We start from the raw sequence: 144,179 nt of genomic DNA on the forward strand, positions 1-144,179 counted from the left end.
TTTTATTCTAGCCAGGAGTCTAGCATGTATTTTAATTGTCAACATTCAGATGAGGCACCGATTATTATGGCTCATGATTAGAGATATACAACATTTTCCATTTCTTCATCAAATGTGCCATTATTACCAGTAATACAACAAAGTATTATAAACAGGTGGCACAGTGGACAGCATGCTGGGCTTGGAATCAAGAAGATTCAGCTTCCTGAGTTCAAATCCAACCTGACTCTGTATACCTGGGCAAGTCACTTCACCCTGTTCTCAGTTTCCTCATCTGTAAAATGAGCAGGAGAAATGGCAAACCATTCTAGGATCTCTGTCAAGAAAATCCCAAATGGCGTCCTAATGAATTGTACACACCTAAAATGACTGAATGACAATGACAACCACAACTACCATCTGTGATGGGGAAATACTTACTGGATCAGAATGCTATTTCTCCAGTAGATGAAAAGGACACAGAAAACAGGAACCTGTTTGGGGATGGAGAATGATGGAGAAAAGGAAATGGCATGTTATATTAGATAGTTCATTAATGAATTTCTCATTTTCTTAATTTCATTTCTGACTAGACTGGCAATAAATTTGAAGGAATAAGTGACTGAAAATGTCAATGTGAGATTTTGAGATGGTGGTATATATCTTTATACTGATATGGCAAGTAGCAATGCCTACTGGGTAGAGCGCTTGTTTTTAGGCTTAGTAAGAATTGAGTAAAAGGGTTCATGGGCTGCCTCTCAAAAATACTCTCTATGTAATAGACCTCTTCCATTCTCAATGTTTCAGACAATTCTTTAAGATTCAGTTATAGAGGTGTTGTCAATTTTGTCAACAGGAGGAGCTTCCCATAAAGATGAAATCACAGGTTTGGAACATTCCCATCCCCACCCTCACTTCCACTAAAGAAATGAGACTACACACACACACACACACACACACACACACACACACACACACAGCACCCCCTTTTCTCTGACTTAAGTCAAGTGACATTGAAAAGGAAAGAAATCGAAATCCAGGTTGGTTATAAAATGGACATGAATTGCTCCTGTATATTCTGTAAAGTGGATTTACTTGCCTATCCTAACTTTTGAACAGACTGCTCCAGGGGATCTGAGGGGGGATGGGCAAGGAAGAAGCAGTGTTCAGCTTGGGAGAGAAGCCCTCCAATTCTATAGAGGACAGGTAGAGCTGGCAGGGATGTCACCCAAAAAATCTAGTCTAATCCCTCCAGTTTTATGGAGGACGGAGATTTAGGGCTGGAAGGGATCTGCCCTATAGGATCTAGTCTGATCCTTCCAGTTTCATGAAGGACAGAGATTTAGGGCTGGAATGGATCTCCCCTATAGGATCTAATCTGATCCCTCCAGTTTCATGGAGGACAGAGATTTAGGGCTGGAAGGGATCTCCCCTTAGGATCTAGTCTGATCCATCCAATTTCATGGAGGACAGAGATTTAGGGCTGGAAGGGATCTCCCCTATAGGATCTAGTCTGATCCCTCCAGTTTCATGGAGGACAGAGATTTAGGGCTGGAAGGGATCTCCCCTTAGGATCTAGTCTGATCCATCCAATTTCATGGAGGACAGAGATTTAGGGCTGGAAGGGATCTCCCCTATAGGATCTAATCTGATCCCTCCTGTTTCATGGAGGACAGAGATTTAGGGCTGGAAGGGATCTCCCCTATAGGATCTAGTCTGATACTTCCAGTTTCATGAAGGACAGAGATTTAGGGCTGGAATGGATCTCCCCTATAGGATCTAATCTGATCCCTCCAGTTTCACGGAGGACAGAGATTTAGGGCTGGAAGGGATCTCCCCTTAGGATCTAGTCTGATCCATCCAATTTCACGGAGGACAGAGATTTAGGGCTGGGAGGGATCTCCCCTTAGGATCTAATCTGATCCCTCCAGTTTCATGGAGGACAGAGATTTAGGGCTGGAAGGGATCTCCCCCATTAAGGTCTAGCTTGATCCTCTCCTTTGGCAGATGGGTAAACTGAGGCCTAGGGGAAAATAACTTGCCCTCACTAACAAAGATTTAGGAAGTGACAGAGACCGAGACCGAATGGAACCCCAGGTCCTGGCTGCCGTCGCAGCCCGCGCGGATCCCCGGCATCCCTTCCGAGCCAAGCCCCATCTTTTCAGCTTCCAGCGTAGTCTCTTTCGGGAAAGCAGCTGCAGGAGGAGCCTACAAGCAAGCAGGTAGCCGAGGCTGGAGAAGGAGAGCAGCAGGGGATGCCCGGGGCCACCGCAAAGCCCTCCCGGAGGACTAATAGGAATGAATGAATGAATGAACGAATGAATGAATGAATGAATGCATGAACGAGCTGTCCTCTCCCGCCCCCGCCCCCGCCCCCCATAAGCTTGGTGGTGGCGCGGGGAGGGGGCATGGCGGGGGATGGGGGAAGAGAAATCGGAAGGATACGGAGGGGCAGGGGCAGGGTGATGTCTGGGGGGCAGTGGTGGCTGGGAGGGGGGCGGGGAGAGGCCACTGCCGTACCTGCAGGAGGCGGCAGGGCGCCTCCCGCCCCCCCTACCTGTTGGCTCTGGAGATCGCGGCCATCCAGCCGGCGTGCCTCAGATGTAGTCGTTGTCCACGTCTCTGCAGATGTACCAGAGGATCACGTAGAGGATGAGGAGGATGGCAAAGAGGAACAAAGCCACGAAGATGGCCTTGGTCACCGGGGACACCACAGACTGCATGGCCCGAGGAGACCGGCTCGCCGGGGAGTGGGCACGAGCCAAAGGGGGCTGCTGTGGGCGCTTCATCCGAGCCCAACACCCGACTGCTTCCACTTGGGGGAAACTTAAATAGTTGCTGGAGGAAGCCCGCCTCCCTCCTCGGGGCGTCTGCGCAGCAGTGCCCAGCTGCGGGGGAGGGGGGGGCCAAGGCATCCCCCTCCCCACGGAGCAACTCTTATCTGCCGCTGCGCCCCCCTCCCCATGCACTCAATGTTCCAGCCAAGCCGATCTCTCTGGGGCCCCTCCGGACCGAGCCTTCTGGCTTCCCGGCCGCCCCCGGCCTCCAGCTCTTTCCCAGGCTTGGAATGTCACTACCCACCCCCCCCTCACCTCCGCCCTTGGAATCTAGCCCTCCCTTCAAGGCCCAGTTCTGGGGCCATCTCCCACAAAAAGCCTCTCCTGATTTCCCCAGTCTACACGGTTACTGGGGGGGGGGGGGATCAGCTGGCTTTCTTTTTTCCCCTCTGTTCCTCCTATGGTGGACCCAGGGAGACCTACCTTGCAAGACTGTTCATCTTTAAAAAGCAGAGGGTCCCAGAACCACAGGGGCCTAGTTAAGGTTCATGCAAGTCCTAACACTGGGAGTCAAGGAAATCCAGGGAGCAAAACGACGTGGGCTCCACAGCCATGCCAATTCTGTCCATTAATTGCTGCGAAGCCTGGCATGTCTGTTCTGCAGTACACTTCAGAGACTGTCTCCACATTGGTAAAATGAGATAAACATGTTTGCATTACCCATGTCACAGGGTTGTTGTCGGTTTCCGTTAAGAACCAGGGTGGGAAAACGTTTGGTAATCCAAAAATATTTTACAAACTATTATACACATTTGTCTCACTATGAATCTTCCTGTCTGGATAAAAAATTGCCACTTGAACTTTGGGGTTGGGGGGGATAGACACTTTTTTTCAACAGATTTCAACAAGCATCATAGTCATTTTGAGGGTCAAAAGCTAATGAAGCTGATTTTTTATTTCACTTATTTATCTTTGAACCCACGAAAAGGGAATAGAAAGAATTTATAGGATTTTGAAATGGAGGAGACCTAAGAGATCAGTAAATCTAATGTTCTCATTTCACTGACGAAGACATAAAGACCGAGGAATAAACTCAGAGAAGTGACTTGTCCAAGGTCATAAGATAACAAGCAGAGCTAGTTTGGCTCGGCAAGCCCTGACTCTGGACCTCATGTTCCTCCCACCAGTGCCTTCTTTTGGAAGTTCTGCTTTCAGACAACTGTTCTGTCCCATCTTATACTCATCTTGAAAAAGGCACAAGCCAGCCATCCTTAATTACAGTAAGGGGGGAACTAAACCCAGAAGATGTTCCATTTAACATTTATGTAGCTACCAGTGTGTGTGTGGCACTATGCCAGCTCATGTTGAAGAGGGAAGACATTATAGAGACAAGTCCAGATTTTATTCTTAATTACTTCATGGTCAAATAGTTGAGAAAGCCCTTTGCAAACAACTGCTATAGGACAGAGAGATAAGTGTAAAGATCCAGAAAAAAGAAAGAGGAGAAATGGGCCAAAGGAGAGTTTACAATCATCTAGACTTACTGAAGGGGAGGACAGATACTTCAGTTGGGCCTCAAAGAGAAGGAAGACTTCATTGAGTGAAGATAGATGGTTGAGGGGTAAAGTGTCCTTTAAAGGTCTGAGGGGATTGACCCAGGAATGGGAGGACTCAATGGTAGAGTTACTTCTTTTTTTCTGTCAAAAAAAAAGTTAGGGACAGAGCATCTGCCCTGGAGTTAGGGGGACCTGAGTTCAATTATGGCCTCAGACACTTAATCACTACCTAGCTGTGTGACCTTGGGCAAGTCAATTAACCCCATTACCTTGCCAAAAAAATGTTATGTTCTTATGCGATGGTCAAACTATGATGGACTTGCTCTTCTCTGCAGTACAATAAGCAAAGACAATTCAAAAGGACTTGTGATAGAAAATGCCGTCTATATCCAGAGAAAAAAGTATGGAGTCTGGATGCAGACCAAAGCAGACTATGTTTAATTTTTAAAATTTGTTTTATGTAGTATGGGATTTTCCCCCCCTTTTGATTTATTTCTTCTTTTATAACATGGTTAATATGGATATGTTTGGTACACATATAACCTATATTAGATTGATTTCTGTCAGGGAGAGTGGGAAGAGAAGGAAAGAAGGGAGAAAAATGTGAAACTCAAAACCTTTCCAAAAAATTATTGTTGAAAACTATCTTTGCATGTAATTGGAAAAATAAACAATATTTAAAAAAAAATTCTGTTCTTGATTTTGTTTTCACTCCTGCTTGGTTTCTCAACTAAAGAAAGTAGGAAAATGAATAAATCATGTTCTCTAGCTCTCTACAACTACAGTAGCAGCTAATATATATTCTTATGGAAGAGAAAAATGGCATTTTACAAATAGAAATGTCAAAAACATAACTGTCAAATATGAAAATAGGGGCTATATAACTCAAATAACCTTTCCCCTTCTTTCCCTCTGACAGGTAAAAGTATCTTGCTGGTCAGAGACTGGAGGAGGGAAGAACAGGGTGTAGATCTTTCTTTTGGATGCTTCAGGGTTATTTCTAATTTAATTGACATATTTTAAAATTATGAAATTATAAATGAATATCTTTGAATATTCTGGACCACATGTAGTGCTTTTTTTGTCTTCAGCTGCTGTTAAATTTCTTAATTCATCATTTTGACATCTTATCTACTTTTGTTTATTTTGATTTCTTCTATATAACTCATCCTCTGAGAAAGCCATGTGGAAAGACTAGACAAAGTCAGGAAACCCAGCTGTACAACCGACTAGTACGTGACTTTCCACAAATCACTTAACTCATCCAGAACTCACATTTCCTCATCTGTAAAAGGCTCTGATTTTTGTGGAGAGTTTTACAGAAAGAGATGAACAGAGATGAGATCTAGAAAAGATGATAAGTGGAGGAAGGATCCATATGGAAGAGATCACAGGAAAAAAGTATACAATGATGAAACTGTCATGTCAACATCATAGTCATTTTGAGGGTCAAATGTGATTGTGTATGTAAAAATGTAAAATGGTCTTTGTTTATATATAAATTCATAGATATCAGTGGAAGGGGGAAAGAGGAGCAAGAGAGAGAATTTATTCAGTGCTTAAATAAGTTAAAATATTTATTATTTTGAATCATTAATTATTATTTATTAATTATTAATTTAATTGATTAAAATATCCTAGGTTAAAATACCTAGGATAAGAAAGGAAGCAGTTGAATGGTATCAAGTTTCTCTAGCAAGGAATTGATATCCAAGATAAATAAACAATAAAAAGTGTGTGTATACACACATATAAATACGTACATATATATATATATACATATATATATATACCCACAGACATCAAAAGGCATTCCCCAATATATAATTGATCAAAGAATATGCTCAACTAGTTCTCAAAAGAAAAGTATCAAGAACCACATGCTTCTAATTAATTTCTAAAAATTTTTAAAATATTACTTTTCCAATTCTATATAAAAACAATTTTAACACTCACTATGAAACATTCTGAGTTCCAAATTCCCTCCTTTCCTCTCTCTCCCTCCTCATTGAAAAGGCAAGCAATTTGATATAGGTTATACATGTGTAGTCATGCAAAACATATTTGAATATCAGTCATGTTGTAAAAGAAAACAGAAAAAAATCCAAGAAAAATAAAGAAAAATTTAAAAACAGGATGATTTGATCTACATTCAGACTCCATTAGCTTTTCTCTGAAGGTGTATAGCATTTTTCATTGTAAGGCCTTTAGAATTGTCTTAGATCAATGTATTGCTTAGAATAGCTAAGTCTTTCACAGTTGAACGTGGTTACAATGCTGCTGTTTACTGGATGCAATATTCACTTAGTTCTGCTCATTTCACTTTGCAGCAAATGACTCCACAGGTTTCTTGAAACCATCCCCTTTGTCATTTCTAGTAGCATAATCATATTCCATCAATTGATAAGTATCCCCTCCATTTCCAATTCTTTGATACCAGGAAAAAAGTTGTTATATTTTTGCACATATAGATGCTTTTCCTTTTTGTAAATCTCTTTGGGATATAGTCCTAATAGTAGCATTGCTAGGTCAAAGAGTATGCACAATTTTATAGCCCTTTGGGCATAATTCCAAACTGTTCCCAACAATACTTGGATCAGTTCACAACTCCACCATAATGCCCATTTTTCCACATCCCCATCAATATCTGCCATTTTCCTTTTATTTTAAATTAGCAGATCTGATAGGTGAGATGGTACCTTAGAGTTGTTTTAATTTGCATTTCTTTAGTCAAAAGTAATTTAGACTAGGCATAGATTATCAGTTCACACCCTATACCAAGATAAGGTTGAAATGGCTACAGGATTTAGACATAAAGGGTGATACCATCAGCCAACTAGGAGAACAAGGAATCATTTATCTGTCAGATCTATGGAGAGGGGAGGAGTCTATGACCAAACAAGACATAGAGAACATTGCAAAATGCAATTATGTTAAATTAAAAAGGGGTTGCATAAATAAAACCAATGCAACCAAGATTAGAAGGAAATAGAAAACTGGGAAACAATTTTCACAGTTAGTATTTCTGATAAAGGACTCATTTCTAAAATATATAGAAAACTGAGTCAAATTTATAAGAATACAAGTCATTCTTCAATTGATTGGTCAAAGGATATGAACAGGCAGTTTTCAGATGAAGAAATTAAAGATATCTATAGTCACATGAAAAATATTTTAAATTTTTATTGATTTGAACAGGGGCAGAGAATGGCCTGCAAAATCCTTTGGTCTGGCACTGCCTTGGCAACAGCAGGAGGAACTCTAAATTCATTAAATCTAGGAGCTTTTTAGGGGTGAATTCATAAAATGTTTTATCAAATATAGCAGACTAATTTATAAGTTGATGATTTTGTATGGTCTGTGAATGATGCTATAAATATCCAAATGGACTTTGGTAGCAAAAAAGTTTCCCCATCCCTAGATTAGAGAAATGCAAATTAAAACAACTCTGAGATTCTGCCACATACTCCATAAGTTTGGCTAAAATGACAAAACAGGAAAATTATCAATGTTGGAGAGGATGTGGGAAAACTGGAACCCTAAGGCACTGTTGGTGGGGTTGTGAACTGATCCAACCATTCTGAAGAGCAATCTGGAACTATGCCCAAAGGAAAATAAAACTGTGCATACCCTTTGAACCAGCAATACCACTGCTAGGTCTGTATCCCAAAAGGGGAAAAGACTTATATGTACAAAAATATTTTTAGCAACTATGTTTGTAGTAACAAAGAATTGGAAATTGAGGGGATGACTATCAATTGGAGAATGGCTGAACAAATTGTGGCAAATAAATGTGATGGAATAACTACTGTTCTGGTAGAAAGCATGAACAGACTTCAGAAAAGCCTGGAAAGACTTGTATGAACTGATGCTGGGTGAAGTGAGCAGAACCAGGAGAACATTAACTGTGAGATGATCAACTATGATGAACTTAGCTCCTTTCAGTATTTCAGTGATCAAGGACAATTCTAAAAGACTTGTGATGGAAACTGCCATCCACATCCAGAGAAAAAACTGATGCAGAACAAAATACATTATGTTCACTTTTAAAAATTTCTTATGTTTTTTCTTTCTTTCTCATGATTTCCCCCCTTTCATTCTGATTCTTCTTTCACAACATGACTAATATGGGAATACGTTAAATGCAATATGTTTATATGTTATACCTATTCATATATATATATATATATATATATATGTATGTATGTATGTATGTTATACCTGTACAACCTGTATCAAATTATTTGCTGCCATAGGGATTGGGGAGGGAAGGGAAAGGTGGTAGAAAAATGTGGAACTCAAAAGCTTACAAAAAGATAAATATTAAAAACTATCTTTGCATGTAAGTGGAAAAAATTTCTCCATCTGAAAACTACCTTTGACCATTTATCAAGTGGACTCAGCTCTATAGATTTGAGAAATGAGGACTTTATCAGCAACATATGCTGTAATTTTTTTCCAGTTTTCTTCTTTCCTTCTAATCTTGGTTGCATTGGTTTTGTTTTCACAAACTCTTTTTGATTTAATGTATTAAAAATTAACCATTTTATAATCCATAAGACTATCTTGTTTATTCATAAATTCTTCCCTTATAGGTAGATCTGGCAGGTAAATTATTCCAGGTTCCCCCAATTTGCTTATGGTTTCACCCTTTATAGCTTTTTATGCAAGGCAATGGGGTTAAATGGCTTGCCCAAGGCCACACAGTTAGATAATTATTAAGTATCTGAGGTCAGATTTGAACTCAGTTCCTCCTGACTCCAGGACCAGTGCTCTATCCAGTATGCCACCTAGCCACCCCTCATCCTTTATATCTTACATCACTCATTTTGACTTTATCTTGCTATATGGTGTGAAATGTTGGTCTAAACCTAGTTTCTGCCAAATTGTTTTCCACTTTTCCTAGCTGTCATTGTCAAATAGTGAGTTCCTATCCCCAAAACTTGGATCTTTGGTTTATCAAACACGAGACTTCTACCATCATTTACTATGGTGCACTGGGGACCCAATCTATTCCAATGATGCACCACACCACATCTTAGCCAGTACCAGATTGTTCTGATGACTACCACTTTGTTATGCAATTTGAGAGTTGATCCTGCTAGGCCACCTTCCCTTACATTTTATTTCATCAATTCCCTTGATATTCTTGACCTTTTGGTTTCCAGATGAATTTTATCATGATTTTTTTCTATCTCTATAAAATAATTTTGGTAGCTTCATTGGTATGGCACTGAATGAATAGATTAATTTAGAATTGTCATTTTAATTTTATTGCCTTGGCCTACTCATGAGCAACTAACCTTTCTCCAATTGTTGAGAGCTGACTTTATTTGTGCAAAGAGTGTTTAATAATTGTGTTAAATAGTTCCTGGGTTTGACTTGGCAGGCAGAATCCTTAAATATTCTATATTGTCTACAGTTATTTTAAATGGAATTTTTATCTCTTGCTTCTGGACTTTTTTGGTAATATATAAAAATGTGATCTATGTGAATTTGACTTATGTCCTGCAAGTTTGCTGAAGTTATTTCAACTATTTTTTTGCGTTAATTCTCTAGGGTTCTCTAAATATTACCTATGAGGATAATTTTGGTTCCTTATTGTCTATTCTAATTCTTTCAATTTCTTTTTCTTCTCTTGTTGATAGAACTAGCATTTCTACTATACTATTGAATAATAGTGAAGATAATGGGCATCCTTGCTTCAACTCTGATCTTAATGGGAAAGCTTCTAACTTATCCCCTCTACAGATAATGCTTGTTGATGATTTTAGATAGAGACTACTTATCATCTTAAGGAAAGCTCTACTTATGCCTTTCTAGTGTTTTAAATAGGAATTATTGTTGCATTAAGTCAAAAGCTTTTTTCTGCATCTGTTCAAATAAACATATGATTTCAGTAGGTTTTGTTATTAATATGTTCAATTATGCAATGGTTTTCCTATTATTGAACTAGTCTTGCATTCCTGATATAAATCTCACCTGGATATAGTGTATGATTTTTTTGTGCTATACTACTATAATCTCTTTGGTAACATTTTATTTATCAATTTTCATTAAGGAAATTGATCTATAGTGTTCTTTCTCTGTTTTGGTTCTTCCTGGTTTAGATATCAACACCATGTGTCATAAAAGAAATTTAGTAGAACTAATTTTTTGGCTATTTTTCCAAATATAATTTTATAGTATTAGAATTAATTGTTCTTTAAATGTTTGATATAGAATTCACTTGTGAATCCATCTGGTTCTGGAGATTTTTTTCTTAGTGCAATCACTGATGGCTTGTCCAATTTCTTTTTCTAATATAGGGTCATTTAAGTATTCTTTTTGTCTTCTGTTAATTTGGGTAATTTATATTTTTAAAAATAATAAACCTTTTCATTTATATTATTAGATTCTTGGCATATAATTGAGCAAAATAGCTAATATTAGTTGCTTTAATTTCATCATCATTGGAGGTGAATTGAACCTCCTCATTTTTGATACTGGTAACCTGGTTTTCTAATTTTTTTTTAAGTCAAATTAACCACTGGTTTATTTTATTATTCCCCCCCCCCACCCCATGAAAGCAATTTCTAGTTTTGTTTAGTTTACTGGTTTTTTTAACTTTCAATTATATTAACCTCTCTTGATTTTTAGGTTTTCCAGTTTGGTGTTCAATTGGGAATTTTTAATTTGATATGCTAGGATCTTTTAGTTGTCTGCCCCATTCATTGATCAACTTTTTCTCCATTTTATTAATGTAAGCATTTAGGGATATAAAATTTCCCTTAAGTACTGCTTTGGCTATACCCAACAAGTTTTAGTGAGTTGTGTCATCATTTCTATTTTGTTCTTTGACTTGCTCATTCTTTAAGATTAGGTTATTTAGTTTCCATTTAATTTTTCATCTAGGTTTTCAAGGCCCTTTATCATTGCATTAAAGGATGAATTTGAAAAGGATGTATTTGATTTTAAAGTTTTTATACTCTAATGTATGGTCAATTTTTGTGTATGTGCCATGTATTGCTGAGAAAAAGGTATATTCTTTTCTTTTTCATTCAGTTTTCTCTGAGGTCTAATTTTTTAAAGTTCTATTCATCTCTTTCTTGTTTATTTTTTTGTTTAGATTTAACTAATTTTGAGAGGGAAAAGTTGAGGTCCCCTACTACACTAGTTCTATTATTTCATCCTGTAACTCATTTGACTTTTTCTTTAGGAATTTGGATGTTATTCCATTTGTTACATATGTTTACTATTTATTTTACTTCATTTGTCTAAGATACTGTTTGGGAAAATGAAGTTTCCCTGTTTGTTTTAATTAGATTAATTTTTCTTTTTAGCTCCCCCTGATTTTTTTACTTCAGCTGAAGCATAATAGATTTTGTTCCAGCTCCTTACCTTTACTGTTTGTGTCTTTCTGCTTCAGGTATGTTTCTTGTAAACAATATCTAGAATTCTATTTTTTAATTCGCTCAGCTGACTGCTTCCATTTTATAAGTAAGTCCATCCCATTCAATTCAGTTATGATCACTGTATATTTCCCCCATCCTTCTCTCTCCTTTCACCCTGTCCCTCCTAAAAACGCTTTTTCTTTTGACCACTGGCTTGCTCCAATCCTTCTGTCAATCAGCACTTCCCTCCTACTTCACTGTAGGGTAAGATAGATTTCTAAACCAAAATGAGTGTTGGTTATTCTCTAGTTGAGTCAATTCTGAGATTAAAGTTCAAACATTGTCTGCCACCCCCCATCTTCCATTTCATTGTAAAAAGCTCTTTCACATCTTTTATATGAGATAATATACCCTATTCTACCTATCCCTTCCCTCTTCTCTTGGTGTATGCTTCTCATCCCTTAATTTTGTTTTTAATAGTATCCTATAATAGTCAACTAACACACATGCCCTCTATGTAAAGTCCTAACTAGCGTAATAATGGCAAAGTTCTGAGGAGTTAAAAGTATCATCTTCTCATATAGGCATGTTTAACCTTATTATTAAGGTTTAACCTTATTGATTTCTTTCCAATTTGTCTTTCACCTTTTTAATGCTTCTCTTGAATCTTGCATTTGAAAGTCAAATTTTCTATTCAGCTCTGCTCTTTTCTTTAGTAATACTTAGGGCAGCTAGGTGGCACAGTGGATAGAGCACAGGCCCTGTAGTAAGGAGGACTTGAGTTGAAATCCAGCCTTAGTAATTACTTAGTAACTACCTAGTTGTGTGACCTTGGGCAAGTCACTTAACCTCATTGCCTTGCAAAAACAAAAACAAAATACAAAAAGTGGAATACTTGAAATTTATTTCATTAAATACTCATTTACCGCTGAAAGATTACATACTCAGTTTTGTTGGGTAGGTGATTCTTGGTTGTAATCCTAGTTCCTTTGTCCTATGGAATATCATATTCCAAGCCCTCTAGCTTTAATGTAGAAGCAGCTAAATCTTTATGTTATCCTGACTTGTGGCTATATCTAAATTGTTTCTTCCTGGGGCCTTGCAACATTTCCTCCTTGATCAGAGAGCTCTGGAAGTTGGTATAATTTTTTGAGAATTTTCATTTTGGAATCTCTTTCAGGAGGTGATCAGGGGAGTCCTTCAATTTCTATTTTAACCCCTGCTTCTAGGATTTATCAAGTTTTACTTGATAATTTCTTGAAATATAATATCTAGGCTCTTTTTCTGATGATGGCCTTCAGGTAGTCCAATAATTCTAAATTTATCTCTTCAAGGACAGTTGCTTTTCCAGTGAGATATTTTGCATTTTCATCTACTTTTAAAAATTCTTTTTTATTTTGTTGTTTCTTGATGGCTTATGGAGTCACTAGCTTTGACTTGCCCAATTCTAAAATTTAAGGAACTATTTTCTTCAGTAAGCTTTTGTACCACTTTTTCCATTTTGCCAATTCTACTTTTTTAGGTTCTTCTATTCACTGCATTTTTGTATGTTTTTTCCATTACCCAACTGTTTTTTAAGGAATTTTGTGATTTGAGCTTCCCTGTTACCATAGTAACTCTCTACATTCTGGTTCTTTTTTTTGTTGTTTGTTTTTAACTTATTTCATGACTTTTAATTTCATGTTAAAGTTGGGCTCTGCTCTTGGGGTGGAGGGGGACATTCTTTCAAGCTTCAAGTTTCCTATGCTGCTGTTTTCAGAACTCATTCTAAATAGAGCTCTGGAGGTTTTAGATCTTCCATTGTGATATGATTTAAGGAGTGATGCGCTCTTCTGGCCAGTGTGCTGGTCTGTGAATGACCACAGTTCTATTTTATACCCTGGAACTGTCACTTAGGATCTCAGCTTTGTTTAAGTTACAGTGTATTGTTTTCCAGTGAAGAATCACTACTTGGCTCAGGAATGCAGGTAGAAAAAGAAAATAGACATTTATTAAGAAGTTACAACACAAAGAAAGTGATAGAGAAGGACAGATAAAGAAAACCCTGTGAATTGCTAATTAATCTAGGCAGGCCAGCTGCAAGATTAATCAGAAGTCTGAAAGCAAAAGAGACTCTGCCCCTGGGGTGGAGGGGGTTACTCTTTCAAGCTTCAAGTTAAATTCCCCCCCTCAGGGTCCATGGGAGGAGGTGGTGACTTGGGAGTTGCCCAAGTCCCTCATTGGACAGATTGCCTTTTGGGGAGGAGTTAAAGGGCTCTGATTCTGACCTGGATAATCCAGTTTACTTTACTAATGAGAAGGTGGCCAAGGTTAGATTGGAGGTCAAGATGTAATGTTTTAACAGAGTGATAGAGGAGGAGTGAAGATTTACAAAATTTTGCTTCCAATTAATTTCAATATTCCCATGGTTCTCTGCATCAATTAGTGCTCCAAGTCCTTGCCCTGGGTCTAGGACCCTGAACTGTATATAGGCAATGCAACAGAGTCCTGCTCCCAATACCAGTAAAATGTCCCCATAATCTCCTTCTGATCAGTTGTCTGACCTTTTTACCATCTGTGGGCTGAGAACTCTGGAAGCTGCCTGCTGATTCAGTAACTCCCAAAGGCCTGCAGCTGGCTTCCCAGGGAGTGACACTGAACTATTCTACTCTCACCCCAAATGAGACAGACCTTTCCTGCCAACCTTCTTTAAGTTGTGTTGGGCTGGAAAATTGCTTCACCTAATCCTTGTGTTGATTCTTTTGCTTCAGAATTCATTTTGAGGCATCATTTAAATGTTGTTTGGAGGGGAATTTAGAAGAGCTCATTCGAGTCACTGCCTTTGCTCTCAATGCTTCTAATTACCAATAAAAATGCAAATAAATCAAAATAGCTATGAGGTTTCATTTCACACCCTGAAAACTGGCAAGGATGAGAAAAGATGGCAATAATTTATGCTGGAGGGATGGTGAGAAGATAGGGACATTGCTGCACAATTGGAAGAGCTGTGAAAACAGTATAAAGATTTCAGAAAGCAATTTGGAATTATGCCAATAATGGGTTTAAACATCCATACCATTTTATGTAAAGATTTCATTAATGGGCATGTTATACTCCAAAATAGCCAATGATAAGAAAGTCCCATACACAACAAAATATCTATAGTAGTACTGCTTGTGAATAGCAAAGAATTAGAAATAGAAAATATGTCCATCAATCGAGGAATGACTAAACAAATTTTGGTACATGAAGGTAATGGAATATCACTGTGCAGTATATTATGAATGCAGAGCGAAGCAAGCAGAGTCAAAAAATATAAACACAATGACTACAATAGTATAAACAGAAAACAATCTAAATGAATTATGAATTATGAAGAACAAGCATATCTTGAAAGAAGAGATGAGAAAATACTCCCAACCCACCACTTTGCAGAGGTAGGGGGTCCACAAGTGTTAGTAGGGGGTCCACAAGTGTTACACACTGCACATTATTTTTAGACTCCTCCAATGTATTCATCAGTTATAGTGATTTTTTTCTCTTTTTGAAAAAAAAAGATGCAATGGTTCTTTGGGAGGGGGGAGGGCAGTATATTGAGGAAAGCTGGTGATATTTTTAAAAGACATCAATAAAAACTTAGGCTGAAGAGATCACTGGTAACTTTCAGGAAAAAAGTTTCAGTTGAAAGATGAGGTAGGAAGCTAGACTAAAGAGAGTTAAGAAGAGAGGGTGGGGAAGTAGAAGTATATATTAAAGACAACTTTCTTAAGGGGTTTGGCCATCAAAGTGAGGAGAGATACAAGATAACAGCAAATAGAAATGAAAGGATCAAATGAACTTTTTCTTTTGAGTGTCCATGGACCTGTCTTCTCCATGACATAGATCTTTTTGACAAAATGCATAAAAGGGAGCATCTGATGAAAATAAAGTGTGTGCAGGGGGATGATAAGAGGAAGGATAGATTTGAATCTTTCTGAGTTAACCAATTTTCTCCTGGTAGCTCTACTTCATTTGGATTGTGTTGTTTGGAAAAGCAACAAAGAATAGCAGATCTTTTAAGATCTCTCCCTATTATAAAAGTTTCCTGAATGATAAAGAATCTTTTTTTTTAGTTTTTTTGCAAGGCAAATGGGGTTAAGTGGCTAGCTAGGTAATTATTAAGTGTCTGAGACCAGATTTGAACCCAGGTACTGCTGACTGCAGGGTCGGTGCTTTATCCACTGCGCCACCTAGCCACCCCCATGATGAAGAATCTTAAGAACTGAAAATTACCTCAGATTTTTTTGTCCATTCCCTTCACTAAATGAATCCCCACTATGACATACCTCAGAAATGGGTGAACAACTGAATCTTACCCATATTAACATGCAAATATTAGAGGCAAATTTGGGCTTTATTTAAGGAAAAGCTTTGTAATAACTTGAGAAGTCAAAGAGTAAATGGGTTATTCACTTTGGTTTGTATTGCTCCAGTGGGGTGTATGGGGTATGCAGGTACAAGTAACACCCCGGAGTGAGGGCTTGTTGAATCCTTTTCAGGCCTGTTTGTCCACCCTTAGTGTCCACCTGTCAGTCAACTCTCCCCTGTGACTCCAAGAAACTATTGCAAGTGAAGCATCCACACTCCGGTGAAAGCATCTCAACAAATACTAAACCAGACTGAGGGCCTCAAACCTGTTTGGTGAGTTAGGGGGGTGTCCTAGTGGAAGGGGTGAATGAGAACAATTTGTTCCAATAGGCCTCAAAGTGATGGAAGCAGGTGCTGGGGAGCACTTTATTGTTGTTCTTTGTCCTTCATTCTTGAAGACTGTGACATCAGGGAGCTGATGCCATGACAAGCAAGTGAATTGCATTTGAATGAGGGGGATCTGTGCTGAGTCACCAGCCTCACTTTCTCCTTCAGAGCCAGCTAGATCCAGAGCTTAAGATATGAACTGGTCAGACATCAAAGATGCCAAGATCATACACTGCGTCCTGGGTCGTCATCAGTTATCTTGATTTTTGTCTTGCCACTGGACGTCAATAACTGAATGAGGCTGATGACTTTATGCAACTCTGCCTCACTTAAGTCCAATTTCCGTGCAAGTTATCACCTCTCACTCACTTTTTTACTACTTTATTTGACTATTTTGCTCACCCTGAAGTCCTGTGGCAATCATCGAGTACTGAAGCAGTAGGTGCACATATCTTGAGAACTATAATCACAATCCATCCTGTTCAGACAGTCCAGACCATAGGGTCACCATTGTACTGAACTGAAGTAGCAGTGCGATATTCTAAACTTCCTCCAAACACAAGGAATCCAGCATGATTCTGAGGAGGCTAGGGAGCTCTCAGCTAATGTGAGTTTAATATTCAAAGTAGTATACTCACATCAGAATAGTCTTAGAGTAGTGGCTAGACATCATTGACTTTTCCAAGACACCCCCCCCAACCCCCATGGTCATCATAGAAATCAAAGGGAGGAGTTAGAGAGTATGTTACTATAGATTAGCTGATATTTTGGGGTTTAGTCTGCTCATTAAGGGGCTGGGGTCCCAGACCCCTGGGTGTGATATTAGTGCCATTTGGGCTAGAGTGCTGGTCATGCAAGGTATTGGTCATGTCCTGATCAGTGTGCTTTCTTTTGGCTTATTTATAGCTTTCATTGCCAGGGCCACCACATTATTGATTCTTATGGCTTTTACATATAGAACCTTTTGTTAGGAAATCCACATTTTTCAAAGCTTAAGTGGTCTACCAATGAGGACACCACAGGTTCATTGAAAAGCAAAACACGCTTTTATTTTTCCCATTTCCATGTAAAGATAGTTTCTAGCAATCTTTTTTCTATAAGATTTTGAGTTGCTCATTTTCCCATCTTCCCTTCTTTCCCATTCTCATAGAGAGTAATTTTTAATGATGTACAATCATGTTGAATATATTTCCATACTGTCATATTATAACAGAATCAGAAAAGGAAAAATCCATAACACCAATTTTTAAAAAGTCAAAATTATGCATTTTAGTCCGCATTCAGACTCATTGTCCCTTCTCTGAATGCGGATGGCATTTTCCATCACAAGTCTATTAGAATTGTCTTTAATCTGTAATGCCGAGAAGAACCTTTCATAGTTGATCATCACACAATGTTGCTATTAATGTGTACTCCTAGTTCTGCTCACTTCTGCTCACTCAGCATCAGTTCATGCAAGGCTTTCCATGTTTTGCAGAAATCCAACTACAAAACAACAGTACTCCCTAACATTCATATACCATAACTTGTTCAGTCATTCCCTAATTGATGGGCATTCCCTCAATTTCCATTTCTTTTCCACAATAATGAGAATTGGTATTATTTTAATTTTCACAAAATGGACATCATCAAAGTCTCAATGACCAATACTCAGGGTGGTTGTTGAAAAAAGCTGTGGGAAATCTTTATAGTAGAATCTCTGTGTTTGCTCATGTTTCAAGGTAGCGTGCAATACCTCCAAGAACTTCCATTATACAATATGCTCTATTTGGTTGTATTTACACAACAGAGCATCTTGTACAAAAGGAGCAAATGGAGGAGATGGGGGGCCAGTGTAGAGTAGCACATATTAATTGTGCTAATTCTGAGTGAACCTGTTGTAGCAGATTGTGCTGCTTTATGTCTGAATGAGGATGCCTACAAATCCAATCATACCATTAGGGGATGCAGGGATTTGAAATCCCTCAGATAATTTCTCATCTAGCCTATAAGCTAATAAATACAGGAGTCCTCTCCACAATATAACATTTAAGAATAGAAAGTAATCTTATTGGTCAATAAGTACATATCTATAACTGAAGTCAAACAGCTCAGAAATGAGTAATCAATTCAATTAAATTGACTTATCAGGTATTTTGCCAGTAAAACATGCATTTACTCATATCAAATTTAAATCTGAGGGGTGGCTAGGTGGCGCAGTGGATAGAGCACCAGCCCTGGAGTCAGGAGGACCTGAGTTCAAATCCAGACTCAGACACTTAATAATTACCTAGCTGTGTGGCCTTAGGCAAGCCACCTAATCCCACTGCCTTATAAAAACCTAAAATCAAACAGAAAAAGAAATTTAAGCCTGCTATGTAATATAAACTTCACATTTTAAACTGTTCAGTATTGAGTAATGATTACAAAGAGCTGTGATGATGAACAAACAATAATATCATAGAACTGATTATGCAAACTTCACCCAAAATAGTCCCTGCTTTCCCATTAATGTTCTTGGTATGGTGTTCTATTCCCATCTTGTTTTTTTATAAAAGATGTTGCTTTGACAGAAAACAAATGGAGCATTTGGTACAAGCATGGCAGGTGGCAGATGGTTGGGTATTTGTTCATCTTTCTAGGTCAACCAGTTGTTGGCTAGAGCACTCCCCTGAGAGGGTCTGAATAAGATTGGTAGGAAAAATGAAACATAACATTAAAGGTCTTGTTGCTTATAAGATCCCTCAGAATTTTTCTCAAACTGTCACGCAACACAGGACTTCTCTATGATGTACTACTGATCTATGAAATCAGTAAATCCAACCCAATAGGTAAAAATGTAATCCAACTACAACAGTTCAGAAATCATGCTAAATTGATCTAAATCACTTCCAACACCAATTTAGGTATGACAAGTGAGAAGTACTTAAGTTTAAAGAAAAAAACTCTCAGAATATGTAGTTATTCCAAAGTACAATTGGCTGCCAACAAATTATATACATAGACATACATACACACATGCATATGTGTATGTATATATGTATATTAAATATCTAAATATCTATAGCAGGCTCAGCCAAAGTATTAAAGACCACTCAAGTAAGCAGGTTTTTGAGATAAAATTGGGTCTTCCTCTCAGCAAGGTCTCTGATTACTCTTGGTTATTCAGCTGTTAGCTTTTGTTCCCTCAACCTCATCTGTACAAGATGCTCTTTTTGATAGAATTCACAAATCAAGCATCTGATACAAATGGGGCAGGGGAGTACCTGCAGAAGGTTGAAGATCTATATACTGGTTTGACTCTTCCCTCTGAGATCATTAGTCTTAGACTATAAGCACCACAGATCATGTCCAAGTGTGGCAAACTTGAAAACAAAACACACTATTAAAAGAATTCTTGTGTATGAGATTGCTGAGAGTATCCTCCATACAACTTATTACACAGAAAAAGGGGGTCACTTTATGACTCAGAATATCAAGGGTGAATGGAAAGAAGGAAACACATCAGAGTTCAGAAATCAATAATAATAAAATAAATAATTCAGAAACAAATGGTTAATTTAATTCACCTCAACATTTATTCAAGAATGCCAAGCTTAAGCATTATTTAGGAGGTTAAAACACTTTCTGATATTTAAAGCTATTCTGAAGTACACAAGACTTGTTTTTAGACATCTCTTCACTGAATGTCTTGAAGTAAAGGCTCAAAGATCAATCCTTGGGGTGGTTGTAGAGCAGGCAATGGGACATCAGCTTCATAGCAGGGTCTGTCTTCTCTTTTGCTTCAAGGTAGAGCGTTCTGCCTCCAACAACTTCTTTTGTACGATATGCTCTATTTGATATATGTACAACAGGGCATTTAGTACAAAAGAAGCAAGTGAAGGAGTTGGTAGGATAGCGGAGGAATACATCATAGGTGCGCCAATCCTGAGCAACCTGGTTGTAGCACATTGTACTGGTGTACTCCTGGATGATGTTGACTATAAAAACCACCCCATACAACATCTCAACGATGGGAAATTTCTCATATATTATCTCATCTAATGTATTAGGCAGTATGAATTTTCTCCATGATATAAAATATAAAGACAGAGAGTGATTTAGAAGTCAACTAGTCCACTGTCATAACTGAAGAAATATCTCATAAACCAAACAGCTCAGAAATGAACAGCTAATTCAATAAAATTGACTTGAATGGGCATTTTACAAATATAACATTCATTCAATATTATCAAATTTAAATTTGTTTTACAATATCAATTTTCTTGTGTTTAGAGCTACCAATGTTGAGAAAAAAGCTAAACATATTCACAATGATCCCTCCACAAAGATGTCACAGAGGATATCACACAACTCTCATTTTACTAGAGTATCTGTCTCCTCTTGTTCTGAGTATGGCATTCTGCCCCCACCAACTTCTTTTGTACAAGATGCCTTTTCTCATAAACTACACAGAAGGAGAAACCAGTACAAATAAGACAGGTGGAAGGTGGTTGGGTATATAATTATAATACTCATCCTTAAAGGAGAACTAGGTATAGTCTATAGCACTTCCAAACACATCTGAAGCATATACAAAACAGATCCTCTCACTTCTAGTATTTCTACATTTTTCTCTTTCAAACCATCACATGGCACAGGAGACTGTTATCAGATACTTACCTATGAGACCAAATAAGACCATCCCCATATGTGAAAAATGAAACCCCAACTACAAAACAGTGCAGAAATGAATGCTTAATTAATCTAATTTACATTGACCTGCATTTAGAAGTATCAGCTTCAGGCATTATATATGGTAAAACAAAACACAATATTTAGAGCTATTCCAAAGTGAAACTGGCTGTCCACAAATGTAAGGAGGTACCTCAGGACTAGTTACAATTCAGCAAAGTTGGAAGACCACTCAACCAGGATGTTTTCAAGGAATATAAGTCCTCATGTTGGCAGAATCTCTCCTTACACTTGGTTATTTAACTGTTATCTTCTACTCCAACAATCCCATTTGTACCAGATGCTCTTTTTGACAAAACTCACAAATGGAGCACCTGGTACAAATGAGGCAGGTGGAGCATGTGGCAGGAAGACATAATTCATGATAGCTAGATTCCTTCTTCTGAGAGCCCTAGTCTCAGGTATTAGCACTATCAACCAAGTCTAAATGGAGTTCTCTGGAAAAGAAAATGTATCATTAAAGAATCTCTCAAGGACCTTTTGCTTATTAGATCCCTCAGAGGTTTTGTCACCCTATCTGTCACACAATACAAAAGACTAAGCTAGTCAGAGGTGATAGTCATCCAACAGGAATGTATATGAAAGAGGCCTATCAGTAACATTATTCAAAAATGGTTAATCAATAATTAAATTAAAGTGAATTAACACTTCAACATTCATTTAGAAGTATATACTTTAAGCATCATCAAAGAAAAAAAACTTAATTGTAGAACCATTGCAAAGCAAAACAGGCTGCTTAGGCACACAGATTTCTCTTCACTGGACATTTTGAAGACTTATAGCAAGGTTTCTTCTTTCTTGTAGTTCAAGATGGAATGTTATACCCCCAAAGACCTCCTCTGTCCAAGATGCTCTATATGGTCTTTACACAACAGAACATCTTGAACAAAGGAGGTCAGTGGAGGTGGAAGAAATACTGAGTGAACCAGCTGGAGCCAACTGTACTGGTTATTTAACAGGAATGTGAATTCATTCCAGTATGTGAAGAAAGACGTTCACCTGTAACACAGTTCAGATATATACAATTCATTTAATTCACTTCAACATTCATTTAGCAATTTTAGGCAATTCTTAAGAAAATCCACTGGTGTATGTCTGGATGATCTTGTCTGTAAAAACTAACCATGCTATCAGAGAATCTTGAGGAGTTTAGATCCCTCAGATTTCATGATCTAACATTTAGCATTTAAGACAGAAAAGTCAATTCAGCAACTAAGCAGTACAGAAATGAATGACCAATTCAATTAAATTGATTTGAACAAGCATTTATATGTAAAATATGCATCAAAATCTAAAATTTATCGAAGTTTTGATGCCTGATTTGTAATACAAAATTCCTTGTGTTTAGATCTGGCCAATACCAGTGACCAAACCAACTTGGGATAATCAGCTTTCAAGGGCATCAAAGGAATATATTACAAAACCCTCATTCCATCAGATTACCTGCCTACCTTATTCTTGAGTCTAATATTCTTTCCCCACCAGTCTCTTTTGCACAAGATACTCTTTCATCTAGAAAACACAAAAGGAACAGCTGATACAAATAAAGCAGATGGAGGAAGGTTGGGTTATTCTTACAGAAGAACCAGTTGTAGAACTTTAGAGAGGATCTAAATAAAGATAGTAAGGAAAAGGAAATATACCATTAAAGTACCACTTACTTATAAGATCTCTTCTAGTTTCCCAAGCTCAAACTGTCATATAGTACCGGAGGACTGATTGACAACATAATGAAGGATCAGTTAAGTCCAACTTAATATGTGAAAAATAAAACCGAACTATAATACAGTTTGGAAATGAATGCATGATCAAATCAATTCCCTTCCACTTTCATTTAAGAATGTGAACTTCAAACATTAAGATAAAAATCAAACCAAGAACTTGCCAATTTTTAGAGTTATTCTAAAGTGAACTGGATGCCAAGGGATCTAAGAGGCTCCTCAGGGTTTGTTACCAGCTTAAAGTATGGCCATTCTACTTGGCTGTTTTTGGTTGAATATGAGTTCTCATTCCAGGAGGATCTTAGCCTACTCTTAGTCATTTAACTATTAACTTTTGTTCTATCAACCTCATTTGCACATAATACTTTTTGACATAACTCACAAATAAAGCATTTGGTACAAATGGGGCAGGTAGAGATGTATGCTGGGAAAAGAGAGGGCTACCAGTTATGCTCATTCTGCTGAGAGCACTAGTTTCAGTTTGCAGTACCATAGAACATGTCTAAATGAAGTTCATTGGAAAACAAAATTGCCTATTAAAGGACCTCTAACTTATGAGATCCCTCAGAGTTTTCATTATTCAACTTAACACACTGTACAAGACACCACTTTATGACACAGAATCTCAGGGGTGACAAAAAATAATGAGTCCATTCCAGTATTTGAAGAATGAAACTCATTTATAGTTAATCAATTTAATTCTCTTCAACATTTATTTAGGGACATAAACTTTAAGAATTAAAAAAAAACTTTCTTATTTTTAAAGCTATTCAAAAGTCTAACAGGTTTGTTTAGACAAGCAGACTTCTCTTCCCTGTCTTGAGGACTCAATGATCACTCCTTGAGGTGATTGTGAAGCAAATTATGGGGAGCCTTCATAGCAAAGTCTCTGTGCTTTTGTGCTTCAGGATGGGAGTGTAGTACCCCAAATAACTCCTTTGTATAAGAAGCTCTATTCGATTTAATCTACATAAGAGAGTAGCTGGTGCAAAGGGGGGAAAGGAAGGAAATGATAGCAAGAGAGTAGAGGAGTATATGGTAGTTTTGTTATTCCTTCTGATTAAATCAGGTAGAGAAGAAACATTCCTATCTGCATGAAACTGGTTATAAAAATCATCTATACCATACAGGATTATCAGGGATCTGAGATAGTGCCTCATCTAACCTATTAGATACTACACTGAAAGTCCATTCTACAATTTTATATTTTAGAACAGAAAGTGATTGATTAGTCCATTAGTCAGTGGTTGATTAGTCCATAATTATACCTCAAGAATTATTCCAATAACCAAACAGTTCAGAAATGAAAAATTCAGTAAAACTGACCTGAACAGGCATTTAGAAATATCAATTTTATACCACATTTCTAATACAAACATCCTTATCTTAAGAAATATCCAAAATAGAGGGAGTGGTTAAATTCAGGATAATTCAACATCAAAGATCTCACAGGATAGATTACAGAACTCTTATCTTAACAGAGCTTTTGCCTCCTTATGTTCTTCTGATATGATATTCTGTCCCCACTAACCTCTTTTGTACAAGATACTCCTTTTGACAAAAATACACAAATGAAGCAGCTCACAAAGATAGGGCAGATGGAGGATTATTGGGTATATTCTTTCTTTATTCATCCTTCCAGAAGAACCAGTTGTCCTATGGTACTTCCAAGCACATCGGAATGAGGTTGGTAAAGAAAACAAAAATAATTAAATAAAATTAAATTTCTCCTTACACATAAGATCTCAGTTTCCCCTAACTAAACTATCACATGGCACAGGGGATCAGTGACATAGAATTTTAGAGGTGATAGTTAGCCCAGTGGGTCAGTAAATCCATCCCAATATGTGAAAAATGTATCCCAATGCAACATAATTAAGAAATGAATTTTTAGTCTAATTCACTTTGACCTGCATTTAGGAGTGTCAACTTCAGGCATTATTCAAGATAAAAAACCCCACAACTCACCAATATGTAGAGCTATTCCAAAGTGTAATTGGATGCCAACAGAGACAGATTAGATAGATATAGATAGATGATAGATAGATAGACGGATAGACAGATAGACAGACAGATGGATGGATGGATGGATAAGGCTCCTCAGGACCAGCAACAGTTCAGCCAAATTATGAAAGACCACTCAAGCATGCTGCTTTTTTGAGTACCTTCATCTTAGCAAGTTCTCTGTTTACTCTTGGTTACTTAGCTGGTAGCTTCTGTTCCATCAACCTCATCTGTACAAGATGCTCTTTTTGACAGAAACCACAAATCAAGCATCTGATACAAATGGGGCAGGGGAGTACAAGCAGGAAGTTGGAGGTCTATGTACTAGTTTGGCTCTTCCCTCTGAGACCACTAGTTTTACTATGAGCTCCACAGACTATACCTAAGTCTGGCAAACTGGAAAACAAAGCATACTTTTATTTTTTTTACTTTTATTTTTTCAAAACATACTTTTAAAAGAACTCTTGTGTATAAGATTCTTGAGAGTATCCTTCATCTAATCTATTACACAGAACAAGAGACTGTTTGCTCCATGACTCAGAATACCAAGGGTGAATGGAAAGAGGGAAACCCATCAGAATTCACAAATCAATAATAATAAAATAATAAATAATTCAGAAATAAATGGCTAACCAATTTAATTCACTTCACCATTCATTCAAAAGTACCAAGTTTAAGCATTATTTAAGAGGTTAAAACTTCCTCAGATTTACATCTATTCAGAAGTACACCAGGCTTGCTTAGGCATGCCAACATCTCTTTATTGAATGTCTTGAAGTAAAGACTCAATGATCAATCCTTGGGGTGGCTGTGGAGCAGGCTATGGGACATCTTCATAGCACTCTCTCTCTACCATTTTTTGTGCTTCAAGATAAGACCGTTATGCCTCCAACAACTTCCTTTATACAATATGCTCTATTTGTTGGTAATTTGTACAATAGAGCACCTAGTACAAAGGAGGCAAATGGAGATGTGCAGGATAGTGCAAGAGAATATATTTGGTGTGCTAATCCTTCTGAACTAACTAGTTGTAGCATACACTACTGGAGATAATGATGGTATATAATACTTGGGAGTATATAATACTTGGAGTATCTACTAAGATACATATAAGAACTATATGAACATAATTCATAAAATACTGTTTGCTGGAATAAATATGGACCTAAATTACTGGAGAGATATTACTCAATCATAGGTAGGCCAAAGCAATATAAAATGGCAATATTCGCTACCTTAATTTACTTATTCAGTGCAATACCAATCAGACAAGCAAAGGATTACTTTATAGAACTAAAAACTCAGAAGGAGGAAAACAGGAGAACATCTAATGGGAAATAAAAGAAAAAAAGACAGACAGAAAGGGGAGAGAGCAGTAATCATTTAAGCAATTTGACACTAGTTAAGAAAAAGACTGACCAGTAGGACAAATTAGGTACAATACAGAACAAAGTAAAACTAGTATCCCAGCATTCAATAAAAACAAAGGTACCAGCTACTAAGGGAAGGGCCATTTATTTGACAAAAATTGCTGGGAAAACTGAATAGTAATCTGACAGAAATTAGGTTTAGATCAACACCCCATAGTGCATACTAAGAAAAACTCCAAATAGATATATCTGAGTTATAAAAGGTTACCTCATAAACAGAACAGAAGATCTATGGACACAGAAAGTGTTTATGACCAAAGAAAGGATAAAAAGTATCAGAGAAGATAAAACGGGCAATTTTGATTATCTGAAATTTAAAAGTTGTTGCATATAAATTCTATGCAGATATAATTACAGAAAGGAAATAGTTAAGTGGGAAAAAATATTTGCACCATGTTTCTTTGGTAAATGTTTCTTTACTGTGGTGAATAATGAATCTATTCAAATTTTTAAGAATAAACGCCATTTTCACACTGACAAATGGTCACAGGACATTATGAACCGCTAATTCTCCAGGGAAGATTCTAAAGCTATTGACAGCCGTATGAAAAAGGTTTCAAATCACTATAATAATTAGAGAAATATACCCCTGGACTGGCAAAGATGACAAAAATTATGACAAATGAAGTTACAGAAAAAGCTGGTATTGTTGGATAGAGCTGTGAATTGGTCCAATCATTCCAGAAAGTAATTTACAATATTCCCCCAAAGTTACTAAACTGGACATACCTTTTGACGCAGCAATATCACAGCAGTAATGCCTTTAACCCGAAGAAATCAAAGAAAGATTAAAAAGTCCTCTACATACAAATATTTATAGCAACTCTTTTTGTAGTATCCAAGAACCAAAAACTAAGGAGTGGCCATCAACTGAGGAATGGTTGCACAAGGTATGACATATAAATGTAATGCAATAAGAATGAAGAGACAGTTTTAAAGAAATCTAGGAACAGATACAGTATAACATAAGAACCCAAACAATTTCTATTTTAACATCAATATTATAAAAATAATTCTGAGAAGACTTAAGAACTCTGATCAACATGATGATATGCTCAAGCATAATTCCGGAAGGTCTGATGATGAACACTAAATTACAAAACAAAAAAAAAAAATTCCTCAATCTTGGGTCCTTATTGAGCTATATGATAAAGTTCCAAGAACTTTATTTCTGAGTTTCTTCTTCTTTATAACATGACTATTAGATGAGACAATGCAAGAAATTCCTTTCAGTTCTCAAAATACAGGGTTTACTGAACAAGTGTTAGATTGTTTTTTAAGGTTTAGAAATCAGAAGAACTATAATTATACTCAGTTTATTCATCTATAAGAAGAGTTGGACTAGATGATCCTTCTGATTCCATAAGGGTTCTATATTATGATTCCTATAAGCTAGAATGACAGAACATACTATAGAAAAATGTTCTCAGAAATTGCTGGCAATGAAAAATTGAACTCAGAGAAGTTAACATGCATACAATATGATAAAAGTGCCAAGTCCTGCTGATTTCTGCCTTTGTAACATCTCTCATATTTGCTCTCTTCTTTCCCCTAACAAAAATATCCACTATTCTGGGGCAGGTCCTCAACATCTCATGCCTGCTTTGCTATACAATAACTTACTGGTGGGTCTCTCTGCTTTAAGTCTCTCTCTCTAATCCAGTCTATTCTCTACTCAGATGTCAAACTGACCTTACTAAAGAGTCGGTCTGACCTTGTCAGAACTCTAATATGCAATAAACTCAACTGGTTTCTTAATTACCTCCGGGATAAAAATATAAACAAATGAGCACCCCTTCCTGCCTTTCCAATCTTCTTATATCTTCCTTCCTTCCATGGGCTTTGCAATTAAGTGACTAGTATCCTTGACATTTTTCTCCAATAAGACTTCCCATATCTCAAATCATTGCATTGCCATTGGGTATTCCTCATGCCTGCAATTCTATCTCTTAACATGTCTGCTTCCTGGCTTCTTTTAAATTCCAGCAAAAAATCCAGCCTTCTAAATAAAGTCTTTCCCAAAATCTCTTATAGTGTCTTCCTTCTTTTGACTGTCTTCAATTTATCCTGCATATATTTCCCCTGCAAATAGATGCTTGCATATTGCTGACTGTGAACTCCTAGAGAGTAGGGACTTACTTTTGGTCTTTTGGTGCAACCCCAGAAATGAACTCTCAAAGAAATAACTATAGCATCAAACAGATTTACAAGTGAATTCTATCAAATATTAAAATAACAATTTATTCCAACATTATGTAAATTATATTCAAAAATTGGGGAAAAAAGTTCTCATACAATCTCTTCCTATAATACAAATATAATCTTGATACCTCGAGAAAGGAGAGACAAAGAAGAGAAAAAAACTAGAGGATCAATGGTGACACAAAATTTTAAATAAATTATCAAATAGGCCACAGTATATTAGAAATTTTAGTGCAAGGAAAAAATGTCCTGATAATCATGACCCATCAAAGAATAAAATGACTTACTTCAAGAGGCAGAATATTTCTCCTTACTTCATATCCTCAAAAGTACAGGTTATAATATGACGACCAGCAGGAATGTTATACGTTCTGTAAGCCTTGTTCCAGGAGTTTCATTGTCTCTTCTTGGTCTCTTGAGCTCTGGTGTTCATCGACTTCCTTCACACAGAAGTTCATTCTAATAAAAATCAACAAAAGGGAGCATCTAGTTGAATGGGGCAGGTAAAAAAGATGGATAGTTTGCTTTAAGTTATGTTTTCCCTTATAAGTCAAACAATTATTGCCTCCTGGACAAAGCTATGTACTAGGAGGTGGTAGGTTGGAAAATCAGCCACAGAACAAAAGAATCACAAAATTTAAAAAGGAGGTTAAGAATTTAACTCTTTCAATCTGCCACCCATTATAATTACTCCTCTATGACAGAATCTCAGAACTCAAAGCGATTGCAGAAATCAAGTAGCCTATTCCTCTATTTTAAAAAAATGAAATCTCTCTCTAGTAAACCTAAGAAGCAAATGATCAATCCAAGAGTTATTAGAGATAATTTGTTTGAATAACTTTTATCGGTCAAATAATAGAATGAAGTGCCAATACAATTCATTAATTCCTCTTCATCTTATGACCTTTAAGCAATGGCTGAATATGATTCCTCATAAGGTACACTGTTGGGAAAGGACTCCTTTCTAAATATTCATTGTACTAGATGGTCACTAAAGTTCTTTCAAATTCATAAATTTTTATGGTTCCATATATGCAAAAATGGCAAAAGAGAAAGCTGCATAGTCAGGCGCTACCCTAGACCTAGAAAGAGGAGCAGATTAAGCATAAGAAAATCTAAAGATATTATTCCAGTGGGTCATTTTTGTATTGCAGCTAAGCAGAGACAGAGGAAGAAATCTACAAACACTGGAGACACTGTCTATCAAAAGGGTATCTATCATATGGAACTTTAAAGTACAACAACTGAACTAGGGTCTTCTTAGGACAAAAAGCAGTTCTGGATCCATTAGGAATAGGCCTAATGAACAGGAGTCAACTGGCAGCTCCCTCACAGAGCTGGATTGCAAAGCTAGCATAGAACAAAGAAGGGACTAGTGCCTACATCTGGGTAAGTAGTTATCATAGGCCTGAGTATGGATAGGGCAAGGAGCAATAATAGAAGCAAGTAGCTGATTTGTGGCTCTGATCCTAGAAGGAATCTCAGATTAAGGGCCCAGGGTGGACTAGAGCTGAAGAAACCTGGGCAGCAACACCAATTAAGGGGGAAGTTACCAACTATGAAACAGAAAACCCTTCAAAATAGCTAACAGGGCTAGGGTCAGCAGCATCTACTACAGCACCGGCTATAGGCCTAGATCTATGTTACCAAGACTAAAAACTTCTTGCAAAGATCATACCAAAGATCATGCAAGATTATACCCTAAATTAAACCACTTTGGGTACACTGAAATGTTACAGGACACAGACTAAGTCCTCCATGAGATCTGAGAGATTATAATGTGCACTATTATTTCCCATAGGATATGAATAAAGCAATAGGATCTCATAGAATACAAATCAAACATGGCCTCCAAAAATGCAGTCTAACCCTAAATTCCAATACAGAAAATAAAGCTTGACAAACGAGCAAACAAAAACAAATCATCCTAAGAGTTATTAGGGTAACAAGGAAGCACAAGACAAATCCAGAAGAAAAGCTTACTCTAAAACACCTACAAGTAAAGCCAGAAATAAAAGCATTTTATTTAGACATACGTAAAACCACAATTTCTGAAAGAAATAAATCAAGTAAAAAAAACTTTTTAAATTAATTCATAAATGAAATGAAAGGTTTACCTGACACCACTGAAGAGAAACAATGGCTTGGAAAAAGAAATTTAGAAAAATAGCATAAAGGGTACAAAACCTTAACCAAAAAAACAAGTTAATGACTCCATAAAACAAGATAAAGACAAAAATAAAAATAAAAATTTTAAGATTGAAAAAATAAAAGAAAATATAGGGTACTGTGTTGTGTTTTTTTTAAATCACCTGGAAAACAATCAAGGAGAGATCACTTTAAGAATCATTAGACTATGACTAATGTGGAAATATGTTTAATGCAGTTGTACATATATAACCTGCATCAGATTACTCACTGTCAATGGGAGAAGAAAATGTGGAGCTCAAAATCTTACAAAAATTGAATACTGAAAACAATCTTTCCATGAAATTGGAAAAAAATAAATTAAAAAAAAGAAATCCACAGGTTAACATTGAAAAAAGATAATGAATCACTGGAGTACCTGAAAATCAAGACAAAAAGAGCCTACATATACTTAGAAAAATCATGAAAGAAAGAAGCCCACATCTCTTAGAATCAGAAAAACCCCTGGGGAAAAAAGCAATACATTTGGCATACAAAGCAAAAAAAGTTCAGAAAACATCAAAAGACAGACAGACAGACAGACAGACAGACACACACACACACACACACGCACACAAAATCACCACTAAAAAAGAAATTCTGAAAACCAAAGACTTAACAAAATTGAAAGTAAGATAATTACTGAAATAATTTTTAAAAGAGGCCATTAAAACAGATAAACTATTAGTGAATTTAATTTTAAAGAGGAAAACCAAATTTACCAGTCTCAAAAATGATAAAGAAGTCACAACAAAGGAAATTATTAGACAATATTTTGGCCAATTCAATGTCAATGAAACTGACAGCCTAAATGAAATGGGTGAAATATGCTAAGATTCAATGGAATAACAAATGAGTAATTTAAATAACTCAGTGTCAGAAGAAGAAATTAAGAAATCCCTATATAGACTCCAAAAGAAAAAGGGAAAAAAAGAAACTCAGAGCCAGATGTATTTGAGTGAATTCTATCACACATTCAAAAAACAAGTTAAATGAAATAATATATAAACTACATTTTGAAACAGGAAAAAAAGAAGCACTACCAAATTATTCCTTCTAAGATAGAAATATGGTCTGATTCCTTAATCAGATTCAAAATATGAAGAAAAAATATAGGCCAATATTCCTAATGAGCATCCATGCAAAAATTTTAAATACAATATTAGGAAAGAAGCTACAACAATATAGCACAAAGATTATAATCCACTATGACTAGTTGGATTTTATACCAGGGTTGGTTCAATATATTAAAAATAATCAACATACTAGACTACATTAATAACATGAATAGCAAAAAGCATATAATTATATCAGAAGATGCAGAAAAAAAGCTTCTGACAAGATAAAATATCCACTCCTGTTATAAATACTGAAAAAAGGAATAAATGAAGCTTTTCTAAACATGCTAAATATTATTTATCTAAAACCAAGAGTCAGCATTATATGTAGCTGTGGTAACAGAACAGAGGTAAAACAGGGATGTTCATTATAACTCTGCTAATATCTATTATAGGCACCAGAAATGGCATCTATAGCAATGAGGAAAAAAAAGTTGAGCATAGTTATAAAAAGTGGCCACAAAACTCCCAGAGTGGTGTGAACCAGATTAAAATGAAATTGGGAAATGTTTAACAAAGTAAATAAAAATTTAATTCAATACAAATAATGTTAATTTGTACTTTTTGAGTTAATTTAGGGCCAGGGATCCATTTCTTTTTAAATTTGTCACCACTGCCCTAGAAAGTCAACTAAAAATTTAATTAAAATGGTAACAACAGCAAAATTGCATGGAACTAAATCCACATAATCAGAACTTCTAAGTACTGTCAACAAAACTTAGAAAAGAACCAAGAAATCCCTAAAATAACTACAGAATATATAAAATACTTTTGAGCTTACCTATCAAGACATGCATATGAACTACAGCTAGGTATTTATTAATGCATATAATAAGCTTTCATGAATGGGCTACATTACTTTTATTTGTAGTATTCAAAATTATAACTATTTATAAAATATGCTAAATAGCCAAAGCAATGGAAATATGCAAAGAAAATTTTGAAAATAAGGTTTTTATTTGTTAATATAAGAGCAAGGGATAAAAAAAGATAGATTCAAAAGATTCAAGTCTATTATAAACAAAATAGCAGCAAAGAAAGCAAAATTAAACAAAAAATTAACTGCTAAAATCATACCTAAAGAAAAGTAAAATATGAGATAAGTAAAATATTATTATTTAAAAGCTTTATGGAAATAAAGGCAATTCTATGTAATTGAAAAAATATTAAACTGATGAAATGAGTAGTCAGTTGCAGAGTGAAATGAGCAGAAACAGAAGAATGATTTATATAAACAACATTATAGAAAAAACTTTGAAGGACATAAAAATTCTGATCAACATAAAAGACCAATCACAATTCCAGAGGATCAGTGATGAAGCATGATATCCACATTATGACAGAGAAATAACAGACTCAGGAAATATAAGACATTTTTTGGACACAGCCAAAAAAATATCGAGTTAATTAATGAATGAAATTAACTAGAGGTGATCAATAAGTGACCTTTTAAATTTTTGTGCGCCAGTGACACGATAGAAGCATACAGGACAGATTAAAAGTAGAGGAGAGTAGAGAAAGAGCAAAGCTATAGGAGACTACTGCATGCACTATGTTGATCTGCTGCTACTGATATGCTCAGTAAAGACATTTTGCAGCCATACCAATAGTTCACAATGTCACATTTGACAGTTTGAATACCTGACCCAAGCAGTTGTCCAGGAACAACGGAAGAGGCCACTGGAAGGTGATGATAGGACTTTCCGAAGACTTAACTGTTTTTCTTCTTTCACCTGACTGACCACAGGCCTCGTTATTTTATGCCTTTCCTTGCATTAAGATCTATTACATGAATTAGCAATTCTGAGTCTAAACTATGTCCACGATCAAAAGAGAATTAAAAGCAATTAGGACCAACAAAAACTATGCAATGTCTGCCTGTAATTCCCACACCAAAATTTGGCAAAAAACAGTCTATAAAACATCCCTCCAGCCTGCCCCTCTCTGCCTTCCACAGTAAAGACTTCTGGTTCCTAAGGAAGATAACCTGACTGCTCTGAAATGATTTCTTCTGCAGCTGGCTTACTTGTATATGTAGAAAAGAAACAAATACTTACAAGGTCAAAGAGAAACAGAAAGAGATAAGACAGAACAAAGAATACTTTTAACGTATCCTGAGCATGGGAAAGCAGAGTTCTGATAACAATTTTGTAGTTTGACAAAAATAAAATTAAGGCCAAGCTATCAAAGTAGAATCTCTCAGAATTTGTTTTTTTGTTGTTGTTGTCACTGTTTTTATTTTTGCTGGGGGGGGGGGAGAGAAAACAAAAGTAGTTGCTATTTAAAACATGACAAGGAAATCATATGACATTTGCTCTCTCTCCTTGAAGTAGGGTTTGCAGTAGAAGAGCTCATTTCAGTTTAAGTCTCCTTTTGAGTCCTCTCCTTTCTGCGGACAACTGCAAATTCTTCCATTCTTTTTGCCAAATAGGGTGCCTCTCTCTCTCTTTCTCTCTCTCTCTCACACACACACACTTTAAAAAAATGGTTCAATGGGATTTGAGTAAAAGGATCTTTAGTGTTCTATTCGGTCTTCCCAAAGGTCCCTTCCTGGCAAGTAGCTGCTTCTATTTCTTTAACAGTGTTTTGTATGCATGTCTTCTCTCTCCCTCTCTCACAGAATTTAGTCTCATTTATCTCCCTTATATGCATGTACTTTTTCTGCCTGACTTCATTGTGTGCCAGTAAATTACTATTAGAAGTTGTTAAAGGGAAGTTCTTGCTGCATAGCAGTTATCTGATAGAGCTAATTCCCATTCTGATTAACAATTAGAATTGTATACTGATCTTTCGACCAGAATTTTGTCTATGTGGTCGTGTGTGTGACACACACACACACACACACACACACACACACACACACACCTGTTTTAAAAAAGAATCTGTTAGACCATTAGTTGATGGGTACAACTGACCAAGAAACATAGCCAAAGGTAAAAGATGCCATGTTTATGAGACTCTTGCATGTATACATACCACTGAAGTCCTCATCTACAGGAGGTGATAGACTCTAACCATTCTGGAGTCTCATTTTCCAATAATTCCAGTGTAAGGTCATGAAGGCCAAAATTACAAGAATTAGAGTGAACTATCAATCACTGGAGCATCTAAGCGGCACTGTAGTGGAGTGCACCAGGCCTGGAGTCAAGACAACTGACCTTCTTGAGTTCAACCTTGGGTTCAGACACTTCCTAGCCGTGTAACCCTGGGAAAGTCACTTAATCCTGTTTGCCTCAAGTTTCCTCACCTGTAAAATGAGTTGAAGGAAATGGAAAACCACTCTAGGATTTCTGCCAAGAAAACCCTAAACAAGGCCACAAAGAGTAAGACAAACTGGAAACAACTAAGCAACAAAAAAATCCATCAATAAAGTTGTGGCTTCTTGTTACAATGGACCTCCCTTGTCCCTCCCTCAGGGCTGACCCTGAAAACAGCTCTTCTTTCAGCAGGAAAATATTAGCTTCTGAAATAGCCTTTTCCACTTGGGGACAGTTCTAATTGTTAAGGAATTTTTCTTCCCATGATGCTAAAATTGACTTCTTTGTCATTTCCATGCATTATAGGTAGTTTTACCCAGAACTAATCTAAATCCTCTGCTATATTTCAACTTGTAAAATACTCAACCCTTACAAATCTGTCTCTCTTACTCTATGGATATAAATCAGTTGTCAAATCTTACAATTTCTTTCTCCACAAACTTATTTCCTCACAACTTGGCTCCAAATTACCTTTCCAGATTTGTCATTTTTACTTCCAATCAAACTGGTATTCCTGCAGTTCTTACTAACAAATCATAACTAAAATAATCAAACATGAATAGGAAATTGTGACATGATACCAGGTATGAAGCAGAACCACAGAATAAAAAAGAAATGAATCTACAATGAAAATTTCTTGAATAGAAATCACAGTTTACTTTTGCTTGTTCTTACATTTTCTATGATGAGTAGCTACACAAAGAAAAATACAACTTCTTCTGAAAAACTTTTATGAAATATTTACATTTGACTGTTTTGTTGTATGTCCTTCAATTAAAAAAATTTCAAAATTCACCTGTTTGGTTAGCAATGCTGATGACATTAACCAAATAATTACTAGCAAATAATTGTTATTTATAAATGCTCCACATTCACTGGCACATGTACAGGGGTTGTCTGAAAATAAAACATATTCAATCACAAATCTCTCCCTAAAATATTATTACAGGTAATTAATAATAGGTAGAGTTAAGAGTTTTTGTACTATCGAATAAAATTTTGAAGAATTAACTCCTTTTTGTTAATGAAAATGTGTTGATATGTTATATTATGAAAGTTATCTGATGCACAGAAAATCAAAATCAGCAAACTTACAGGATTTTTATGGTAATTTAAACAAGACCCAATTTTGACTTCATATTCTGACATCACCATGAAGGATGTTTCTCCCCTGTATACCATTTACAAAAAATGGGTGCCAAGTCCTATCTAATTTAGGTGCTCTGACAGTGCAGGCAGAAGCTGTTTACAGAATGTTTTACATGCAGTCTAAAAAACAGGTGAATTGGTTCAGAAAGGACACTATAAAATCAACACTGTAGTAGCCTCAAATTAAGGACATCAATGATTCTTTTCCTCCATTTTTCCTTTAAAAATAAGCACAAAGCCTCCTCCTGGTGCTTCCCTCCTGACGCCCCCCTCATCCCCCCCCCCGCCTCCCTGGGCCTGGACTCGCCACCCAGGGCTCCTCTGTGTGGCATGGCCCGCCTCAGGAGCGCTGGGCAGGTAGAGGATGGCAGTGGCTAAGCCAGGCTCACGCTGAGGGCAGCCCCGCTGCAGCTCCCAGCCCAGCCCGGAGGCACTGCCAGTGGTACGGCCCGCACTTGGGGTATTGATGCCGGCTCTGCTCTCCCAGCAGCATGGCGGACTACCCGATCATCAGTGGCCCCGGCTACTTGCCCGAGGACAGACTCACAGAGCAGCAGCTTTTCGCCATCGCCGAAGGCCTCACCTACGATTTCCTGATCCTACCAGGAGTCACAGACTTCATAGCTGAGGAGGTGGATTTGACTTCAGCTCTAACTTGGAAAATCACCCTGAAGACACCATTGATTTTGTCCCCTATGGGCACTGTAACTGAAGCTGATATGGCCATTGCAACTGCTCTGATGGTAGCATTGGTTTCATCCACCATAACTACATTCCTGAGTTCCAGGCCAATGAGGTGCACAAGGTCAAGAAATTTGAAGAGGGTTTCATCACAGATCCAGTAGTGTTGAGCCCTTCACACACAGTGGGTGACATGCGAGAAGCCAAGATGTGGCATGGTTGCTCGGGCATCCCCATCACTGAGGCAGGCACCATGAGCAGCAATTTCGTGGGCATCATTTCTTCCAGGGAAATAGACTTCCTTGCTGAGAAAGACCATGCAACCTACCTCATGAAGTGAGGTGATGACAAATCGGAAGGACTTAGTGGTAGCACCAGCAGGTGTGACATTGAAAGAGGCCAATGACACCCTGCAGCGCAGCAAGAAAGGAAAACTGCCTATTGTTAATGACAGTGATGAACTGGTAGCCATCTTTGCCCAGACTGACCTGAAGAAGAACCGGGATTATCCCCTGGCCCCCAAGGATGCCCACAAGCAGTTGCTCTGTGGAGCTGCCATGGGCACCTGGGAAGATGACAAATACTGCCTTGACTTGCTTACTCAGGCGGGTGCCAACGTCATTGTGCTGTACTCATCTCAAGGGAATTCGGTGTATCAGATTGTTATGGTGCACTACATCAAGCAGAAGTACCCCCAAATGCAGGTGATTGGTGGGAATGTAGTGATGACTGCGCAGGCCAAGAACCTGATCAATGCTGGTGTGGATGGGCTTTACGTGGACATGGGCTATGGCTCCATATGTATCACCCAGGAAGTGATGGCATGTGGTCAAACTCAGGGCACTGCTCTGTACAAGGTGGCAAAATATGCCCGTCACTTTGGAGTCCCTATCATTGCTGATGGTGGGATTGAGATGGTGGGTCATGTGGTTAAGGCCTTGGCCCTTGGAACCTCCACAGTGATGATGGGCTCCTTGCTGGCAACTATCACAGAAGCCCCTGGTGAGTACTTTTTCTCCAATGGTATATAACTCAAAAAATACCATGGTATGGGTCCCCTGAATGCTATGGAAAAGTGTAGTAGTAATCAGAAGAGTTATTTCAGTGAGGGGGACAAGGTGAAGGTTACCCAGGGTGTCTCAGGGTCCATTAGAGATAGAGGCTCCATCCAGAAGTTTGTGCCCTACCTCATCACTGGCATCCAGCATGGCTGCCAGGATATTGGTGCCCAAAGTCTCTCTGTCCTGCAATCCATGATGTATTCTGGAGAGTTTAAGTTTGAGAAGCAGATGATGTCAGCACAGATCAAAGGTGACATCCATGGCCTCCATTTTTACAAGAAGTGGCTGTACTGAGGACAGCGGTGGTGGCCAAGGAGGGGGGTGGAGGCGTACTCCATGGGGCCCCCTCAGGCACTGCTTCCCTCCACAGTTGAGCGGCCAGAGTGGCCCCCATGGATTTGCACTACAGGTTCCCAGACCTTTGCCCTCCCAGGATGGGAGAAGGGAGCCAGAGGTGGCCCCTTAGGAGGCTGTGCTTCTCTCCCCCCACCCCACCCCTGTTTACCCTCTTCCCTTCCTCCTGAACCAGGACTGCTCTCTTCAGGGGCCTCCTCTCCCGGGAACAGCTCACTCCTCAGGCCCCTCCAAGCTCACCAGCCTGGTCTCCCAGGGCTTGTGCCTCCTTCAGGTCTTTTTTGCTGCACCCTGCTCCTTTTCTTCAAACAGGGCCTCTCTTGAGACCCTAGTTCTGAGACAGGGATGGAGGCAGCTCCAGGGAAGGCCCCTACTCCAGCATTCCTTAGCTTCTTATCCTATAGGGTACTTCCTACCCATTACCCCTTGCCCCACAGCAAATGGTGCTCTCTTTGGCCCTGCCTCCCCCTCCCCACTTCTGTCCAGACGCAGTCCACTTCCTCAATCTGTGGCTGTTGTGGGCCTCCAGCCCAAGGAAACTTTTTTCCTGCTATTGCACTTGTCCCACCTACCAGAGGGAGGTCTCTTCACTCTTCCCCTGCTCCTTTGAGCTGCCCATAGGGCTTGGTTTTAAGTCTACCCTTCACAAAAGGTATGTGCAGCAGAGACTACAGAGAGGCAAGGCCACCCATTTAGTCTGCACCTTTGCTGGTTCAATCCACAGCCGCCTCTCCATCCCTGGCCATGGCTGAAAGCTTTAACTGTGCACACTTTGGGGCCACGGTTGTGTTGTTGTGCATTAAATGAGCTGAATAAAACAAGCAGGTCTCCAAGGAAAAATAAATAAGCATAAAATACAAATCTTAATTCCAAGATGATATTGTAAATCTAAAAGAATGAAAAATTATGAAAAGGAAATAGAACAATTAATGGAAGCAAAATGGTATTTTGACTATCAAAAGAGCTTCAGATTTAATTAGAGGACTCAAGTTAAAATCCTGGGGTTCTTCCACTTATGACCTAAACGACCTTAGTTCAGTTACCTGTTTTATTCAATCCTCAGTTTCTTCACCTGTAAAAATGATTCCAAAGGTCCTTTCCGTTCTCAATTTGAAATACTGTGAATAAAATTCACAAGTCACCTATATACTTTAATATTTCAAAATGTATATGTTCTTTTAATCAATAAAATCCTAAACTCTCAGGGGGTTTAGTAAATAACTTTAAGAAAAACGATCTTCAAACTTTTGATGTAAGAGCTTCTTTAAACTAAGCTAGGCTGGACTTTGGAGAACAGACAGATATATGGGTCTTGTGCCAGGCTGGTTCTCCAAGACTTTGCTCTACAGGACCTTCTAATCTAATCCAAAAAGTATTTACTAGCCTCCCCTAGGTCTAAAACACATAGGGTAATGGAGTTAGAAAAACAAAAAAAAATAATCCCTATTCTCAAGGAGCTTAGATGCTACTCTAGGGATATAACACATGAACAGCTACATATAAATATAATTTAACAGAGTACACTGACAAATATGGGGGTCTAGCACATCTCCTCTGTCCCATCCACCAGGTTTGTGAACAAAGGTTAATTGAATGGATATAATGAGTCCCAGGGAAAAGGTGATGCCATCCTCTCTGGAAATCCTTAGTTGGGAAAAGCTGAGGTCCTGACATCTGATGGCACAGCATATTTTTAAAACAATTTAATATCTCTTAAAATACTATACCAAAACAAACAAAAAATATAACAATTGTTTCTCTATATCTAGATCATTCCCTTAATTTTTTCCCAGTTAAGCAAAACCAAACAATGTAGCTTTCCAACCTCTGGATTCAATACTAGTAAATGCAGTTATTTTGATTTCAATTCTATCGTAGATTTCAAGACTATATAGCATGATGAGGCTTTGGGAGAAATCTGGTGGTAAACTCTAAAATTTATATAATTAGGTTAGCAAGCCACTTAGAACTATCCAATATCTGCCAACTGCAGCTTGTGTTGCTATTTGCAATAAGTACAATCTTTTAAAAATCTCCTCAGTTTAAAAGAAATTTAAGACATTTTTCCTAAAGTGAAACAAGAGAATGTGAATCTGATTTGACTGGATAATCAAAACAGACCAATTCCAAAGATGAGTTTGTCAAGCAGATGCTACTCAGGAGGTGTCTGAGAAAAAACACTCAGCCTGGCAGAAATATACCAGTTGACAATTTTAAAGAAAAAAGGGGGGGGGGTAGGAGAGACATCTGACAACAACATCAAGAAATAAGGCACCTTTCTTTCAAAGGCTATGCCTAAAAGGCAAGGTGGTATGGTTGCATTCTAGAAGTGGAAGCTCAGAAGAGGCCTAGTCAAATAGAAAAACCATTTTCAGACCCCAAAGGAGAAACACCTAATAGATGATAAGATAGAAGTTACCTAGGAGATCAAAGGTGGAAATGAATAATTCAAATGTTGAAGATATAAAATGTAAAATGTTCATTAACCAATTAATAGTTAAACTTTTCTTAAAGAGGAAAGCTAGTACAGTAATACTATTAAGTAATACAAACCACAAGATGTGAATGTAAATCATTAAAGAGCAGACCACCTTTAGGAGTTGCAGGGAGTCTATTTTATTTATTTTTTTTAGGTTTCTGCAAGGCAATGGGGTTAAGTGACTTGCCCAAGGCCACACAGCTAGGTAATCATTAAGTGTCTGAGGCCAGATTTGAACTCAGGTCCTCCTGACTCCAGGGCCGGTGTGCTCTATCCACTTTGTCACCTAGACATTCCAGGGAGTCTCTTTAAAGAAAAATGATTTTATATTGCCAAAATCCTTTTCAAAAATGGCATATGAGGGAGGCATCTGTGGACTCTCCAAAGAATAGTCCATTTAAAAAACTGGAAATAAAACAGGACCCTATCAACTGTGGAATGGTTTTAAAATCACTAAAAATGGGTAATTCAGAGAAGTACAGAAGACAAAGTCTTCAAAGTCTAAACTGATACACAATGAAGTAAGCAGGAACAGGAGAACAATAAAAACAATTACGCTAATATAAAAATGAAGTTTCAGATTGAGAGATTATAAAGACCAATTTTGGCTTGAAGAAAGGACAATCTAAGATCTAAAGTATGGTAGAAAGATGAAGGGGAACTGAGAATACAGGGAAAGAGTTAGTGTGTAGGGGGGGATGGAATCCCAAATCTGTCACTTTCTGTGTGACACTGAGTGGACCACAAAAACTCTAGATTTTTGTTTCTTCTTTTGTCAAAACAGGCTTGTACCAGATGACCCCAATAGTCCCAGCCAGCTCTAAAGATACAATGCTGTGATCCTTCCCCAGATAATCTGAATAGTCTTGAGCTATTTACAGTCACACAGTAGGTGAGGTCCATGGTAGAAGTGACCTCTCATCTTTTCCTCAGCAACTGGTTCCCCTACTAGGTGGCCAATGTTGCATCACTATCACACTTACATGATCGACAGAGCTCCAGTTGATAATGCCAGCCTGCCAATTTAGCTGGTGTTTTGGTGATCTTGAGGATTACCTTCAAGTCTACCCTTTTGGGCAGGACACAGAATCTCTGGGTATTAAAAATGCAATACAAAATCAGACAGAGTGCCTTCCCCTTCTGATAGCTTTCTATTATGATATGATTGGTACCCAGACTGGATCTCTGATCTCAGCAAATTTCACACAGGCGTCTAGAACCCATCCCTTTTGGATGGTCTCTAGCACCAATCTAGATTAGAATTCAGTTTTGTTCAATTGTTTCTGACACTTAGTGCCCCAATTTGGGGTTTTCTTGCCAAAGATACTGGAGTGGTTTGCCATTTCCTTCTTTAACTCATTTGACAGATGAGGAAACCAAGAAAAACAGGGTTAAGTCACACAGCTAATGTGTCTATCACCAAGCCCGTGGCTTTAGTCAAATGTCTTCCTTCCTCTAAGAAATATGTGCTTAAATCTTCCACCCAAAGAAACTGATTTGCCACGGGTCTCAGATTGTAGAATAACCTATTCTTCTTTACCACATTGTTCCCTCCCTCCTTTTTTGAAACCACTTATCTGTAGGTCCCCTTCTCCCCCCACCCTCAAATCTGTTCTGACTTTTATGTGATACTAGTTAGTACAGTAGATTATAACCATTTTCGGGGTAGAATTGACTCTGAGAACTACTGAAGCTAAAAAGAGCACCATCTTGTGGCCACCATGCAAGTGGCTTCTCCTAACTTGGTCAGGCTGATCCTAGCATGACACACAGTTGATCTCACCATAAATCAAATACTCTAACATTTGTCTAGCTTTCAGAGGCTGGAAGTTTTGTCCTCTGCTGACTCAGCCTTTCCCAAACCAGGAGGAACCTACATTTCATGGTAAGGTATCCCTGGAACGACAAATTCAGATAAAGTTGGTAGGGACCTTAGATGTAATCTAGGCCACTGCTTAACAAAGCAGAAAACTGAGGTATACACAGAGAGGTTCACAAGAAAGAAATCAAAGACAGAGTAATAAGTGAACATATACCAGGAAAGCCTAATATCCTACATTTATCCTACATTTTCTAGGAACAAACTGCTATCTTCACGTGATATCCCAGAAAAGGACAAAAATGCCACTCACAATTTTTCCGTGTGCACTGGAAGGAATTGCTTATTCTACGCAGGAAAAAAAAAATCTAATTTACAGGGAGCCCTATTAGACAAAAAAGGAATATGAAATCAAAATATTTAGAAACCAAAAGCCCCTCCCAGCAGCATTTGGGTCTGAGAGGTAACTCCACTATGTTTAAGCATCTCACCTCTCTCATTAGGGGCCCCACTGCATTGTTTAGAGAGCTTTATAGTTATTAGATATGTGTCACTGAGATCCTCCTCTCACTGGGCCTACATATGCCCCATGGAGTGTTGATGAGACTGTCCAATTTTCTCTACCAGTGATCTGTTAAATACATCATTTGAGAGAGGGAGAGCCCTCCTTTCAGAAATTATATGTGATGAGCATGAGAGAGCATACAGATTTTGGGGGAAAGAGAATTTATTAAAGACACAAAGTATGAATATTTAATAAGTTCTCTACCCACACATATCCTGCTACCAGAGGTGACCTTCAAAAGGAGATCCCAACACTAAGAACATGTTAAATGACAGAGCTCTTTCTAGTGAGTGACCAGTTTGGGCAATAACTCAGCATGGCAAAAGCCTACTAGGCTTTTCTCATTTAAGTAGTTCAAAATTCACTAAAAATAATGTCTAGGCAGCAAGGAACCAAAGAAATGGGCTCAGATAGGAAGATGATGATCTCATTTTTCATTCTAGATTTCTCAGTTATGGGGGATGGCTAGATGGCACCGTGGATAGAGCACCAGCTGTGGAGTCAGGAGTACCTGGGTTCACATCTGACCTCAGACACTTAATAATTACCTAGCTGTGTGGCCTTGGGCAAGCCACTTAACCCCATTGCCTAGTAAAAAAAACCTAAAAAAAAGGAAGGATGCTAGATTTCTCAGTTACATAGTTGAACCACAATAGTCAGTTGATGTGCATCCACTCAGATTTCCATCCATTGGTGCTTCAAAAAAACTATATTTTGGTAAATCATTAGTTTTTTTTGGTTGTTGTTGATCTATTTAACGGATTTCTCCCTTAATTTACTATCCTCCCTCTAATTTCCCTTTTCCTTTTTCTCCTTTTATTTTCTGTTGAATGAAATGCATTTCTGTACTCAGCTCAAACTAAATAGTTACAACTTCTACATTTAATATTAGTTTGTCTAGGAGGCTAAAAAGAAAGTCTAAACTACCAAAGATATTAAGAATCTTCTAATTTTTTTTTACCATTTCCCAAAGTCTATGGAGAAAATGATGAAGTCAAGCAAGCTCTAGATGCCATCATTTTCTCCAGAGACTCATTTTCCTGCAAAATCAAATCAACTCTGAAATTCAAAACTTCTTCAGTGTCTCCTGTCCCACAGGCCTGCCCCCCCCCCCCCACTGAAGAAGGTAGAGACCAGAGAGCTTTTCCCAGTTCTTTTATTAAAGGAAAGGGTCCTGGGCAGATTCATCATCATTTCCCTCTTGGCTGCTTACCTGGACTTCATCACTGTCTCTGGAATCTCAAACTTCTGCAGGATCAAATCAACTCTTAAAACTCACATCTAGTCAGCATTTCCTGCCCCTCACCCCTCAATCCCCTCCACCTTTTACGGAGAAGGTGGGGGTGAGAGAGCAGAAGCAGATAAACCAACAGGGAAGATATTAATGACAGAAGGACTTATGGTCTCTAAATCAGGTTAGAAGGGCTTAGGCATTTATTAAGAAATATTGCAAAGACAAAGAAAAATGAATCAGCACTTAATGAGGCAAATGACTCTGTAGATTCTCAAGAAAGCATGGAATTACAACATGATGTCCCTTAATAGCAAAGAAGTATTTAGGGTCTGGATGACAGAGATAAGTGGAAAAGGAAAAACCTGAATCCATAGTGGCAAGTCTCATCAAAGAAACAAAAAGAGAAAATTATTGACTAGGAATGCAAATATAAGGTAGTGAAGAATAATCTGGAAAAAAGAAAAACACAATAACATTAAAAGAAATCATGTTCTCCATATAAGCAAAACATACTGATCACAAGGCCAGGATACATAAAGATAACTCTCCTAGAAAAACACAAGTTAAAAAACTGAACACAGGATAATTTCTGAATATAGAAAATAAAATGCCAATTGAAAGAACCTACAGATTGCCTCCAGAAAAATAATAATAAAAATTAGCACTGCAAAACACTTTAAAAATATCAACTCATTTTTAACTTCAAAATCCCGAGAGGTAAGTGCTACTATTATCTCACTTTTCCAGATGAGTAAACTGAAGCAGAAAAAGGTTAAGAGCCTTTCCCCAAACCACACAGTAAAGTTTCTGGACCAGACTAAACTCAAGTCTCTAATCAGGTCCAATGCTTTATACTACAAACTCCAGGATATGAAGGGACTAAATTTAGGAACTGAATTCACAAACAACAAATTCTGCAAGCAAACAAGAGAAAGACCAGAGAAAGCAGTGTAAATTCAATTATCATAAGATTATTCTGTACCTAACAGAAACCATAAAATGGAACACTATGTTCTGTTTAAGATGCAACATAAAGTAACATGACCTACTCTACAAACCTGAGCCTAAACCTAAATCAGATGTTCAATAAAAGAGGCATTCAAAACATTTCTAGGGGCGGCTAGGTGGAGCAGTGGATAAAGCACTGGCCCTGGAGTCAGGAGTACCTGGGTTCAAATCTGGTCTCAGACACTTAATAATTACCTAGCTGTGTGGCCTCAGGCAAGCCACTTAACCCCATTTACCTTGCAAAAACTAAAACAAAACAAAATATAAAAAGACATTTCTAGAAAGAAAATCAGACATGAAGAGATTATTTGCTTTCTAAATATGCAACAGATAGATACAAAGGGTAACAAAAATAGCAACGGAGGACAACAACAAAATAACAGAGATTATTAGAATGATTAAGAATTAAGAATGAGCTCCTCATTTAAAAAGACAATACAAAAAGCAAGGCTGAAAGCAGGAATCAAATCGAAGTGAGAATAGAAGAGCAAGCCTAAAAATATATCTCACAATACATCCATTTTTTTTAGGTTTTTGCAAGGCAATAGTGTTAAGTGACTTGCCCGAGGTCACACAGCTAGGTAATTGGTAAATGTCTGAGACCAGATTTGAACTCAGGACCTCCTGACTCTAGGGCCGGTGCTCTATTCACTGTGCCACCTAGCTGCCCCAACAAGTCCATTTTAAAAAAAATTAAATCGCTGAATGACCAAGATAGAGGGAAACATGAACATGAAGTACTTATTCAAATCAGAGGCTAACAATAATGGGAAAATAAATATTATAGTCTCTCAGGAAAAAGAGAACCTATAGAATAGGAGTGGAGCCAAAGGGAGGGAGTGGGGGGAAAAAGGAAAAGAGGAATATCTTGTATCAGTGATGGGAGGGGGTAGAAGTGATGAATGTTCTTATGGGAGAAGAGAGATTCTATAATGGAGATGGAGATCTTACAATGGACTTTGTCTACAGGTATTTGGTATATAGGGATATCAGTTATTGTGACTGGAGAAAGAGAATCAGAGCTCTTGGATGAAAATACCCCAAAGAGTGAAAAGGAACGTACCTAGGGAAGAAGTGATAAGGCAAATGGGGGGGGGGGAGGGCCAAAGGGAGGGCAAAATTACCAAACTGCACAATCAAGAAAATATCCAACAGAGGCAATATCCTATCATCTGTATGCATTGGTATTTTTAAGAGTAAAAGCAGGGCAGGGGGGAGATCACAAGGTAGTAAAAAAGTCTTTTTGGAAGGTAACCCTTAAAAGCTGCATCAAAGGATTTAATTACATGAAGAATAAAGGAGGACCATAAAAAGGATTAGGGCTCTTAATCCAAGAATAAAGTCTAGAATAGACAAAAAGGAAAGATAAATAATGAAAAAGGGAAAGAAATACTTGCTCAAAAAAAAGGTATAGGAAATGAAAATGAAAATGAAAATGAAAAAAGTAGTAAACAAAACAAAATCAAACTTGGAGGAAAGTAAGGGGGATTCAATCACTTAACTGAAAATAAAGAGAAAAAAGAATTAAATAACAACATAAAAGTGAGAACAAGGAAAAATCTGAAATCAAGAAAGAGGGATTTTCAGAGAGAAAATAGGGTCAATAGGAACAGTTGCATTAAGTTATAATAAATGAATAAATATAGTACTGCTTGCTGAAGAAAAGGGAAAAATTCTTACTGAGGCGGAAAAAACCTAACTCGGGAGCAGATAGGTGGCGCAGTGAATTGAGTACTGGCGCTGGAGTCAGGAGGAGTTCAAATCTGGCCTAAGGCACTTAATACCTGCCTAGCTGTGTGACCTTGGCCAAGTCATTTAGCCCTATTGGCTTAAATAAATTTTTTTTTTTAAAAAAAGAACCTAACTTTCAACTTTACTTTTGGGGGGAATTAATTTTAAAAATTTTATTTATTTTGAGTTTTACAATTTTCCCCCTAATCTTGCTTCTCTCCCGCCACCCCCCACAGAAGGCAATTTGCCAGTCTTTCCATTGTTTCCATGGTATACATTGATCTAAATTGAATGTGATGAGAGAGAAATCACATCCTTAAGGAAGAAACATAAAGTAAAAGATAGCAGGATCAGACAATAAGATATCAGTTTTTTTCCTAAATTAAAAGTAATAGTTCTTGGTCTTTGTTCAAACTCCACAGTTCTTTCTCTGGATACAGATGGTATTCTCCATTGCAGACAGCCCCAAATTGTCCCTGATTGTTGCACTAATGGAATGAGCAAGTCCATCAAGGTTGATAACTCTCAACTTTAAATGCCAATGTATTTATTAAGCAATCCAACAAAATGAAAAAGAGTAATGAATTGGATAAGAAAACAAAACCCCATAATCTATTTCTTTTTTTTTAAGATTTTGCAAGGAAATGGGGTTAAGTGGCTTGCCGAAGGTCACACGGCTAGGTAATTATTAAGTGTCTGAGGCTGGATTTGAACTCAGGTACTCCTGACTCCAAGGTCAGTGCTCTACCCACTGTGCCACCTAGCCACCCCTCCCATAATCTATTTCTTACAAGAAATAGATTTTAAAAACAAATACATGGAATAAAAATAAGGAACAAGAAAAAAATGTACCAGGTGAATCCAAAAAAAGCGGGATTTGCAATCTTCCTATTAGGCAAAGCCAAAACAAACTTTTTATAACATAGAAAGCAATAAATAAGAGACTAGATTATGACAAAATGAACTGTTACTAATATCAAAATTAATGTCCTCCAAATGCCTTGCCATCTAAAGTTATAAAAGAAAAAATAAAGAAATCAATACCCAGTTTTAGATAAATCTAGCAAAAAAAAGGAAAAATAGAGAAGTAAACAAATTTCTGGAGAAACTAGAGCTAAAATACTTATTGTGTCTCCTAAATGGGACTGCTAAAGAATATACTCATTTCTCAGCATCACATGGAACTTTTAAAGAAACTTACCATGCACACAAAGGTATTACAAATATTTTTAAAATGTATAAAATGTTAAGTATATCCTTTACATGCTAAAACAGTCCTTGGGGGAAAATCATATCCTTTATTAATATATATATATATATATATAATATATATATGTATGTATAAGATATATATATATATACACATATATATTTGTCAGTAAAAGAGAAAAAAAGAAAATTAATGATCTGAATATACATTTAAAAAATCAGTCAACAAATAAACCTGACATAAGCCTAAAAGAAAATTTTTAAAAGTAGAAGAGAAACAGATAAAATAAGAAACCAACGAAACTATAGAAATAATAATTAAAACTACAAAGTGGTCTTAACAAGGGTTAAAGATAGGTCAAGACTGTGGCAACTTACACTGTTAATAATGTGAGTCTGAGCTCAGGTTGTGGCAACAGCAATGGAAGAAAAAGGAATAGACACTGTGAAGGCAGAATGATATCTTACAATGATGAAGCACTGTAAAGTTATTGAGATGCTTTATATCTCATTGGATCCTCATAACAATTTTGTAAACTAGGTATCATAATTATCACCTTCATTTTACAAATGAAGCTACTGAGGTTCACAGAGGTTAACTGATTTGCCTATAGCTAACCCAAATAATAAGAGATGGAATTCTATCCCAGCCCCTTATCCTCTATACCTATATAATACCAAGTTGGCAAGCCTGGACTCAGGAGTCAGGTAACTAAAGCATTCAGCAAAGGAATATCTTATATCTTGTGTTGGAATAAAGGGGACAGGAATTTCTAAGACCCTTCAGCTGTTCCCAATTGCAAATTATCCCCAAGCCTTTGTGTAAGAGGGCCTGTCCAAGGACCTTATAAGACCCATTCTAATGCAGAAAATCACAGAGGCGTGTCCTCACCCTGTCCTTAGTTGGAAATTCTTGCCAAGTTCATGTTTCAGGATAGTTCTCCAGGCAGCTGGCATTCTAAGTCCCTCACTCCCACTGGTGTGCTGTTACAAAAAGACCTTTCTGATCCAGTTTAAAATAGACACATCCATTCAATAGCTCACAAATAGCTTTATATTTTGAAACATTCAATAGTTACTTATTTAGACTAAAATTCTTGAGGGTGAGAAGCTTGCCTATAGGAGAAGTTTTACTTCTAGGAAATGCAAGGATAAGAGGTATCTCACATTAACTCTGATTATAGTCTCCTAACAATCTATACACTACCTTTTTAATTGTTTAGAGAGATCATGGAAGAATATAAAGAGTTCATTCTGCTGATACTTTAGAAGTAACATTCTGAATATTGCACTATCACTTGAAAATCATTTAAAAATTAGAAAATACTTTATGTTCAATAGAGAAAATATTGAACTGGATAACCTTTAGGATCTCTCTCATCTTTAAATGGATAAACACCAATGTACTAGTCAAACTTTGTGTTCTATCTCCATTTTTATGTCCAGTTTATTCCATAATATAGAACCGATTCCACCCTGGCACTGAAAAAAGCTAGTATAGCAAAATGAATTCAAGTTCTGAACTTGTTATTAGGAGACCTAAATTTGAATACCATCTCAAACATTTATTAGTTGAATGACTTGAGAGTCTCAGTTTCCTCATCTATAAAATAAAGATGATATTTGAACTTCCTATATCACAGGACTGTTGAAAAGGGGGGAACATTAGAAACATGAGTGGTAATCTCCAGATTTGCCTGATATGTTTCAAGCTGAAAAGAGGACAATGGTTAAATTAGTTTAGGAAACAACAGAATAAGATCTCTAAATTGAATTATATAATTCTGGGGACAGACTGGGAAGATTGAGGCAAATAAAACCAAGCAAAAAAGAAACTAGCCACTGTGTAACAAGTTGAGCTAGTTAGCTAATTTATTGGCTAAAACTACTCAGAAGGAAAACATTCTGAGATGGCAACTGCAGATTAGATGCTGGATTAGATCACCATGCTCTGAAGCCCAGAGCAGGGATAAATGTACATTTGCCATCTTATGTCATATGCTTGACTCTAAAGTCCCCATATTACTTGTGATGACATGTGGCTCAGTACTGAAAGAATTCAATTTTGGGAAAACAAAGCAACCCTTGTATTGGTCCCCACAATAAGATGGAGAGGAGATCATACATCAATGAAATTTAGACACTAAATCATGAACAGTCAACTCCATACATTTTAAAAGGAGTGGTTCTTCCCTCTAGCACTGTTTTCCTGTACACTTTCAAGAATATAAGACTCTTCCGTCCCCTCACACTCCTACCCAGCTTCTACTAGGATAAGGATTTCTTTCCTCCTACCACAAAAGCCAAGGAGGAAGTTCATACAAGTAAATGAGGTATTCTACCCAGAAAAGTCTGAGTCTGGACCTAGGTCCCTAGTTACTGCTTCTGGCAATTTCTTTGCCTAAGCATAGGACTTTTGGGGGATTGGCTATCTCAGAGTTATAGAGTTCCTGGAATACTCCATGAGTGATTGGCAGCAGGAATTTTTAATGCAACGATGCCTTTCTCAGATAAGGCAACCACTGCCAGTTGGAGCAGTCAAAGTCACGCCCTGACTAGCCAGAAGACACCGAGAAAGGACACGATGGAGATTAAGGTGAAATGGCTGTTCAGTAGTCATATTCAGTTTTTCATGTTTTAAATATCTTAATTATGAAGCTCCTAGAACAGTACAATCAGTTTGTTTCATGTCATAGAACTTCATCAATGGATACTTACTTCCTGGTCACCTTCTCTGTTTTAAAGAATTTCCTTTTGTGGAGGAATCTAAGCTGTTTTACATCTGATCTATATTGTATGATGAGTACCTTCAAAATCCCTTTTGAGGAGATGCTAGACAGAAGCCAAATCTAATCTTTTAAGTGACTTTTCCCAATGGCTCCAGAACGGGAATCCTTAGTAGGAAGTACCCAGGCTGGGTCCAATCATTTCTGTGATTACATATGAAAAGGAAGAAAAGAGAAAATAAAAAGAGTTGATAATGAGAGTTGACACTTAAATGCAGTACTTTAAAAGCATTATTTCCCTTCATACCTAAAACAATCTTATGAGGTAGAGCAGAATTATCCTAACTTTATGGTTCATGAATCAAATAGTGGAAGGGTAAGTGTCACATAGAAAACTACTGATTTACACATTCCTAATTTGAGCCCTAAAACAACCCTGTAAAAAATAAACAAAAACAAACAAAAACAAAACAAAACAAAACAAAAAAACAACCCCATGAGGCAGGTGCCAATATAATCATCCCATTATATAGATGAGTAAATAAAAGCTTAGAAATGTTATCTGTGTTCACACTTGTTAGCAAGCATGATGGGAGATTCAGTCTTCTTGATTCTGAACCCAAAATGCTAGATTAGCCACACGTGTTTGAAAAGGTACTATCAACAAATCTAATAAAAGAGGGAGTATGGTGAAAATAGAGCCATTATGGAGGTACAATATCAGAGAACTTTAGGAGCAAGTTTCCTGAAACTGGGTCTAGTCCCTATTCTATAGATGGCTCATCCTAGACCTGGGGTCCTGGCAAGGCCAGATGCAGATTCTATCTTCCTTCTTTCAAGACTTCAACTCCAGGAGCAGCTAGGTGGTACAGTGGACTAAGCATTGGCCCTGGAGTGAGGAGGACATGAGTTCAAATCCAGCCTCAGACACTTAATAGGTAATTATTATGTGACCATGGGCAAGTCATCTAATCCCACTGCCTTGCAAAAACAAAATAAAAAAAAGAAAAAAGAAAAATAAGAGACTTCCATTACCAGTAGTGAGAGTGCAAATCTGATCTGCACAGTGAGGATGGGGGGGTGTCCCTCCACCAACAGAAATAACCAACGCTTCTTATTTATATAAGATGTTTAGAGAGATGCAGAGAGATAGTGACTAGTCAAGGATCAGACAACCATGATATGATCAGATGCAGTACCTAAACTCAAGGTCTTTTGATTTCAAAGCCAGTCCCCTAGCCACTAAGCATCACTGATGTTCTAATATTTGCTTAGTATATATGAGACACTTCTGATGCTGTAAGATATGTATGAAGGAAAAAAAAAGCTGTGCTTCAGCCTATTTATCCTATGGGTTATCAAGAAAACCCACTCACAGTTAGGGTTTAGCTAGCATGAACGACTTACCAAATGAAGAAAGGATTATGAATCGGGATACTCTAATGTTCCTAGATTTACTATGTTTGGCACAGACAGCATAAAATACTATCAAGAGGCAGTATGGTCAAATGAACAAAGAGCAGAGCTTAGAGACAGCACGACCTAGGCTCAAATACTGATTTTGATATTTGCCAGTCGAATGACTTTGTGAAATTAATCAGTCAACGAGTACTTATTAACTATCTACTAGGAGCCAGGGGACTATGTTAGGCCCTGAAGATTCTAAGAATGAAATAATTCCTATTCTCAAGGGTTTCACAATAATGATAGGCAACAAGTACACATATAAGTATATAAATATATGGATTAAGTACTTAAAATACAAAGTAATCAAGTTTAATCTATCTGGCCTCAGTTTCCTACAGACTAAAAAAGGATAAAATGCCTTAGTATCTACCTCCCAAAGTCACTATGGGACTTAAAATGAGATTTTCTCTCTCTACACACACACACACACACACACACACACACATACACACACACGAATTTATGCAGATGTGTTGTCAATTTCCAAGCTCTATGTACATGCCAGTTCTTTTGATAAGAGACTGTGACTCAGGCTACTGCGATGAACCAAGCTACAAGCACTGAGCTAGGTACAGGGCATATGAAGACAAAAATTCAATGGTCCTTGCTTTCAAGAAGCTTACATTTGGTTAATATCAAGTGTATATATACTATAATCATTTCCTGGGAGGGGGCAAGGAAACCGGAATGAGGAGGCTAAAGCACCATCACCTTTCTACCAAGTAGAAGACTTCCTGGAAGGAATACTAATCCACTAAAGGAGACAACTAGGCAAAGTGGGCAAAGGATACTCCCAAGTACTCAGCATTTATTCAGAGGATTAACTGGGATGCCTCAATAATGAGATGAAATTTTCCTTCAAATAACCTACAATATTTTATGCAATCTACTGAGGAAGTTCACTTCCCAAGTCCCTCTGCTGAATTTCTATCTTTGTGACCACTTTTGTTTTAATTTTTAAAATTTTTTTATTTTTTTGTTTTTTTAGGGGTTTTTTAGGTTTTTTCTTTGCAAGGCAAACGGGGTTAAGTGGCTTGCCCAAGGCCACACAGCTAGGTAATTAATTAAGTGTTTGAACTCAGGTACTCCTGACTCCAGGGCTGGTGCTCTTATCCACTGCGCCACCTAGCGGCCCCTTTGTGACCACTCTTGCCATTTCTACCCCCTTAAGACCTACCCTGGAATTTTTATCCATTCTTCCATAAATGAAAAAAAATGCCTTATTTAGAGAAAGACAGTTATAATCAGTATAGTAGAAAGAGAACTATATTCAGAATCAGGAGTAAAGGTAAAGTCCAAGATCTATGATGGACTTGAGACCTCTCTGGGCTTCAGTTTCCTCCTTTTAACAAGAGGAGACTGGATAGTTTCTTTAGTTCCATCCTAAAACTAGATGTTGATGAGAAACAAGCAACAGGGAACAAATGAAAGAACGCTGACTATGGAGTTGGAGGAGCTGAGCTAGATTCTAGCCCTGCCATTTAGTATGAGGGATGCCGTAATCCTTTGCTCAAGGTATCTAATATTGTTTTTCTACATCACTATTGTCTCTTTCAGACTTAAGAAATTTCCTTCCTGATAACGTGAACCAAATAACCAACTGTTGAGGAAGATCTGTAAAATCCTCCAAGTGGTAGGGAAATTGCCTGAGGTATACAGAGGGAAAACGACTTGGTCATCAATACCCACATTTTGAGTATGGAAGGTGAAATTTGAACCCAGGTCTTCTGGATTTCTAGCCTACCTAAAGAAATAATCATTATGAAAGATCATAGATTTAGAGCTATAAAAGAGCTTAGAATTCATTTAGTCCAGCCCCTTCATTTGAGAGACCAGAAAAATGAAGCCCAAAGAAGGTAAAGTGACTTGTCTAAGGTCACACAGTTAAATAGCAGAGGTCTTATGACAAATCCAATTTTCTTTCCAGCATCATGCTCTCTCCAGTGGTGGGCACTCAATACAAGCTGGATGACACGACCTGAAAGTGCTAGCAAATCTTTCTGTTAGTTGAATTCCAGACTTGAAGACATCCTGGAAGCCTAACAGGAAGTAGAGATAAGGAAGTCTAGTGAGAGAGTAGCATAAGCACCAGTTATTACTTTTACAAATAGAATTCTAGAACTAGAAGAATTGCAGAGATCATCTATGGTTCCTTAGATCCAATAAGGAAATGAAAGCCCTTTGTCTCCTGGTCTAGTGCTTCTCTTGAAGGAGTTCTCCTTTATCTGTCATTGGCTAGCTCTCTCCAGATAATGAACCTGCTCTTCAGTCACATGTACAGAGATGACTAAATGAAAACTCATCTCTACTATTTTCAAGACAACATTCAGAATCAGTCTCAGAGATGGAAGGGACCACAGAGACAATCAAAACTAACTCAGACATGCATGAAAAGACCCACTTCAATATCACCCCCAAATGTGGCTAGTCAGTTTTGGCCTGAGACTCCAAATAATGCAGAACTCAATCCAGCCCAGAGTAGTCCAACCCTACTGTTGGATAGCTCTGCTTTCATAAATCTTTTCTTATAATCAGCTCAGATTACGTTTATTTCCTTTTCCCAGTTAACATCTCTCACTTTTTAAAATCAGCCCATGATCTGAGCACTAGAGACACAAGAACAAATAATCAAAACACCTATTTGCAATGGTCTTACATCTTAACAGCAGAGATACTGAGCAGAAAGTTACTAAACACAAACACATACCAAGAAGTTCAATTCATGGTTGTTTGGGAAGCAGGGTATTAGCGGTCAGGGAGATAAAGGAGAGTTAAATGTTTGAAGTTGGCTACTCTAAGCAAGGAAACAATTCATTTCAGGGACAGGGGATGCCCAGCACCAAGATACAGAGACAGGAGTATTGGTTATGAGGAACAGAAAAGCCAGTTTGGTTGTGTCATAGCATGTGGGAAGTGGAGTACTGTCCAATGAGGCTGCAAAGGTCCCACTGTACCTTTGGATATATAAGGATATGTAAAGCTTTAAAAGCTCAAGAGAGAACTTTCGGTTTGTTCTTAAAGCCAACAGAAAGTCAGTGGACTTGACTGAGTAGGGGAGAATCACATGGTCAGACCTGTCCTTAAGGAAAATGACTTTGGTAGCAGTATACAGGTTAGACTGACTGCAGTGAAGAAAGAGTTGAAGCAAGGAGACTACTCAGGAGGCCAATGTAGTGGTCCAGGTGAGGGTGGATGAGGGGCTGAAATAAGGCTATGTAAATGGAGAGAAGGGGTGGCCTCTGAGAGATGCTGAGAAAGACTGAAAGTTGAATGGACATGAGGGAGGGTGAGGTATCCAGGAAAACAGTAATTTTAGGAACTTGAGAGGGGAAAATTAAAGAGTTGAGTTTTAGAAATGTTAAATTTAAGTTACTCCCATGATAATCCAGTTTGAAATGTCCAAAAGGCAACTGGTAAAATAGGACTGAAAGTCAGGAGACAGTGCCTAGATAAACAGATCTGGGAGTCTTTGATGTGACAGTTAAAGCCATGGCAGTGAAAAGATCACTGAGAGACAGGGTAGAGGGAAAACAGAAGAGGGGCTAGGAGAGAAGTTTAGGGAACAATTTCTCATGAATGGATGATGGGCCAGCAAAGAACTCTCAGGGAAAGCAGCCAGACAGAAAGGAGAACTGGAGGGAGACAGACAGACATCATGAAAATGCAGAAAGGAGAGAATATTCAGAACGAGAAGGAGGTCAGCAGATGTGTTAAGGATGAGAACTAAGGGAAAACCTCCCATCAAATTGGTATAGTTAAGAGATCAATGGCAACTCTGGAGAGAGCTATTTCAGTTTAGTGATGAGTTTGGCAGTCAAGAGAAAAGGATGAGGAGTGGGAAGACAGGAAGTGAAGACAGAAAATGTAGATCATTTTTCCCCCAAGGACTATGGCTCATAAAGGATGAGAGATAAAGGATGATAGTATGAAGGATATATGATCAATTGGGGGAATTATAAGGATAGGGGAGGCATGGGCATGTTTGAAGGTAGAAGGAAACAACCAATGATAAGTAGAGGTTGAAGAAACAATGAATTATTATTAAAGGAATTAAATTAGAGTCAAGGAGGAGAACAGGAGTTTGAGGAAGGAAGGGAAGGTTTGTAATAACTTCTGTGGAGATTGAGACAGAGAATCAAGTAGGAAAGAATAAAAGAACTGTCTTATTGAGCAGAGTTAGAGTCCAGTTAAGGTTAGCTAACATGCACTTGTAACGTACCCAGTTCTAAGACTTCCTCCAGTTCCGTTCAGTAGCTCTGCATCTGGCATGGTCATGTGGAACCTCATTATCCTGCTCACCCTCTTCTGGACCCTTTCCAGTTTGTCAGTTCTTCTAATATTATTGCAACTAAGAGTAATACATCCAATCTTAAATATTTTACATTAAAATTAGAAAGTGAAACAGAAAAAAATATGAAGATTCAAGTTTTGTTACAGGTCTCTATAAGGGATTCAGGGGATTAGTAAACTGTGTGTTTATTTTTTAAAGTGGCATATATGCATGCACACACACACACACAGAGATATATATATATATAAAGTGGTATATATAAATATATAAAGTGGTATAAATATATTATGTTTTTCAGCATATGCCTGAGTAATTTTCCTGTAGTACTTAATGTTTACAAAGCACTTTTCCTCATGACTCTGTGAGGCAGATTGCAGGACTCAGCTCCATTTCAGAGAATTACAGACTTGAAAGGGACCTCACATGCCATTCAGTCCAACCATGCATGTATGACTTTAAAGAGAAAAAAAAGTAGCAGCACTAATACTAAAAATTATTCATTAGTGTTTTAAAGAAACACCAACAGATAGTAAACTGATTTACCAAGAGAAGGAGAGAAAATAATTCAGATTAAGGGGTAGCTAGGTGGTGCAGTGGATAAAGCACCAGCCCTGGAGTCAGGCGTACCTGAGTTCAAATCCAGCCTCAAACATTAAATAATTACCTAGCTGTGTGGCCTTGGGCAAGCCACTAAACCCCATTGCCTAGCAAAAACTTAGAAAAGAAAGTAATTCAAATAAAAACCAACTGAAATAGTTTTCAAATTAAGATATTTGTTTAATGAAATAGAATTTTGGACCTCAAGGAGACCTAAAAGGTTATATAGGATAAACCACATATAGAATATATATGGTCTTTATAAAAGTTCTTGTCACCTGGGATCCAGTTACCACTTAAAAAGCTTCCAATGGGAAAAAACTCCATTTCACTTTTGGGGATCTTTAATTTTGGCGCATTCTTTCCTTAATGAGCTGAAATCTGCCTCAGTAAAACTTCTACCCATTAATCCTATTTCTGGCTGTAAAAGATTAGTAATCCATGTACTAGTTTGGGAGACCTGTTATCTATAACCTCCTTCACTATCTGTCCTTTGCTACTCCTAGGGGGAAAAATAATTCATGTCCCTCACCCATCACAAGTTTTGACTTGTTCCTTATCTCTCCTTATGAATCTTTGAACAAAGCTTTGACAGAAAAGACATAAGGGCACTGCCAGTATATTTGCATACAGACTTCCTTCAGGGTAAACTCTGATAGAAAAGGACTCATATATAAGGATACTTGAGAGTCACATACTGACTTAGCAAACCACACATTACCAATGTTTTATTATATTTGATATTATTTTTTTAAATAGAACTAATTACATTTTAACCTCACTCAGGCCACACTCAGGAGTGCTGTGGGCCAAACATGTCCAAAGTCAATGTTGGAGCAGTGTAAGAGGTTGAGGTTATGGGATAGTTTTATACAGTGGCAATAGGACCACTGTACACCATACTAGAAAGTGAACCAAGACAGAGAATCAGGAAACTTTAGTTCAAATTACAGCACTGTGAATATTTCTGTGATCTTAGGTAAGTTAGGTAAGCTCTTAGGACTGGTTTCCTCATTTGTAAAATGACAGGAACTAAATGACTTCTGTGATCCCCATTAGGTCTATGATTCTATGACTGCTGGTCACTACTATCTTTTGGTTGAATGTGTTAGAGATATCATGGAATAGTTGTAGTATATGACGTAAAAAGTATCAGTAAAACTTTTTTAAGAAAAAGAGTAAACTAGTAGATAAATGATTTCTACCCAAATTTGTATTGTCTCAGTTAATAAAAATCTCTAAACCTTATGTATTATGTAAGTTACTTTTAGCACCTTCTAATTTAAAAGCCCAGGAACCAATTAGCTAGTTCATCAAACTATAACATATGGACTAAACAGAACAAGGTGTTTCAAAAAGCCTTTTCCTTCACAATTTTCCATCCTAAAACCTAAGGTATTATGAATACCTTAAACATGAAAACTGAAGAAAGCAACATAATCTGGGGGGAAAAATGTTAAAACAGCTACTTACTATAAAATAGTATAAAAACAATGGGAAAAGCATGGCCATAATTACCTCTAACATACTTAGTGATCACAGCCTTTCAAATGTTCTGCTAGCTGGAGATGGAAAAGTCAGCAAAAGAGACTGAGATAAGACTTCACTGATCTGTTAGCAGTTTGTTTAATAGATCAGCTAAATAAGAAGCAGCAACTTTAATTATTTAAGTTAGGAATAAGAAAGGGAGCAACCAGGGATAGTTTAAAGGCTGGCATGGCTACCCTAAATGACATTAATTTCTAAAATTACAAATGGAAACAGAGAGCGAGGTAGCCCCATAAGAGTCTATTTTCTCACCCTTGGTTTACTTGGACAAAAGTGAAAACACATAAAACTTGAAAGGACAAGAAAATCACTTTGAAACTGTCTTGCTAACCCCTTGTAGCCTTCATGCAAGTTGTAAGAAGCTTCTCATTGCCATGTCTCTGCAATAGGCAGTTAACAAGTACACACCTTTGCCTTTGATTGATTCATAAGGTTATCAAACAGATGTTGTGAAGGTATCTGAAGATAGACCAGGTCAGTCTAGCCCACAAACCTTGGGGATAAAAGGAAAGAATATCAGAAGGCAAGAGCAGTCCAAACAGAAAGAAACCTGGGAGAAAAGAGTTGTCCAGAACAAAACTGGAAACTGAGTCAGAGACTCCCAATCAAAGGACAGCAATCAAACTCAAAAACCTACTAAGTTATTCCAATTCTACTCAAAAGCATAGAAACACGGACCTCCTCCAAGGTTATGGGATTTATTGATAATATCCAAAGTATTAGGAATATGCACCTAAAGGATTCAAGGACTGGCTCCACTGGCCACCCAATTTTCTGGCTGTCTATCCTGGACCACAAGAAGCAAAGCAAGCAGAATAGGTGGTAGGTTCTAGGTAAACTAGCCTTGTGTTGGACTACAGGCTAGGTCTGAGGGTCCAAGTTCCACAGAGAGATGCTTTATACTCAAGATGACAAAAGGGAGCTTCAGCCTTTTTCAAATGCACCAACTAGAGGAACAAACAAAGTCCAATCACCTTTTAAATACATCACTCATGAGTAAACTAGATAAGGAGGCACAAAGGGGTTGGGAGAATTTCTTTCAATATTGCAGGTGCTGCAGGCATGAATCTATAGATAGTTCCAACTATCCCCTCCTCCCTACAGGGTATGATGCTCCATCTGGCCAGACTGCATCATCTTACCATTTGATTACTGCTATACATAGGAGAAGTCACTAAAGGCCCTCCCAAAATTACTGCATTACCATTTAATCTACCTACCCCCCCCCGAAATAGTAAACATAAAAATCACATTAGCAGAGGAGTTCCTAATGAAATCCTAAACAAAGACAGAGAACAATACTTCAGGCATCAGGAGAGTCATTGTCTTTGATGTATTCAAGGTAGATGCCTAAAAGATTTGAGATTTCCAAGCTGGGGTGTAGGTTAATCATTGACCTTTATCTCCTTAGTCACAATTCTTAGTTTCTACCATTGGCTAGACGAATTGTCCTACATGGTCTGTAGGCAAGTGGTGAAAAGATATATAAAAAACCCTTCAACAGAGAATGCCCAACTTGTGTTCTTTTTATTCTCTAAGTGGTGAACACAAATAAGAACACCTATCCCCCCCCCCCACGCTCCCCACCCACACACATTGGGACAGTCCAATCCATAAGATACATGAAGCAAAGCAACCTAAATAGAAGGCAATATCATTTCTAAAAACTGGATGAAAATGAAACTTCCTTTCACATTAATGACTAAGAGGAGAATGTTAAATCAAAGGGATAGTTGCAATTATAAAAGATCACTGGCTCATAGTTGTAGAGCCATCAGGGACTTCAGAAATTGATTTAAATCTCCTCATTTTATACATGAGAAAGGGGACTAAGGAAGTTAAATGACTTACTTAAGATCACACAGAGAAGGACTAGGAACTAGTATCTTCTATATTCAGAGTCAGTTCTTTGCTGTATTAGACGTTTTCTACATGAAATTGAAATACTTTTATATATCAGCAAAATGCCACAAGAACTGTTGGTTGGAGAAAAATTGTTCTGAGTTACATATATCTCTGACTTAAGTATCATAAACAAAATATATGGGAAACTGACAGACACATAGGACAGAGAATCATTCTCCTATAGATACACAGTCAAGGGATATGAACAGATAAGGTCTCAAAAGAACTACAAATCACCAACCACCATATTAAAGATTGTTCAGAATCACTAGTAAGAAAAATATAAATGAAAACCACTTAGACTTCATCTCATACCCAGAAAACTTGTAAAGATGGAATTATTCAATATTAGAGATGGTGTGGAAGACAGCAGAACTGTGAACTGGTCCAAATGTTCTGGAAAATGATTAGGAATTATACAGCAACAACAAAAGGAGGGGGAAAAAGTGATTTAAATGCCCGATACTAGCTTAAGAAATCCTACTGCTGCATTTATACCCCAAGGAAATAAAAAAGACAGACTTTATATATACAAAAATATTAATAGTAGCATGTTTGAGGTAGCAAAGGACTAGAAATAAAGAAGGTACTCATCAATTAGGGAATAGATCAAAAATTCATAGTACACAATTGGAACAAAATACTATTGTACCATAGAAAAGATGATCATGTAGAATTCAAATAATCATGGGAAGACTTTTCTATGAACTGATGCAAAGCAAATAGGACTAAGAAACCAGAACTACAACATTCATGATTACAATACATGAAAAGAATAAAAGACTTTTGTAATTATATTGAGCAAGTTTGGCACCAAATGGCTAAGAAAATGTATCCTCTTCCTTTTGATAGTTATGTGGGTTACTATGGATGTGAAAATTTGTATATGCTATCAGATGTGTTGGTTTTGCTTTAAAAAATTTTTATTCTTCCTTATAAGGGAAGTCTCACAGAGCAGGGGAGAGAGAAAATACACATAAATAAATGAAATGGCAAAAGAGGAATCACTAAAATTATAGAAAAAATATAATTTTTAAAAGCTACATGGAGCCAGGCAGCTGTAAATGTCTTAACCCATTAGAGTAATGACTCAAATGTCTTTCACCCTATCCCAACTTCCCTGTCAGGTTATTCTTCCCTTATGATGAGGGCACACCCAGCTCTGAATCATAGAGGAGCTAGCCAACATGATTACTGAGATCCAGCTCTTGAGAGACTTCCCTCAAGTAAATGCATCAACCCTTGGCTCTAGTGAAGTAACTCAAATCTCTCTCTCATAGCTGGGGCATTAACTTTTCACAAGAGATGCTCATTTGAACTATAAATATACAGGCAAGCTGAAATGGAGGAGCAGTCCTCCATTCTGTGGTTATTTGAAAACATCTAAAGAGAATCCCATTTTTATCACCAGATCTAAAACTACTACTAAATTACTCCCTAGAATAAGCAGAAATTTCAAAAGGTATATTAGCTTTTGACTTCATCAAGATAATGGCTAAATCATTACTTAGATAACTTCTACCCCTTCTTTGCCTTACTATTTATCCGTTCTTTTACCATGCAATCTAACAGGTCAAAGCCATGACAAGGCCAATAAGACCATGGTGACATTGTATACTACCTACAAATTAAGGAATTTACAGGCTGGCATTACAAAATTTTGCTAGATCTAGTTTCCTATATTCTTATTTTTATACTGGTTAAGTTTGGATTCAGAATTGTCACTTCATGGAAAATCCTATTAAAAAAGCTGAACAGATATGTCCATGGTCAAAGAGATAAGAGTTGCTACTTTCTTAAAAATTAATACCTAGTCTTCATAGCACCTTTATTTTGGAATATAATCTTTTGTCTCCTATACTCAGTCAATCACCCTTTTGTCTAAAAAAGAAAAAGAAAAAAAATCAGTTCAAATCTGAGGCTGATGGTTATAAGCAGTTTTTCATTCTCAAAGTTCCCTCACATCTCTTTTATAAAGGGGAAGAGGGGAATGTCATCTCATCTGCTTTCCAGTATCAGTATTGCCATTATAATTATACAATATCCAGTTACTTTTTTTTTATTCTTCCATTCACAAAACAATTTCTGGTAATTTTTTTTCTTCCAAAGGTTGCTTTATAAGGCACTTTGAGGAAGATTTTTTTTTCTGTCCCTCTTCCCCTTTTAAAAACAGTGATAGGTAGATAGGTAGGATTCAAACTTGTAATTAGGTATATTTAAATTTATACAGGCAGGGGACTTCTCTACCCAATATACATACATCTCCCTGCATAGGGGCTGCCACTTCCAAGAAAGGAAAACCATGAGTATCTTCAAAAAACTTTAGCCAAGAGCTTTATGAGGCTATTTCCTGAATCCTTATCACTACTCCTACATATCCACCCAGAGCCAATTCAGTAGTCAGAATATACTTTCAAGGTCAGCATTACAGACCAAGGTCTATAAGCACTCTATAAGCAACCTATGAACCATCTCCCCTTGGTAGGTTGCCAATTCAACAATATGCCGGCCACATTAATAATTTCAAGCTCCAGTGTGGTTTCTCAATTTAGTATGGTTGCTAAAAGTGTACTGTTTAAGGTTCATAACCAAGAGCAAAATAGATTTACAAACTAATGCTTTCAGTACCCTATAATTTTCCCAATTAGTAAGGGACTCATGGTACTTTGATCCTTGGAGATGATGCCTCCCTCACAGTAATATGCTAGACTATATCAATACTATTAAAATCCTTTCCTAACTACTAACTGCATGGTTTTATAAAATTTTCTAAAACAATACTAAATATTTGTTGCTGTATAAATAAAAATATACAAAAAAACTGAAACGATTAAAAGAAACCACAAAAACAAAATATATGTGACAGTGGTACAAAGTGTACAGCTGATGATAAGTCCTACATCCTGCAGTATCATTAGCAGTTTAGTTAGTACTTGCCTTCTTCAATCTGCAGAAAAGCAGATCATCAATTAACCAGGAAAGGAGTGTAATTGATCTTCTTTTTCACTAGGTGGTGATATGCTCAAGCCACTAGGCAAATGTTTTCATCAAGGTATATGCAACATGCATGTGCAGGCTCTCCAGATGGTTTCAGTAGTCCCCATAACTCACCAGAAGCTACTTGCTTATACCTCTCAGACTCACCTTCTATAGTTCCTTCCCTTCCCATCTCACCACTATGGGTATAGCCAGACAGGTTTAGCTGCCCTCAGCAACCAGTTTCAAATGATAATCTGGGGGGAAGCAAAGTAAATATTGTGCTGAAAAAAATAAAATTAGGGAAATCTTCCTTTGGCTCTGAGTGGTCCAACCCTGACCCCGGCATGTAGGAAAACTGCTACCAACTAATGTCATTCGTAACATTCAAACAACTTTTCAGTGACCACATGGCTTATTAAATCACAGTATATGAGCTGTCACATAGCAAAGTGCCTTCTAGCTTATAGACGTGGAAAATTCTTTCCCAATAAGGGTAAGAATTACCTTTGGAACTTGCTGAATTCAACTCTGCTGAACAATCAGAGAAAACAGGAGAAAAGCACTGGGGTTTGGAATCAGTCTGGCTGACCTGATCCCACCAGCAGCTGGAGTTTCATAGGAACTACCATTTCAATTCCATCCCAGTCAAAAGACTCTCTCAGAACAGCAACAGTCCATGTCCCATCCACACTGTTCCATGGTTACTGTAGTTACTTAAGATCTGCCCCAACTTAGGCTGCAGCTAAAACAGCCACAGCAAGTAGCATGAGTCACAAACAGCCAGTAGTAGTGGAGACAATTATGGAGACAATAGTCTAAAATAGTGAACAAGGACAAAAGAACAGATAAAGAGTTTTTGTGATATGTACATTTACATTTTCCTACCTTTTTATTTTGGTCTCACTAATTAACTCTCCCCAGCCAAGTCTCTAAAGGGCATCAGGTATACCTAAGTCATGTCTTGTATCTCTACTACAATGGCACGGTACTACCATTTGCCAATTATTATCTACAATAAATGATCTAGAAAAGGCCACTCGCTCTCCTCACCCCAGAGTGCATTCCCTTATAATGTAGCAAATCCAGTCAAATCTAAACCGATCAAAACGAAAAAAAAAACTACCGATCAAAACTAAAAAAAAAAAAAAAAAACAACTAATTACTAATTTGCCAGAGGGTCCTATCAGAAAAATACATTCTGTATTTAGTGATTCAATATGATGATGCAATACTTTTATTCTCCTTTCACAAAAACCAACAGAATTTAATGTAGAGTTCTCCTTGAACCCCACCTCAAATAAAAATTTCAAAGCCTTTGCATAATATTTCTACATTCTGGATCCCATATGCAGGCAATAACAAGGAAGGCAAACCATAATAATCTCTTGGAAAACATGCTGTGATCGGGGGTGGGGGGTCCCTCCCATTGTAGATGACATCTCCTCAGGGCTAGGCCAGAAATGAATTACTTGGGGATACTGGTAGGGGGTAGGAAGATAAAGATTTACTAGTTGAGGAAATGAAGACAGTACTTTGACCCAAAGATTCAAAGAAGCATGTTACTAGCCTCCTCAATAGAGGAATTCACATCTGAAGGATGTGATGCATTTCCAGCCCCAGGCAGCTGATGCAGTGAGCTTGTAAGTCAATGTTCAAGTTATCTTTCTCAAGTATACAAATTGATTCCAGTTGAAATTAAACTTGAAATGCATTAAAAGTCTCTCCCCACTCTTCCCAAGAAAAACCATCCAATAGAATAAATCAAGGTTTCTCACCCTGCCCCCTATTTCAAAGAGAATACCATACTAAAGGAATGACATGAAAAACCCACTCACCCCCTCCTTTCTTGAATGATACCTTCATAGTCTTACTAGAAGAAAGGTCCACTAGGGCAACCTTGGCCAGTCCAATTACTTTCCGTATTAATCACAGATTAACTTCCAAGGAGCTCTCAATCCTGAGCTACAGGCCCTCTTTGCAGCTCCATGTTAGGTCTGTGTCTGGTCCATGTATCAAACCCCAGACTAGCAGGAGGGGATAGGCTTCTTGCCCTTCTTGCTCTAAATAGCCAAGTGGAAACATATATAAATTATTAAATTATACAATTTAATAAGCTATATAGAAAAGACACAATTGTGTATGGAATATCTATAGATAACTACTGAATTCCTAATTTTATAAAAATCTGTACATACACAGCTAACTACAGAACAGGATTTACATATACATAGGAAGACACACAATCTAACTGTTAACACAAAACAGGATGCAGAAGAGTGAATATATCATCTATCATTCCAAAGTCACTGATCATTTCTTGATTAGACATAGATGTGAAAAGGTCTGTCCTTATATGACTTAAAATACTTAAATTCTCCCAAAACAATGACTGAACTTTAAAGCATTTTATGAAGACCACAACTTCAAAGTTAATACAAATAACAACTCAATCCCTACAATTCCGAGGTAAATATTATAAACAGTAGGATCTTAGCTTTACAGATGAGGAAAGGGCAAGTAATTATGCTTGTGGTCACAAAGCTATCAAACATCAAAGGCAGCACTCAAGTCCACTGATCCAGAATTCAATATTCTCACAAAACTAAATCATTAATTTTTACTTCTAAATCTGGTGTTTTTCCTTCCTTTAGCTTTCTGTACTTATGAGCAAAGAAAAAACTGGAAGACAAGGCTAAACTGTTATCCTACAGCCTGGAATTCCCAAAGTTGACGTTTAAGGTCTTCATGCTCTTATTTAGAGGTTTTCAACTCAGAAAAATAAGTTCTCAGGACTGATCACTTCACAGTTTTAAGATGGCAATAAAAAATCCAAATCCAGAATTCACAATTCTTTCCAAATGTATGTAGGCAAGGTATCAGGACATTGACATACTGGGCAAAATTTAGTCAAGATTATGAATATACAATTATATCTATGGGAACTGAAAATAACTATCATCTTTCTTCTTAGCACCAGTTCCACATTACAAACTGATTATTGAACCCGTCAAATTATGCCCCATAAGCATCTCAAACTCATCATATACAAAAAGTTCTTCTGAAATTTCTCATTTCTTTCAAGGAGACCATGATTCTTTCAAGCAACAAGGGTCCAAAACCCCCGCGATGGCCTCAATTCACTCTAGAAAGTCAAACAACCAGTTGCCAAGTCTAGTTGATTTTACCTCTACATATCTCCCACTTTCATCCCCCTCCTCTCTACTCAACATGGGCCACAATACTAGTTCAGGTTGCCATCACTTTTCATCTGGACTAATCCAAAAACCTCCTAACTGGTTGTCCTATGCCAAGGCTCTCCCTGTCTAATCTACATACTGCCAAAATAATATTCCTAAAGCACAGGAGGCAATTCCTCTGTTACTCCTCTGCTCAGCAATCTCCAATAGCTGCTCTTTATTTGATTCCAGTCCCTGAGATCAAATAGAAATACATCTGACATTTAAAAACCTTTAGCTACCTTTACAAATTAAATATTCATTACTCCCCCTTCATGAACCCTATAATCCAGTCCCAGTGGTGTCAAGTTCAAATAGAAATGGGGGCCACTAAACCACAGGTAAGGATCCCTGCAAGCTGCAGACTGACCTAGAAATTACTATTATCTTGTATTTTATTTTTTATTTTGTTACCTAATTTCCTAACACATTCTAATCTGCTTCAGGTCACCTGTGGGAGTACTCTATGTGCTCACTTCTGGTCCAGGCAAACTGGCCTTCCTACTATTCCTCACACATTCTCTCTCTCATTGCCCTGCTTTTATAAAAGCACAGGTATGTATGTATGTATGTATGTATGTATGTATGTATATATATATGGATATTTCATGCCTCCCCATCTTTGTCTATTAGAAACCCTAGTTTCATTTAAAACAGCTCAAGAATCTTATTTTACATATTAGTACCCCTTCCTCCAGTTACCTTCTTTTCTTTGTATATATTTTATACAAAAATACCCAAGTGCATGTACACATATACTTCAACTTTCTCAAGAGAATATAAGCTCCATTAGGGCAGGGTCTATTTCATTTTTGTCTGTTTCTTCAGTGTATTGCACAATGACTGGCACACATTTTTTAATTTAATATTTTAGGGGCAGCTAGGTGGCATAGCAGATAGAGCACCAGCCCTGGAGTCAGGAGGATCTAAGTTCAAATCTGACCTCAGACACTTAATGATTACCTAGCTGTGTGACCTTGGGCAAGTCACTTAACCCATTGCCTTGCCAAAAATAAAATAGCAATAATTAAATATTTTATTTGCCCCAGTTACATATAAAAATAATTTTTAACATTTCATTTTTAACACTTTGAGTTCCAAATCCTCTTCCTTCCTTCCTTCCTACCCCCAACCCTCCCCCATTGAGAAGGCAAGCAATTTGATACAGGTTATACATGTCTAGTCATATAAAACATTTCCATAATAGTTATGTTGTGAAAGAAAATATAGACCAAAAAAAACTAACAAAGGGGGGAAAAAGGTAAGCTTCAATCTATAGAAAGATTATCAGTTCTTTCTCTAGAGAAGAATAGCATTTTTCATCACAAATACTTCAGAGGTGTATTGGATCATTGTATTGTTAGAAACTGTTGAGCCATTCACAGCTGATTATCTTAATTTTAACACATTTTACTTTGTATTAGCTTATTCAATCTTTGCAGATTTTCCTGAAGGCATCCTGCTCATCATTTCCTTTTTTGTCTTTTATAAGTATTAATTTATTTTTAACAAAGCTTTTATTTTATTTTTTCCAATTCTATGCAAAGATAGTTTTCAACATTCATCTTTTTGTAAGCTTTTGAAGTCCACATTTTTCTACCACTATCCCTTCCTTCTCCCCTCCCCATGACAGAATATCTGATATAGGTTGTACATCTACAATCATGGCACATAGTTCCATGATAGTAACATTTACACATGCTTGAGTTCATATTCTCTTCAACTGGTAGAACTTAAAAGTGCACCTGAATCACAACAGTAATGTTTATTAGAAAAATAATAATTCATATGTGAAACTTTTTTCAATTTATGGGAGTTACTTTTTCATATTAACACTGAATCATACTTCACATTTTGTACAAGCAAAACAAAGATCAAAATGATGCCTGGATTTGTTGATATCACACACACACAAAATAAACTTTTGTGGAACTTGCATACCCTCCCCTAAAACGAATGCATTCATGTACTCTCCCCAAACTTTTCTCAACACTCAACAGTGCACTTTCTTGTGCTCTTCCCAATGAGGTATTAGCACTTGTAAGTGCTAACCCTGTAATAATTCTGAATAGCAATAGAACCAGAAACATCAGACACTAGAACTTCTGAGCACTATGACTCCATTTGAGATGTTGTTGGGGTAGGGGATCAGTGAAAAAGACAGAAAGCAAACTCTAAAGCAAATTATGAGGCTCAAGAGTTTGGTGTCATAGCTAGTTCATTAAAAAAAATAAGTACATCTTGCTTTTTTTCCTCAATGAATAATAGACCTTCAGTTCTAGAAGCCCAAGCTCAGGGTATGCACTGACCCTCACAATTCCATTCTCTGGAACCCAGCCTGTTCAGACAAGTTCTTATTGTCAATTTTCAAGGGTGTGCCAACTACACATACACAGACACAGACACAGACACACACACACACACACACATGAACTAGGGCAGGGTGAAAAATAGATAGTATACATCAATATCTGGTCTAGTAGAAATATGGCCTTCAAAGAAATAATCCTCTAAAGGGTGGGGGGGAGGAAAAGTAAAGGAAGATATGGGATACCCTCCCTTCTTCCCTTCTAGAAGCAAAACCTCTTAAAAGTTCCCTTTGCCCTAAAGTAAGACAAATGAATAACTTAGCTAGAATAGAGATGTGTGGGGCAGCTAGGTGGCACAGTAGATAGAATAGAAATGTTTGCTGGTATATTTGAAGTTTTATACAATACAATAAACCTGGACCAACTCACTGTGTTGCCTTTAGGATTGGGATTTAAATATGGGGGGGAGGGGAGGGACTATACTTCCATTGCTAGTTCCCATTTGGAAAACAGCCCTTTCTTACTGTGGCTTTCATATGAGCCTAAAAGTAGCTGTCAGAGCTCAGTTTGGAGGGGATAAAATAGTCAATATAAAAGTATAATGTTGGCCACTCCCTTTTAAATTTGGCCTAATTCCTATTTCCTCACCATTCATAACTTTCTGCTTAGCCTCAGTTTCCTCATCAGCCTTACTGGAAAGGTATATGAATGTGTGTGTGAAAGGGGAGTATTGCAGCATGATTTGCTTTGTAGATGCTGTTTCATACCAATAACAGATAACATTTACAAAATACTTAGACAATCTGGATCTAACCTAAACTGGTTCTAACCCTAAATTTCTGGACTGACTGCACATTAGGCCCTTTCATACACTGCATGTTCCAGTCAAACAGCCAGCCCTTGCTCCACTCAGCTCTCAAAGTGATTTTCCTAAAGTCCAGGTCTGCATGACAGCATTCCCCTCTCCCCCCTAATCAATAAGTTTCATTGGGCTCCCTTATCATACCTAGGTTTAAATATAAAATCCTCTGGTATTCAAAGTCCTTCATAACCTGCCCCACCCACCTTTTATTTTTTTTATACCTTATACTGCCCCCCCACTGCCTTTTTTTTTTATTCTTGAACAAGACTTCATGTCCCAACTCCAGACATACCTTCTGGTTTGTCTCCCACTCCACTCCTTGGATGTCCTCCCTTGTCCTTATGTTTTCTAACTTCCCTGGTTTCTTTTAAGTTCCACCTTTCACAGAAAGTCTTTGCCCAATCCCACTTAATTATACAACCTTCTCCTTGTTGAACATTTCCAATAGGCCCAGTATCCAGCTTGTTTGTACAGTTGTTACTTGTGTATCATACCACCATTAGACTGTGAATACCCTGTCTTTCTCTGGATCCTCAACATGTAGCACATTAGGCTTTTAATTACTCTTTATTAGCTGACATGCTATTCCTTATACACAACATGCTATCTCCCTCCTCCATGCTTTCACAAGGCCTGTAGCTTCATTTAGGAAGAGCCCGGGGTCATCCTCTACAGGAGACGTTCTGGATGCCTCCAATTGTTAAGACTGCTCCCTTCTAAGTTGGGCTATCTCCACTACCACCAGAAGATGTTCCTCCAGGGCAAGTACTATTTTGTCTTTGCACCATCAACCCCAACTACAATGCCCAACACAAGATAAGGACCTCAAAACTGTGGTAAAAACCAGATTGCTTGCCTCCAGGCTCCAAGTCATTCCTACTAAGGTTCCTTGAATCTAGGACTGTCTAGGGATAGGAACAAAGACTCAGGTGACGGATCTGTTATGGTAAGGACCTTACCTAGAGGTCCAGATGCAAAGCCTGACACTAGGTCTTTATCACTGTTACCAGTATCAGAAGCTCAGACATCACATTTATCACCTCCAGGACCCAGTCTAGGAAAAATTTCCACCTCCTTGAAACTGCCTGAACCTCACTTACATGGCTTTTAATCTATAGATAATGAGCCCCAGTCACCAGGTATCTTATCTACAGAATCAGAACCTTAGACACTAGTTCCTTCACCTTCAAGACCCGGACCAAGCCCAGAGGCTCAAGCACCAGACCCTCCCCCATTAAGGACCAGAGTTTTAGACACCAGACTCTTCATTTCCAGGAAAATAGTCTCAGATCCTAGATAAAGCAAAGTGTCTTACATAGCAGGTACTTAATGAATGCTAGTTAAACCAATGAACTCAGACTCTCCTTTCAGTAGCATTAGCAAATAGCAGCAACTGAATTCATACAACCCAGCCTAGGAAATAAAAGGAACAGCAGCTAAGTCACAGAAAAGATGATCAACAATTGTGGAGAGTGTTCAAGTCTGGAGTCTGGAGTGGTAGTAGCTAGGTTCATATAGAAAATTTGGTAGAAGTCACTAGATTACACACAACAGACCATTGGCACCCCGTTGAGATTTTCCTTCTCTGAGACACTCATTTGATAATCCTGTAGAGGTGACAACAGACCAATTGTGGTTACTCTTTGGTTTCATTTCTATGCTTTCATTACTGCATTAGCAGGAGGAATAGTATGGGACATAGGGAGGAATGGATAAGGAGGGAGGGGAGGACACAAGAACTGTAAGCAAAATTGGACAGATCCCTTTATATGCACAAATGTAATTGGGATTTCTAGTAGGTTAACTGTGGTAGTACTGAATAACATTTAACTTTTAAAAAATAACAGTGAATTTAAAAATCAATCTGAACTTTTGAATTTTAAGTCATTTTTGGGAGGCACTTGTGGACTACAGACCTCTTGGGAATCAATTAAAAAGGTTAGGAATCATGGTGCTAGAGAGAAACAAGGGTGTGCCCTCTGTACAGTGCCTGAAACATCTCTGGACCTTATGGGTATCAACCCCAAGACCTTGAGACATTTTTATTAGTGGCTAGATGGCCCAGTGGGTAGAGCACCAGCTGTGAAGTCAGGAGGACCTAAGTTTAAATCCTGCCCTAGACACTTACTAGCTGTATGACCTTGGACAAATCACTTAGCCTTGATTGATTCACATTCCAGGACATCTCCAGTCTTCCCTATTCATATCTGACTATAGATTCCACATGGCTTCCTGAGGAGAAAGTGAGACTGGTGACTTATCACAGCATCTCCTCAGTTAAAAGCAATTCACTTACATGTCATAGCATCATCTCCCTGATATCATGGTATTCTTGAGGACAGACCAAAAAACAGTAACAATCACCACCTAAAACAATTCAAATGGCCTCAGATCTTCATTTTGGCTCTTAAATTCTTATCCCTGACTAGACAAATACTTAAAGACTGAAGAAACCTATTTCAATTTTCTCTTATATCCTCTTGGTTAGAATATTAACAGTTAAGCTCATAATTAGGATCAACAGGATGTTCTACATGTTTTGAGAATAAATAAGATGCTTCAGGAGAAAGATGAGTACTCAAGAGATCTAATTAGAAATCATCCAAAATGGCAATGAAGATAGCTAGGTTGACTAAGTCACTTGCCTTTCTGGGAATCAATTCCATTATTAACATTCCACTTCTTAAAATTCTAGAACTTATTTTTCTTTAAAATCCTTATTGCTAAGTCCTCTCTACCCCTCTTCCATCTTCTAACAGTGGACACATTCCCCCACTATTCCATCACACAATACAAAATGGTTGAAGGTAATGGCACATACATGTTTGTATGGGGGAAGTCATTACCTTTGAAGACAGCCTATCCTTGTGTGGATTATAGTAGTTGTGAGGAATTTTTACCTTATTTATTTACATCAAACTCAAGTCCCCGGGTCTCTTAGATCAGCATTCTGCAAGCAGAACAGACCTAAGCTTTCTTCCAAAGGGTTACCCTTGTAATCTTTTAAAAGTCATCAAACAAGGACAATCCTGAGAGACCTGTTATAGACAATGTCTTCAACATCCAGAGACAAAGCTATGGAGTCTGAATGCATATCAAAGCATTCTAGGTTCACTTTTTAAAACACCTTTTATGTTTTTTTATTTCTTTTGCATGTTTTTTCCTCTTAGTTCTAATTCCTCATTAACAACATGATTAAGATGAAAATATGTTTAACATGATTGTACTTACACAACTTTTAGCAGATTATGAACACTTGGAAGGAGAGCAGGAAGGGAGGGTGGTAGAAAAACTAGGGACTTACAAATGTGCAAATGAACAAATGTTGAAAACTACCTTTGCATGGAATTAGAAAAATAAAGAACAAAATGAAGAAGAAAAAAATATGTATATGTATATATGTATATGTATATGCGCCATCAAAGATGGTGTCTACATAAATTAAAGAACACCTACCTTGCTTGAAGACCTCCAGGGAGAAGTAAATTGACCTTTCCGAGGTAGCACATTCCATCTTGAGATAATTGCTAGTTTTTCCTTATTTCCTTATGTTGAGCCTGAACACCAAAAGTTCTATTTTTAACAGCAAGGCTGCACTCTGAGTAGCATATAAAGCATCCTCCAGTGACTGTTCAACACAGTAAAAAGTTTAGTAAAAGGATGGCAGGACATCCAGTTAAAAAAAATAAAACTATATGCTAAGTTGGAGAAGGAGGTGGGAGAGAAGAAACACTCACTGTTGCCCTCCTTCCCTGTGTTCTGCCCTTTGCTTTCACCAAAAAGGCCTCATGGCGTCAAAGACATGAAGGCTTGCTACTGTGGAGCATCTGCCATCTCCAGGCCAGCCCCTTCTGAGAGACCTAAGAACTTTGTCCTGCCTCCTACCACGCCTGCAGAGACTTCCAGCACGGGGATGCCCTTCCAATCTGGCAGGGGCTAGGGTAGAGGGATTTTTTTAATAAAAGCAATATTGTGTGGGAGAAGTGGAGGCAGGCCTCGACCCCCCGCCAAGTTAAATACTCATTCTCCATTGATCCTCCAATATGGTTAAAAGCTTTAGTAAAGGATGGCAGGGGATCAATTAAAAAAAAATGAAATGATCACTATTCAGTGGGGGGTAAGGGGGATCACTACCCAGTGGGGGTAAAGGGGATCACTACCTGGTGGGGGGTAAGGGGGATCACTACCTGGTGAGAGGTAAGGGGGATCACTACCCGATGGGGGGTAAGGGGGAATCACTACCCAGTGGGGGGTAAGGGGGATCACTACCTGGTGGTGGATAAAGGAGAATCACTACTCAATGGGGGATAAGGGGGATCATTACCCAGCGTGGGATAAGGGGGATTACAACACTGGGTAAGGGAGATCACTACCCAGTGGGGGATGAGGGGGATCACTACCCAGGGGGAGCAGGTAAGGGTGATCATTACCCGGTGGGAGGTGAGGGGGATCACTACCCAGTGGGGAGTAAGGGAGATCAATAGCCAGTGGGGGGTAAGGGGGAAATCACTACCTGGTGGGGGTAAAGGGGATCACTACCTGGTGGGGGTAAAGGGGGATCACTACCCAGTGGCGGTAAAGGGGATCACTACCTGGTGGGGGGTAAGGGGGATCACTACCTGGTGGGGGGAAAGAGGGATCATTACCCAGTGGGGGTAAAGGGGATCACTACCTGGTGGGGGGTAAGGGGGATCACTACCTGATGGGGGGTAAGGGGGAATCACTACCCGGTGGTGGATAAAGGAGAATCACTACTCGATGGGGGATAAGGGGGATCACTACCCAGCGTGGGATAAGGGGGATTATAACACTGGGTAAGGGAGATCACTACCCGGTGGGGGATGAGGGGGATCACTACCCAGTGGGGAGTAAGGGAGATCAATAGCCAGTGGGGGGGTAAGGGGGGGTATCACTACCCGGCAGGAGGTAATGGGGAATCACTACCTGGTGAAGGGTAAGGGGGATCACTACCCGGTGGGGGGGTAAGGGGGATCACAACCTGGTGGGGTGTAAGGGGGATCACTACCCAGTGGGGGTAAGGGTATCACTACCTGGTGGGGTTTAAGGGTCATCATTACTCGGTGAGGGGTAAGGGGGATCACTACCAGGTGGGGGTAAGGGGGATCACTAGCCAGTGGGGGGTAAGGGGATCACTTACCCGGTGGGGGATAAGGGAGATCACCACCTGGTGGGTGGTAAGGGTGTTTACTACCTGGGGGTAAGGGGGAATTACTACCCAGTGGGGGGTAAGCGAGATCACTACCTGGTGGGGGGAAGGGGGTTCACTACCCCAGGTAAGTGGAAATCACTACGTGGTGGGGGGTAAGGGGCATCACAACCCTTTGGGGTGCAAGGGGGATCACAACCCCTGTAGGGGGTAATGAGGATCAGTACCTAGTGGGGGATAAGGGGGTTTACTACCCAGGGATAAGGGGAATCACTACCCAGTGGGGGGAAGGAAGATCACTACCCATTGGGGGTAAGGGGGAAATCACTACCCAGTGGGGGATAAGAGGTATCACTGCTGAGTCGGGGGTCAGGGGGATCACTACCTGGGGGTAAGGAGTATTCACTACATGGTTGGGGTGAGAGGGATCGCTACCCAGTGGGGGGTAAGGGGGGTGTGAAGGGATACTTACGTTCTCCTGTTATGGCCATGGGTGCCTTGTTTTGCCATTCCAGCGAAAAGGTCCCATGGCGTCGACATCCCGAAGGCCTGTATGCAGGCTGGCACCTTCGCAGAGCTTCAGGCTCTGCTGCCGGCTTAGAATTTTGCGCACGCTCCATGGAGCCCAGATCACACATGGCCCCCCTGTTGTATGCAGCGCCCCCCCCAGTCTAATGCTTCTCCCACCGGGTCCCCCCTCCCATCTGGCAGGGAATAGGGGGGAAGGGTTTTTTATAAGGGCAGTATGGGGGGGGGGGAAGGAGCACTGAGTGCAGGGGAAGGTCTTGAATCTCAGGTGGGGGGCGGGGGGGTGCAAGGTCGCGAAAAGGGCCAGGGCCAGCGAGGCATGGTGGCTGAAGGCTGGGAGCTTTCTTCCCGCCCTTTTCCCCCCACGGCTTCCCTCAATCTGGTCGGTCCCTTCCTCCCCAAGTGCACCGGCCGGTATTTTTCCTCCCTTGGGCCTTCCTCCCTGCAAGTCCCCTCCCCTGCCCTTGCTCTCCTCCCCAGCTCCTGCACTCCCGACCCAGGCCATCGCCTTCTCCCTCAGCCCATCTCGTCTCCCACGCTGAGAAAAGTCGAGCGAACTTTCCCTCTACACACTACTCACGAACTACCTCCGCCTCGGGATGCTCCGCCTTTGGGCGCATGCTCAGTAGGCTGCCGCGGCCGCCCCACCCGAGTCTGCTCACCCCCCTCCCGTCGCCTGGAATCTTAGGACCCGAAGCGTTCCTCAGGGTCTGGTGCGCATGCTCAGAATCTTTACGGAAGCCGGCTAGGGAGGAGTAGGTGGTTGGGGGGTGGGGGGTGGGGGAGAGGAGGCGGCCTTTAGGGCCTGGGGAGGAGGAGAAGGGGGAGGAGGAGGGGAGGAGGCTGGGGCTGAGGAGGAAAGACAGCGACCCGAAGCAGCGGCGGGACCAGGGGCACCATGAATCCGTTGTGACGCGCGAGGAGAGCGGTGTCGGGGAGGAAGAAGAGGAGCAAGCAGCGGACTTCTTCGCCATGAACCTGAGGGGCCTCTTCCAGGACTTTAACCCAAGGTGAGGCCGCACAGCGCTGCACCCCCTCCCCCGGGAAGTGAAGGGCCAGAGACACCGGGAGGGAAGAGGCGGGGGGGGGGGGGCAGGGAGGGCAGCTTTGGGGGTGGCCTAGGAAGGAGCCCCGGGAGTTGGAGCTAGGAGCCCCCTCTGCTTCCTCTTTGCCTGGAACGACCCTTGTTCTCCTTCATTCTTCCCTTCCTCTGACATGCCCATCAGTTCCCCTCACCCCTCCTAGGCCAAACGTCGGCTGTCTGCTCTCAAGTTGTTTGTCAGTTCACACACACACACACACACACACACACACACACACACACACACACACACACACACGCGCGCGCGCGCGCGCACACGCACACGCGCGCACACACACACACGCGCGCGCGCGCACACACTCAGCCACACTGCCAACAGACTGCTTCCACGCCTCCCCCCTTCATTGTTTTCTCCACTTCCTTCTCTGTCTCTTGCTCTTTCTTTTTCCCACCTCCTCTGCCCTCCAGGGTCAGTATCAAACCTCTAAAATGTCTCTCACCCTAGTGTGACTACCCTGCCCTCTCGACCTCCTACTCCAAACCCTTAAGGTTTTCCTTGGTTTTCCCACCCTACACTTGGGGATCCCTTCATTTTCCTTTTATTTATTTTGCTGAATTTTTATCTGGAACCCAGCCTGGAGTTGATAGCAAGATACACTGGTACTTGCCTTGCATGGCATCTTTTAATGAGAAACTTAGAATTTTCCACCTTACCTCATTATATACTGCTTAGTAGGTATTACTGAAGCCTTCCCTCTGTGATTATCTCCCATTTACACTGTATATGTGTGCGTGTATAGATAGATATAGACATAGATGATATAGATATATAGATATGTACGTACATATAGATATAGATGATATAGATATACCCATGTGTGTATATATAGATACACATATAGATGACATAGATATGTATGTTGTGTATACATATACATGATATGCTTATGCATGTCTGTATATATGAATATACATATAGGTAATATATATGTAATATGTATATAGATAAAGATATACTGATATGTGTGTATATAGAGATATACATATGTATACCTACATATACATGACATAGCTATAAATATATAGATATGTATATACATATATAGATGATAAATACATGTATTGTATAGATAAATACATGAATATAGATGATATAAATATAGTTATGTATGTATAGGTATACTTATATGTATATACAGATGAATATATAGATGATACATATAGATATGTGTGTATATATAAAGATGATATAGATAGACTTATATATGTGTATAGATAGATATACATATAGAAGATGTAGATATAGATGTGTATATGTATATGGAGAGATATGGATGATATAGCTATAAATATATACATAGATATATACATATACAGATGATAAATGCATCTATACATACATATATAGATAGATATTATAGATATATAGATATACTTATGTATGTATATAGATATATAAGTGATATAGATATACTTATGTATGTGTATATATAGATATACATATAGAAGATATAAATATACAGATATAGATATAGATATAGATGATATTCTATATACATATAGATATGTATATATAGATGATATGTAGATGTATGTTATATAGATACATGCACACCTAGATATATGATATAGATATGGATATATGGATATACATATAGATGGTATAGATGTGTAGATGTAGATATAGTTGATATAGCTATATAGATATCTATGTATATAGATATATAGATGATATAGGTATGTATTGTATAGATAGATACATACATATATAGATGGTATAGACATATATGTGTATGTATAGATATTCATATGAATAATATAGATATATATGATATAGATATGTATATAGACATATAGATGATATAGATATAGATGTGTGTATATATATGGAAACACATATAGATGATATATATATATAGAGAGAGACAATATAAATACACTTATATATGATATATAGATATGCACATATATGACATAGATATGCATAGATATAGACATTGATGATATATTTATGTATATATAGATATACATATACATGATAGCTATACATATATATGCATACATATACATAAAGATAATATAGATATACTTATATGTGTATATACATAGATATACATATAGAAGATATAGGTATAGATATGTATGTTTATATAGATAATATAACTAAATATATACATATGTATTTATATATACATGATAAATAGATGTGTATTATATAGATACATAAAGGTAGATATAGATATCTACATCTATATATAGATATAGATGATATAGATATATTTATGTATATATAGATATACAGATATAGATATGTATGTGTAAAGAGATATAGATATACTTATATGTGTATATAGATACACATATAGAAGATATACATATGTATATATGATATAGCTATGAATATATAAATATGCATGTATATACATATATACATGATAAATAGATGTGTATTTTATAGATACATACATAGATATATGGATATGCATGTATATAGATATAGATGATATAGATATACTTATGTATATATAGATATACATGTAGAAGATATATATATAGATAGATGATATAGCTATAAATATATAGATACATATATACACATATATAGATGACAGATATATGTATGTAAATATATAGATATACATATAGATGACAGATTATAGATATGTATATATAAAGATGACATGCTTCTATTTGTATATATATGTATAGAAGATATAGATATAGATGATATAGATATAAATATATAGACATATATGTATATACATATATAGATGATAAATAGATGCATGTTTTATACATACATAGATATAGATAGATGATATAGATATACTTGTGTATGTATATATGGATATACATATAGATGATAGATATAGATTTGTATGTATATACATAGATGGAGATGATATACATATACTTATATATGTGTATATATAGATATACAAATAGAAGATATAAATATAGATATGTATGTGTAGATACAGATATAGATGATGTAGCTATATATATGTATATATAGATATATAGATGATATATAGTTGTGTGTTATATAGATACATACACACATATATACAGATAGATGGTATAGATATGTGTATGTATAGATATACATATAGATGGTATAGATATATGTGTATATATAGATATAGATATAGATGATATATCTATAGATATATGGATATGTGTGTATATAGATTTATATAGATGTGTATTGTATAGATAAATACATAGATATTGATAGATGATATAGTCATATAGATGATATAGATATGTATGTGTATGGATATAGATGATATAACTACAGCTATAGAGATGATATGTATGTGTATATACATATATAGATATATAGATGATATAGATATAAATGTATATGTGTATATAGATACATAGATATAGATATGTATGTGTATATAGACATATAAATGATATAGATAAAAATATGCATGTTTATATATAGATGATATAGCTATAAGTATATAGATATATACGTATATATAGATGTGTACATGATATAGATGTATATGTGTATATAGTTAGATAGATACATATATAGATCTAGATGATAGAGATGTATATTTATATATAGATATATTTAGATGATATAGATATATAGATATAGATGATATAACTATAATATAGATATATATGTATATATACACATATAGATATTTAGGTGATATAGATATAAATGTGTATGTTTACATATAGATAGATTGATAAATATATAGATATAGATATAGATATGTGTATATATAGATATAGATGATATAGATATACATGTGTATGTGTATATTTAGATAGATACGATATAGATGATATAGATCTGTATGTGTATATACATATGGATATAGATGATATAACTATAGATATATTGATGATATATGTATATACATATAGATATAGATGATGTAACTATAGATATATAGATGATATGTATGCGCATATGTATAGATAGATGCATATATAGATATGCTGTATGTGTATATATATAGACATAGAGGATATATAGATACGTATGTGTATATATAAATGGTATAGATAAGTATATATAGATATAGATGATGTAACTATAACATAGATTATATGTATGTGTATATACACATATAGATATATAGATGATATAGATATAAATGTGTATATGTATATATAGATATATGAATATGTATGTGTATAGATATATAGATATAGATGTGTATGTATATATAGATAGATACATATAAAGATATAGATGATATAGATATGTATATGTATATACACAGATATAGATGTTCTAACTATAGATATATTGATGATATTTATGTATATACATATGGATATAGATGCTATAACTATAGACATATAGATGATATGTATGTGTGTGTGTATATATATATCTATAATATATATATATATATATATATATATATTATAGATATAAGCCTGTATGTATACATAGGTAGATACATATATAGATATACATATAGCTAATATATATATGTATATATACATACAGATGATATAGCTATATAGATATAGATATAGATATAGATGTGTATATAAATATATCAATATAGCTATAGATGATATACATATATAAATATGTATATATAGATATAGATGTGTATGTGTATGTATATAGATACAGATATAGATGATTTACATATAGATGTGGATATAGATGATATAGCTGTAGATATGTATATAGAGACACATATGTGTATATATAGGTATAAATATAGATGATGTAGCTATAGGTATGTATGTGGATATAGAGTTAAATAGATATGTATATAGAGAGATATAGATATAGATGATATAGATATATATTACATCTATGTGCAGTTATTTGAACCTTGTCTCCCTCATTAAACTGTGAGCTCTTTGAAGACAGATTGTAATTTTTCCTTTCGTGTATCCCACAGTTTAGCACAATACAAATGTTTGTTGACTGACTCATTGAAGCAAGAACTAGGTAACTTATTTGACAGATGGAAAAACTGAAGTAGAAAAGTCATGATTTACCTCATCACATTAGTCATGAGCCAGGTTATGTATTTTCCTATATTCAGCAATGCCTCTGTGGATTCTGCACTCAATTCTAGGCAAAAATCCTGAGACACAGAAAAAGGTCACTAGTACTTCTGTAATTTTGAGGCCTATGTTTTAGGTTGTAGTGGATTGTACATGTGTGCATGGGTGTATGTGTTGTGTGTATGTTTGTGGTGTATATGTGTGCATGTTCATTAGTTATAGACTGCATCATTGTTACTTGTTAGTCTCATAGGTAAGTTATATGGGGATGGACAACTTTTTCAAGGCTTCAGAAGTGAGTTTTCTACCACTACAATACCATTAAAAGCTAATGGTAGGGGCGGCTAGGTGGCGCAGTGGATAGAGCACCGGCCCTGGAGTCAGGAGTACCTGAGTTCAAATCCGACCTCAGACACTTAATAATTACCCAGCTGTGTGGCCTTGGGCAAGCCACTGAACCCCATTTGCCTTGCAAAAACCTAAAAAAAAAAAGCTAATGGTTGATCCACATTCATTCATTCAATCATTCATTCACCAAACATATTAAGTACCTGTTGTTTTCAGAGCATTGTGCTTAAGGGGAGGACAAAAGTATACAAAGTCTGAATAAAACATAGGTTCTGACTAAGTAAATCTACCAAAGTGTTCTATAAGGGGTGGGCCTGGAATAAAACATACAGTACATGTTCAGTGACTTATAGAATTTCTGAAAAATAAAGGTCAGGGAGAACCTTTTGTAAAAGCTGGTGTTTGAGGTGCACTTTAAAGGATGCGGTAGAAATTTCAGATAAAAAAAAGGTTGAGGAGTGGCCCTAGAGAATACTGTGAGCATCTGTGTAGATGAGGAAGAGGTACAAGTTGAATTAGGGATTTATTTTTTTTTTAATTTTTTTTGCAAGGCAAATGGGGTTCAGTGGCTTGCCCAAGGCCACACAGCTGGGTAATTATTGTCTGAGGCCGGATTTGAACTCAGGTGACTCCAGGGCCGGTGCTCTATCCACTGCACCACCTAGTCGCCCCTGAATTAGGAATTTAAAGAAGAACAGAGAGAAGCTCTGTTTCCTTGAGGACAGCTTATGATGCCTGAAGAGGAGCAGAATGAAGTTTATGGTGTAGGATGGGGGAGGGGCGAAAGGAATGCCAGAAAGAAGAGTTTGACCTAGAAAACTACTCAGTATGTTTTGAGGAGTGGCATGATGTGTTGTATGCATACAAACATAAGAGTTTTGGAAATAAAAAGAACGTATTGAAGGGGGCCGAATTAGAAATGAAGTGCCAAAAAGTAGTTAGAGTTTCTTTAGTGCAGATAATGAGAAAACTAATTAAAAATTGAACTTGTGCTACAGTGGAAAAAAAAAAAACCCTAGTTTAGGAGTTGAGGATCTAAATTCAAATCCTCTGTGGTCTTGGACAAATCATTTAATCTCCCTGGACCTCTGTTTCCTTTCTTATCAGTAAAATGATAAGCTCCTGAGGCCTATCCTTCTCTAGAGCTCTGATCTTAGGAACCTGCTCTGTGGCCTGGGGCCACTCCTCTGTTTGTCTTAGTGGTGGAGGGAGTCTGATCTCTCACCAGAAATGTGACAGTGATTGTACAGCACTTCCCTGCCAAAAGTGTTCCAGTTTTGTTGGATAATAATCTAACAATTCGGAATTCAAAATTGGAAGTAATTACCTATGGCATAGTATTGAATTTGAAGTCAGATGACCTGAGTTCAGATCCTTAGCTCAGTTTGACTCTCAAGTCAAATTCTACATGATCTCCAAGGTCCCTCCCAACTGCCAATCTATGACCCTCTGATTAAGAAAGGGTATGGAGAATCTTGCTGATACAGCTACAAAAACATTACCAGAATGGGTTTTTTTTTTGTTTATTTTTTAAAATATTTTTGGTATGTAGAATTTCTTCTGAGATTAACATAAGAAAATTTCATATCTCCAAATAGACATATGGCAATCATCAGTTTATTAATTATTTTAATTCTGCTACAAGTTACATTATTCTTGAAAAGTTTAACTGTCTTTTGTATTGTAGTTTAATTGCCTTTAGTATTGTATTTTTGTATCAGCACACTTCAAAGTCATTAAGAATGCACTGCATTGTAGAGATTTCAAGAGGTATGTTATTTTTTTTTCCTCTTGAAACTGAAGACTGTTGATTGTTTAATGATGTTAATGAATTCAAATTTTATATCAATTTAGTGGGATTCGAAGGCATAGAAAGGCACTGTTGCAGAATTTGGTATGTTTTGAATAATGGATTTGCTTTTTTGCCATCCTTTCCTCTTTGTATGTTATGAAGGGTCCTACACAGTGTTCTGGGCTTTGAGTAAGGGAGACCTTGGTTCAGTGCCACCAGGATATACTTGGGCAAGTTACTTTACCTCAGTCAATTCCCAGGAATCCTGTCCATGGCTTAAAAGGTATCTGCCTTGATTGAAGCTTCCTACTCTGAGTTCTTGGGTATAGATGTGCCAAACATTGTTCTAGGTATAGAAAGATGAACATTCATCTAGGTTCCTCACCCTTGCCCTCTGGTCTCTTACCATCCAATGCTAAATTGGGGAGAAAACCTGTCCTGGAGAGCATGTGCCCTTTCTTTATAATGCTAAATTTTAAAAAGGTCCTATACATGTAATAGAAAGAATACTGTGATATCAGATTGCTTACTATCTTGGGGAAGGGAGATGGGAGGGAGGAAGAAAAATTTAGAGCTCAAAATCTTATAAAAATGAATATTGAAAGTTGTCTACATGTAACTGGAAAAAATAAAATAGAATGTATTATAAAAAAGAAACAAATACTCTGTTTTGGTTCAGCAAAATTTGCAACAATTGAGTTACACTTTGGACTTGGTAAAACAATAGCATTTGATTAGATTGAGAATTCTTTCTTTTCTATGTTATTTTATTTTTTTTTCTAAGTACATGAACAGATGGTTTTCAACATTCACCTTTTTCTGCCACCCTCTCTTCCCTCTCCTCTCCCCATGGCAGTGAGTAATCTGATGTAGGCTGTACATGTAGCTAGATAAGGGATTCTTTTTTTTAGGTTTTTTGCAAGGCAAATGGGGTTAAGTGACATGCCCAAGGCCACACAGCTAAGTAATTATTATTAAGTGTCTGAGGCTGGATTTGAACCCAGGTACTCCTGACTCCAGGGCCAGTGCTCTATCCACTGCGCCACCTAGCCTCCCCTAAGATAAGGAATTCTTAACTTAGATTCCATGTACTTTTAAGATAGATAAACTTTATTTCCGTAGTTGATTTCCTTTGTAAATCTAGATATTTTCTTTTATTTTATACATTTTAAAACATTCTATAAAGGGGTCCATAGGTTTCACCAGACTATCGCCCAAGGTATCCGTGACTATAAAAATGGTTAACCTCTGTACTAGAAGATCAGTTAAGCCCCTCCTGACACCAAAATTCTAAGAAGCAATTAGTAGTCTCATGTTCCTTACAGAATCCTACAATCTAGGAGCCTTTAGGGGAAACCTCATGCTGTTATTTTCAACTGTTATTTCCATGGAGTTCTGAAGCATAGGTATCCCATACCCACTCCCCTCGATCAGAAACAAATTGTCAGTTATATGTGTGGGAGATGCCCAGAACTGTGACAGGTTCCTAAACTCAACAGTGGACCCATATCTTTCCAGCCTTCTATTGTCTTGGATAGCTTTCTTTTCCCCTATGCCATAGGATGCTGGGTTTTTTTCAGGTTAGGGCTGATAGTGGTTTCCCAGCACTCAAATGGGCAGGCTAGGTAACCAGGTAACAGCTGTGAGCCTTTTTCTAGCATCATGAAATTCTTTTCACAATTACTCTCTAGTTTCACAGCAAGTTAAGACCTGCTCAATCAGATATGTTGGCTTCATCAACAGTCATTACCTGCATGAATGAGGCTTTCTAATGACTGGGGCACCCTAGTCATAAGATTTCTAAGCCTCAATGCAGAGTAGCTGCTGGTTTACATATATCCAGAGCATCAATGTGATTACTTTAGTCCTTCCCTAGAATCATGAAAGCTGAAGATTCCTTCCTGCTTCAGAGATACTCCAAGGGATAAAAAAAAGACTCCCTAATATCTGTGGCCTTAGAGCTATCCTTGGAAACTTCTGAAGCATGTAGACTCTAAGATACATCTGAAATCTTGGCATTCATTTTTACAAATTAGAGTCTGGGGTCAGCAATTGTTCCAGCAAGGATTGTTAAATGAAGCTGAGGGGGGAAGGCACTTAGGTAAGAAAAGAGGAAAGGAGAGGAGAGGACTCATCACTAATCCTTTTAAAAATTCAATATGTTACCTCTTTTAAAGCCACATCAATAAAGCCATGGCAGTATAAATGAATAGCAGCAGGATGATGGTTGAACTTTAATAGGTGTCATCAAAATATTTATATTTATAATGGATGATGTTTTTTTTAAATGGTATACCTAGAATTAAATGACTGTAAATGTAATTAATTTTCCATGACTGTTTGTAAAAATTGCTGAGAGAATTGACTCATAAACCATCTGATCTATTCGACCTCCTTCATTTTGTATCTGTGGAAACTGATGCACATAAAGGTGAAGTAACTTGCCAAAGGTCCTGAAGGTAGTGACAGAGCTAAGATTTGAACTCTGGGGCTCAGACTTGAAATTTAGCATTCTTTTCACTATAGCCCACTGCCAAGCCTGCCCCCCTGCCGTACCCTTTCTATCCCTAACATTAGGAATAGATCAGAGTCAAAGAATGTAAAGGAAAACAAGTTTGTTTCATGTTTTACATTTTAAAAGTTTTAATCATATCTGGAACTTGTGTGAATAAGCAGTAGTTTGGTCCCTCACTCAGTAAAATTAACTTGGAGAAAGCGTGATATAAAATATATTGAATAAATAGGTTTCTGTCATCTACTTCTTGAGTATCAATTGCATTGACTGAATTGGGTGTAGTAGTTCTTTCTCTAGTTCTATAGTTTTTAATCCTTCAGTCTGTAAGCATTAAAACCTACTATGTATGAAGAACTGTACAGATAGTCCCCACCCTAAGGAGCTCATCATCTAATGAGGTAGATAATAAATAATATACAAGCAAGCTAAGACCAAGATAAATACAGGAACTGATTAACAGCAGGAAGGCACTGGAATTCAGAGAGGTTGAAAGACTTCCTGAAGAAATTGAGATTTGTATTGGTACTAGAAGAAAATCTAGGAAGCACTAGGTAAAGATGAGGATGGAGCTGAGATTGAGGAGGCAAGGTTATGAAGGGCTTTGAACGCTACCTAGAGGATTTTGTATTTGTTCTTGGAGGCAGTAGAGAACCATGAAGAGTTTATCGAATAGGGGATTGGAGTCATATAGTTGGTTCTAACCTTTAGGAAGATCACTTTAGTGGCTGAAGAGAGAGGCCTGCCTCAGGGTGGTAGCAGTCTCAGGACAGAAGGGGGTATGTCCTGAGGGATGAAATTGACAGGCTTTGGCAACCAATTGGATATGGAGGTGGGGGAAGGGGAGAGAGAATGAGAAATAGAGGGTGACACTTAGGTTTTGAGTCTGGAGGACTGGAAGGATGGTGTCTTCTATGGTAATAGGGAAGGTAGAAGGTGGGGAAGACTTAGAGGGAAAATAGTGAATTCCATTTTGAATAGGTTGAGTTTAAGATTTCTATGTGACATACAGTTCAACATGTCTGAAAAACACTGAGGTCAGCAGAGTGGTCAGGACAAATAGGTAGATTTGATAGTCATCAGCACAGAGATGGTCATTAAATCCATGGGGGTTGTGAGATATCCAAGTGAAACAATAGAGATAGAGAAGAGGAAAGGACCCAGGGCCTGGATGCCTTGAGGGAGCACTGTATTTAGAGGATGTGATCTGGATTCAGATCCAGGAGAGGAAATCAAGAATTGGTGATCAGACAGGTAGGAGGAAAACCAGGAGAGAGGAAAGTATCAAGGAGAAGAGAATGAACAATAGTGTCAGAAGTAAAGACTGACAGATTGCCTTCCATGGTGGGGGGAGTAAGATGGGGGGGGAAATTGTAAAACTCAAATAATATCTTTAATAAAAATAAATTTAAAAAAATAGTGTCAGAAGCTGAAGAGAGGTAGAGATGAGTGAAGATTGAGAAAAGGCCATTGGATTTGGTGAATTAAGAAATCTTTTGTAACTTTGGAGAAAGCAGTTTCAGTGGAAGGATAAAGTTGGGAGCCAGACTATATATGAAGTTAGGAAGAAAATGAGAAGGGGGAAGGTGCAGACAACTAATATAAAAGATATTTTTGAGGAACTTAGCCACAGAAGGCAGAAAACACAACTTATTAGGGCTAGAAGGATCAAGTAAAGGATTTTCTGAGGATGAGGGAGAAATAGGAATGTTTATGGGCAATAGGGAAGGAGTCAGTAGGAAGGGAGAGATGAAAATAAGTGATAGAGTGGGGATGAAGGGAGGTCATTTGCAGAGGAGACAGTAGAATGTTCACTTAAGCATGTAGAGGGGTTAGCCATGGAAAGGAGAAGGCCATCCTTGATTTTTCTTTGTGAATATTGCATTAAAAGTATACATGCCAAGAAATAAAAATGGGGCAGTTAAATGGTACAGTGCTAGGCCTAGTGTCAGGAAGATTCCCTTCAAATCTGGCCTCAGACACTTACTAACTATATACTCTGGGCAAGTCACCTCACCCTGTTTGCCCCAATTTCCTCATCTGTAAAATGAGCTGAAGAAGGAAATGGCAAATTACTTTAGTATCTTTGCCAAGAAGAAAACCCCAAATGGGGTCACAGAGAATAGAATACGACCGAACAACAACAAAAATCTATCATCAGAAACCTAGTAGTTGAAGTATTAAGAAATTCTTGAAGTGTTATACAAATATCTGAGGGGCTGTCGTGTAAAGAGAGATCAGACGTGTTGTGCTTGGTCCAGGGTCAGTGGGTGTTTCTTTTGATGAGCCACATTGTAGTGATTTCACATTTGTCTCATTACACTCAGATCTATAGTTTGGCTTACTTTGTGTGTGTATGGGCAGACATTTGAGGCCATGGTATTTCTCCTGCTGGAGATTTTATTGGATTTTGTCTTCTGAATTGCTAGGCGTCTCTATTGCTATTCCTCCCACGTTGTAGCTACCCTTTATGGTATCTAGTTTGTTGTAGATATAGAGGCAGTTTCTTCTATTCCCCTCTTCTTTTCATTTTAAAAGTCTTCTAATTAGATTTGCAAGACTCTCGGCAAGTAAATTCTTACCAGCCCTAAAATCCTCCTGGCCAGCAGCCCATTACTGTTATATTTTAAGCTGTGATTCAGAAATCCAAATCCCGTTCTCAGATACCATCTTCTTAGCCAGCTGTTACTTGGTTGAGGGATCACTCCTTCCTTCCCCTTCCTTGTAGTGTTTTTTTCATTTCTTATCTCAAACTATCTGTAAAAAGTCAAGTCTTCCCTTAATATTTCATTGCAGTCAACCCTGATCACTTCTAGAAATTAACCCAGAAGCAAGTAACCCTATTATGTCATAAGGAACTTTTGTTTAAGGACCTGCTTTGATTGAAGCCTAGACAATGCAGACAAAAAAGCACAGATGAAAGTACATAAATCCAAATGACTTTTGGCCTTTAAAGAAGTCCCCTTGGGACACTGGGTATATACTTAGTTCAGTGATGCTGCCATTGCTCAAAACCTTTTTGAAAATATTCTTTGGAAATAACCCTAAGCCTGGGTAGGAAATCATAGAACAACTAAGTGACTAGACAACATTTTTCCTTTTCTTGAATGTAAACATACCTGTGCTCTTGAAAAGTGAGTGCAGGGCTAGCAGGAGCATTTGAGAAGTGTCTCAAAATTCCCTGAGTTAGGTTTCCTAGTCTGAGAGCTTGGCATTTTCATTTTGCCTAAAATTGTCCTAAGTGATCTCAGGTAGAACAACAATGTGTGGGGCATTAGGGCTTGGGAAATATTCATGAAATCAAGACAAAACCTAGAATTAAATTCCAGATCCAACTGTAGACCAAATGGTATATCAGAGTATGTGCTCCTTACTTGAGGTGTTGGTTATTTATACTCAGGTATAAAATATGGGTAAAAACATTTCCCTTTTGTTAATAATATTAGTAATTGTTTCTTTTAATTCTGTCAGCTCTCATATTCTTAGCATATTATGGACCACATTAATGTTGTTTTTATGGTATGATCTAATACAGAGATGTCATCCTCACTAAGGGTCTACTGAACTAGATAAAAATTTCACTGGAAAAGTTATTTACAAAGTTAATAAAATAGAGTAACAACACAGATAATATTAATTTGTAGTTTTCTAAATCAATATGTCTCCCCCAAGGATCCTTTTCTATTTGAGTTTGACACCAATGGTTTAATATACATCCACTTTAGTATATAATATGCTTTTGCAACCAAAATTCAATGAGTTGAAATTTCTGTTCAAAAACTTTGTTTACTGTTCACAACGTTCAGCTTTGTGTCAAGGATAGAGATGTCCTTATAAATGAGACAATTTGTCACTGAAATTGTATTATCAAGCCTAGGGAGTTCCCAAGAAGAATCTCATATAGGGCTGTCCGACCTTTTAGCTTTTCTGAGCCTCATGGTCCATTTATGAATACAGTGAAACCCATACCATCAATGAGCACAACTCCAAATGGCCCAGCTCTCAGGTTGAACGCACCTGATCTAGCATCTAAAGATAATGTAGGAATTTATTGTTTATATATATATATGATTAGTACCTCAACAAAGAATATGAAGAAATAGGAGGAAAAATGGTAGGCAGAGATGTAGAGTGAAGCAAGGAGATCCCAATCTATATACCGTCTCTGAGGCAATGAAGGAGGGCAAGCTGGAATGGGGCCCCTCCAACTCAGATTCAGCACAGCAGACAGCAGCAGTGCTACTTGGGTTTATAACAAAGGGTCACTTATATAAAAAAGTAGGGATTGCATTAGGAACTGGATCTGGGATTTCATTAGTAGATGGCATCTCTAGGTATAGGAACTTATCTCTCAATGCTGGGCAGCAGCTTCTCTGCCTCTCAGAGTTTTAGAGAGTTGTCTGAAACACCAGGAGATCAGTGCTGAGCCTTTCCCAGAGTCTTCCAACCAGGATGTATCAGAGGGAAATGGGGAAAGTCCACCCAGCTCTATGCTGGGCACGTTAGGGAAGTCTGACCAGGGCAGAGTGTGGCACAGAGGGATACAGGTTGCAAATAGTAAGCATGCTCCTTTGTCTACGTATTTCAACTGTGTTCACACAAAATGTATTTGTTTAAAAATGCAAGGGGGGAAAAGAAACATTCATTTGTGTTCCTCTCTTTCCAACTTTGTTTGAGATAGGAGTTGGAGTGAGAAGACTTATTGCTTCCGAAAATTATTACTGACTACTGACTGTTTCTTCCTCTGCCTCTTTCTTGTTTTCATTCTATTTATTCACTTGTGAAAAAGAGCCAGGAAGTAGCAACCTGAACAGAGAGCTCTAAGTTTCTGCAAAGCAGAAGCCTTGTAATAACAATACATTATATAACCCTGTAAGCCTTACAAATTGCTTTCTCCACATCAGCTCAATGAGTACATTAATGCAAATATTAGTCCCATTTTACCAAGTAGGAATCTGAAGCTTAGAAAGGTAAATGGATTTGTCATAAGTCACACAAATAAACAACAGGTGTCAGACCTAGGTTTTGAATCCAGAACAACTGACTTAAGATCAGCAGTCTGTACCACTATCATTTGGTGACATTGGAGGTTGTGGGTTATTTTTGAGAGGTGAAATTAAACCCCTTTTAAGCAATTTCCTTGGTAAACCTTATGTTTAAAATAGGAAATGTCATAGCTTTCTACTGAATCTGATTCTGCAGGAATTTTTATGCTTAGGAAAAATCACCATAATGATTATACATATAGGTCCAGGACTTAGTGAGATCTCTTTTTAGAATTAAAGTATTGTATGATTTTTTTTTCTTTTTAAGTTTGTGTTATTGATTTTGTCATGAAAAATTTAGATTACAAGTCATTTAAAGTCAAGTGACTAAATGATACTCTTAAGATTCATCCTTCAAATAGTCCATTAAAATTTTGTGTAACTATTTTCAAGACATCAAGAGGAGCATGTTTTGATTACCTCAAATGAGGTTAATATTAGGTTAAGATCATGACTTGACTATTTTCTTCTTTTGCAGAAGTTTTAAGCTGAGTTTAATTGATGCCTTTCCTTTTACCATACTGGCCATTTCTGAATATGCCCCACCATCCCATTCCTCTCCCAGGAACTCTTCCCTTTTAACAAAGAAAGGAAAGTTAAATAAAACCAATCTCTACAGCACTGGGTAGAGAATATTTTGATGCTTCAGGAAGCCTAAGTTTTCTCTCTCACAATGCCAATCATGCTTTGCTAAAGGGAATTCTTTTCAATTGTTTTCTCTTTCTCTTTTTTTTAAAAGTAAATTCCTCATCTATGCTTGCCTGTTGCTGTTCTCTGTGCTACTGGCCCTTCGGCTAGATGGCATTATTCAGTGGAGTTACTGGGCTGTCTTTGCTCCAATATGGCTTTGGAAATTAATGGTCATCGTTGGTGCTTCAGTTGGAACTGGAGTCTGGGCACGTAACCCCCAGTATCGGTAAGATTGCTTTACCACAGAGAATGTGTGATTAGATTCTGATAAGTTTAGCAGAGATAACTGCATGCCATAGATATGTGAGTGATTTGTAAATTGGGTAAGGAATTCTTTTTTGTATTTGTCAATATAATAGCTGTTGACGAGGTTATACTCTAAAAGTATGTCATAATTTTATGTGAGTTCTTTTTTCTTCACATAAGGTATTGAGCTGCATTTCAAAAAATAATCTTTCTGATAACAGAGCATGTGACATATAAAGGGGAAAACATGGGATAGTCACCTGAGCATAAACATGGAGTGTTTTTTCTATTTTTTTTTTAATCATAGAGTAATAGAATGTTGCGGCTGAAATGGATCTTAGACATCTTCTAGTTAAATCCTCCCATCTTGCAGGTGAGAAAACTGAGGCCTGCAAGAATAAAATGGCTGAGTTGGGGCTAGAACCCAGGCCTCATGCCTCTCAGTCCAGTTTTGCTCCACTACACTGAATTTCTTCCACATTTTCTTATTTATTTTTTGGTAAAGTGAGAGTAATTAATTCTATTTGCTTATTGACTTCTCTAAGGTTTTAGGAAAAAAGTACTTTCTAAGCAATTCTTGATTCAGGAGTGAGCAGCATTTGTAAGTTCCCCAGTTATCCCTTCTCTCCACCCCTTGCCTGGTTCTTGCTCAGCTTTTCTAGAGAGACTGGAGGCTTTTTAAATGTAATTAGAATAGACTGTCATTTGCAGAGTTTCTTATTTACTGGTATACTCACTTTGGCACAATGGGAAAATGCTGGATTGAAAGTCAGCAAACCTGGGTGCACATCACAACTCTGCCAACAACAGCTGCCACCTGGGTGACTCTGAGCAAGTCACTTAACCTCTCCAGGCCTCAGTTTCTCCCTCTAACATTTGTGGTAGTTAGGCTTCTAAGGGTCTTCCAACTCTAAAACTATGATCCTAAGTTATGTAATAAAGGTATGAGGCTGTGGTAATAATCCTGGAAAAGAAGGCTACATTTGAACTTAAAGTTGGATGCAAAAAATATCAATGGCAGCACTTAGACTTGGTCTGGAATATCATCTGTAATCTTCTATGGCTGTTGCCAGCACAAGATTCATAGGACATTGAAGCATCTATTGGATCTTGCTTCCCAGTATTCTTTCATTCTTTTTTGGGAGAGGGAGTTCCTCACCTTGAAGTCCCTACAGCAATGAAATCACAGCCTCAGACCCCCCCCCCCCAAAGTAAAACGTTCCAAGGGGAAGTAATCTAGTTTGGTTGTCTGAGCTGTCATTTGATGGCATGTGAGTGGTTCTTTTACATTTTTAAAATTCCATTTAAGAAAATAAGTTTAGTTAAGTCTTTCTTACTTTTCTTTACATGGGTATAATATTTGGTGCTGTTTTGCAAATAAGACTAATTGCTGAAAACACTGATTTCTAACAGAAATTTGAATTGAGGTATTTGGTGTTTTCTTTTTTCCCCCCATGACCATTTTTAGAGCAGAAGGAGAAACCTGTGTGGAGTTTAAAGCCATGTTAATTGCCGTGGGCATCCACCTGCTCCTGTTGATGTTTGAGGTTCTGGTCTGTGACAGGATTGAGAGGGGAAGCCATTTCTGGCTTCTGGTCTTCATGCCGCTGTTCTTTGTCTCCCCAGTATCTGTTGCAGCCTGTGTGTGGGGATTCCGACATGACAGGTCACTTGAGGTAACATTTCATAAACTGAAAGTGGGTGTTTTACAGTGAAACCTTTGATTACTTATTTTATTATGAATTTCTTCTACTCATTTTAGTGTAGAAAGAGAGAGGGAGGGAAGGAAGGAGGAAAAGGGAGGTAGAGAGAGAGAGAGAGAGTTGAATGTATGTTTGTGTGTAAGAATACAAGATGTAATAATAGTACCCATTTCTTACCATTTAAAAAAAGCATATACAAAGTAATAAAATGATCCATCAGAAAATTATATAGATTTTTTTATCTAAAGTTATGTATTTGACCTTTACCTCTAGCATTTTAATATAGTCAATTTGATGAATATAAAATAAGTTTCTATTAGTCCTTTTGAACTTTCTTCTTGACTACATAGAGTAAGTTTCAATAGGCCCTGTTTGAAGGCATTGGAGAAAAACTAACATGAGAATCTGAGCCCTGCTGTAATAGGAAACCCTACTATAACCTACCTGACAGGTGTTTTATTTAGCCTCTTCTTGAAGGCTTTTGATAAGGAGAAACCCACTACCTTCTGAAGACCATCTGAGGCAGTCTGTTTCCCTTTTAGATAACTCTAATTGCTAGAAACATTTTTTCTTTACATCAAGTCTGAATTTTTCTCTTTCCGCTGTTTACACATTACTCCTTGCTCTGAGGCCAAGCAAGTACACCCCCTTGGATGTAACAGTTCTTCAATTACTTGAAATTACCTATCTGACCATGACTATCCCCACCATTCTGCTTTTCTCCAAACTAAATCTCCTCAGTCCTTTATCCAGTCCTCTGATGGCATGGTCTAATGGCTTTTTGCTATCCTTCTTGCCTTCTCTGGATGCTCTCAGGTTTATATCAATGTCTTTTCTGAAGATGTGACTCTTAGAACTGAAGGAAGTACTCTAGATATGGTCTGACCAAGGCAAAGTATAGCATAAATTTCTCCTCTATACTTCTGGCAACCAGGAGTTCTTAATGCCGCCTAAGATTTTGGTTTGTCACATCACATGTCAACTTTTGAGCTTTGAGACCATTATTCCTCCTTCCCCTTTTTTCAAAACTAGACAAAAACATTTGCATAACTCCCTTATTTTGTAATAATTAAGGTTGTTGTGTTATTTTTTAAGCCAAGTGTAATACTTTACAATTGTCTCTAATAAATGCCAGTTTATGAGATTTAGCCAAGATATTTTAGTCTGCTCAGATCTTTTTGATATCCTGTTGCTTTCATCCATTGTGTAACTATCTCATCTAACTTTGTGTTAGATGGCATACTTGATAAAATTGCAGATAAGTCTTTAACCAAATCACTGATAAAAATGATAAATAGCACAGGATCAAGTTGACAGTGAACTATTAATGGCTATTCTTGCCATCTGGCTATTCAACAAGTTCAAGAGCCACCAAACTCTGATATCTTCTAGCCCACATTTTCTCAGCTTGTTGGTGAGAAAAGCATGAGAGTCTTTGTCAAATACTTTGTTTGCATCTAAGTAAACTATATAACTACAGCATTCCCCTGGTCATCCACTGGTCCAGTAATGCTGTCACAGGAGCTGAATGAGAAAAATTCAGACTTGATATAAAGAAAAAAATTTTCTGACAATTACAGAGAAGTTTTTTTGACTTAAATAATTGGGTTTTTTCCAATTACATGTCAAGATAGTTTTCAACATTCATTTTTGTAAGATTTTGAGTTCCACATTTTTCTCTCTATATTCCCTCTCCCCTTACATCAAGTAATCTGATACTAGGTTATATATCTACGATCATGTTAAACATATTTAGAACAACCTGTTCTTGTTGAAGCTCTTGTGGTTCTTTGTGATTATTTGTTTCCTTTTTGAGATATTGCCTAACAATCCTTTTGAGTAATATGTTTTTAGAATTTTGCCAAAAATTGAGTTCAAACTCTTTGGCCTATAGTTTGCAGACTTCAGAATGAACATTTTGGTATTGTTTTTTGAGAAAGTAAATGTACATATAAATGCTAGCAGTGTTGCACGTTGAACAGTTATTTCCACCGGCAGAGTTAGAGAGGAAAAACCTTTTTAGAGCCTCAATCTTGGCAGTCTTAGCTACTAGAAGGAAACATATGGCAAAACTGGCCTGTCTCTTAGCCTGTGTGTTTTGCCTTCTTCATGTCTAGCACCATAGTATTTGGAATATGAAATTAGGCCTTTGATGAAATAGCTCTATATGTTATGAGAGAGTGACTGGCTGGCCAGCTATGGAGGAGAGACTAGGTGCTTGTACAGTTCTTTACCACCATTTGGTCATATTTCATGTTTGGACAATTGATTGTATGAGCAGCTCTTCTTCCATGTGGCAGGGGTTCTCACCAGATCAGAGAAACACATGCTAAGGATTCATTTACTTAGAATAGCAGCATTCATTTCCTTCATGGTACGGCCTGGACTAATCTAATGAACTCCCTCTCAAAAACAAGCAAACCAATTATATAGAAACTCTTTTTCCTGATGTATAAGTCTAATAATATATTAAAGAGTAAACACTAGACATTATACTTCCATTTCTCTGTACAAGAAGAGTCTTTTTTGAGTGAAATCCTAGATTTAGAGGCAAAAGACTTCAGTTACACTTGCTGCATTCTCCCTAGAATGTCTGACAGCCATCCAGATTTGGACCATTATGTTATCCATCCTCTTCATTGCAGCAAGGCAGCTCTTTTCATTCCTACATAATTGATTCTCTGTCTCACTCCCAACAGGAGTTATTCCATAGTTATTCTCCTCCCTCAAGCCCTTCACACCTACTTGTCATCACTCTGTCTCAACTGAGGACCTTCTTTCTTAATTTACTGAGAAAATTAAAGCCAAATAATATCTGCTCCCTCTTCTCCCATTCTCTTCCATCTCAAAATCCTTTGACCATCACCTCCCACTCACTATTTTTCTAGTCCCTGACAAAGGCCAGTCTTCTCAAGGCCAATTCACCCCTACATAGGCACTCGATTTCATCCCCTTACATCTTCTCCCACAGATTGCATCTTCACTCATATCCCCCTCTCCAGTCATCAACTTCTCCTTATCAGTTGATTATTTTCTTCTGCCTTTAAACATGCCTAAGAGCCTCCCCTGTCCTTAGAATTCCCTCATTTGACCATATCATCCCTCAAACTATCATCCTATATCTCTCATCCTTTATGAGCCAAAACCCATGGGGGGAAAATGATCTACATTTGCTATCTGCACTTCTTCTCTTTCCACTCACTCCTCATTCATTTCCAATATGGCTACCAATCTCATCAGTTCACTGAAACAGCTCTCTCCAGAGTTACCATTGATCGCTTAAATATACCAATTTGATTTGTTTTTTTTCTCAGTTCTCATCCTTAATTTATCTGGTGACCTTCTCCTGAATACTCTCTCCTCCCTGTCTGGCTGCTCTCTCTAGGGTTCTTTATAGGCTTTATAGGCTTATCATCCATTCATGGGAGAGTATTCCCCAAACTTTTGCCCTGGTCCCTCTTCTCTCTTCCCTCTCCCCTGTCTGTCAGTGATCTTTGCACTGCCATGACTTTAACTATCCCATCAAACAAAGACTCCTAGATCTCTGTCCTGACCTTCAGTCCTATTTTACCAGTTGCCTTTTGGACATCTTAAACTGGATATCACAGGAATATCTTAAATTCAACATTTCTAAGACTGAACTCATTATCTTTCTCCTCTCAAGTTCCTAAAGTTACTGTTGTCCTGGATACCTCACCCTCCCTCATGTCCATTAAACGTTCAGTCTTTCTCAGCATCTTTACATTCAGGTAGCCTTACTTCAACCCCTCATCCACCCACATCTGTACCCTACATTGGCTTCTTGAGTGGTCTCCTTGCTTCAGTTCTTTCTTCACTGCAGTCACTCTAACCTGTATACTGCTGCCAAAGTCATTTTCCTTAAGGACAGGTCTGACCATGTGATTCTTCCCTACTCAGTCAACTTCAGTGGCTTTCTGTTGGCTTTAAGATCAAACAGAGGAGTGACTAGGTGGCTCAGTGGATAGAGCACTGGCCCTGGAGTCAGGAGTCCCTGAGTTCAAATCTGGCCTCAGACACTTAGTAATTACCTAGCTTTGTGGCCTTGGGCAATCCACTTAACCCTATTTGCCTTAAAAAAAAAAAAAACCTAAAAAAAAAGATCAAACAGAAAGTTCTCTCTTGAGCTTTTAAAGCTCTACATATCCTGGTCCCACTGTATCTTTGCAGCCTCATTGGACAGCCCTCTACTTCCCACACCCAGGCATCATCTGCCTGGATCCTTTCCAGATCCACTCGTGCCCTCCTTCCAAAACTAGCTTTTTATTTAACTACTTCGTATATTTTTGTATTTATTCACTTTTATAGTTATGCCTTTCTCTGCTTCCATATGTACTTACTGTCTCCCTCTTTAAGATGTAAGTTCATAGCAAATTGGGATTGTGGCATTGTTTATATGTGTGTGCTCTGTGACTGGCACAGAGCCTAGCACATAGTTGGCACTTAATAAATGCTTGTCAGTTGATTGAGAATGGAAAAACATGGAAGACAATTGCAATACTAAATATCTGTTTTTGGCTGATCATTTGGTCTTTATAATTTAACTCAGAATCTATGTAGCTTGTTAGGAAGATTGGCTAAATTTATCTTTAAAAAGGGGTTCTATAGCAGTGGATAGAGCACCGACCCTGGAATCAGGAGGACCTGAGTTCAAATTCAGCCTCAGACACTTAATACTTGTTACCTATGTGACCTTGGGCAAGTCATTCAACCCCATTGCCTTGCAAAAAACAAAAAAAAGATTCTTGAAAATACTGCCAAGTATTTGTAAGAGAATGTGCAGTGTCATGATGTGACTTACATAGAAACTCATAGATGCTTCCTAGATGCTTTGGCGGGGGGTGGGGGTGGAGGGGGGGAGATGAGGAAGGATTTGGACCTAAGATTTCATGGTGATGGGAAAGTGAGGGAGGAGTGAATCTCCATGTGGAAATTCCTTCCACCCATGCAGATTGGCAGCTGTTCTGTTCTAAGGCACTAAGGGATCACATTTCATAAGTCAGGAATACAATTTGAGCCTAGGACTTCTTAACTTGAAGGCTGGCCTTTTAGCCATTAGGCTATCCTGCCTCTTTCAAGGTGTTAACCTTTTCAAAAGGCAAACTGTACTTGCAGGTCCTCAGTATTTGATTGCCAGGTGACCACGAGATAAATAAATCTATAACTAAACTTGTAATTCTCATAGATCTGGACACAACCCATTCAGGCCTTCTCCTCATTTTCATTTCTTGTGCATCTTACTCTTTAAATTAAAGATTCACATGTTGAAGAAATATACACTGTGCTGAAAGCCTTTCTCCAGATCTCTGAATGTTCGATGTGGAGCTCTTGAGTTACCCATATTTTACCCATTATTCTTGGCTATGTGAAATATCCACCTCCTTCTCTAACCCAGATGTTCTGAAGATAACTGTTATACTGTTTTCATTATTTCTTTAAGAAAAATATAGTTAGGGCAAAATTTGATAAACGTACTCTAGCAAACACCTTCCTTATCCTGAGATCTACACACAGATTCATCCTCCTACATGTTCATCTTTGTCCTTATAGTCCCATCACATGTGCAGTCATGAAATTTCTGGAACCAGGTTTTATTCAGTGTAGTGTCAACTTCAAGAAAATGTAGAAGAGGGGCAGCTAGTTGGCACAGTGGATAGAGCACCGGCCCTGGAGTCAGGAGTACCTGAGTTCAAATCCAGCCTCAGACACTTCATAATGACCTAGCTGTGTGGCCTTGGGCAAGCCACTTAACCCCATTGCCTAGCAAAAACCTAAAAAGGAAAGATGTAGAAGAGAAAACTAATAGTTATCATGACTTGGATCTTCTAAAGTATCTTCATGGCCTAGGTCCTGGGATTGCCTCCTGCCTCTTTTATCTCAGAGAACATTGGCCTCTGCTCATCCATCTAGTGAAATGGCATTCACTCAATTTTCTTCCTTCAACTAAATTAAATGACATTTTGTATTCAGGCAGTCTACAACCCTTAGCCCATGGCATAAAGGACTGAAGAATATATTTCAAGCAATGGAGAGAATTTGCAGGTTAGAATTGTGTGTCAGATGGTTGTATTTTATCCTTCATTCTCAAAGAGGACCATGACTTTCAGAAGGTTATGCCATAACTTACAAGTGAATTGGATTTAAGTGAAGGAGGGCTGCACAAAGTCACCAGCCTCACTTTCTCCTCTGGAGCTATCTGGGTCCAGTGGCAAGATATGGAGATGACCCCTGAGGTGGAGTTATTGCACCACACCACCTCTCTGCTGCCTGCCTTCCTTTCAATTTGGGCAGTGAGGAGAATGACAGTATCTGAGTGAGTAAGTGAGCCAGTGTCAGTTATCCCCATCTTGTTGCTGTCCACATTAACACTGACAATCAGGACTCTACTGTTGGACTGAATTTATGAACCCCTTTGCGTTATATGTTATTACAATTCACATTATTGACTTAGTATTATGCTGACTTAGAAATAACAGTATTCTCCAGCTTTGTTGTCAAATAATATTTTTCTTCTCCATTTTAGTTGGAGATCCTGTGCTCTGTCAACATTCTTCAGTTTATATTCATTGCCTTAAGACTGGACAAGATCATCCATTGGCCCTGGCTAGTATGTATCTTGTCTCTTTTTTGGAACTGCTTTTTAAACTCTTGCCTAAGGTAATGGAGATACGATTTACTTATAATTCCCTATTCAGTTAGTCAAAGGGAGGGAAGCAAGTGAGGAAAAAATGGGTCACACCTATCATGAGTAAAGGTGAGCTTCACAGACTTCATTTAAATTCTTTGGCGTTGATTCTCTAATTGGAACCATTATTGAGTATCAATTTATATCTGGTGCCCACTTCTGGGTGCTCTTTGTATGAAAGCAACATTAGGGTTAGGGGCCTATCATGTAATGAGTGATGCAGAAATCATGTCCACATAGAATTCCTAGTATTAGGCACTAACAAGAAAAAGTGATTAGTAGTTCATTTGTGTGAAGGGCTGGTTTTACAGTTTATTCTTCAACTTCTGACCATAGATATGTTTGAGCTGCAGGAGACCTTAGATCTAATCCAACCTTTTTGTTTTACAGATAAAGAAACTGAGGCCCAGAGAAGGGACTTGCCTGACTTTACCCCAGTAGTAAGAGGCAGAACCCTAAAATATGACTCACTTAGAAATGACTAACTAGAATTTCAAGCCCTGATTATGTACATACTTCAGCATATGAAGCCGTGCTATACAACATTTCCCAAATATAATTAGGCAATGTGGTACAGCAGAAAAAGCTCCAGCCCAGCCCTGGAGTCAAAGAATCCCAATCTTGGTTGTTTTCTTTTCCTTCTACTCTCTATATGTCTATTAATTTACATATTATCTTCCCCTATGTTTTTACCTTTCTTTATATCCCCATTGCTTAGCACAATGCTAAGTAAGCATGCAAAAGTCGTGTTGATTGATTGATTACTACCTAGGCCATCTTGGGCAAATCACTTAAATTCCCTGGGTCTCAGTTCACTCATCTGTGAAACGAATAGGGGCAGAGTAGATGATATGATTTCTGAAGTCCCCTCCAAGTCTATATCTGTGGTCCTAGGAAAGAGAAAGTGATGGGGGAAATATTATTCATATCTATTAAAACACAAGAAAAGAATCAATAAAGACATCTATAAACAAACTACCTTGAGGGCAGTGCCAGAATCCTGCAGCAAAATGAACTCTCATAAGTAGAGGACAAGTAATGGAGGACCAATGCTAAATCCCATACTGGAACCCTGTTCTGGTATTCTCTCCTCATGCCATGGCCTGGGATCAGCATTTGTTAACCAGGTACTTTTAGCACAGTCTAAAGACAGACTTCCCCTCAGCCCGAATTCATCAGAAGAGGTGATATGGCTGGTCCAGTGTCTTCTCAGAAGGTTCATTTTAAAACAAAGGATTTTTAACTGTTTTTTTTGTGCCATGGATACAATAATGTTTTTCAGCACATAAAGTTCACCCAGGATTGCCAAAGAATTAATTATATTGAAATGTCCTGGATCCAGATATTTTTGAATGTTCCCAACTGTTTTAACCCAGGTTGAAAACCTATGCTCAGTCAGAGGTTCTGAAGAATAATTTCATGCACAAACACTGAATGACACTAGACCTATATGGTTGCTTGGAAAAGAGCATGTTGGAATTAGACCAAAACCGAATCTAGTTATATCTACTCCAGACATGATAAGGTTATGATAATGGTATGTATGAGCACACTATGTACATGTAAAATGTGATACAAGTACAAGTTAGCATCTGTTTAACCCTGCTCATGGTAACTTGAAAACTTTTACCAAAGCCTACCGCAAAATATTTAAATAAGTAGTAAAGAGGTCTTTGCCTTTTTTTCTCCAGGTTGTCTGTGTTCCTCTGTGGATTTTGATGTCCTTTTTGTGCCTGGTCGTGCTTTATTACATAGTTTGGTCTGTCTTGTTCTTACGCTCTATGGATGTGATTGCAGAACAGAGGCGAACACACATAACGATGGCTATCAGCTGGATGACAATTGTTGTGCCACTGCTTACATTTGAGGTAATCTTTCCTCCCTCTTATTTATTAGTGATCTCTTATATCAGCCTGGGAGAATGGGAAGGCATTGTTAATGGTAAAGGCACTATGCACTAAGGAGAACAAGAGGGATATGTTTCTGTGAGAAATACTAGCATTTCAAACTTCAGATTGGACAAGTTCCACTGGAGTCCTCCTCTCTTGCAGCCTCCAAGGCCATATCAGTGGCATGTAAACTCTGTGGGGATCTGGAAAGACTTTAAGTACTGTCTCAACTTCCAGGTTGTACATCTATTCTCTGAGAACTAACTTAGCTGAGTTCAGAAAGCCTCATCACCAAACAGTTGATGAATGATTTGGCATCATAGCAACTCATGGCACCAAACGAAGTTATGGCTCTACATCAGTGGACTAACTGAACATGTGCATTGATGAAGTCACGGATTCTTGGAATACAAAAATTATTGACAAAACTGTATTTTTAGCATTGTATAGGCAGCCGAGAGATAGAGAAATCAAAAAGGTGGACTTTTCTTAAAGGTAGACAGAGTTCTGATTGTCCCCTTCCCCACCACCCATTGCTAATAATGCTAGACTTGACATTGCTTACCAGATCTCTTGCTTCTGACTTCATCTGCGTTTTTAAAAATATTTATGAATAGTTTATGTTGAAAACTTTTTCTTTTAGATCCTGCTAGTTCACAAACTGGATGGCCATAATGCATTCTCATGTGTGCCCATATTTGTCCCACTTTGGCTTTCATTAATAACTTTAATGGCAACAACATTTGGACAGAAAGGAGGCAATCACTGTAAGTCAATATCTTAGCAAATACTTAAGGGTTTTACATTTCAATCTGCTATTTTCTATGACAACTTTAACTGTGCTATTGAAAAAGGTGAGAGACAGCATGACATATTGGAGAGAAAGTCAACCTGAAAGCCAAGAAGCCCCTTTAACTTATGCAAGTCCCACCTTTAATATATGCTGACTGAGTGACATAGTGCAAGACCAGAGGTGTCAGACACATGGCCCACAACCCTCCCAAGTGCAGCAGCAGAACCAGATTAACAGATTAAAATGTCATTTGGAAATATGGAATGAAATAAGTAAAAATACAATAGAACATAGGTAACATTACATTTTGAAACTAAATTAGAATGTGACCTGCAGGAAGTCTTATGTAGGGATTGGTGACCACTGCTTCTATTTGAGTTTGACACCATTGATCTAGGTAATTCCATTTGAATGACAAATTACATAGAAGGCACCAATTTACCTGAGAAAATAGCCTTACCTGGAAGTTCCCTCTTGGGGATTTCATGTAAGAAAGACAAGGCAAGTTCTCTTGGTGGTTAGGAATTGGCAGAATTTTTTGTTATTCAAGAAATATAAAAAAAAGACTCAGCTTCCATTTTTTTGTGCATGCTGGGAACATGGCTGCGATCTACAGGGTGATGTGTATAGTCCCATATCCCAGAAAGCACCATTACCTGAGCCAGACACAGGTATATTCTCTTAAAAGCCACCCAAGAGCCAAGGTTGAGCTGACATGGAATCACTGCTCCCCAGTTTCCTAAATAGCTCTGGACCTTTTTAAAGCTCCTAAAGAGCTCTGAATCTTTTAAAAATTGGTTTAAAGTTGTTTATTTAGAACAGAACTTTTTACCCTGGGGCCTTTGAACAGGTTTATTTCATCTTAAATGTTTTGATAACTACATCTCAATCGAATTAGTTTACTTCATGATTCTATGTGTTTTATTGTATGCATTTAAAAACATGATTCCAAGCAGGGGTGTGTAGGCTTCACCAGACTTCCTGAGTGAGGGGTCTGACAACAAAAGAAGCTGAGCCCCTGAGAGACAGGAAGAGTTTTCATTTTCTGTCCTGGATCTCTAAATACCTTGTATGGTCAGGTATGAAATAAGACACAGTTCAGAAATGCTAGTGACTTGGGGATTTGACAAATGAGGAATTCCTCAAAGTGACAAGTGATGTGCTCTCCATCCATCTCAATCATATGGTAAGGTGTTTCTGTTTATACTCTGGGGGCATCTTTATTTGAAGGATTGACTAGTACCCTATCGTGTCACAACTATCTATGTCAATGGAGAAGTTTGGTTTTTTGTTTTTTTAAAATTCAGTTCAGAGGTAGTTTCTAATAGAAATCCTTTGATTTATTTGAAACAAATAATGCATCTTATCTTTTAGAGGCTTAAAGAGCAAATAGAAGCACTTGTGGAAAGAAGACATTTCTACGTATCTTAAGACAAAATAAATCCTTTGTTGTGGTCATATCTCTAATTTTCTGTTGGAATATCCCAAAACTCCAAAAATGCCTTTTTTAGTAGACTGCATAACTATAAACTCATTAAAAAAATGAATTTTATTTTATCTTAAACCTAAATTTTTTTAAGATTTTGAACTCTTCTTTTCAGGGTGGTTTGGAATTCGTAAAGATTTCTGTCAATTTCTGCTTGAAATCTTCCCTTTTCTAAGAGAATATGGAAATATTTCATATGATCTGCATCATGAAGACAGTGAGGAAACAGAAGAAACACCAGTTCCAGAACCTCCAAAAATTGCTCCTATGTTCCGAAAGAAAGCTAGAGTAGTTATTACACAGAGCCCTGGAAAATATGTCCTCCCACCTCCAAAATTAAATATCGATATGCCAGATTAAGTTGAAATTCAGGAATTGAATGGACAATATATGGCATAAAAAATACACAAGACAAATATCTTCTACGTCATTTTACCTACATTCTAAACTGGAACTGGAAATAGAGTCATATCTTTTCATCTCATGCTTTGAATAACTACCACAGCCACAAGTGTACCATCCGTATGTAATATTATAGATATTGACAGTTATTTTAATATATGTCTCTATGTGAGAAAGCTTTCAAGAGTGACACCTACAAAGTTTCTGTAAGTAAATTAAATTGATTTCCTAAGATTGAATGGGGGTACTTGCCTAGCTGTTTTTTAAATGCAATCATACCTTTCAAAAGTAGTACTAGTCTCAATGGTGAAACATAATCTACAACCAGCGTAAATATTACTCTATTCCACTACTTGTTTCAGAGAATCAAATGCATTATTTTTAGTGTTGCTCCTGTTAAGATTTTCTTTGGGCATGCTCATAGCCATCTTTAATGATCTAACCGGTGAACCTTTCTAATGGAGTGACTCCATGCCTGTATAGTATTTATATGAACGTTTTAGCAATGTGTAATATATTCTGTTAAAATTCTAGTTCTGTACAGTATAATTATATTATGTTAAAGTATTTTTTAAAAACCTATATATAAAAATATATGTTCTATTATGGAAGAAGTCCTTTCAAGTCTTTTAAAAATATTAATGTGTCTCTCTTGGGTATGGGAACTTATTAAAGTAGTTGACATGGCCACAGAGACTGAAAATCATGTTGATTTGAAATTCAGGTTTTTGTATATTTAGGTCTATACTAATCAATTAGTGAAGACAATTTCAAAGCTTGATATATCATATATTATCAGTAACTAGATTTAGGTACCAATTTCATTTGGAAACAGACAGTTTTAGCTTTCATCTGCATTTCTGTCTTGTTAATGCAGCACCAAACTGTACAGTTCTGTTATTTACCATTTTCTGTTACCACATCTGCAGCAGGTCTGATCTTAGAACACTGAAAATTAGAAATAAATAGTATGTCCAGTTCTAAAAGACTTGGAATCATAGTTTCCTGAGAGTAGAAAGCATTAATTATCCTTGTAATGCTGAGAGTTGACTAAGGTGGGAGTTGAGAAGAGGAAACATACCTCGGAATTATGTCTATTTTAAGGTCTGAAATGAGTTAATGGTGATAGGTAAAGCTGCACCAGTTCAGATGCTTTTACGAATGAATTGAAAAGCAGTTTGCTAGTATTATCCCAGTGCTGAAAAGGCAAGTCCAGTTCCTCCAGCATAACAACCTTTTGACTACAAATGAAAAGAACTGTTTGCTACTTTTCTCAGGATAGGTCTGAAGGTGATTTGACAATATAGGCAACTTTTTTAAATGTCTGAATTCTGTTTAATGTAAATTATGTAAATAACTAAAACCTTTGCACTGGCCTAGGGACAGATTTGTTGTGTTTGGGGTAGGGGGTGGGGATGGGGGTAGGGGTGGGAATGTAGTTTTTCCAGTTTTGTGTGTAAAAAATTGAGCTAAAATTCACTATTTTTTCCCTCTACATAGCTGTTCAATAAACTGGTTCCTCATTTTTCATGTGTACATTGTGTAACTTGTTTTATGTGATGGTCATAAAATACACTGGTACCCCCCCACACAATGGGTTGTTGCCATAGTAAACCTGTTCAGTCCAAGAGGATGGGGAGGAACCTCTGGGGTGAAGTTCTCATCTGAGGAGTTATGACTGACTTTCTCCAAGTCAACATCCTCCCAAATGTCATAGAACTTCCATTAGCCTCAAATAATTGGATGTTCCTTGCTGCATCTAATCCCCTGGACCTATTTTAATCCAGGCCACCTCTGCCTCCTCTGCATCATACATCGGTGGAGAACCTGATGTGAAATCATTCCAACATGACCCGGTTTTAAGTCCCACAGAGCCACACAGTTCCTTCAACTGCGGTAGTTTCAGTCAGTTGTTGACCTCAGTCCATCTGGAGATCCCATTCCACAGTTCTAATTGCTAGGCAGTTTTTCCTTACCTGACAGCTGACATTTATCTAATACTTTAAAGTTGATAAAGCACATGTTTTATCCTCTATGCTGTGAGGTCACTTATTATTCTCATTTTACTTACTTAGGGTCACTCAGCTGGTAGTATCTGAGGCAAAACCTGAACCCAGATCTGCCTGCCATGCTCTCCTATCATTCCATCTTAAGTCTTAATCTGCCTCTTCAAAATTTCCCAATGTTCTTAATTTTTCCTCTGGAGTTAGAACAAGCTGTCGTCAATAAGTGACTGAACTGACTACGGTGAAGGAGTTACACATGAAAAATGAGGAATTAGCAAATTAGTGTAGGCCCCAGAAGGTCCCAGTCTGCTGAGATTCTGAGATCAATGTAATGTGTTGCGTTTTTTACCTGGTGTCATAGATTTTCCGATTTTTCTCATACCGTTCAATAAACTTTCAATAATAATAGGTAGAGAAAAGGATGAAACTATCTTAAAACAACCATAGTAATTTGCTAATTCAGTTTGTAACTATTGGGTTTTTGGAAAACTCACTTTCCTAAGTACTGTGATTACCCAGGAATGAGACATACTCTTTAAGGTACTTTTGCTCAACACTACAGGAAGAAATTCATTAAGTGAGCAATATGGTGTGACAGTTACAAGAGCTGCCCTTGAAATCAGTAAAACTTCCATTTCAATCCTTCCTCTGAAACACTATGACCCCTATGACTCCATTCAAATCACTTAAACTCCCTGAGTCTCAGGCAATTAAGATTACAAAGAGTAGAAGGTTGCAGTCCCATCTGGTGAAGGAACTCTTAACCTTGCCATTAGTGCAATAAGTTAGTTTAGTATTTTTCGCAACTCAAAAGGGAAATTATGTATTCCCACTATCAACTGGAACAATTAAATACATTTTCTCTAGGGAGTGAAGAAAAAAAAATCACACCTTTTTAGGTTCTTAAATGAAAGACTGGAACAGGTCATGGGGGGGGGAGTCACTGAAGACCTGAGTTCAAATTCTGACAGACACCTTCTACTTCTATGACCCTGTATGAGCCACTAGCTCCCTGGGCTGCACTTCCCTCAGTTGAAAAATGAGAAGGTTGGATTTCGTGACTTTAATGTCCCTTCCAGTTCCAAATCTGATCTTCAGTGCGACCATATTTCAGTCAAATGGAAATCTCTAAAAATCTCTAGGATTTAGTTGTTCTGTTTTTTTTGTTTGGGCAGGTCAATTGGGAGAGTGCTATTCCTTTTTAAAGAACATTTCACTTTCCACCCAAAAGCAGGTCCTATCATGATAATTTTTATAATGGTGGTGAGACTTGTAGTTTTTTAAAAATTTATTTATACACTACTAAAATAGTCTTGTAAGAATGAGCATAATCCCCCCCCCCCACAAAAATAAAAAATTTCAGGAGAAACAAAGAGAAAAAAAGTGCTTCAGTCTGTATTCCGATACCATCAGCTCTGTCTAGTGGTGGATCGCATTATCTCAGTCCATCAGAGAAGTTACTTCCACACTTGATATTGCTGATTGTCATTCCCTCCATTTCTCCCCACTACTATCTATTACATTTTCTCTTTCCATTCACTCTCTCCCTCATCCAAAGTGTGCTGTTGGGACAGCCGAGTGGCACAACAGACAGAACACCGAATCTGGGGCCAGGAGGCCCCAAGCCAACATCCACCCCAGAGACCCACCCATCCCCATGGCCCCGGACAAGCCATCCAATCCCACCAACTTGCAAAAAGCAAAAAAGAAAAGGTATTCTATCTAACTATCCTCTCCCATGATCCTCTTCTTTCTCCCCTCCCTTCCCCTCCCTTCCCCTGTCCCCTTTCTCTCCTTTTTCCTTCTAGATTTCTGTGGCCTTATTAAGTGTATATGTTATACCATTTCTGATAAGAATGAAGCTCCTTCATTCCCCCCTCACTTTCCCCTCTTCTGTACAATTGCAAAAGCTATCTGACTCTTTTACATAAAATATCTTAGTCTAATCTACCTCTTCTTTATTTTCTCCCAGTACATTTCCTTTTCACCCCTTGACTCCTTTTAATTTTTTGGTTTTATTTTTATCTTTGTACAAATGAAGTTTCTTATACATTACTAAAATATTCTTGTTTAAGAGTAAACATAAAACCCCCTCCCCCCAAAAATATAGACCCTAATGAACAATAAAGGAAAAAGAAAAAAATTACAATAAAAATAAAAATAATAATAATAATAATAATAGGAGCAGTCGGGTGGCAAAGTAGACAGAGCACTGACCCTGGAACTTGGAGCACCCAAGCCCAAATCTGGCCCCAGACACCCAGCAATCACCCAGCTGTGTGACGTTGGGGAAGCCACCCCAAACCCATTACCCCACAAAAACAAAAAAAACCAAATAAAATAATAATAATAATAATAATAATAATAATAATAATAATAGGGGCGGCCAGGTGGCTCAATGGATAGAGCAACAGACCTGGAACCAGGGGCACCCAAGCCCAAATCTGGCCCCTGACATCCAACAATCACCCAGGTGTGTGACCCCCTAGGTAAGCCACCCCAACCCCATTGCCCTGCATGAACATAAAAACCCCAAAATAAAATAATAATAATAATGATAATAATAATAACAATAATGATAATAATAATAATAATGGGGCAGCCAGATGGTTCAGTGGATAGAGCACTGGCCGAGGAGCCAGGAGGACCTGGCACCAAATCCAGCCTCAGACACCCAACAATCACCCAGCTGTGCAGCCCCAGGCAAGCCACCCAATCCCATATGGCCTGCAACCCTCCAAATAATAATAACAAATAATAATAATAACAATAAGAATAATGATGATGATGATGATGATAAATGTGCTTCAGGCACTGACTCCATTTAGAAAATATACCTTTAAATTCAGCTCTCTCCTATGCCCTGTCTAAATATACTCCTTCTAACTACTCTAATAAATGAGAAGGTTCGGGGACAGCTAGGTGGTACATTGGTTAGAGGGCCAACCCTGGAGTCTGAGTTTGAACCAAGTTCAAATGTGGCCTGACACTTAATTACCAAGCTGTGACCTTGGACAAGTCACTTAAGCCCATTACCTTCAAAAAAGGACAAAGTTCATAAAGAGTATTACATGTAGTACCTTCCCTTGAGGCATACACACAGTTCAAAACCATTAAATCCCTCATAATTTGTCCTTCTTGTCCACCCTCTCTATGCTTCACTTGCCTGGACTTGGAGATCAAACTGTCTGTGCAGCTCTGCTCATTTCAACAAAAACATTTGAATTTCCCCCATTTCATTGAACTTTTCTGCATGAGGCTGTTACTAGTCCAATGACCAAAGCTTATTGTGTGTATGGGTTGGGCTTTGCCTCTCTTTAAAGATGTGCCAAAAATGGTGCCCTCAATAAGAATTTGAGTCATTTTGTAGAGTTATGTTTAAGCAGGAAATTCCTTTCTCTAAGTAATATAATTCTTCTTTAAGAGTAAACATAGGGGTCGGCTAGGTGGCATAGTGGATAAAGCACCAGCCTTGGAGGCAGGAGTACCTGGGTTCAAATCCGGTCTCAGACACTTCATAATTACCTAGCTGTGTGGCCTTGGGCAAGCCACTTAACCCCATTTGCCTTGCAAAAAAAAACAAAAAAACTAAAAAACTAAAAACTAAAAAAAAAAAGTTACTCTTTTAACATAGGGGCGGCTAGGTGGCGCAGTGGGTAAAGTACCTGCCCTGAAGTCAGGAGTACCTGGGAAAAAATCCAATCTCACTCAATTAATAATTATCTAGCTGTGTGGCCTTCGCCAAGCCACTTCACCCCATTTGCATTTCAACCCCCCCAAAAAAACCCAAAAAACAGTAAACATAATACCCCTCCCCCCAAAATAAAGACCCCCATGAGCCATAAAGTGAAAAAAATTACAATTAAAGTTAAAAAATAATAACATTAATAGGGGCAGTCAGGTGGCACAGTGGACAGAGCACCGGCTCTGGAGCCAGGAGCACCCAAGCCCAAATCTGGCCCCAGACCCCCAGAATCACCCAGCTGTGTGACCCTGGGAAAGCCTCCCCGACCCCATTGGTCCGCAAAAAAAAAATAAATAAATAAATAAATAATAAAACAAAATAATAATAACAGTAATAGTTGGGGCAGCCAGGTGGCTCAGTGGATAGAGCACCTGCCCTGGAGGCAGGAACACCCAAGCCCAGATCTGGCCACAGACTCCCAACAATCACCCAGCTGTGCAGCGCCAGACAAGTCACTCAATCCCATTTGCCCTGAAAACCTGCCAAAATAATAATAATTATAATAATAATTATAATGATGATGATGATGATAAATGTGCTTCAGCCGTTGAGTGCATTTAAAAAATATACCTTTAAATTCAACTCTCTCCTGTGCCTTGTCTAAATATACTCCTTCTAACTAGTCCAATAGATGAGAAAGTTCAGCAACAGCTAGGTGGTACAGTGCTTAGAGTGCCAACCCTGGAGTCTGAGTTTGAACTGAGTTCAAATCTGGCCTCAGACACTTAATTAACATGCTGTGACCTTGGGCAATTCACTTAAGCCCACTCCTTTACAAAAATGGAGAAAATTCATAGAGTATCACCTGTATGACCTTCCCTTGGGGCATGCAAGCAGTTCAACACAATTAAATTCCTCATAATTTGACCTTCTTGTCCACCCTCTCTGTGCTTCACTTGAGGCCTGGACTTGGAGATCAAACTTTCTGTTCTGCTCTGCTCATTTCAACAAAAGCATTTGAATTACCCCCAATTCACTGACATTTTCTGCATGGGCCTGTTAGTGGGCCAATGTCCAAAATTTATGGGGTATATGGGTTGGGCTTTGGCCCTCTTTAAAGATGTGCCAAAAATTGTGCCGTCAATAAGAATCTGGATCATTTTGTAAAGTTATGTTTAAGCAGGAAATTCCTTTTGATAAGTAATATAATTCTTCTTTCAGAGTAAAGATACTGCCCCCACCCCCCCCAAAAAATATAGACCCTCATGAGCAATAAAGTAAAGAGAAAAAAATTACAATTAAAATGAAAGAATAATAACAATAATAGCGGGAGTCAGTTGGCAAAGGGGTGGGAACACTGGCCCTGGAGCCAGGAGCAGCCAAGACCAAATCTGGCCCCAGACCCCCACAATCACCCAGCTGTGTGACCCTGGGTAAGCCACCCAATCCCATTTTCCCTGTAACCCTCCTCAAAATAATGATGATGATGATGATGATGATGATGATGATAAATGTGCTTCAACCATTGACTCGATTTAAAAAATATATTTTACCTTTAAATTCAGCTCTCTCCTGTGCCTTGTCTAAATATACCCCTTCTAACTACTCCAGTAGATGAGAAGGTTCAGCAACAGCTAGGTGGTACAGTGCATAGAGTGCCAACCCTGGAGTCTGAGTTTGAACTGAGTTCAAATCTGGCCTCAGACACTTAATTACCTAGCTGTGACCTTGGGCAACTCTTAAGCCCCTTGTCTTACAAAAAAGGAGAAATTTCATAAAGAGTATTACCTGTATCACCTTCCCTTGAGGCATACAAGCAGTTTCAACACCATTAAATCCCTCATAATTTGGCCTTATTGTCCACCATCTCTGTGCTTCACTTGAGGCCTGGACTTGGAGATCAAACTGTCTGTGCAGCTCTGCTCATTTCAACAAAAGCATTTGAATTTCCCCCATTTCACTGACCTTTTCTGCATGGGCCTGTTAGTGGGCCAATGACCAAAACTTACTAGGTATATGGGTTGGGCTTTGCCCCTCTTTAAAGATATGCCAAAAATTGTGCCCTAAATAAAAATTTGGGTCATTTTGTAAAGTTATGTTTAACCAGGAAATTCCTTTTGCTAAGTAATATAATTTTTGTTTATGAGTAAACATAATACCCCCCCAAATATAGACCCTCATGAGCAATAAAATAAAGAGAAAAAAATTACAACCCAAATAAAATAAAATAATAATAATAAAAATATTAATAGTAGGGGCAGCCAGGTGATATGTGGATAATCCAATAAATCTGTAATGATATTTGTAAGGCAAGTAACATACAGCAGGTGATTAATACATGCTTATTCCTTCCCTTTCAACTGGAAACATTTTTTATTAGGGGGGGTTTGTGGGGCAATGGGATGAAGGCACAGCAAGTGAACTCCAGTTCTCTACACACTGTGCCACCGAGCTGGCCCACAAAACTTTCCTTCACTTGGGGACCCCTTTTCGGTTTCTGCCAGCAGGTGGCTCGGGCAGGTGCCCCCCCCCACTTCCGCGGTGAATCCATACAATCTTCTTCCGTGACAAAGGTCAGCCCCAGCATGCGTTGCCATGGAACCCGGGCTTTAAATAATCACTGTTCACCCACCCTCAACTGTCGGGAAGTTCAGGTAAAGAAGGGGCTTGGGGTCTGGGGCGCCCCTTTTCTTATTTTGGTGGGGATGGGGAGGTGCGGGGGAGGGGGCATCCGGGCATAACCTGCTGTCGTCCGCGCCAATGTTAACCGTAACCTACCTCACCCGCAAGCCCGCCGCCATTGTAGGGCTCCATTTTGAATGTGCTCTCTGGCCATCCTCATGGGATCTGGAGGGGAGAGCTAGGTGGGGGGTGTGGAGCCGGTTTCAGTTTCGGACTTGGGGAGCCCTTTTGTACATTAACAGGGAACTCCCCGAATTTAAGGGCAAGGAAAGCGGGGACAAGAAAGCTTGGGCTCAGGGGACCCGTCGCGTTCCCCATTTCTGATTGGGCGGCCATTGCCGATGGAGAAGATTGATTCAGACAGGTGATTATTGGGTTTCTTTAACTGGAGTTCACTGGTAGCAGTAATCTTTCCCCCAAAAGGCTAATTTGTGGGGGTTTGGGAAATCTTTCTTAGGTATTTACTTGGATAGGCGCTCCACGCGGGCAAAACGGACATTTGAAAACTCATCAGCCACAGAAGTAGCAACTCTTGGGTAAGACCCTTCAACCCCCCCCTTTTTTTTTTAGGAAAGTATTTACATTTCCACGCCTACATAGCGCGATATTGTTAGTTAACAGAAAAGTCCAAGGGGACTAAACCCCCCAGGGCCTAACACTGTAGACCACATGTGTACCCCTAGTCCCCCACCACTCCAATGGGCTGCCTCGTTCCTCCCACCCCCTCCCATTTTAGGGCTTTATTTGGAATGTGCTCTTTGGCCATCCTGATGGGATCTGGAGGGAAGCTGTGGGTGGGGGATATTGATCCGTTTTCAGATGCAGACTTGGGGATCCCTTCAATATATTAACAGGGAACGTTCTGAATTTAAGGAAAAGGGAAGCGGTGAGGAGAAAGCTTGGGCTCAAGGACTGGACGGCCATTACCGATGGAGACGATTGATCCACACAGCTGATGGCTGGGTTTTTTTTTAAGTGGAGTTAATTGACAGCACTAATATTCCTCCCGATAGGCACATTTATTTTGGGGAGGGCGAATATTTCTTAGGATGGTCACTCCACCCAGGCAAAATGGACACGTGAAATCTCATCAGCCATAGAAATACCAACACTTGGGTAGATCATTCTCACCCCAATTTTTTTTTAGGTTTTTGCAAGGCAAACATCGTTAAGTGGCTTGCCCAAGGCCACACAGCTAGGTAATTATTAAGTGTCAGAGACCGGATTTGAACCCAGGTACTCCATACTCCAGGGCTAGTGCTTTATCCACTAAGACACCTAGCCACCACTCCCCACCAATTTCTAAATTTTTAGGGTTGTTTGTTTTTATGGTCCAATCCTTACCCAGCTCTGCATTAACAAAAAATTCCAAAGGACTAAATCCCCCAGTGGCTAGCACTGTAGGCTACATGTGTGCCTCTAGTCTGCCACCACTCCAATGGGCTGCCTCTTTCCTCACCCCGCCTCCCATTTTAGGGCTTCATTTGGAATGAGCTCTGTGGCCATCCTAATGGGATCTGGATCGAAGCTGTGGGTGGTGGATATTGACCCATTTTCAGATTCGTATTTGGGGATCCCTTCAATACATTAACAGGGAAAGCCCTGACTTTAAGGATAAGGGGAGTGGTGAGGAAAAAGTTTTGGCTCAGGTGTCAGGTTGCTCTCCCATTTTCTGATTGGACAGTCATTGCAGATGGAGAATATTGATCCAGACAGCCTATGGTGGGTTTTTTGTTTATGTGGAGTTAATTGGTACCAGGAATATTCCTCACGATAAGCACATTAATTTGGGGAGGGAATCTTTCTTAGGATGGTCTCGCCACCCAGGCAAAACAGACAATTGAAATCTCCTCAACCACAGAAATACTAACACTTGACTAGATCCTTCTCCCCCCCCCCAATTTCTAAAGTTTTAGGGATGTATTTATGGTCCAACCCTTACCCAGCTCTACATTGTTAGTTAAGAAAAATGTTCCACAGGACTAAATCCCCCCAGGGCCAAACGTTGTAGGTCACATATTGTACCCCTACTCCATCCCCACTCCAATTGGCTGCCTCTTTGTTCTCCCCCCCTCACATTTCAGGACCTCATTTTGAATGTGCCCTGTGGCCATCCAGATGGGAATTGGAGGGAAGATGTGGGTGGGGGATGTTGACCCAATTTCAAATTCTGACTTGGGGATCTCTTCAATCCATTAACGGGGAACACTCCAAATTTAACGATAAGGGAAGTAGTGGGGTGAAAGCTTGGGATCAGGGGACAGGTCGCCCTCATCTTTTCTGATTGGGCAGCCATTACAGATAGAGAATAGTGATACAAACATGAGTTCAAATTTAAGCTCAGGCACTTAATCCTTGTTACCTATGTGACCCTGGGCAAGTCATTCAACCTCATTGCCTTGCAAAATAGAAACAAAAAAAATGAAGAGTATTACCTGTATCATCTTCCCTTGAGGCATACCAGCAGTTCAGCAACACCATTAAATCCCTCATAATTTGACCTTCTTGTCCACCCTCTCTGTACTTCACTTGAGGCCTGGACTTGGAGATCAAACTTTCTGTTCAGCTCTGCTCATTTCAACAAAAACACTTGAATTTCCCCCATTTCACTGACCTTTTCTGCATGGGCTTGTTAGTGGGCCAATGACCAAAGCTTGTTAGGTATATGGATTGGACTTTGCCCCTCTTTAAAGATGTGCCAAAAATTGTGCCCTCAATAAGAATTTGGGTCATTTTGTAAAGTTATGTTTAAGCAGGAAATTCCTTTTGCTAAGTAATATAATTCTTGTTTAAGAGTAAACATACTACCACCTCCCCCACCAAATAGAGAACCTCATGAGCAATAAAGAGAAAAAAATTACACTTAAAATTAAAAAATAATAACAATAATAGGGCCAGTCAGGTGGCACAGTGGACGGGGCACCGGGCTGGAGCCAGAAGCACCCAAGCCCAAATTTGGCCCCAAATCCCTACAATCACCCATCTGTGTGACCCTGGGCAAGCACCCCAACTCCACTGCCCCCCAAAACAAAAAAAATCAAATCAAAGAATAATAATAGTAATAGTTGGGGCAGCCAGGTGCCTCAGTGGATAGAGCACTGGCCCCGGGACCAGGAGCACCCATGTCCAAATCTGGCCCCACACCCCCACAATCACCCAGGTGAAATATATGGGTCAGTGAAAATGCAACAAACTCCAGGGCAATGTTCCTGTTTATTAGACAGAAATTATATGAAACATTGTTCATAGAAAACCTCTGTTGTCCACATCTCTGATCTGAACATTCCAAATGAAACTTCAGACCAGACAGGTGGCTGTGCAGAGTTCTTATCTCGACAACTTACTTAGTCTAATCATTGTTTTGGTGTTTTTTAGGCAATCGAAATCATTCTATGATGTCATCGAAGCCTCCATTCTGATGTCCCAGACTGTGCACTTGCTCATTTGCTTTGAAGCTCAAGACTGAGTGGAAGAAACGATTTCCCCTGTGAAATGTCTGGAAGAGGGGAAATGGATTCTGATTATTCAGATCCAGAAGAAAAGTGTCCTCAATGGGAATCTGATGATTCTGACCACAGCAGTATTACTCTGACTTTTTCTCCTTCGCCGCCAGAGGAAGAAGACGCTTTTCCTCCCGGTTGTCCTGCGGCATCCTCCGGAGAGCCTTCAGCCAAAAGAACGTGCTACTCACTTCCTGATGAGGACTGGCTGGAAGACAACGATTTTTTGTCCCTTACGTTTCCAAGGAAACTCTGGAAGTTGGTTGAAAGCAACCAGTTTAGGTCGATTCATTGGAATGAAAATGGAAATTACGTGGTAATCCATGACACCTTGTTTAGAGAAGAGGTTTTGGGAAAGAGAGGCAGTTTTAGGATCTTTCAAAGTGATAGTATGAAGAATTTCATCCGTCAGCTTAATCGCTATGGCTTTGTTAAGCTTAATAATGATTTAGCAAACTGTGACTGTCATTATGATTTTGCAGAGGAAGAAAGAGACTCTCCTCAAAACACCAAGGTAACTTAAATAATAACATGATTTTAGAAAGCTAAATTTAATTGGTTTCAAGAAAGACCTTGGTTTTTATCTTGTGTGTTTTAAATGCAAAGCAAAAGTTGCTTTTTTAATCAATAGATAATGACCCTGTAATATAAGTTTGAAAGCTGTGATGTAAATATAATAATGACAATGATAGTAATAATAATAATGATTGTTTTGGCTAAACTTCATTGCTCTTGAACTTGTTGGGATTTTGATAAATGCCCTCCTAAAAAGTATTTTCATAAAATTAACCTATTGGAAGTGGTAGAGTTCTTAAGTTAAGGGGTTAATAGTACAAAAAGTATTTCAGTGTTATAAAAGGATACTTTCTATTGACAGACATAGAGTAATATCATCTTGAAATGTCTATGAATAATTACCAGTACTTTTTGGTGGCTGCCTAATTAGCAGAGGTTTGCAGTATTTTCAAGTCTCTAAATCATGAATTAATCTTCTGTACTTTTTTAAATTTACCATGCCTTTCCAAACACTTTTTAAAAGAGATATCCTCTTAGCATTTTGAGGCTAAATCTGTCCCATTATGCATCTTTTACTACGATGATTCTCTAGTGTATGGAATGAAGAAATTGGCTAAAGGTAATTTGAAAGGATTAGAAGGCTAAGGGTCATTAGCCAGCTCAAAAATCTGTGCTTTGAAAGGAAGAGAGTAATTTTTTTTTCCCCTAGGAATTTCTGCTTGCTCCTCTCTGATTTTAAGAATTATTTCTTTTGGTTTTAATAACAGGTGTACTGCAATCCGAATTTCAGAAGAGACAATCCTCACCTGTTGTTAAAAGTTAAGAGACGAGTGGGCGTGAAAAACGCATGCCGCCGCCCAAATAACAGCAAGGCTTCCGCCCAAGGGAACGACCACACGCCACCAAGCAGGCCGGCCACTCGCGGGAAGAAACACCCTGCTCCCGCAACTGCGTTTACTTCTTTTTCTGATGCCACTCCTTCTACCTCCTCGTCCTCCCGATTTGGGTCTAAGCCTGACACCTGTCCTGCCTCTTCTTCCTATTTCTCCCCCTCCCATGAGAGTTCCTCCTGTAGTGTTTCTGGTTTGCATTCTCCTCCCCCTCTTGCCTCCCTTTCAGTTTCTCCTCCTCTCGTTTATGTGTCTCCTGCTTCTTCTTCCCCTTCTCTCCCTTCTCCCCCTCCTGCCTATACTTCTCCTCCGATTTCTATTTCGGATTCTAGTATTTCGCCATCTAATTCTCCTATTTATGGTTCTGATTCGCCTTCTACTTCTCCCTCGCCTCCCGAATGTGAGTGTCATTCAGATCCACGGGAGACGAGGTCAGACGACGTGGAGGGTCAAGCTGCCGGTGAAAAGGAGAGCCCTAGCCGCCCAGTGAACGCAGGGGGCTCCTCTGCGCCGCCCGGATCTCCAGGTGAGGCTCCGCCGGGGAACGGGCACCCATCTCACCAGACGGAGATTGCCCCAATGTACCTGGCGAATATGTGTGGATACCTCGCCGCGCTGAGTCTCCATCTGGTTACTCATTGTGATGCCTACCGACCTCAGAGGCACGCGGTCATATACTCGCATTTGAGAGAGTTAGAAGCTCATCTGACAAGTCTTCTGTCTTCATGCGCCCCGAACCTCATACCTGCCTTGTCCGTCATCTCCACCTTGGCAACGTCGATGTCCCTGGAAATGCAGAGAGCCTCTGAGCTGCCTCACTGTTACACCTGCCGGTGCCAGCCTCGCCCTCCTGCACAAGAGGAACCCAAGGAGAAGTGAGCGCTGGCCTGCCAGGCGGCCTGCAACGCCTCTCTTCCTCTTGTTACAATGCCAAGGCTGATTAAAGGTCCTTCAAGGGAATTATCACAAACATAACATTGGTTCACTCATTTTTGCTCACCTTGCTTCTCACACCTTCAGCTCGTGTGTATGGGGGTACGGGGGCGTGGATGAGGGGGGGGCTGGAAAGAATGGTCATGAACAAGGCCATGGCGACCTAGTTGGGCGCTGTCCATCTCCTTGGGGCCCCTTTGTAGGCGGGGTGAATAAGAAGCTCCCACGAGTGTGTGCAAGCCGCGGCTTGGGGAGAACCAGGAGACCACTCTGCCCGTGTCCTGCAACTGACCGCATTCTGCCTCGCTGTCACAGCCCCCTTCTGGTTCCCACCCGGAGGTTCAAAGTCCTGGCGGGTTCTTTCCTTCCTGCCGGGCTTGGGGGGTTTCCAGGGGGCGAGGTAGGGGGACGGGCGCAGCCTGCCCCGGAATTGCCGTGTCTGTGTTGGAAATCAAGGGGCGCTGGCGGGGGAGAGCGGGGAGGGGAGAGCAGGTCCTGTGAAGGGACCAGGAGTCTGAAGGGTCTGCAGCCTGTTGGGAAGGCTGGCGGCCAGGATGAGGAGCCCTGCTCGGGGCTCGCCTCGGACCGTGCGGCCGTACCCTCTCGGCCCGGTAGGCTCCACCTGGACATCCGAGGAGAGGAAGGCGCCGCGGTCCTTGCCCTTGGCGTTCTGGTTTCCGACTCCGAGAGCTCCGGGCCGCCGGGGGGACGGGAGCAAGGTGGGGGCTGCGATGACACCGTCCCGGGGCGGGGGGCGGCGGGGGGCATCTCGGCCACAACGTCTCCCTCCGAAGGCCGCCTAGGCGGAAGCCTGGCGCCCGGGCCCCAGAGGCGGCAGCACCCCCGCAAGTGGCTGCCCCAAGCCGCTGTCTGCAGGCGCTGTCCAGCGGACCGAGTTCCAATCCCGCCTCGGCCCCTCAGGTCCTCCTGCTGCTGCTGCTGCCCCTTCGGGACTCCGTTGTGGGGGGAGGGCTTCTAGGCAATGGCGCTGTCGTGACTCTTGGAGCTTTCTTTACACATGAGGAAACCGAGACAAACGGGGATGTTACTGGCCCCAACGTGGCCAAGGCTACGTTTCAACTCTGCTCTTCCTGATTCGGAGACACCCCCAGCCCGGACTCCCTGTTAAGGTCCGAGAAAAGTCCCCACTTACAGAACAGAGGCACTCGACACCATGGAGACGCAATAGCAAGTGTTTATTAAACTAGCTGGAGCTAGGCTTCCGTTCTAGGTCGGGGCTAGGATCCTGGAACCCCGAGTAAAGTGAGGAGAGACCTTATATATGGTTTGGTAGGGCAGTTTCACACATCTGCCTGCAGATTGTCTTCAGATGGTGGCGTGGTCTTATTGGATGCAGGTCCTCGGAGAAGCCCCCGGCTGCGGCGTGGTCCGAGGGCTGACCAGGCAGAATCCGCAGGAGCTGATCTGGCAGAAACTCAGCTAGCTGACCAAGCAGGAACTTAGGGGCAGAATTTAGGCAACACTTCATACTTTAGGGTCTTACAGGCATCCGGGCCATTGTTCACAGATATCGAGACTCAGGGTCTTCCATTGCCTCCTCTTCTTGTTCAATCCGGGAGCACTCATGCTCCTCAAAGGGATGCACAGAACCCCCAGGGAGACTGTTGGAAGCCTGCTGAGTGCCGTTAGTTGGATAGTGTTACACCTGTTCCTAATGAAAGCAACCACTCGCTTTAACATGCAGGGCCAAAGGTCAGGAGGAGTAAAAGCAGTATCAAGGGGCCAATCAGGGTAGAGATCAATGTGGTGAGCCATGGGCATTGGTTGAACCATGCTTCAAACCATCCTTCTTGCTGTTCTCTTTGTTTGGCCAATGCCTCCCTTACTTTAGCCATTGACTCTCTGAACACGCCAGTATGGTCCGCGTAAAAGTAACATTCTTCTCCTGGTGTAGCGCATATTCTCTCCTGCTGTAGGAAAATCAAGTCTAAGCCTCTTCTGTTCTGTAAAACTGCTTCTGAAAGGGAGGTGAGGGATTTCTCCAGGCGTGAGATTGCGTCCTCTATTCTGCTAATATCCTCATCTACCGCTGCTCTGAGCAAGTCGAAACCTTTCTGATGGAGGATGAAAGAGGAAGTTCCTGTGCCCGCTCCTACCAGACCTATTCCAAATAGGGTGGCTATGGCTGGGGCGATGAGGGGCTCCCTTCTTATTCCGACAAGGGGCATTCTCATTATCAAGGGGAGGTTACAAAAACAGCTCCCTTGACAATACAATGGAAACACTGGTGAGAAATGGGAGAGATGAACTGGTCCAGAGTCTCTGCTCTCTTCTCTCCTGGAGACCTCTGATGACCTTCTGCATCTTCTGAATCGGCTCCAAAAAGTTCTCTCCAGCTCGGGTGACTAGTTGAACTTTGTCTTCCGGTAAAGGATTTGCTTAACATTTTACTGAGATCAAAACACATGTCTTCTTCACAAGACAATGAGATTTTGGAGCTTAGTGCAATTTACATTTTGCCTTATTGCCATATTGATGCACATACTTAATTTTAACACAATAAACTTTTACTATATGCACGAATTCCCAATGAGAATTGTCATGCTGTCTTAAGCTTGTAAGATACATTCAACAATCATCTTAGTTCAGAGTACCCAGCATATGGTTTAAAAACTAAACAATCTTAGCCTTTGCTCTTATTACAGTAATGGCTCAAACATCCTTAACCAAACATGAAATTTTTCAAAATATTCTCAAATATACCATTGATTTTCCTTTTCCTGATATACTTATCTGTCTCACATTCCTTTCCTTAAGCTAGGCCTTAAAACTATAATTATCCTAAGAATTTCCCATTCTTCTTCTTACCTAAATATCCTTTCTAAAAATGAAAGAACTTAATTCCTATCATAACATGTAGCTGTTGGCAGGTGTCAGAGTGACACACCTAACTTATCTCTGGCTATTAGATCCAATTCACTTAAAATTTCTTTTTCTAGTTTGTTTAGTAATTAACCATAAAGATCTAAGATGTTAAAGGAAAATTCCTTTATAGATACTAATGTTGCTTGTCAGTGTCCAGGCAGAGGTCATGTGGGTAAGTCAAATGTCTTAGGCCATATTTTTTCTTCCAGGTGAAATATTACCCAAATGTGATTTTGGGGAAATCAAGTGAAAGGGGTCCAACCTCAACCTCACTGAGAATTCGCCCCTTTGGCGGCCCATCCCAGTCACCTGACATCTTGACTTCCTTGGCTGCAAGAACATGACATTTACCCAGTGGTATTTCCTTTTTGTTGACCATCCTGGTATCTGACATAAGAGAAAATCAATTAAAGACCCGTGATGTAAAATGGCTGTTTTACCTAGTTAGAAATTCCAGTGAATACAATTCACTAAATTCCAATTATAATCTTAATGGAGTCCCAATTAATGAAACCCCCTACCTAAAGCTTGGATTATCTTTCCTGGGTCTTTGCCTAACATCTGGTATTCTAACTATAACTGGCCCTTCAGGCCTGTCTCCTACCTCTTACATTCAGACATCCCTTTGTCTGAAATCATGCAAGACAATTGGGGTTAAGGGACTTGCCCAGGGTCACACAGCTAGACAATCAGCAAGTATCTGAGGCCTGACCTGAAGCCAGGTCTCCTGACTGCAGGGCCAGCACTCTAACCACTGTACCACCTAGCTGCCCCTAGCACACTAATCACTTTTCAGAATTCTTTAAAACCATTAAACATGTTAGGTAGCTTTGAATTTCCAACATGCCTTATTAATTTCTATGAGTAACAGAGTAACACACAAATTACTAGATTGTACAAAGTAATTCCTCCATTATCACATTATTTATGAACCCACAGATCTATCCCAGAAAGTGTCTTACTTTTTCATATTTTTCTAATTGCTCTTCAAAGCAATCACATTAATCCCAGGCTTTAACAATACAGTATTTAAAAAACATTTTCACAAGAGATAGCTAAATATTGCAAATATTATCTCTTTGCAGTTACAAAAGAGCATCACATAAGTGATAAAAACATCTTATTCATCAATAAGTTACCTTACAATCAGGCCCACAATTGTAATTTGTCCCGAGCCCCCCATCAGCTGTCTGGAGTTACCAAGAGAGAAGTCCACATTCTTCACTTCTTTAACATACATTGTTAATATCCATTAAACATTAAGATTCTTAAACATCTCATTTCCCTTAGAACAAAATCAAAATGAACATCCCATGTTCTTTACATTTTTGTCTCTATCCAAATGCTCAGAATCCAATCTCATACATATAACACATTTAAAACCCCAATGTCCTTACAATTCAACTAACTTTCCAACAAACTTTAGAGTACCTTATACAGAGAATCCAGTACTCACATTCCAAAAGCTCTATCCAAAAATAAAAACACTGTTAGCATTATTAAACTCAACATTAAAACCTATTAGAGCTTTTCCCCCAAAACACATAAGTAAACATCCCCGATAACCTAGGTGTTTCTCTTCTTAGTAACCCAATACCAGTTTTCTTAAGCCAAAGTTGTTACAATAGAGTTTTAAAATCCCAAACTCCTTGCAAAAGTTACAATAGTGTTAAAACAGTTTTTTCCCAAACTAATTTAACAGTCTAGGTATTTAATTCCTCCCATGCTGTACAAATTTTGTCAGAATATTACATCACTAATATTCTTCTTTTAGAACCCTCAGAATGCTTTCCAAAACTCTAGTTCACAAACCTTAGAAACAATGAGAGTCATCACTCAGGCCACATGGCCAGCAGATAGTCATTAATCGTGATTTCCTTTCAATAAAAGAGTCTCTTTACCTGTGGATCTTGGATAATTATTTTTTTTCCAATCACACATTCCACCTGTGGAGGGTTCTTTCCCTCTAAGGCTTAAGTAGCTAAGGATTTTTCGAGTTCCCCACCATCCTCCTGCTACCCTCTTCCCCTTTTTTTCCCAGCGAAGGAACCTTCCGAGAGGGGAGTAGACTGCTTGGGGGAACGGGAGCCGGGTCTAGGAAGGTTCATTACCTTCCGGGCTATGCCATTCCCCCCTTTTGATCTTCGGAAGGAATCTTCCAAGGAGAAACAGAAGGGACCTGGTGAAAGGGGTTGGGGATGGGGTGTGGAAATTCCGGGGCTGAGGGCTCTACATTTAACAATGCAGTAATATGTATAATTTCCTCTGCAACAGATAATAAACTACACTGATCTCACATATCAATATTCCCTTTCATAAACATGAGGTGGGAAACAAAGCCTTTCACAAATTTTCTGGGCCAAAAGGACCTTGAGAACTATAACCCATTAGCAAGGTATTCTCTAGTTGTTTTTTTTTCCCCATAAACAAATCTTTACAAATGTGATAGGTGAAACTTCTCAGTTCATCTGTTATTACAGAACAATTTCAAAATCTCAAAAAGTATAGTTTAGTCTGTTCTTATACAAAGCTTACTAATTGTACGCAGAATATTTCAATTGCATGTATGTTCTCTTTATTCCCTAAACCGTTAAAATACAAAGAATTCTTAAGACTAATTGTTGCTAAAAAAATCCCTTCTTATGACTACAAGATTTTTTTCATGTTTCTCTTAAATTCCAAAAGCTACATTCAAATTAGTGTTAAATCATGTTCCTTCCAAAAGCCTAAAAAGTTTGCAAATTCTTCTTATCTTCATCAGTGCAATTCTAACTTCTCAATGCTCTCACTTAAAAGAACTTTCTATCTTCACTGACCAACATTTCTTAATATTAGAACATTCTATGTACTGGGAATGAGAGATTAACCACAACTTGAGATCCCAAAGTGATATGCACTAATTCTTTACCTTTACTGTTTATCATCACTCACTCACTCCAGATTCTTCCCAAGTACATGATCCACATTCCAATCCGTGTAAAATATTAACTTCTTGTTTAGTTATTCTAAAACTGACTCACAAGTCTGTCCTGACTCCTATGACTCTGGAGGGGCCATAAATCATCAGAATCCAAACTCAAACATATTCTTTACAAACCCCTTAATTCAATTTACAGGTATCTTTAGATCAGAACATTATAGGATCAGTAATAAAATTAGCATTTAACTAGCAATCGCTTTCATATCAAACTTTTCACTTTATGGGGCTTATTGCTTTTCTTATCAATTCATTGCCAAACATTTCAAAAACTACCAATTTAGTGCAATTTTAAATCACCCCAATCTCAAACACATATCTCCCTATAGACTTACAGCTCTATACTTTCTTCTTTTCTCATAATGATTTGTACACCCTTTTTCCAAAGTTCCCAAAATCCATCTTGGGTGTACAAAGTCAACGCTGCTCAGACCTTCTGTCTACATACTTTTACCACTTTCCTTACCACTTTCCTTACTTAACAAATGGTTCAAAAGAAACCCCAATTATCTCTAAATCTGTATTTTCTTTCCCAGTACTTTCAGAATCTCTTGCTCAAATTATACTACTCATATTTTCCACTGTTCCTTTACATTAGCTCCCCCGACCTCAAGTCACACCATTCTGAAAAAGAGTCACATAGTTCATACACCAGCTATGATTCCTCTCGTCAAAAGTCACCTTCCATTCCAAGGTCAGAATATGTAATATTTCATGAACACAACTGCTAAAATTCTGGAGAAGGCAGTCATTCAAAAATCCCGTAGCCCAAATAGAACATTCCCTGCCCCCCCTTCTTCAAATAGAGTAAACTGACTACTTACTGTAGTAATTCTTCCTGAAGTAGCTCTCTCTCCTGTAAGGGGAAGGGGAAACAATGTGGCAGCACAGAATCAAAGTGTTCCCTTGACCTCCTTAAAGTGGTCTAGGAGCAGGCTCAGCGGAGTGTTCTGGGTCTGTCCCATCCCAACTGGAACTTAGATTAAATGATTAAGAGCATTAAGCAAAGCAGAAGCAAAGCAAAAGAAGCAAAGGTGATAACCAGTCAGCATCTGTCCTTTCCAGTGGGACTAAATGTTGCTAGCCAGGGCCTAAAAGAAAAATCTGGTTAACCTTGTATCATTCTCATATGTCAGTCATTCCTGACCTGCAGAAGGGTTCCCTTATCTCATTTCCAAATGTCAGTCCTTCCAGTACTGACCTCCAGAGGGGTTGGGGAACATCTTCTGCCACAATACTGCTGGCTACCATGGTCCTTTGCCAGCTTAGTCCAAATACAGAACCGTGGACTTGGTTACTTTAGATACCCCACCAAGTATGGCTTGTGGCCTCTGCTGGGGATCAGGAACGAGCCCCCAAATGTTAACGTCCCAGAAAAGTCCCCAATTACAGAACAGAGGCACTTGAAACGATGGAGATGCAATAGTAAGGGTTTATTATACAAGCCGGAGCTGGGCTTCTGTCCTAGGTCAGGGCTAGGATAATGGAACCCCCAGTAAAGTGAGGAGAGACCTTATATATGGTTTGGTAGGGGAATTTCAAGCATCTGCCTGCATATTGTCTTGACATGGTGCGACATGGTCTTATTGGATGCAGGTCCTCAGAGAAGCTCCCCTGCTGCATGGTCCAAGGGCTGACCACGCAGAATCCTCAGGAGCTGATCTGGCAGAAACTCAGCAAGCTGACCAAGCAGGAAGTTAAGGGTAGAATTTAGGCAACAGTTCATAGGGTTCGACATTCAGGGTCTTACAGTCATTCAGGCTATTGTTCACAGATTTCAACAGTCAGGATCATACAGGCATTCAGGCTAAAGTTCAGAGATTTCAAGACTCAGGGACTTACAGTCCGCTGCAGACTCACTTGGAAAGTTGAGCCATCCCTTACCCAGCTCTGCCCCAGAGAAGCTACCCAATTCCATTTGCCCTGCAACCCTGCTCAAAATAAGAATAATAATAATGACAAATGTGCTTCAGCCATTGAATCCATTAAAAACTATATTGTACCTTTAAATTCAGCTCTCTCCTCTGCCTTGTCTAAATATACTCCTGCTAACTACTGTAATGAAGGAGAAAGTTCATGGACAACTAGGTAGTACAGTGGTTAGAGCACCAGCCCTGGAGTCTGAGTTTGAACTGAGTTCAAATCTGGCCCCAGACACTTAATTACCTAGCTGTGACCTTGGGCAAGTCACTTAAACTCATTGTCATAGAAAAAAAGGAGAAATTTCATAAAGAGTATTACCTGTATCATCTTCCCTTGAGGCATATAAGTAGTTCAACACCATTAAATCCCTCATAATTTGCCCTTCTTGTCCACCCTCTCTGTACTTCACTTGAGGTCTGGATTTGGAGATCAAACTTTCTGTTGACCTCTGGTCATCTCAACAAAAACATTTGAATTTCCCCCATTTCATTGATCTTTTCAGCATCGGGCTGTTAGTGGGCCAATGTCCAAAATTTATTCAGTATATGGGTTGCGTTTGCCCCTCTTTAAAGATGTGCCAAACATTGTGCCCTCAATAAGAATTTGGGTCATTTTATATAGTTCAGTTTAAGCAGGAAAATCCTTTTGATAAGAAATATAATTCTTCTTGAAGAGTAAACATACTACGCCCACCCACAAAAAATATAGACCCTCATGAGCAATAAAGTAAAGAGAAAAAACATAGAATTAAAATTAAAGAATAAGAACAGTAATAGGGGAAGTTAGGTGGCAAAGAGGAGGGAGCACAGTCTCTGGAGCCAGAAGCATCCAAGAACAAATCTGACTCCAGACCCCCTCAATCACCCAGCTGTGTGACCCTGGTCAAGCCACCCAATCCCATTTTCACTGCAACTCTCCTCAAAATAATGATAATCATAATAATCATAATAATCTTAATCATAATCGTAATGATGATGATGATGATGATGATAAATGTGCTTCATCCATTGACTCCATTTAAAAAATATATTGTACGTTTAAATTCAGCTCTCTCCTCTGCCTTGTCTAAATATACTCCTTCTAACTACTCTTATAAATGAGGAAGTTCAGGGACAGCTAGGTGGTACAGTGGTTAGAGCACCAACCCTGGAGTCTAAGTTTGAACTGAGTTCAAATCTGGCCTCAGACACTTCATTACCGAGCTGTGACCTTGGGCAAGTCACTTATGACCATTGTCTTATTAAAAAGGACAAAGTTTATAAACAGTATTACCTGTACAATCTTCCCTTGAGGCATAGACACAGTTAAACACCATTAAATCCCTCATAATTTGCACTTCTTGTACACCCTCTTTGCTTCACGTGAGGCATGGACTAGGAAATCAAAGTTTCTATTCACCTCTGGTCATTTCAGAAAAACATTTGAATTTCCCCCATTTCATTGACCTTTTCTGCATGGGCCTGTTAATGGGCCAATGACCAAAGCTTATTAGGTATATGGGTTGGGCTTTACCCCTCCTTAAAGACGAGCCAAAAATTGTGCCCTTAATAAGAATTTGGAAAATTCTGAGTGTCTGTCCCTTCTAGTTCAGTATATTCTATCAAAAAGTGTCAAAATTCCTGAGAGTTATTAGAGTCTTTCTCCCACGTGGGGTTAAAGCCAGTTACATCCCATTAGATAGCAGTCTCATGGCTAGGTGATGAATGTCCATCATTTCTGGATAGGTGTATTCTCTCTGTTAGAGTTACAATTCTCAAGATTTATGACAATCTTCCCCCTCCCCCATGCTGGGATATAGCCAGTTTCAACTTACTGGATCACATTTTTTTTACTTTTACCACCCTCTTTTTTTTTTTTTTACCTTTTCATGGGTCTCTTCAACCTCCTGTTTGATATCCACATTTTCTGTTTAGCTCTTCTCTTTTCATAAGAACTTTTTGGAATACTTCCATTTCATTAAATGTCCATCTTTTTCCCTGGATGAGAAGGCTCAGCTTTGCAGGAAAGTAGATTCTTAGCTGCATTCCAAGCTCCCTTGCTCGTCTGAAATATCTCATTCCAGGCCCTTGGATCCCTTAATGTTGATGCAGCCAGTTCCTGAGTGATCCTTACTGTGGCTCCTTGATATTTAAATTGTTTCTTTCTGGCTGCTTGCAGTATTTTCTCTTTTATCTGATAGTTCTGGAGTTTGGCCACAACATTCTTTGGTGTTTTCATTTTAGGATCTTTTTCTGGTGGGGATCAATGTACTCTTTCAATAACTACTTTGCCCTCCAGTTCCATGATATCAGGGCAGTTTTCCATCACTAGATCCTGTAATATTAAGACCAGGCTTTTTTTTCTCATCAGTGTTTTCAGGAAGTCCTATAATTTTCAGGGTTCCCATCCTCAATGTATTCTTGATGTCAGTGGTTTTGTTGATGAGGTATTTTACATTTGCTTCTATTTTTTTCTATTTTTTGCTTTTGCTTAACTGACACTTGTTGTCTCATGGAGTCATTAGTTTCTGTAGACTCCCTTCTTGTTTTGGGGGAGGAGTTTTTTTCATTAACCTGTTGCAACTCCTTTTCCAATTGGTCAATTCTACTTTTGAAAGAGCTTTCCATTTAACCAATTGAGGTTTTTAGAGAATTAATTTCTTTTTGCATTTGCCCATTTGAGGACATGACAATTATTCTCATTTTGTATTTGTCCAGTTGATGCTGTGAGAGATTTATTCTGATTTTGTAAATGTCCAACAGATGATCTGAGAGACTTATTCTCCTTCTGTATTTGTCAAATTGATGGTGTGAGAGACTTTTCTCATATTGTAATTGTCCAATTGATGATCTGAAAGATTTATTCTCCTTTTGTATTTGTCCAATTGTACTTTCTAAGGATTTGTTGTCTTGTTGCAAGGTATTAATTGCTTCTCCCCAATTTTTATACTCCTTCCTTATTTCTTCAAGGAAGTCTTTCTGTGCTGGAGACCAGATTTTATTCGTCTCAGAGTTAACGGGTCCCTCTGAGTTAGGGTCTTTTGCTTCCAGGAATTTTTCTATGAATACAAATTTCCACTGACCCTTCTTCATTTTGCTAAGATGTTGAGTTGTTGGGGGCATTTTCTATGACTTAGACAGAACGATCTAAAAAACACTAGCTCCTTAAAAAGGGGGACAGGAAAGAGACTGGAGGAGGGAGGGGATTGAATGGGGTAAATCTCATTACAGTAAGAGGTATTAAAAACCTATAGTAACAGAGGGGAAGAAGGGAGTAGAGGAGAAACAACTGAATCTTATTCTCATCAGACTTGGCCTAAAGTCAATCTACAGGTATCCATTTAAAAGGGGAGAGGGGATGGAGAAAGGGAAGAGGAGTGGGGGGAAAAGGGGGAAATAACAAAAGGAAGGGAAGGGGAAAAGGGGAAAGGGGAAAGAATGGGGAGGGTGTGATACAGGAGGGCAAACACACTGAAGGGGGTGGTATTAAGAAACAAAATACTGGGGAATATGGATAAAGGGGTGGAAGGCAGAAAAATAAAAACAGAGGGAAGATAGCATGGAGGGCAATAAAGAATTAGTAATCATAACCTTGAATGTGAATGGGATGAACTCTCCCTTAAAACGTAAGCAAATAGCAGAGTGGATTAAAAAACAGAATCCTACAATAGGCTGCTTAGAAGAAATTCATTTGAAGCTCAGAGACACATATAGAGTAAAGGTAAAAGGTTGTTGCAAAATATATTTTGTTTCAGCTGAAGTTAAAAAAAGCAGGGGTAGCAATCCTTATCTCAGACAAAGCAGCAGAAAAAATAGATAGCATTAAAAGAGATAAAGAAGGAAACTTTTATCCTCCTAAAATGTATCATAGACAATAAAGACATTTCAACACTGAATATATATGCACCCAGATTCTTAGAGGAGAAGCTGAAAGAACTACAGGAATACATAGATGGCAAAACTCTACTAGTAGGAGACCTCAACCTCCCACTATCAGATCTAGATAAATCGAATCATAAAATAAATAAGAAAGAAGTTAAGGAGGTAAATAGATTGTTAGAAAAATTAGATAGGGTAGACTTATGAAGGAAACTGAATGGGGATAGAAAGGATTATACCTTTTTCTCTGCAGTACATGGAACTTATACAAAAATTGACCATGTACTAGGACATAAAAACCTAATGATCAACTGTAGAAAGGCAGAAATAGTTAATACCCCTTTCTCATATCACAATGGAAGAAAAGTCATAGGCAATACATATCCAAGGAGATATAGACCCAGAACAAATTGGAAACTGAATAAACTCTTTTTAAAAAAATGAGTGGACCAAAAAACAAATTATAGAATGTATTAAATATTTTATCCTAGATAATGGCAATAAGGAAATAACATACCAAAACCTATGGGATTCATTCAAAGGATCTCTCAGGGGATATATTATAGCCCTAAATGCTTACATGAAAAAATTGGAGAAAGAGCAAATCAATGAACTAAACATGCAACTAAAAAAATTAGAGAAAGAACAAATCAAAAATCCCCAATTAAATACCAAATTAGAAATTCTAAAAATTAAATGAAAAATTAACAAAATCGAAAGCAAAAAACTATTGAATTAATACATGAAACCAAAAGTTGGTATTATGAAAAACCAATAAAATTGATAAGCCTCTGGTCAATTTGATAAAAAAAAAAGAAAGAAGAAAACCAAATTGCTAGTATCATGAATGACAAAGGTGAATTTACCACCAATGAGGAGGAAATTAAAGTAATAAATCGAAATTATTTTGCCCAACTCTATGACAATATATTTGATAATCTAAGTTAAATGGATGAACATTTACAAAAATATAAGTTGCCCAGTTTAAATGAAGATGAGATTAAATACCTAAAGTAACCTATCCCAGAAAAAGAAATTCAACAAGCCATTATTGAACTCCCTAAAAAAAATCACAATTCACAAGTGAATTCTAACAAGCTTTTAAGGAACCATTGGTTCCAATCCTATATAAATTCTTTGGCAAAATAGGGAAAGATGGAACTCTGTCTAATTCTTTTTATGAAACCAATATGGTATTGTTACCTAAACCAGTAAGATTTAAAGCAGAGAAAGAAAATTATAGACATATTTCCCTGTTGAATATAGATTCAAAAATCGTAAATAAAATCTTAGCAAAACGATTATAAGAAGTCATTCTTAGGATAATACATCATGATCAAGTAGGATTTATTCCAGGACTACAGGGTTGGTTCAATATTAGGAAAACTGTTAATATGTTCCATTATATCAAAAACAAACCTATCAGAAAGCATATGATGATATCAATAGATGCTGAAAAAGCTTTTGAGAAAATACAGCATCCATTCTTATTACAAACACTAGAGAGTGTAGGCATAAATGGACTGTTCCTCAAAATAATTAGCAGCATCTACTTGAAGCCATCAACAAGCATTATATTCAATGGGGAGAGGCTAGAGGCAGTCCCAATAAGATCAGGGGTGAAACAAGGGTGCCCATTATCACCACTACTATTCAATATTGTATTAGAAACGTTGGCATCAGCAATTAGAGAAGAAAAAGAAATTGAAGCAATTTGCATTGGGAAGGAAGAGACAAAACTCCCACTCTTTGCAGATGACATGTTTCTCTTCAAAGAGAATCCCAAGAAAGCATCCAAAAAACTACTGGAAACCATTAGCAATTTTAGCAAAGTTGCAAGTTATAAAATAAACCCTCGTAAATCCTCAACTTTTCTATATAGGTCTAGCAAGAAACAGCAGGATGAGCTAGAAAGAAAAATCCCATTCAAAGTGACCTCAGACAATGTAAAATATTTGGGAGTCTATTTGCCAGGACAGAATCAGAACCTTTTTGAAAACAATTATAAAACACTTCTCACACAAAGTAAATGAGATTTAAATAACTGGGCAAATATCAACTGCTTATGGATAGGGAGAGCTAATATGATGCAAATGACAACTCTACCAAAACTGAACTATCTGTTTAGTGCCCTACCAATCAAAATTCCAAACATTCCTTTAATGAGTTAGAGAAAATTTTAAGTAAATTTATATGGAGAAATAAAAAGTCAAGAATTGCCAGGAGCTTAATGAACAAAAATGCAAAAGGAGGTGGCTTAGCCCTGCCTGATTTAAAATTATATTATAAAGCATCAGTCATCAACTCTGATTGGTATTGGCTAAAAAATGGAGTGGTGGACCAGTGGAATAGACTGGGTGCAAAAGGAGGAGATGGTTATAGCAATCTGCTGTTTGATAAACCCAAAGAGTCCGGCCATTGAGCTAAAAACTCCCTCTTTGATAAAAATTGGGATAATTGTAAGTTAATATGGAAGAAACTTAGATTAGACCAACACCTCACACCCTTTGCCAAGATAAGATCCAGTGGTTACAGGACATAGACATAAAAAACAATACTATAAGCAAATTAGAAGATCAAGGACTAGTCTACCTGTCAGATATATGGAAAGGGGAGCAGTTTATGACTAAGGAAGTGTTGGAGAACATCGCCAAAAAACAATTAGATAATTTCGATTACATTAAATTCAAAAGCTTTTGCACAGATAAAACCAATGTAACCAAGATCAAAAGAAATGGAGTAAATTGGGAAACAATCTTTGCAACTAATGATTCTGACAAATGACTCATTTCTAAAATATACAGAGAACAGTCATAATTTTGAAACAAAAAGCCATTCCCCAATTGACAAAGGATCAAAGGATATGCAAAGGCAATTTACATATGAGGAGATCAAAGTAATCCATAGCCATATGAAAAAATGCTCTAAATAATTATTAGAGAAATGCAAATTAAAGCTTCTCTGAGGTACCACCTCATATGATCTCAGATTGGCCAGTAGGACCAGGAAGGATAATGGTCATTGTTGGAAGAGATGTGGGAAATCTGGGGAACTATTACACTGTGGGTGGAGCTGTTAATTCATCCAACCCTTCTGGAGAGCTATTTGGAACTAAGTCCAAAGTGCAACAAAAATGTGCATACCCTTTGACCCAGCAATACCACTACTGGGTCTATACCCTGAAGAGATGATGAAAAAGGTAAAAAACATTACTTGTACAAAAATATTTATAGCAGCCCTGTTTGTGGTGGCAAAGGATTGGAAATCCAGTAAATGTCCTTCAATTGGGGAATGGCTTAGCAAACTGTGGTATAAGTATGTCATGGAACACTATTGTTCTATTAGAAACCAGGAGGGACGGGATTTCAGGGAAACCTGGAGGGATTTGCATGGACCGATGCTGAGTGAGATGAGCAGAACCAGAAAAACACTGTATACCCTAACAGCAACAGGGGGGTGATTTCCAACCTTGAAGGACTTGCTCAGTGCGACAATCGGGAACAATTTTTGGCTGCCTGCAAAGGAGAGTACCATCTGTATCCAGATAAGGAGCTGTGGAGTTTGAACAAAGTACAAGAACTATTCCCAGAAAAATAACCAGATATCTTATTTTCTGATCTTCTTACCACTTATACTTCTCTTCTCTTTAAGGATATGAGTTCTTTCTCATCACACCCAATTTGGATCAAGGTACAACATTGAAAGAAAGTAAAGACTGACAGAGTGCTTTCTGTGGAGGGGGGAGCAAGATTGGGGGCAAATTGTACAGCTCAAATAATATCTTTAATAAAGATAAATTAAAAAAATAAAAAAATAAAAATGGCATGAAACATAAAAAATTGAATTAAATTAAAATAAAAAAATAATAACAATAATATGGGCATTCAGGTGGCACAGTGGACGGAGCACCAAACCTGGAGCCAGAAGCACCAGCCCTGGAGGCAGGAGCACCCAAGCCCAAATTTGGCCCCAGACCCCTACAATTACCCATTTATGTGACCCTGGGTAAGCACCCCAACTGCACTGCCCAGCCAAACCAAAAAAACAAATCAAATAAAATAATGATAATAGTAATAGTTTGGGCAGCCAGGTCGCTCAGTGGATAGAGCACCGGCCCTGACACCAGGAGCACCCAAGCTCAAATCTGGCCTGAGACACCCAACAATCACTCTGCTGTGTGACCCTGGGCAAGGCACCCAATCCAATTTACCCTGCAACCTCCATGAAAATATTAATAATCATAAACATAATGATAATAATAATGATGATGATGATGATGATGATGATAAATGTGCTTCAGCCATTGATTCCATTTAAAAAATATATTGTACCTTTAAATTCAGCTCTCTCCTCTGCCTTGTCTAAATATACTCCTTCTAACTACTCTTATAAATGAGAAAGGCCAGGGAAAGCTAGGTGGGACAGTGGTTAGTGCACCAAACCTGGAGTCTGAGTTTCAACTGAGTTCAAATGTGGCCTCAGACACTTAGTTACGGAGCTGTGACCTTGGGCAAGTCACTGAAGCCCATTGTCTTACAAAAAAGGAGAAATTTCATAAAGAGTATTACCTGGGTCACCTTCCCTTGAGGCATAGAAGCAGTTCAACACCATTAAATCCCTCATAATTTGCCTTTCTTGCCCACCCTCTCTGTGCTTTAAGGGATGTATTTATGGTCCAACCCTTACCCAACTCTGCATTGTTAGTTAATAAAAAGGTTACAGAGGACTAAACTCCCCAGGGCCTAACATTGTAGTTCACATATTGTACCCCTAGCCCCACCCCCCACTCCCATAGACTGTCTCTTTCTTCTCCCCCCCTCCCATTTTAGGACTTCATTTTGAAAGTGCCCTTTAGCAATCCTGATGGGAAGTGGAGGGAAGATCTGGGTGGTGGATGTTGACCCATTTTCAAATTCCGACTTGGGGCTCTCTTCAATCTATTAACAGGGAACACTCCGAATTTAACGAAAAGGGAAGCAGTGGGGTGAAAGCTTGGGATCACGGGACAGGTCACCCTCATCTTTTCTGATTGGGCATCCATTACAGATGGAGAATAGTGATACAAACATGAGTTCAAATTTAGGCTCAGACACTTAATCCTTGTAACCTATGTGACCCTGGGCAAGTCATTCAACCGCATTGCCTTGCAAAATACAACAGAAAAACATGAAGAGTATTAAATGTGTCATCTTAACTTGAGGCATACAAGCAGTTCAGCAACACCATTATATCCCTCATAGTTTGCCCTTCTTCTCCACCCTCAATGTACTTCACTTGAGGCCGGGACTTGGCGATCAAACTTTCTGTTCAGCTCTGCTCATTTCAACAAAACATTTGAATTTCACCCATTTCATTGACCTTTACTGCATGGGCTTGTTAGTGGGCCAATGACCAAAGCTTATTAGGTATATGGATTGGGCTTTGCCCCTCTTTAAAGATGTGCCAAAAATTGTGCCCACAGTAAAAATTTGGGTCATTTTGTAAAGTTACGTTTGCGCAGGAACTTCCTTTTGCTAAGTAACATAATTCTTGTTTAAGAGTAAACGTACTACCAACTCCCCCCCAAAAATAGGGACCCTCATGAGCAATAAAGAGCAAAATATTGCAACTGAAATTAAAGAATAATAACAATAATAGGGGAAGTCAGGTGGGAAAGCTGAGTGAGCACCGGCCCTGGAGCCAGGAGCTCCCAAGCCCAAATCTTGCCCCATACCCCCACAATCACTCAGCTCTGTGACCCTGGGCAAGCCACTCAATCCGATTTGCCCTGCAACCCTCCTCAAAATAATAATAATTATAATAATAATGATGATGATAATGATGATAAATGTGCTTCAACCATTGATTCGATTTTAAAAAAATATTATACATTTAAATTCAGCTCTCTCCTGTGCCTTGTCTAAATATAGTGCTTCTAACTACTCCAATAGATAAGAAAGTTCAGGGACAGCTAGGTGTTACAGTGGTTAGAGCACCAACCCCGGAGTCTGAGTTTGAACTGAGTTCAAATCTGGCCTCAGACACTTAATTACCAAGCTGTTACCTTGGGCAACTCACTTAAGCCCATTTTGTCTTACAATAAAGGAGAAATTTCATGAAGAGTATTACGTGTATCACCTTCCCTTGATGCATACACACAGTTCAACACCATTAAATCTCTCATAATTTGTGCTTCTTGTCCACCCTCTATGTGCTTCACTTGAGGCTTGGACTTGGGGATCAAACTTTCTATTCATCTCTATTCATTTCAACAAAAACATTTGAATTTCCCCCATTTCATTGACCTTTCCTGCATGGGCCTGTTAGTGGGCCAATGACCAAAGCTTACTGGGTATATGTGTTGGGCTTTAACCCTCTTTAAAGATATGCCAAATATTGTGCCCTCAGTAAGAATTTGGATCACTTTGTATAGTTATTTTTAAGCAGGAACTTCCTTTTGCTAAGTAATATAATTATTGTTTAAGAGTAAACATACAGGGGGCGGAGCCAAGATGGATCCAGGAAAGGATCCAGTCTTAGGCGCTCTCTGATAATACTTATTAACTAAGGACTCTAACTAAACTTTTGAGACAAAGAACCCACAAAGGAACCCAGCAATGCAGTTCTCCTACTCAAGGTAACCTGGAAAAGAGCAGAAAGGCTCTGCTACCAGGGGTTGCAGGGGCGCCCGCCACAGGGGTGTTCCCCCAGAGCGAAAGAACTTCAGCCTCCAGGAGGCAGCCGCAGGGAGGTGGGAGCCCCAGCTCACAGCAGCAAGGGAGTCTCTGCAGCTACACCCCGGGTAGCATTGGGCACAAATTGGGTGGACAGCAGGGGACCTCTGCCACAGCGAGCACGTGGAGCCCAGCCCTCAGGGCACACAGCAAGCAGTATTGGTTAGCCTAGATGCAGAAACAGAAGCAGGGAGAGCTGGTAAGCAGGAGCTCCCAGGGCATGAGCCCATTGAACCTAGGGAGGGGAGTGAAGAGAGAGATTACAGAGCTCTATTCTCTGCGGCTGGAACAGGACACTGGGGTTCTGACCACATTCAGAACCTGATTGCAGTCTAGGCCCACCATAGAACAGCAGGGGCCCCCTCCAGCTCAGCCCCGTGGCAGATGGGGCTGCATATGGTCATTCACAGACCAGGAAGGAGGACAGAGCCTCACACACTGAGACCCTTGGGGGAGTGTCCCAAAAGCTCAGGAAGCACCCCAAAACTAGGCCCAGGCTGGGAAAATGAGCAAGCAGAGAAATAAGAGGAACATCATTGAGAAATATTCTGCAAATGAGCCCAAGAAGGACCAAAACACTCAGTCTGAAGATGAGGAAGCACAAGGTCCTGCATCTAAAGACTCCAAGAAAAAGAGAAATTGGGCTCAGGCTAGGACAGAGCTCAAAAAAGACTCTGAAAATCAAATTAGGGAGTTAGAAGAAAAACTGGGAAAAGAAAGGAGAGAGATGGAGGAAAATCATGAAAATGAAGTCAGCAGCTTAGTCAAGGAAATCCATAAAAATGCTGAAGAAAATAGCATGCTAAAACCTAGCTTAGGTCAAATGGATAAAACAATTCAAAAAGTTATGGAGGAGAAGACTGCTTTAAAAAGCAAAATTGGCCAGATAGGAAAAGAGATAAGAAAACTCTCTGAGGAGAAGAAATCCTTCAGAGAAAGAATAGAATTCAGGGAGATTGATGAATTTATGAGAAATCAGGAATCAATACTTCAAAACCAAAAAAATGAAAAATTAGAAGAAAATGTGAAAAATCTTATTGAAAAGAGAACTGATATGGAAAACAGGCTTAGGAAATCTAATTTAAAAATTATTGCAATACCTGAAAGTCATGATCAGCAAAAGAGCCTTAACATCATTTTCAAAGAATTACTACAGGAAAAATTGCCCTGATATTGTAGAAGCAGAGGGCAAAATAGAAATGGAGAGAATTCACTGATCCCCCCAAGAAAGAGATCCCAAAAATCCAACCCCTAGGAACATTATAGCAAAGTTCCAGAACTCCCAAATCAAAGAGAAAATATTACAAGCAGCCAGAAGGACACAGTTCAAATATTGTGGAGCTGCAATCAGGATCACACAGGACTTATCAGCAAATACATTGGAAGCTCGTAGGGCTTGGAATACAATATACCGGAAGGCAAAAGAGCTTAGAATGCAGCCAAGAATCAACTACCCAGCAAGGCTGAATGTCCCGTTCCAGGGAAAAAGATGGACTTTCAATGAACCAGGGGAATTTCAAATGTTCCTGTTGGAATTGCCAGAGCTGAACAGAAGGTTTGATCTTCAGATACAGGATTCAGGTGAAGCATAGAGAGTGGAGGAGAAGGGGAAAATATGAGGGACTTAATGATGATGAACTGCATGTAGTCCTGCATAGAAAAATGACACTGATAATACTCATATGAACCTTCTCAGTTAATAGAACAGGTAGAGGGAGCTTTCAGAGTTGAAGCACAGGAGAAAGCTGAATTCGAAGATAAAATATGGTGTAAAAATGGAGTCAATAGAAAAAAGGGGAAATGTAATCGGAGAAAGAAAAAGGAGAGGGGGAATAGGCCAAGATATTTCATATAATAAGGTTTTTCTTTATTACAATGAGCTATTGCAATGATATGGAAGGGGGAGGCAAGGGGGAATGAGGGAACCTTTGCTCTCATCAGAGGTGGCTAGGAGAGGAAACAGCATATATGCTCAATGGGGTATAGGCATCTGGAGTAAGAAGGAGGGGGGAGCAGAGGGAAGGGGTGGGGATGTGAATAAAGGAGGGGAGGATGGACCATGGGAGGAGAATGGTCAGATATAACACATTTTCTTATTTACTTCTTGCAAGGGGCTGGGATCGGATGGCCTGTCTGGGACCATAGGGCCAGGTGGATGCTGGGCCTAAGGGCTAGTAGGGGGGCTCAGAACCTCTTGACCCCAGGACCAGGGATATGTCTGCTGCGCCACTCAGCTACCCTACAGCAGAGTCGGAGTGAAAGGAATGAGAATATATAGTACATGGTTGTGGAGAAATACGAAAGGAGGGAGTTGCCATCAGCAATGGCAACGGTGGAAAAATATGGAAGTAAATTTTGCGATGGACTTACCACAAAAAATGAGATCCACCCATAACAGAGTTGTTGGTGTTGGAACAAAGACTTAAGCACATTTTGTTATCGTTATTATTTGAGGGAGGGTGCAGGGTGAATCCGGCTGGGTGGACTGCCTGGAAACGCCTAGCAGAGTGATTCGCCAGTGTCTGAGGACGGATTTGGACTTGAGTGCTCCTGGCTCAAGGGCCAATGCTCTGTCTGCCACCAAGCCACGCCTACTATTATTACTATTTTAATTTATTTTGGGCCTTTTTCTTCTTCTTATTTTTGGTTTTTGCAGGGCAGGGGGGATCTGATGGCTTGCATGTCACACGGCTGGGTGATTGATAGGCCTACTGGGCTGGTTGTGGGCTCGGGTGCTCGTGGCTCCAGGGCTGGTGCTTCGTCCATTTCACCACCTGTCCATACCTACAATTATTATTATTATTATTATTATTATTTTAAATTTTATTTTTTTCTCTCCCCTTTATCGCTCAAGCAAGTCTATATTTATGGGGGGTGGGGGTATTTCGTTTACTCTTAAAAAAGAATACGTTTTTAATGTAAAAACATTTGTACAAAATGAGAATAAAAGAAAGAAAAAAAGAAAAAAAAGAGTAAACATACTACCCCGTACCCCCCCAAAATATAGACCCTCATGAGCAATAATGTGAAGAGAAAAAAATTGAAATTGAAATTGAAGAATAATAACAATAATAGGGGAAGTCAGGTGGGAAAGCTGAGGGAGCTGCGGCCCTGGAGCCAGGAGCACCCAAGCGCAAATCGGGCCCCAGACACCCACAATCACCCAGCTGTGTGACCCTGGGCAAGCCACTCAATCCGGTTTGCCCTGCAACCCTCCTCAAAATAATAATAATAATAATAATAATAATAATAATAATGATGATGATGATGATTATGATGATGATGATGATGATAAATGTGCTTCAACCATTGATTCGATATTTTAAAAATATTATACATTTAAATTCAGGTCTCTCCTGTGCCTTGTCTAAATATACTTCCTTCTAACTACTCTAATAAATGAGAAAGTTCAGGGACAGCTAGGTGGTACAGTGGTTAGAGCACCAGCCCTGGAGTCTGAGTTTGAATTGAGTTCAAATCTGGCCTCAGACACTTCATTACCTAGCTGTGACCTTGGGCAAGTCACTTATGACCATTGTCTTACTAAAAAGGACAAAGTTCATAAAGAGTATCACCTGTATAATCTTCCCTTGAGGCATAGACACAGTTCAACACCAATAAATCCCTCATAATTTGCACTTCTTGTACACCCTCTCTGCTTCACTTGAGGCCTGGACTGGGAGATCAAACTTTCTATTCACCTCTGGTCATTTGAACAAAAACATTTGAATTTCCCCCATTTCATTGACCTTTTCTGCATGGGCCTGTTAATGGGCCAATGACAAAAGCTTATTAGGTATATGGGTTGGGCTTTGCCCCTCCTAAAGGACCAGCCAAAAATTGTGCCTTTAATAACAATTTGGAAAATTCTGAGTGTCTGTCCCTTCTAGTTCAGTATATTCTATCGAAAAGAGTCAAAATACCTGAGAGTTATTAGACTCTTTCTCCCACGTGGGGTTAAAGCCAGTTACATCCCATTAGATAGCAGTCTCATGGCTAGGTGATGAATGTCCATCATTTCTGGCTAGGTGTATTCTCTCTGTTAGAGTTACAATTTTCAAGATTTATGAGAATCTTCACCCCCCCTCCCTCCCGCCCATACTGGGATATAGCCAGTTTGAAATTACTGGATCGAATTTTTTTTACTTTTACCACCCTCTTTTTGTTTTTTCCGTTTTCATGGGTCTCTTCAACCTCCTGTTTGATATCCACATTTTCTGTTTAGCTCTTCTCTTTTCATCACAAATTTTTGGAATTCTTCCAAATCATTAAATGTGCATCTTTTTCCCCGGATGCAAAGGCTCAGCTTTGCAGGAAAGTAGATTCTTGGCTGCATTCTAAGCTCCCTTGCGCTTCTGAAATGTCTCGTTCCAGGCCCTTGGATCCCTTAATGTTGATGCAGCCAGCTCCTGAGTGATCCTTACTGTGCCTCCTTGATATTTAAATTGTTTCTTTCTGGCTGCTTCCAGTATTTTCTCTTTTATCTGATAGTTCTGGAGTTTGGCCACAACATTCCTTCGTGTTTTCATTTTAGGATCTTTTTTTAGTGGGGATCAATGTACTCTTTCAATAACTACTTTGCCCTCCAGTTCCACGATATCAGGGCGGTTTTCCATCACTAGATCCTGTAATATTAAGACCAGGCATTTTTCCTCTTCAGTGTTTTCCGGAAGTCCTATAATTTTCAGGTTTCCCATCCTCAATGTATTCTCGAGGTCACTGGTTTTGTTGATGAGGTAATTTACATTTGCTTCTATTTTTTTTCCATTTTTTGGTTGTGTTTAACTGACACTTGTTGTCTCATGGAGTCATTAGTTTCTGTAGACTCCCTTCTTGTTTTGGGGGAGGAGTTTTCTGCATTAACCTGTTACAACTCCTTTTCCAATTGGTCAATTCTTCATTTGAAAGAGCTTTCTATTTGACCAATTGAGGTTTTTACAGAATAAATTTCTTGTTGCATTTGCCCATTTGAGGACCTGAGAGAATTATTCTCATTTTGTATTTGTCCTGATGAGAATTATTCTCCTTTTGTATTTGTCCAATTGTACTTTCTAAGGTTTTGTTTTCTTGTTGCAAGGTATTAATTGCCTCTCCCCAATTTTTAAACTCCTTCCTTATTTCTTCAAGGAAGTCTTTCTGTGCCAGAGACCAGATTTTATTCTCCTCAGAGGTTATGGGTCCCTCTGAATTAGGGTCTTTCCCTTCCAGGAATTTGTCTATGAATACACATTTCCACTGACCCTTCTTCATTTTGCTAAGACCTTGAGTTGTTGGGGGGCATTTTCTATGACTTAGACAGAACGATCTAAAAAACACTACCTCCTTAAAAAGGTGGACAGGAAAGAGAGTGGAGGAGGGAGGGGATTGAATGGGGTAAATCTCATTACAGTAAGAGGTATAAAAAATCATGTTAATAGAGGGGAAGAAGGGAGTAGAGGAGAAACACCTGAATCTCCTTCTCATCTGACTTGGCCTAAAGTCAATCTTCATGGATCCAGTTAAAAGGGGTGGGGGGATGGAGAAAGGGAAGAGGAGTGGGGGGAAAGGGGGAAATAACAAAAGGAAGGGAAGGTAAAAAGGGAAAGGGGAAAGAAAGCAGAGGGTGTGATATAGGAGGGCAAACACACTGAAGGGGGTGTCGTTCAGAAACAAAATAGTGGGCAATATGGAAAAAGGGGTGGAAGGCAGAAAAATAAAAACAGAGGGAAGATAGCATGGAGGGCAATAAAGAATTAGTAATCATAACCTTGAATGTGAATGGGATGAACTCTCCCTTAAAACGTAAGCAAATAGGAGAGTGGATTGAAAAACAGATTCCTACAATAGGCTGCATTAAAGAAATTCACTTGAAGCTCAGAGATACATATAGAGTAAAGGTAACAGGTTGTTGCAAAATATATTTTGCTTCAGCTGATGTAAAAAAAGCAGGGGTAGCAATCCTTATCTCAGATAAAGCAGCAGCAAAAATAGATAGCGTTAAAAGAGATAAAGAAGGAGACTTTATCCTCCTAAAATGTA

General features: G+C 38.7%; 2 protein-coding genes, 1 long non-coding RNA gene and 1 pseudogene across 3 annotated transcripts; 3 read left to right on the forward strand and 1 right to left on the reverse strand.

The window, feature by feature from the left end:
* Positions 1-27,396: 27,396 nt before the first annotated feature.
* LOC141499889 (uncharacterized) lies at positions 27,397-76,440 on the reverse strand. The gene is made up of 3 exons (XR_012471783.1): positions 75,880-76,440; positions 73,697-73,797; positions 27,397-28,927 (listed from the first exon to the last, which is right to left on the reverse strand). It is a non-coding gene; the product is annotated as an uncharacterized LOC141499889 (long non-coding RNA).
* On the forward strand, positions 36,671-38,215 carry LOC141498466 (inosine-5'-monophosphate dehydrogenase 1 pseudogene; annotated as a pseudogene).
* A 336-nt stretch (positions 76,441-76,776) lies between the features above and the next one.
* On the forward strand, positions 76,777-107,012 carry TMEM185A (transmembrane protein 185A). Its single transcript, XM_074208576.1, has 7 exons — positions 76,777-76,945; positions 92,421-92,597; positions 94,086-94,293; positions 100,862-100,945; positions 102,715-102,891; positions 103,556-103,679; positions 105,307-107,012. Exons 1-7 carry the CDS (start codon positions 76,908-76,910, stop codon positions 105,549-105,551), a joined length of 1,053 nt encoding a protein of 350 aa, XP_074064677.1. The 5' UTR covers positions 76,777-76,907; the 3' UTR covers positions 105,552-107,012.
* Positions 107,013-114,157: 7,145 nt separating this feature from the next.
* LOC141498439 (uncharacterized) lies at positions 114,158-119,833 on the forward strand. The gene is made up of 3 exons (XM_074201617.1): positions 114,158-114,502; positions 117,342-117,980; positions 118,750-119,833. The coding sequence occupies exons 2-3, from the start codon at positions 117,459-117,461 to the stop codon at positions 119,749-119,751; spliced, it is 1,524 nt and encodes a 507-aa protein (XP_074057718.1). The 5' UTR covers positions 114,158-114,502; positions 117,342-117,458; the 3' UTR covers positions 119,752-119,833.
* The last annotated feature ends 24,346 nt before the right edge of the window (positions 119,834-144,179 follow it).

Source organism: Macrotis lagotis, chromosome X (assembly GCF_037893015.1).
Source record: "Macrotis lagotis isolate mMagLag1 chromosome X, bilby.v1.9.chrom.fasta, whole genome shotgun sequence".
Lineage (NCBI taxonomy): Eukaryota > Metazoa > Chordata > Mammalia > Peramelemorphia > Peramelidae > Macrotis > Macrotis lagotis.

Bases quoted from the DNA above. Each gene is read 5' to 3' on its own strand.
- TMEM185A (XM_074208576.1), top strand. From the start codon at position 76,908: ATGAACCTGAGGGGCCTCTTCCAGGACTTTAACCCAAG. The intron at 76,946-92,420 runs GTGAGGCCGCAC...TTTTTTTAAAAG, and splicing joins TTCCAGGACTTTAACCCAAG to TAAATTCCTCATCTATGCTT. The intron at 94,294-100,861 runs GTAACATTTCAT...TCTCCATTTTAG, and splicing joins GACATGACAGGTCACTTGAG to TTGGAGATCCTGTGCTCTGT.
- LOC141498439 (XM_074201617.1), top strand. From the start codon at position 117,459: ATGTCTGGAAGAGGGGAAATGGATTCTGATTATTCAGATCCAGAAGAA. The intron at 117,981-118,749 runs GTAACTTAAATA...TTTTAATAACAG, and splicing joins ACTCTCCTCAAAACACCAAG to GTGTACTGCAATCCGAATTT.